This window comes from Mercenaria mercenaria, chromosome 3 (genome assembly GCF_021730395.1).
Source record: "Mercenaria mercenaria strain notata chromosome 3, MADL_Memer_1, whole genome shotgun sequence".
NCBI lineage: Eukaryota > Metazoa > Mollusca > Bivalvia > Venerida > Veneridae > Mercenaria > Mercenaria mercenaria.
In genome coordinates this window covers 4389238-4533416 of record NC_069363.1, presented here as the reverse complement: position 1 = coordinate 4533416, position 144179 = coordinate 4389238, and the positions used below count along the sequence as shown (strand labels likewise).

General features: G+C 35.5%; 1 protein-coding gene and 1 long non-coding RNA gene across 3 annotated transcripts; one reads left to right on the top strand and one right to left on the bottom strand.

Moving 5' to 3' along the window:
• Positions 1-35667: 35667 nt before the first annotated feature.
• On the bottom strand, positions 35668-135212 carry LOC123525550 (ATP-binding cassette sub-family A member 2-like). Of its 2 annotated transcripts, none has more exons than XM_045304683.2 (49): positions 134858-135212; positions 133705-133800; positions 123401-123494; positions 117917-118031; positions 112563-112720; positions 111103-111224; positions 109861-110202; positions 108246-108347; positions 105742-105843; positions 104393-104455; positions 103472-103615; positions 102817-103117; positions 100710-100831; positions 99761-99889; positions 99187-99451; positions 95787-95962; positions 92637-92740; positions 89613-89727; positions 88446-88636; positions 86595-86745; positions 85165-85369; positions 84025-84198; positions 83291-83471; positions 82691-82903; positions 80612-80979; positions 79744-79943; positions 77890-78001; positions 77344-77619; positions 76568-76936; positions 74153-74386; positions 73658-73868; positions 73168-73273; positions 68114-68225; positions 67345-67405; positions 66560-66734; positions 66052-66167; positions 65425-65572; positions 62943-63066; positions 62179-62311; positions 60152-60275; positions 55515-55586; positions 54816-54922; positions 54015-54156; positions 53586-53720; positions 52060-52163; positions 51089-51219; positions 48767-48978; positions 46809-47036; positions 35668-43567 (listed from the first exon to the last, which is right to left on the bottom strand). In XM_045304683.2, the coding sequence occupies exons 1-49, from the start codon at positions 134858-134860 to the stop codon at positions 43526-43528; spliced, it is 7710 nt and encodes a 2569-aa protein (XP_045160618.2). In that variant the 5' UTR covers positions 134861-135212; the 3' UTR covers positions 35668-43525. The 2 variants fall into 2 exon arrangements, with proteins under 2 accessions (XP_045160618.2, XP_053393737.1); XM_053537762.1 differs by lacking the exon at positions 134858-135212 and adding an exon at positions 134070-134133.
• On the top strand, positions 58523-60082 carry LOC128555470 (uncharacterized). Its single transcript, XR_008370081.1, has 2 exons — positions 58523-58840; positions 59624-60082. It is a non-coding gene; the product is annotated as an uncharacterized LOC128555470 (long non-coding RNA).
• Positions 135213-144179: the final 8967 nt, after the last annotated feature.

Genomic DNA, 144179 nt, shown 5'->3' with positions numbered 1-144179 from the left:
CATCAACTAATATCAAGATACCTAGAGCTTTTTCTGAAATAGCCAACAACTCAATACATGTATTACTTTTTCGTCCTTCGAGACCATGTCAAATAATATAATTGACAAAAAACTTGTACAAACAACTATAATTATGGTTTCAGATGAAATCAAACATGGAAACAAACATGAAATGCATCAAAATAATGCAATAATATGGCAGTTGTAACTTGTAACTTCAAAAGGCTTTTATCTCAAAACATGAGTCCATGCATCCATTTTTACATTATAACTACATCAATATATTTTTCAGAAATACATAATTTTCTAATTCTATAAAAGCATAAAAATCAATGTAATATGTTCCCTAGACAGTTGATGTGCCTGTTTAAAGGGACAATTTTGTTGCAACAGAACAATCCCTAGAATATTCTTCAGACTATGAATACAGAAAATACTTTGAAATTTAATGTTATGATTTTGAGAATTTTAAACAGTTTAATGCCAATAATTACAAAATAACATTTGAACAAAAAATTAAGACACCAGACTTGAGAACAGAGCTATCACAGGAAATGCTGTATGCTACACCAACATAAAAAAGACAAAGAAGCAGTTACAGAATTTTTCTATCATCAAATGTCAAATGTCGTTTACAAAACAAAAGGGCCATAATGGCCCTATATCACACACCTGAGTCTATTTAAACCATGTGCCCACTGGGTCAGGGCCATTTTTTAACCCCAGGGGGATAATTTGAACAATCTTGGTAAAGGACTACTATTAGGTGCCACATGCCAAATATCAAAGCTTTAGGCAATGTGGTTTTGTACAAGAAAAATTTTAAAGTTTCACTATATAAGTCTATATAAACCATGTGACCCCTAGTGCGGGCCATATTTGACCCTACGGGGGATAATTTGAACAATCTTATTTGATCCTAGGGGGATAATCTGAGCAATCTTGGTAGAGGACCACTAGGTGATGCTACATGTAAAATATCAAAGCCCTAGGCCCTGATGTTTTGGACAAAAAGATTTTCAAAGTTTTTCCCTTTATAAGTCTATATAAACCAGGTGACCGCAACAGTGGGGCCATATTTGACCCTAGGAGGATAATTTGAACAATCTTGGTAGAGGCTCTCTGAATGATGGTACATACAAAATAACAAAGCCCTAGGCCCTGCGGTTTTGGAGAAGAAGATTTTCAAAGTTTTCCCCTATGTAAGTCTATGTAAACCATGTGACCCCCCCCAGGGTGGGGCCATATTTGACCCTAGGGGGATAATTTGAACAACCTTGGTACAGGACCACTAGATGATGCTACAAACCAAATATCAAAGCCCTATGCCCTGTGGTTTTGGACAAGAAGATTTTCAAAGTTTTTCCCTCAAAAAGTCTATAAAAACCATGTGACCCCCAGGGTGGAGCCATATTTGACCCTAGTGATATAATTTGAACAATCTTGGTAGAGGCCCACTAGATGATGTTATATACCAAATATCAAAGTGCTAGGCCTTGTGGTTTTGGAGAAGAAGATTTTCGAAGTTTTCCCCTATGTAAGTCTATGTAAATTATGTGACCCCAAGGGCTGAGCCATATTTGACCCTAGGGGATAATTTGAATAATTTTATTAGAGGACTACTAGATGATGCTACATACCCAATATCAAAGCCCTAGGACCTATGGATTTGGACAAGAAGATTTTTTAAGATTTTGCTTTCGGTTGCCATGGCAACCAGAGTTCTGCAGAACAGACAACCATTGACCACAATAGCTCACCCTTTTTAATAATAATAGCTAATAAACTACAAGTCCTATGTGTCCTCAGAGATAATTTGTCTTGTCAATAGTTTTCACCAAGTTCCTGTCTCTCACTCCTACCTTAACATAAGCTTGAATGATGTAATCTTGACTCAGCTACCTCTTTTGCAATACCTGGGCTCTCCATGTCCAAGCAGCTAAGGTAATTGACTTCAAATCATTAGCCCCTCAGCTCTGTAGTATCATTCTGCTCAACATGCCGGTTACAGACAGCTCATACTTCTATCATAGTAACTGCCCAGGCCTTAAATAATGCATGGAGGTAATATTATTTTGATATAACCAACATATCCAAATATTACTAGTCTATTAATACACTAAACAGTCACATCACTAATAAGTGCAGTCAAAAGGGAAGGAATGAAAATGGTAACTCTTCCACAATGTGTAGAATACTTAGGGTTAACAAATATTTGTACAAGAAAAATATTCTTACAAAAGCAGAGTGCAAATAAGAATAAATCAGTTCTTATCAATATCCTAATGACAGTATGTCTACACCAATGAAATGAAGTAACCTTAAAGTTCCTGACAAAAATAAACTTATACTCATGTTTCAGAACAAGAATGTTTTGCATAACCCTTACATACAAAGCATCATTCACTGAACAGAATATATGATAGTCTTGTTTCAGTTATGGAAAATTATGACAAGAAGACAGCAAATTACCATAATATTACTGAAATGCCATGCATAGATCTATAGATCTGCATCTCTATTCCAAAAATACATTAATTTTGCTATTTTTCTGAAAATTACTAATGGCAGCCTGTATTCTCTAGAAGATAGTGTAGACTGATATATTTTTTATTTATTAAAAGCTAGAAAACACTTCAAAGAATTTTAGACAAACTACTAAATTCAAGAGAAAATTTTATCATAAAATGTTAATCTTTAGCCTGCTGGCGGCAAATGATTTTGCCTTTGCGTCCAGTGCAGACCAAGATCAGCCTGCACATGGTCTGCACTGTTCGCTTTTCAGTCAGTAAATTTTCAGTGAACACCCCTTTGGATGATAAGTGGTACTGTCTAGATTGAATGATGGTATAGGCAAAGTTTGATGAGATCCATAAAGTATTTCATGAGAAGAAGTTGAATAAAGGTATTGCTTTTTTATTTCTAGTGGCCCCTAAAAGAGGCCAAGTGCACCCTCTTGGATAAAATTTGGACAGGACTTTACAATGATGTTAAAAACCAAATCTGATGAAGATCCATCAGGCTAATTCATGAGAAGAAGTTGTTTATTATAAATGTATTTCTATTTTTATCTTCGGTGGTCCCTAATTGGGATGAGTGCACCCATTTGAACAAAATTAGGAAAGGACCTTATAATGGATATTACAGACAAAGTTTTATGAAGACCCATCAAGCACTTCATGAGAAGAAGTTGTTTAAATGTTATTTCTATTTTCAGCTCTGGCAGCCTCTGAAAGGGTCCAACCTGAGTTATTAGAATTAATTTCATAGAGGTCCATACCAGGAGACTACTGAACAAGTTTGGTGTAATTCTGAGCAGCAATTTTAGAGAAGATGCTGAAGTAAAAATGTTGATGCTGGACACATGACCACAGACTTTCAACACCAGGCCATCCACCTATACTTATAGCTCACCCTGAACACTGTTTAGGTGAGCTAAAACATATCTCCCTATTGCCTTTTTTTAATGTGTGTGTGTGTTCGAGTTTAACGTCTTTCTCAACAATTTTTCAGTCATATGAACGACAGGCCTATTTTTAATAAAATGACATGTCTAACTACCATGTTGCCACTATACTAAACATAAAATCTATGAAAATTAGACTGGTTTGAAATATAATGATGTAGAAAACTATTTTCAGAGGCCCACCTAAACAGGATGAAGCTGATACAGTTACCTCAATTCCAGGACAAAGAAGAAAATACTGTATGACATTATGTCATATTTGTCTAAGACTTCCATACAAAAACTTTGAATATTCCCATCTCCAACTAGCAGCATTGCCTGTTGGCCAATGTTCCTTAACCCAAGGAAGTGTTTTTAAACAAGCTTAAAGCTTTCTACTCAATCCTGTTGTAATCTACAAGTATCATAACTTAAGTATTTGCAAATTTGAAATAAATAAATACTGTTTAAACTAATATCATTGGTGACCTCTCGTTCATGTTCCTTTAATAATATATAGAAATTATCAAATAATGGACTTGTGTCCCCATGCTGTTAATATGCACATAATATTATAGCAATACAACTAACTGATATAAATGGTACAGGATGCATGTTAATTGAATTTGCTGAACACATCAATCATGGTGATCATTCTAAAGGTCATGAATAAAAGGAACTATTTCATATTGGCAAATATGATCTTTGCAACTTGCTCCTGCTTATATTAATTGGAAATGAAGGTCCTTAATTGTTTGAGAGATGGTTATTAGGGCAAGAAGCATTTTAAATCATTAGAATTTCTATCAATTTAATTGTTTTATAAAGATGTTCAAATTCAGTGGGTTTTTTTGAAAAAAAAACTTGCATTCATCTTTAAAGCTATACATGTATATCTTTTGTTTGCAAACCACTGTTATAAACTGCATGTATCTCATAACGATAATGCAAAATATGTAAACGAGTGCAACCAGTTGAACAAATTGTGACGTCTTTTGAGACTGATGTTGAAATGCAATTGCTGTGTAACAGTCCAGAGTTTAACAGATATACTGGATTGAAAAGACCAAAATTAATGGAAACGGCAGAAGTGCAAAGAAATCCAAAATACCATGCCAACTGCAGTTTCTCAGCCCATGTAAAATGTATTTGGCTAATGAATATTCACTGAAAACAAAACTACTAACATATCATACATAGGAAAGAGTGAAATGTTCCACAGATACACTTGCACTTTTAAGAGCATATGCATTACAGCAGTTTATTTAATGCAGAGTTAATAGTGCATGTTTTACCAAAATTGTTGCTGAGCATGAAATGTGTCTTTTTGTCTATTTACTGTAGTGTCACAGTATACACTGTTAGAACCCATTCTCATGGGAAGTACATCAAAGACCCTATTTTATGGGAAGAATTGAAAGAAGCATTTCATCTGGGAGAGCTGCAATGATCCCACATGACTGGGATAAGCAGCACCTAATTTCGTTCCACCAGTATGGGACATTTTACTTCTGTTTAACGCTAAAAAACCTTAGAATAAAAAGTTCTGGATTGCTGAAATTTAGTGGTATGCTGAAACTTAGTGGTATCATCTGTACAGAAAGAGAAATCGAGAAAAACCTTTATACCAAAAAGCACTCCAGACATATTGTAGACACAAAAAAAACATGGGGTTTGTAAGCATGAAAAATGTCTTTACAAAGTCAAGGTATTTTTCTTCCCATGTTTACATATGCATTTGACCCAGAAGTCATGCATAGAATAAAATGTATACTATCATTCATACCATTCACAGAAACTACATTCAATACACATGTAGGAAGACTGCCTCTGCTGCATTAGTTGTGCTTCCTTCTGCATTTGTTGTCATCTTATTAAACCTTTTGTGTGTAATCATGATGACCATTGTGAAAGAGACATTTTTGTTGCAACTGAACAATTCCTAAAGAGACATTTTTGTTGCAATAGAACAATTCATAAAGAAACACTTTTGTTGAAATAAAACAATTCCTAGAAACATTTTTGTTGCAATAGAACAATTCCTAAAGAGACATTTTTGTTGAAATAAAACAATTCCTAAAGAGACACTTTTGTTGCAACAGAACAATTCCTAAAGAGACATTTTTGTTGAAATACAACAATTCATAAAGAAACACTTTTGTTGAAATAAAACAATTCCTAGAAACATTTTTGTTGCAATAGAACAATTCCTAAAGAGACATTTTTGTTGAAATAAAACAATTCCTAAAGAGACACTTTTGTTGCAACAGAACAATTCCTAAAGAGACATTTTTGTTGAAATACAACAATTCCTAAAGAGACATTTTTGTTGCAACAGAACAATTCCTAAAGAGACACTTTTGTTGCAACAGAACAATTCCTAAAGAGACATTTTTGTTGAAATAAAACAATTCCTAAAGAGACACTTTTGTTGCAACAGAACAATTCCTAAAGAGACCCTTTTGTTGAAATAAAACAATTCCTAAACAATTCCTAAAGAGACCCTTTTGTTGAAATAAAACAATTCCTAAAGAGACATTTTTGTTGCAACAGAACAATTCCTAAAGAGACCCTTTTGTTGAAATAAAACAATTCCTAAAGAGACACTTTTGTTGCAACAGAACAATTCCTAAAGAGACACTTTTGTTGAAATAAAACAATTCCTAAGGAGACACTTTTGTTGAAATAGAACAACTCATAAAGAGACACTTTTGTTGCAACAGAACAATTCCTAAGGAGACCCTTTTAATGAAATGAAACAATTCCTAAAAAGATACTTTTGTTGCAACAGAACAATTCATAAAGAGACACTTTTGTTGCAACAGAACAATTCCTAAGGAGACACTTTTGTTGAAATAGAACAACTAGAGCTGCTTTTTAGAAAAGCGCATGTCTCCCACAACTGCCTAATCATCTGAATAGTAGTATATGAGTCAACCATGCATCAATACCTCAACTGCCTTATCAGACTTTCAGTGTTTTGATTATCAAAAACAAGTTTTACGGGCCATAATTCCGAAGTGCCTTGGCCAATTTGGCTAGTTATCGAACTTGGCTGAGGACTTATTGGCAAACACATTTTGTTCAAGTTTGGTGAAGATCGGATGAGAAGTGTTCAACTTAGACTGCTGATAAGATTTGTGACAGACAGACAGACAGACGGACAGACAAAGGAGTAAATCAATATGTCTCCCACACCACTGTGTGGTGGGAGACATAATTCCTAAAGAGACATTTTTGTTGCAACAGAACAATACCTAAAGTGACACTTTAGTTGAAATAGAACAATTCCTAAAGAGACATTTTTATTGCAACAGAACAATCCTAAAGAGACACTTCTGTTGCAACAGAACAATTCCAAAAGGGACACTTTTGTTGCAAAGGAATGATTCCTAGACTATTTTTGGGACTAAGAACTGTTCACCTTATAAACAGAAAATAATTTGCAATTAAAAGTTATGACTTTTTGGACTTTACCGATACACAGATTTCATCATACAGTTTAATGAACAATGTCTGGATAAAAAGAAAAACAGACATCAGAACAGAGCTATCACAGGAAATGCTGTATGCTCTACCATTATAGAAGGTGTAAAAAAAATTGGTTTGTTTCCGGTATCCCGACCTACCCTAAATTTTTGGCCCGACCCTAAATGTTATTATGGCTCTGGAGAATATCTTTTTCAATTTTTTAACAAAAAAGTTGCAAAACTGCATTTTTTATGCTTTAAACATGGTCAGTGATGTTAGAAATTAACGTAATGATGCTTTAAAGGCATACCCCCCTTATTTGTATTCATTTTTTGACACAAAAATAATTCCCGAAAAGTCTAATAAAAAAAAATTCCATCCCCTCCCCCCACCCCCCAAAAAATTTCCGACCTACCTACCCAAAATTTTTTTAAAATGTTACTGGAAACAAAGAATTTTTTTAGGCCTAAAAGACACAGTAATAGAATTTTTGTATCATCAAATGTCTTGTTTACCAAATAAACTAGAAGTCCTATGTCTTTTCAGAGATAATTTGTCTTACCAATAATTTTCACTAAGTTCTTGTCTCTCACATCTTCCTTAATTAAAACAAACTGTAAAAATCTTGAATCAACCACAACCTCTCCTAAAATACCTGTGCTCTCCATGTTCAAGTGGTTAAGGCCACTGACAGCAGATTGTTTGCCCCTCAGCTCTGTGGGAACAAATATCACTGGTCATCATGTCAGGATGCAATTAAGCTGGTTGTAGAAGGCTAGTTGTATCATGTGATGCACATGCCTAAAATAATACATAAAGGTAATATATTTTGACAGAGTCAACATATCCAAAACATTAACAGACCATTAGTAGGCTTAACAGTCAGTAATCAATACATTCTTAATGCAATGCAGAAGGGAATGATCCATAAAAGGAGTAGAATTAGGGTATTTATACAGGAACAATATTGTCACAGCACAACTGTGACAACAGCAGTGAAAACAAGAGGACCATGATGGTCCTGAATCCCTCACCTCTTCCCACATGATCCAGTTTTGAGTATGACGTCATTTTTTCTATTATTTGACATAGTGACCTAGTTTTTGAGCTCATGTGACCCAGTTTTGAACTTGACCAAGATATTATCAAGATAAAAATTTTGACCAATTTTCATGAAGATCAATTGAAAAATATGGTCTCTAGAGAGGTCACAAGGTTTTTCTATTATTTGACCTATTGACCTAGTTTTTTAAGGCACATGACCCACTTTTGAACTTGACCTAGATATCATCAAGGTGAACATTCTGACCAATTTTCATGAAGATCCATTCAAAGGTATGGCCTCTAGAGAGGTCACAAGGTTTTTCTATTTCAAGACCTACTGACCTAGTTTTTGATTGCAGTTGACCCAGTTTCAAACTTGACCTAGATATCATAAAGATAAACATTCAGACCAACTTTCATACAGATCCCATGAAAAATATGGCCTCTAGAGAGGTCACAACGTTTTTTCATTATTTGACCTACTGACCTACTTTTTGATGGCACGTGACCCACTTTCAAACTTGACCTAGATATCATCAAGATGAACATTCTGACCAATTTTTATGGAGATCCATTCAAAAGTATGGCCTCTAGAGGGTCACAAGGTTTTTCTATTTTTACACCTACTGACCTAGTTTTTGACCGCACATGACCCTGTTTCGAACTTGACCTAGATATCATCAAGATGAACATTCTGACCAACTTTCATGAAGATCCATTGAAAAATATGGCCTTTAGAGAGGTCACAAGGTTTTTCTATTATTTGACCTACTGACCTAGTTTTTGATGGCACATGACCCACTTTCAAATTTTACCTAGATATCATCAAGATGAACATTCTGACCAACTTTCATACAGATCCCATGGAAAATATGGCCTCTAGAGAGGTCACAAGGTTTTTCTATTATTTGACCTACTGACCTAGTTTTTGACCGTACGTAACCCACTTTCGAACTTGGCCTAGATATCATCAAGGTGAACATTCTAACCTATTTTCATGAAGATTTCATGAAATATATGGCCTTTAGAGAGGTCACAAGGTTTTTCTATTTTTAGACCTACTGACCTAGTTTTTGTCCGCATGTGACCCAGTTTCGAACTTGACCTAGATATCATCAAGATGAACATTCAGACCAACTTTCATACAGATCCCATAAAAAAAATATGGCCTTTAGAGAGGTCACAAGGTTTTTCTATTATTTGACCTACTGACCTAGTTTTTGATGGCACATGACCCAGTTTTGAACTTGATCTAGATATCATCAAGATGAACATTCGGACCAACTTTCATACAGATCCCATGAAAAATATGGCCTTTAAAGAGGTCACAAGGTTTTTCTATTATTTGACCTACTGACCTAGTTTTTGAAGGCACGTGACCCAGTTTCAAACTTGACCTAGATATCATCAAGGTGAACGTTCTGACCAACTTTCATGAAGATCTTGTGAAATATATGGCCTCTACAGAGGTCACAAGGTTTTTCTATTTTTAGACCTACTGACCTAGTTTTTGAAGGCATGTGACCCAGTTTCGAACTTGATCTAGATATCATCAAGGTGAACATTCTGACCAATTTTCATGAAGATCCATTGAAAATTACGGCCTCTAGAGAGGTCACAAGGTTTTTCTATTTTTAAACCTACTGACCTAGTTTTTGTAGGCACGTGACCCAGTTTCGAACTTGACCTAGAATTTACCAAGATGAACATTCTGAACCATTTTCATAAAGATCCCATGAAAAATGTGACCTCTAGAGATGTCACAAGGAAAAGTTTACGCACTGACGCACGGACGACGGACATTGCGTGATCACAAAAGCTCACCTTGTCACTTTGTGACAGGTGAGCTAATTACAATAAATCAAGCCATTATATAATACTCTTATCACTCTCCTAATGACAATATGTCTACACCAATGAAATGTAGTAATCTTAAAGATTCTCACAAAATAAACTTATAAATATTCATAGGAAATCTGCTCGTTTCAGAACAAAGATGTATTTTGCATGACCCTTACCTTCAAAGCAGATTACTAAAGGCATTCACTGAATAGAAGATATAATATTCTGGTTTCAGTTATGGAAAATTATGACAGAATAGACAGACAAATTACCATAATATTACTGAAATGCAGTGTATAGATCTGCATCTCTGTTTCAAAAATACATTTCCCATTATTCTGAAAATTACCAATGGCATACTGTATTCTCTAGAAGATAGTGTAGACTGATAAAATTTTAATTGAATAAAAGCCGGGAAAATACTTCAAAGAATTTGAGACAAACTAAAAATTTAAGAGAAAACATGACATTTTATCACAAAATGTTTAAGTGAATCTTTCCCCTGTATTTTATCTATCTGCCAGCCAAAAAAGCATTTTTGCATGTTTTACCTTTATTACACATTTACCTGTTAATTAAATCCTCTTTCTACCATTCCCTTCACTGTTTAATCAATGCCTAAATTGATGATGTTCAAAAATTAGATCTGCTGTTCATCCTTGACCTTCCTGGTTTAAACCTTAGCAGTGTCATCTCCATGGCTACCAATATGGCACCAGCATTTTTTCTGAGAAAATTACCTGCAGTGCATTGAATCATTAAGGCTACTTGATACAGCCAAGCTAAAATAAAATTGTACAATAAATATTGAACTAAAAAAGCTATGAAACAGTTTAAAATTTCAATGAGAAAGAAATGCAAATCACATACTTCTGATAAACTTACAGCAAGGTGACCTGTCATTAAAATGTGATCATTTAGCTTACCATTATTCTTTTCTAAGTTTTCAAATGTGCAGTTCAGTTTTACAGTTTTCAAATGGACTTCTGGTATATGAAAAGAGAGTTTCAAGCAAAATTATTGTATGTGGAAAGATGGAAAAACAGATTACAAAAATTCTACATTAATTCTATGAATGGTGTGTTCCACTTAATGAAAGTGGTTTCACTTAACCCCTTTTTGCCTGTACACTGGTTACATTAGAAATTTGCTAATTTCTTTTAAAAGTGTCTTTTAGAACATTTCTTTTGTATTTTCTTTAAAATCAGTTCTGTCCTGAGTACCTCATAAAATGTAAAAACTAGTACAAGAATGATGTCAACATTGCATCACATGTGCTCCCTGAAAATTCTTGATAGAGTTACATTGTGAAGCCTAAAAAAGGGTTTACTTCAGATATATGTGCACACCCAATTCATGCTGATAATGTATATCTAAATTGGATGAAAATTATAAGAGAAGTTGATCACACAAGTAAGCATGATGGATGGAATAACAGACAGTTCAAACACTATATACCTCCCCGTTCTTCAAATTACAATGTATTGAATGTTTGACATAATTATTATACCTACATACAAGCATGTAGTAATTTAATTTAGTCTCTCTCTCTGTTTCTTACGTAAGACCTAATCAATGTTTTCAAATCTGCTTCAAATCACTTGCTTCTCACCCATGAGGGTTAGAGCCTCACTCAGGGTGCTGAATTTTTCTTGTGAGGAAGCCATCCAGCTGGCTTATGAAAGGTCAGTGGTTCTACTCAGGTGCCGGCTCATGGGGTCTTCCTCCACCACCAAAGCTGGAGAGTCGCCATAATATGATTGTGTTGGTGCCACGATAAACCCAACAAAACAAACATCATCATACTTAGGCCAGAACAGAACAAATCATTGAGAAATTAAGTGCTTTATTTTATTGTTTTCTCTTGGGTAAGATATTAAGAAGTATATGAAGTGTGAGATGTTAAAATTTAAGCTTATTCATAGTTACCACTAGACTGGGAAGCCGTATAATATTTATGCTTTGTCAGAAGAAATAATACATAATATCTATGCATTGATCCGACTTAATTTGCGCTAATTAGTGTTAATTGGCATTCATCTAGTTTCTGATATTATCAACGCCTGGGGAAATCTGAAGGAGTTTCCATGTCAGTGCTGAATATCGATTTTCTATAATTAGCCTAATTAACATATGATCGTATTTGCGCTTGTTTGAAACGAAAACGAGGCAATTCTGCTGAAAACTCGGCAATATTCGTAGATCACTAGGTCTTCATTTATATAACATCTCGATGGCTATGACGCAAACTTAAGTTTACTGACATATTTAAAAGTTATTACAACTTGCTGGAAAAGCTATGGGAGGTAAAAACTGGTATTTGTCTATGGCCCGGAAATGTTCGGAAACCTTCGGAAGTATACGATTCCGATCTGTCTTTTCCGTGAGAATTCCGTTTCTATTCTAAGCCATGGATTATTGCTTTCAGAAGTTATCGTTCTTTATCAGACACCCACATATTTCGGGTGTAATATAGGTGGTGCTGCAGTTGGAAAACAGGTTTCCCCAGGCTGTCAATTTGCAGGAAGAAAAAAGTTAGAAAATGTCAGACTGGATTCCCAGGCTAAGTTACCACTTGTAACTCATATCAATGACTCCTTCAGAAGACTGTAAAAAAATGTGAAGCACCCTCACACAGGATTTTTGTCCGGATATTAGTTATTTTATTTGCAGGAGCAGGTCCTCGAACCAGCTCCGCCTTCTTGCATGTACTAGACATACAAGTGTGTTTCATAACCCCATGGTGTGCAAAGCTCTTCTTGCATACTCTATAGGCTGATCACTACCAAATAGAATGTAAGCCTCCGCAGGTCTAGTCACAAGTAGTCCAAATATAAATAGTACTAATCTTTTTTCCTTTCCTAGTGCATTTTCTCGGCACCAACGTGCTTACTTTTACCCTACCGCATTTCAGTATGTATCACTTTGCATTCAAATGATATCGGCATGTTCCTATCGCATGCTAGATAAAAATGGCGGCGTAAGAATTTAATGTCACGAAAAGAGAAATTGAAAGAAGCGAAAAGTAGTAAATTCAGCGGGTTGTATTTAACTAACTGTAGTTTTCTTATATAAAAGTTAACACCCCCTTTTCGTTTTGTTTTTCTAAAGTAGCGATCTAGTTCTTTATGGGAATATAAGTCTCTGAAAATCTGATATGCTAGAAAATGTCGAAACACCGTTATGAAGTGAGTGGATTTTATATGAAATAAAGAACAGCTGGATTTAGTGGTGTTTAGCCTATAAGGGGCAATACATGTTATTTTCTGAAACCCCTCGAAAATGAATGGAAATGCCATTAATCTATTCTTTATGATGTAAAACGGTAACAAATGGCTGAAAACGCTTAAATTTCTTGTGTTTTTGGAATTTAGATCGAATTTTCGACCAGGTGGCACTATTTTGGTTCGTTTTAGGACCTAGTAAATGTCTTTTCTCGCATTTTAGCACTTCAGTTGTCTAAATAATATTGAAATTAGCATGTTTCTGAATGAAAATGACAAACATCGTAACGATTAAATGGATGTTAAATGTAAATTCTACGAATAAGGTAAAATTAATTGAAATATTGCTTGCACAGAGCAAAATTTTGCATATTTTTGGGGATGGGGGTGACCTGTAATGAATTGTCATTTCTCTACATTTTCTCAACATTTTGCACCAAAACAAAGCAGAATCATTGTGAAATAGGTGTACCTTGAGAATGAATGCAAATTCATGGAAAAATCAAACAAAAAATTTCTCTTATAGGCTGATCACTACCAAATAGAATGTAAGCCTCCGCAGGTCTTGTCACAAGTAGTCCAAATATAAATAGTACTAATCTTTTTTCCTTTCCTAGTGCATTTTCTCGGCACCAACATGCTTACTTTTACCCTACCGCATTTCAGTATGTATCACTTTGCATTCTAATGAAATCGGCATGTTCCTATTGCATGCTAGATAAAAATGGCGGCGTAAGAATTTAATGTCACGAAAAGAGAAATTGAAAGAAGCGAAAAGTAGTAAATTCAGCGGGTTGTATTTAACGAACTGTAGTTTTCTTATATAAAAGTTAACACCCCCTTTTCGTTTTGTTTTTCTAAAGTAGCGATCTAGTTCTTTATGGGAATGTAAGTCTCTGAAAATCTGATATGCTAGAAAATGTCGAAACACCGTTATGAAGTGAGTGGATTTTATATGAAATAAAGAACAGCTGGATTTAGTGGTGTTTAGCCTCTATACACAAATGTAGTTCATACCCCCAATGTTGTGTGGAGTACTTCTTTCGTACTCTATACACACAAATGTATTTCATACTCAATAGTTACATTCAAATTGTTTTTAAATGCTTTCTTCTGAAGTTATAACTTTCTGAAACATCTCAATAACAAACTAATAATGTTTGTAAGTAAAGTAAATGTTCTAATGCCCTGTACATAACAATGCATAATTTCTGGTAAAATGCACACATCGTGTATAACACAACTGTAACCAAATGAATGTTGCAACCGCCATCATGTTTTGTATTTTGGCCCAAAAGATTTCATGGGAACTGGAATACATTCATTGTATAAAATTTGATTTTGGACTGATAATTTGTCATATTTAGAATAAAAATATTTTAGCTTAAAGAAAAAAAAAACAAGAGGCTCAAAGGGGCCTAAGTTGCTCACCTGAGGAGAACTGCAACCTTTAGACCTTGCTTTTGAGAAAGTTTAGTGAACCTCCACTTAGCAGTTCCTTAAAAGTTATTAAAAGCAGGCAAGTCAAACCATTCTGACAAACTTGAGAGAGGACCTTACAAGAATACCACCAACCAAGTTTGGTGAAAATCTATCAAGTGGTTCAAGAGAACACTTTTTTTTTTTCATTTTTTAGCTCTGGCAGCTGCTTACAGAGCTAATGCTGAACCATTTGAATAAACTTGAGTGAAGACCATATAGCTGCTACTGCTAGTATACAGACCAAGTTTGGAGGAATGACTGCTGACACAATGTCTATTATTACATACTCGTTTCTATTCCTTGTTAAGTTACACTGGTACCAGAAACGTCAATATTTTTCCATACACTGATGTCTGAATTTCCTATCAGGTGCGTGACGTAATTCAGTGTGTGCTGTTGCATTATTTTTTTCTATTTAGTTCAGTATTGTCAATCATATTCAGGCTATTGAACAAATTTATGATATTCACATTATATACGTGTAGATGAGTATGTAATAAAAAGGTTATTACCTTTGCAACGGGAAATATGCACTCGTTCTTCAGCAGAAGAATATTGCGCTCCTAAAGTGGCGCAATATTCCGCTGAAGAACGCATGCATATTTCCCGATACAAAGCTAATAACCTATAACTATCAAACTGTCACAGAGAACATACACCTTTCCCACAGATCTATGCTTTCCCTTTCATTGCCTTTGAGCTAAGTGTGTGGGATGCTTTAAAAAGGACAGATCAACAAAATTGTGACAGTCTCAAAACATCACTTAAAATCATACATGCTAAATAATATTATATTTAATGCACTCAGAATATTGCAGGGTTTTATCATTCAGCTATTAACCATTATTTATCAACCAAATAACCTTTTGATATCCTATTAGCCATCTAATATTTACCTTTAACTTTAAAATGAGCAGGATGTAGTTACACTGCTGGCTGATGATATATTCTTTATCAACAAATGCAATTTCACAAATGACATGATAATTTCAAAAATGACTATAATACCCATTGAAAAAAACACATTTTCAACAATTAAGCACACATTTCTCTCTACAATTTTGTACAACAAAATTACAAATGTATCATGTACCAACATAATTTCAAAGCCCTTATGAAAGTTATTACCCTGTCAAAATTCAACACAAAAAAAAGTAACAAAATAGTCATTTCAATGAAAACATCTGAATTTACATAGTTTACTTTTTGCCAAAATATCGCACAAAATAAGACCCTGATGAATTGAAACAGGAATTAAAAAAAAAAAGTAAACAAAATAAATAAATAAAAAATAAATGATAAAACTTAGTTTATAGTTTGTTTATTAAATTTGCTGGACTGAATTTATTGAATAATTGTCCAAGCACAGGAATGAGACAGAAATTACTATTTTGTAAAACATGTCTCCATTTCAATGGAATTGTGATATAATAACTTAAAAATGTATCTTCATAACTCCAAAAGATTTGAAACAAAAATTAACAGGAGACTGCTAAATACCACTGAATACATAATATTGGTATCAAAAGTAATCAAAACAAAGAAACAGAACCTGTCACTTATTTATTACATTAGCATTCATCAGGTACAATTTTAACAGTACAGGTAGATACTGATCCTGTCAAAGCAAAATATTTGTTAAAAACATTAATTACTGAACAAAATTTAAGCACTAATGTACAACAAAAAGTCCAAAAAAAAAAGCTAGTGAGACATGGAAGTAACCCCTCCTTTTAAGTTTGGCTGAAATCTAAACAGTTAGCAATGAATAGAACTTATAAAGGACCATAACTCATCCAAAAGTAACTCAACCCAAAACAATAGCAGTATCAAAAACTAAATCTTATACTGGTTTAGTTGAAACCGGAAGATGCTTTTGTAGAAAAGCGTATGTCTCCCCCAATGTATAGTCGTATAGGCAAAAAGTCAATATGGGACAGGAGTGAAAGTCAAAGAGACACTGATGGTTGGCTGCAAGTGGTTCTAAAGTTATTGACCAGAAATAGTTTTCCATGTTCAGGCCCCTGTAACCTTGACCTTTAATAGAGTGACCCCAAAATCAATAGGGGTCATCTACTTTGCATGTCCAATCATCCTATGAAGTTTCAACATTCTGGGTCAAGTGGTTCTCAAGTTATTGGCCAGAAATGGTTTTCCATGTTCAGGCCCCTGTGACCTTTTATGGAGTGACCCCAAAAACAAAAAGGAGTCGTCTACTCCATAAGCCCTGCCGCCCAATGAAGTTTAAAGGTTCTAGGTCAAATGGTTCTCCAGTTATTGATTAGAAATGAAGTGTGACAGTTGGACGGACAGGACAAAAACAATATGTCTCCCCCAGTGGGGTGGGGAGGGGGGAGAGACATAATTTACAACACAGTTTCCTCAAAGTAGACTGCAACTTGTGCCAGAACTCCAAAATCTGAAGCGACCTAAATGAAATTTCTCAGCATGGTTGATGGAATATCATGGTAAATCTGCGGTCACAAAAAACTTGCAGCAACCTAGAAAGTTATTAAGAGCAGGATTAATTAAGGTAATAACTATGTTAATTTGAAATATAAAATATTTATTTACTTGAACCAAAGCTACACCAGTAATAGGTTTAAAATGTTACATTATTATGTTGGCATAATTATCTATGCATAATATACACCTCGTAATTATCAAATGTAAATTAAGAAATACAATATCATATTGCAAAATATTGATATAATGTCATATTCCTGCAATATAATTCCATATAATCACTTATTCATTCATACACAGTCATTAAATGGTTCAGACATCAAGTTTTACCAATTATTTTATGTGAACATGAATTCATTGATTTTACACAATTTAAAGAAAAAAAAAATGCACAAGTAATTTTCTTTAATAATTTATTTTATTATTTATTATTGTATTGATCAACATAACACAAAATCCATGGAATTTAGACCCCTAGGAAATATAATAATTTAGAAAATTCAGGGCAAACCGGAATAGGACGAAGCCAAAACTGTTACCTTTATTCCAGGACAAAGAAGAATTGCTGTATGACATTATGACAAATGTCTTAGACTTTCATACAAAAACACCTCCAGCTGGCACCTTTGCCCCTTAATAGGATCAAGTCAATATTTCTTGTGACCTCACCTTTAAGTTCCTGATATGGAAATTTTCCAATTATGGACTTGTGTCCACTTTCAATTTCCTTCAAATGCAGTTAATATGCACATATTGCAGATATAACTGATATAAATGATACAGGATGCATGTTAATTGAACCTGCTGAACACATTAATCCTGGTGATCATTCTAGGGGTCATGAAAGAAAGGAACTATCACATATTGGCAAATATGATCTTGGCAACTTGCTCTTGCTTAAATTAATTAGACGCATGTCTTACAGTGACAGCCTTAAATTGTTTGAACCATGGTTATTAGGGCAAAAAGCAAATTATGAGAATTTTCACCAATTTAATCACTGTTTTATAAAGACATTCAGATTCAGTTCTTTTGAAAATAAAAATTAGATTTTCTTCCTCATTTTACTGAATTTACATTTATCCAGTTTTGTGCATCTTTGAAGCTATATATCTTTTGGGACAAATTTAACTGTTTAGAAACCACTACTGTAAAATGTATGTATCTCACAATGACAATGCAAAATGCATAACAAGTACAACCAGTTCAGCGTTGTGACCTCAGAAATGCTATGCTTTTAAAACAGAAGTCAATGTAATTAATCAGAAATTGAAATGCAAAGTCCATTGAATAATTCCTACTGCTGAGAAATACTATAAAGCTGAATAGATATACTTGACTGAACACACCGAAGTGCAAAGAAATCCAAATCAGGCATGCCAATTGCAGCTTCTCAGCTCTTTGAACACATATTCGGCTAATGAAAATTTATTGCAAACGAAAGTACTAGCATATAATTATCTGCGGACATGCATATTTAAGTGCATAATTATTTATGCATGACATTATTTATTTAACGCAGAGTTAGCAGTACAAGCTTCACTTAATCGCCAAGAATAGAACAAGACATCTGTGAGCTTAAAACAAAAAGTGCCATTGCAGCAAACACATTAATGACCTGTTTTTCTAAAGATACTATTTAGGACCAACTCACATGGAAAGTACTTAAAAGACCCTATTTAACAGAAATAATTCTCCCAAAAAAAAAAACTGCAATGATCCCATATGATTGGGATAGGCAGCACCTAATTTCATACTACCAGTATAGGACATTTTACTCCTATTCAATTTGGAAATGCCCTAGAAACAAAGGATCTAGATTGCTGAAACTTCTATGAGTGGTAATGTCTATATTGACAGATATCAAGGAAAATATCTTTATCAAAAAGCACTTGGGACATTTTGTTGCTTAAAAAGAAACATATTATCAACAAGATATGTAAGCATGAAAAAATCTCTAAATGGCTTTATTGACAAAGTCAAGGTACTTTTCTTTCAATGTCTGTTTATCCATTTGACCCAGAAGTCATGCACTGGGGCACACTATTCTGCATCATTAAATGCATTTCAAGAAGCTATGTTAAATGCACCTGTGGGAAAATTGGACACATTTTTTAGCTGAAACAAGTGACTTTTCTTCTGCATCTGTTGTCATGTTATAAACAGTAGACCTTGGTCTGAAACAACCAACCATTCATTATTCATTTTTGCTTCTAACAGACAAAGACAGAAAACATAATTAACAAAGGACCTTGTACAAACAACTATAATTATGGTTTCAGATGAAATCAAACATGGAAACAAACATGAAATGCATCAAAATAATGCAATAATATGTCAGTTGTAACATGTAACTTCTAAAGGCTTTTATCTCAAAACATGAGTCCACGCAATTAAAACAATATTAACACATTTTCTCAGGAATGCACAAACCTACAAAATAATGACACAATGAGTGAAGAGTCCTTTTTAAGGCTGAAACTGTAAGGTATTCTCATTATTTTTCCGAAGAGAAATGATGTGTTAACAGTGCTTCTTCTACCTAATAATTCAATATGGACCTCACATTTTGTCTAACTTAAAGTTTCCTTAAACTCTAAAATGCTTGGATAAACCTTGAAAAAAATGTGCTGCACACAGTTACATTTCTACTATATTTCTTTGACTACTCAAAAGATTCCTTACTTACTCTGCCCGCCCGCTTAGCTCAGTAGGGAGAGCGCAGATCCATAATGGATCTTGGGGTCATGAGTCCGAGCCCTGGGTGAGGCATATGTTCTCCATGACGATTTGATAAATTTTGTTTTGGGTTTAACGCCATTTTTCAACAGTATTTCAGTTATATAATGGCGGGGCGATTTGATAAAAGACATTGTGTCTGAAATCATTCCTCCTCCATTTCTGATTCAAGTGTACTTGTGGAGAACAGGTTTGTACTAGTACAGAATCCAGGAACACTGGTTAGGTTAATTGCCCGCCATTACATAACTGAAATACTGTTGAAAAACGGTGTTAAACCCAAATCAAACAAACAAACAAATCCTTTCTTTCTCTCAGTAGCTTTCTGAAAAATGTTTAGAATGTGTGTGGACTGTCCTAAATAAAACCTGGTCCAGACAGAACAGTCATGTGATAAATATTTATGTCAATAGAAAGCAGGTCTTGATTCCTATCCACTTCTGATAATATTTTCAGTAGGAATTGGCACTGTGCAGGAAAGTGTACAATTTTATTCCTTTGATAACAATAAGAAGACTACACTAAATTTTTAAGAACTCTGTTTTGAGGAAGGCAATGGAATATGGCCTTACTGTTGATTGTTATTGGTATCCCTCATAATAGTGCAGAAGTTAGTTTGTGCCACAAATACTTAGCTAAGGACTTTAACAACAGAAATATTGACTGAGCAACCAACAGCATGACAACAAGTCACTCCTATAAATATATGTAACTGCAAAACAGCAGACTGAATACTGTAAGCATGCTGTTGTTGTCTTAAAATAATATGTCTAGACCAATGTTGTAATCTCCTAGACTGTGACAAAAACCTCATAAATATTCATAAGGAATCTGCTCGTTTTATTTTGGTTACCATAAACTTTACAGTCACAGAATATTACCAAAAACGTTCATTGAACAGAAGAAAAATATAATGGATAACAAAGTACCATAATATTACATAGATCCGAGGCTCTATTCCAAAAATACATTCATCATTCTGCAAATCACTACTGACGTTCTTTCAAAATTGTTTGCAGTGCCATTTTTCAACAGTATCAATCAACCCAACAATAATTGTTCCTAGATTCTGTACCAGCATATACTAAGCTGTTTTCCACAAGACTTAGTAACTGCCAACTTCTCCACATGAATCAGAGAACAAAAAAAGTATGTCTTTTATCAAACCCTCATGGAGAACTAACACCTAGCAGGCTATCAAACTACCATCCTGCGATCTGTATAGGTGCAGGCCGACTTACTGATGACCTTTGTGGGATTACAAGCCTGTTCTCTGAATAAATCTAACACAAAACCTGCTTGAATTTTATGACAATCTGAGAAATCAAGAAGGAACTACAACTTTATTACAGAGCCTTTAAAGGACCTTTTCACATTCAAAAAAAAATTCGATCTGATAAAAAAGAAGGCACTGGAAACTATACCCAATGTTATCTCAAAGCAAACTTACGGATTTTGTTACAATCAACTTAAAATTAAATTGTACAGCCAGAATTGTTACTTAATAAATCTTCAAACTTTTAAATTTCAGTGGTGAAATATCTGAAAGAAAAAATGCAAATTACATGAATACTGTCAAATGATCATCTAAATATATTCACAATGAAGTAAATTCATATTACTATAACCTTATTAGTTTCCATTCCAAGCCTTGTATCTACCAACAACAATAAAATAAGATATATTGAAAGATGTTTGAATACATTACATAAATTTAACATAAATCTGAAATATTAGAAATTTGCTAATTATATAATAAAGTGTCTTTCAGTACATTTTTTGGTGTCACTTCTTTGTGAGTATAAGGTTACCTTATACTTAATAAAATATAAGACCTTGCCTATTCAAAGCAATGAGGTAAAGAATGTTTGACATGGTTTCATACCTACATAAAAGATGAAGATAAAAGTTTGGTGTAAATTAATTCAATGTCTCTTTTCAGTTTCTTACATGAAATCTGATCAATATCGTCATTAAAATAAGGCAAAAAATGTAAATCTTTGGACAAAGCTACAATTATTAAGTTGGGAAAAGAATACTCACTCTGTTTGAAGTGTGCAAAGGATCTTTGTTGATATAGCTATGCAAGGTCTAGAATATAAGAATAAATTATTGGTAAAACTTTCAAGTTGTTAAGAAATGGTTGCCATTTAGGCACAGAACACAGACTTTTTCCGGCCACAGGCCGTTATTTAATTCACTTTTACTTCCTGTAAATATCTGGGGTGAAGGTCATTCAACAGCTGCCTAAAACTGTACATTTTGATAAGTGGATGAACAAGAGCTGTCGGAGGACAGCAACGCTCGACTATTTAACAGCCTTGTCGCTTGAATGAATAAGAAAGTCGAAAAAGGGGCATAATTTACTAAAAAAGTAAAATAGGGTTATGGAACCTGCATAGTGATTATCAGCTCATGACAGTGGACAAGTGTATGAAGTTTCAATCCATTCCCATTAGTGGGTACTGAGATACCAGCTTACATATAAGAATTTAACCCAAAAACTCCTAAGTTCAAAAAGGGGCATAATTTTGTAAAATGCAAAGTTGGGTTATTGACCCTTTGCACTGCATGTCATATCATGACAGTAAACTAGTGTGTGAAGTTTCAATCCTTTCCCATTAGTGGATACTGAGATACCAGCTTACATACAAAAACTTAACCAACAATTTCTATGCTGAAAAAGGGGCATAATTTTGTAAAAAAGCAAAATAAAGTTATGGGACCTGCTTTGTGCATGTCAGATCATGACAGTGAACAAGTGTGTGAAGTTTCAATCCATTCCCATTAGTGAGTACTGAGATACCAGCTTACATACAAAACCTTAACCAAAAAATTCTAAGTTGAAAAAGGGGCATAATTTTGTAAAAAAGCAAAATAGAGTTATGGAACCTGTGCAATGTAAATCAGTTTATCACAGTAAATAAGTGTGTGAAGTTTCAATCCATTCCCACAAGTGGTTACTGAGATACCAGCTAACATGCAAAACCTTAACCAAAAATTTTTAAGTCAAAAAAGGGGCATAATTTTGTAAAAAAGCAAAACAGAGTTATGGAACCTGTGCAATGTAAGTCAGTTTATCACAGTGAATAAGTGTGTGAAGTTTCAATCCATTCCCACAAGTGGTTGCTGAGATACCAGCTTACATACAAAAACTTAACCAAATCGGGACGCGGACGCCGATGCGGACGCCGACGCATGGGCGAGTCCAATAGCTCTACTATTCTATGAATAGTCGAGCTAAAAATTCCACAGAGTTTCGAATGGAATATGTAATATTTTCTTCTGGGGTGTGCAGGTGCTCTGAGCTGTATAGTTTGACAGTATAATCTGTTGCAAGACTCCTGTGGAAATAGCATACGTCATAAACCTGAATCCCCTCGGTAATGAAACTGTGGCAATTTAGTTACAGTCAACTGGTCCCCATTTTGGTCATTTGGTATCCCTCGACAATTTCAAATTGGTCATTTCTCCCCCACCTTCTCTCATGTAGTTCATGTAGTTCATGTAGTGTAGAAGCCCGGAACATCATTAGATGTTAAGCGTTGTCGCTTCTTAGGCCCATTTGTATTTGTTTTCCCAATTTGGTACTAAATTATTTTAATTATGGTTATTATGAGTTATCTTTATATTTATTCTATTCCTTTTAATTGTCATAATATTGGTATGTACATTCTGACATATATTATATTACTACTATTTACAGTTAAAATTCCTTATAATGGTGTGTTCTTAAAAAGATAAGAAATCACAATTAATTAAGATTAATTATTTATCTTCACTGATATATAGTCTAGATTTTACAAGTTAAGACCATAGCACCTATGCTTGGGTTCAGACTGGCCTGACATTTAAAAATATCAATCAATAAAATTTCTAAAAAGGAACATTGTTCCCTAGCACAGTCTTATCACCCTTTATGTTTGTATACAGAATTTTTACTGATAAGGGCTGTAGCACTTAGCTATGAATTTTGACCGCCCAGACCAGTGCTTATTTAGCCTTGATTTGAAACTGTTGAGAGTTGGAGCTTCAATTGTACTGGAGGGGAGTGCATTCCATGTGTCAATTACTCTGTGACTGAAAGTATTTTTTCTTGTGTTAGAATTGGCTCTAGGTTTGAATAATTTCTGTGTGTTCCCCCTTGTATTAGTATTAGTTCTAACAGTTAGCAAGTTTGTGGAAGTTTTATCTAGTTCATTTCTAAGTTTGTACACTTCAATGACATCTGCTCTAGTTCTCCTATACTCTAGAGTTGGCATCCCTAGTTGGATTAACCTATCGCTGTACTCTAATCCTTGTAATTCATGAAGCATCCTTGTGGCTCTCCTCTGCACATTTTCTATGGCGACTGCATCTTTCTTGTATTTTGGGGTCCATATGACAGATGCATACTCCAAATGTGGACGTACTAGTGATTTGTATAACTGTAAAAACATTTCTTTGTTCATATATGTAAAGTTTTTAATTATTAGTCCAAGATTTCTATTTGCGATGTTAACTTTGGTACTAATATGTTTACTAAAAGTGAGTTTATCATCAAATATAACCCCAAGGTCTTTTTCTTCAGTAATCTGATTTATCTTGTTTATTTTGTTTTCATTATCTTTCATGTAATATTCTGTCCTAGGTTTATTTCCTATGTGCATTGTTTTGCATTTTTTGATATTAAATATCATTTGCCACTTGTTTGCCCATTCACAGGCATCGAAAATATTATCTTGTAGCCTAACTTCATCATCATGTCCTCTTATGACCGAGTACAGTTTGGTATCATCAGCAAAGAGTTTTGATGTGCAACTTAGAGCATCTGGTAAGTCATTGATAAAGATTAGAAACAAAACTGGTCCTAATACACTACCCTGTGGGACTCCACTGGTGACATTTTGCCATGTTGAGGTGGCCCCATTGATTTTAACCCTCTGTAACCTATTGTTCAAGAAGTCCTCAATCCATTTGTAAATGCTACCCCTTATTCCTATACTCCAGATTTTCTTTAACAGTCTTTTATGTGGAACTTTATCAAAAGCGGCCTTGAAATCTAAGTAAATGATATCTATGTCATGGTTTTCATCAATTGCTGTAGTCCATTCTTCAATGCATTCGAGCAGTTGGGTAGTACATGATCTGCCTTTTCTAAATCCATGTTGATAGTTTGAAATTATTTCATTATTTTCTAGATGTGTTACTATGGCATTTCTTATAATTTTCTCCATTATCCTACAGCATATAGATGTCATACTAATTGGTCTATAATTTTCAACATTATTTTTATTTCCACTCTTATGAATTGCTGTCACGTTTGCTTTTTTCCAGTCATTTGGAAGTTTGCCTTCGTCAAGAGATTTTCTATACATTTTAGTCAGGATTTTACAGACTTCATATTTGCATTCATAAATGATTTTGGGGTGTATTTCATCTGGTCCTTGGGATTTTGTTGGGTTAATTTCTTGAATAGCTTTAAATGTGATTCTATCATTGATTTCTGTGTCATATATAGCAACATTTGATATTCTTTCTGTATCTGGTATAGGTTCTGTTTCAGTGGTGAACACTGTTGTGAAATGCCTATTGAATTCTTCTGCGATTTCTATGTCGTTATTAGTTTTGGTTCCATTCACTAGTATTCCATTTATTCCAGACATTGTTTTAGAGTTTGACCTTACATATTTCCAGAATCTTTTAGGATCTTTCTTAACATTGTCTGCTATGTTCTGTTCATATTTGTACTTTGACCTCCTAAGATGATATCCTACCCTATTCCTTGCTATTTCATAACTATTGTATGTTAGATGATTTTTCCTGTATTTGTATTTCAGCCACTTACTTCTTTTTTCTTTGATGGCCTTTGCAGTTTCATTGTCAATATAAGGAATCCGGTGTCCTGGATTATTTGTCTTTTTTGGAACATGATTTTCGATACAATTGGTAAGTTTGTTTTCAAACAATTCCCAAGACATCTGAATCCCCACACTGTCAATAACTGTCCAATCTGTCGTTTTGATGTCCTCTTTTATGGCGGAGATGTTAGCTTTATTATAATCAAATCTAGGTGCATTATTGGTCTTTATCTCCTTAAAGCAGATAAATTCAAAGATCAATGTCAAATGATCACTTTTCCCTACCCCTGGGTTATATATGATTTCTGTAACCATGTCTTCCTCATTTGTGAAGATCAAGTCTAAAATGGACGGTTCATTTCCTGAACGGTATCTAGTTGGCTCTTTCACGTGCTGATATAAAAACAAATCCTTAACCTTCTCTACAAATTCAGTTTCAGGATGAAGTTCACTTGTACTTGTTGCAAGTAAATCCCAGTCAATGTTTTTGAAGTTAAAATCACCCATCACTAAGAGGTGGGAATAATTCAACGCACACATATGGTTTAGCATTTCATACATTTTGTCATGATTTATTCTGTCGCTATTTGGACTTTTATATATACAGCCAATCAAGAGCTTATCATTTCTTTCAAGATCAATTTCTACCCATACAGATTCATTAAAAGTGTTAGATTTCTCAATCCTAATGGCACGAAGTTCTTGTTTTACATATATCACTGTTCCCCTTTTACCATTATCACCAAAAAATGCATCATATCCATTTATTTTGTATAATTCTTCCTGGGTACAGTCAATAATAGAGTTTTTTGGATATACCTCAGTTATTGCCAAAATATCACATCTCTTTTCAGACAAAATTGTTGTTAATTCTAGCTGTTTTTCTTTTGTGAGACAATCTGCATTAGTATAAAGGACACTTAACTTGCTCTTTACATAAAATTCCAATTCAATTTTAGAAGTGCGTTTATTCCCTTCATTACAATCAAATAAAACATTGTCATTCCTATTCACAGTTAAAACATTACTCAGTTTGACTGCAGTTTATGCACGGTACTGCTGTCAGTCACACGTGCTTCAACTGGAGCTCCTAAGTTATACTGACCACTGGCATGGATCCCCCCTTGAATAGTTACATCATTGCTCTCAGGGTTATGACTTGTATTCATTATAGTTTCATCACTGAAAACATCTCGTACTTGTTGGCTGAATATGTTGGAAGATAACTCCATGGGACTATTACCTCCAGTAGGTGGTACTAACAGAAGGTTTGCTTCTACATTGTTTTTATTCCCTTCTATGTTTCTCTCTCTTCGTTTTTTGCGGTCACTTTGTTGCTCCATTGTAAGGTCTTTAAAGATGACTACTTTTACGTATTTGCCCTCTACTTTACTTGCGATGTTTGAAGAGTTATCTAAGAGTGCCTTTCTTTGCTTCCTGTCCTTTAAGATGACCTTAAGTACACGGGTTTTTTTGTTATCTTTTTTTCCAAGTCTATATGACGTTTCTATCAGTAAATTGGATACACCTATTGCTTCAGCTATTTCTTTGAGGTTTTCTTCGTCATATTCCTTGTTTTCTTTCCCTAATTTTTTAGTACCTTCTATTAGGTTGAACACCACTATATTTAGTTCCCGCCTTCTTCTTTCATCTAGTTCCTTAGTCCTGGTGTCGACAATTTTATTTACTTTTTCCTCGATGTCATCCATTATATCAGATTTCACTCCTTTCATCTCTTCTCTGATTGTATCTTTAGCACCAAGCTCTATTCTTTTGACCTTTTCTTCTAGCATTGTTAATCTTGACTCCTGTTTTTCTCCTATGTATGTGAGTTTTTTATCTATATTTTCTAGTGTTGGCAAGGTCTGTTTGCAACTTTTACAATGAAAGTGATAGTCATCAAGCCCACCTCCATTAATGAGTTGTAATGCAGTCATACTCAATCCGGAACATCTTGCGCAAAAATACAATTTACGCCCATTACAGTCAATTTTGTTCTCATCCATAACTATGTCATTATCACACCTGGCACATGTTGTTTGTAATTTTTCTGGACTGGATAGGAATTTCTCTTGGCATCATTTTCAAGTCTGTATTTCCATGATTCTCGTCCACTACTACTAAAGCCATGGCCCCTTATTGGTGTTGAGTGCGAATGTTGAGACTGGTTGTAATTTGCTGCCATAATTAAGGACTAAACTTTAATTGGAAGGCTAACTGAATTAAAAAATATTTGAGGTTGATAGTTTTACTATTAGTATGTTAAACAGTATACAACCAATGGTACTGCAGTCAGTCACTCAATCCTCTCCTTTTTAGTCTTATTTTTTGTCAAAGTTTCCTAGACTATGATTGATATAATTATGATGTAAAATATGTGTTCTGTAAGATATGTTCTACATAAAAAAAAACATGTAAATTTTGCTTTAAAAATTTTGTTTTGCTTTATAAATTCCCGATTGTATGTAAAAGTGCAGAGTGCATGCATGTTTTGTAGCTTAAAGTGTGCCCGGGCTAATGCGGCCATGCATCTTTTTTAAAGATATTTCTTGTTGAAATTAAGTCTGCAGAGACTCTTTGCATACTTCAAATACAACAAATATATTTCATAACAAATTGGAAATTACTCCAACTGCAATTCATATTACTTATTTGTCATATAATTTTATACCTTTCATTGGAATTGTTTTAAGTGATCAGTATCAACTAATGTCATCTCTTGGAATAGCAAATTTTTGTTGCAGTTACTTATAAACAGGAGGGCCATGATGGCCCTAAATCACTCACCGCTTACTTGAATAGTTTTGGTAGAGGGTTACAAAAGGAAAATGTCTGTGAATGCATGTATTTTGAAATAGGGTCAGTGACCTCTGAAAGGAAGTTTTTAAAGCTTCCGCTAAATAAATATGGGTAGGTAAAGACAACAGACATGAAGTATGACAAATTTGACCATTAAACAGCTCAATTTGTGATCTTTACCTCAAACCTACTGACCTGGGTCATCTGCTCTGTACATGGTCTCGTTGCCACATACCTATATGCCATGTTTGATTAGTTTTTAAGTTATGCTGCAGAAAAGGAATGCAATGTCAGGCTTTATATTCTAGCTAAAATTTTGACCTAAACCTTGGACCTTTTAACCTGGTTTTTGCATTCAGCACATTATTCCATTGCTACCTACCTATATCTATATATCATATATCTATGTTTCAACCCAATACCTTGAACAGTTATGCTCCAGACGCAAAATAAGTTGATCACAATTTGTAACCTTAACCTTTGACCTACCAACCAAGTTTTTGTATTCAGCACACTTCCCATTGCTACCTAAAAGCCAAGTTTAAGTGGGTTATATTATAAGTTATACTCCAACATGAAATATGACAGGCAGGTGAACAGGATGCATGCCATATATCATAATATGAACTATTTTTCCAAAATGGGCATATAAAAATGATTATACTAGTACATCTGACTACATAGATTAATTTTTGAGAAAACTTGTACACAACTCTTAACTAAGACTCACTGAAGAACTGAGATGGGAAATTAAAAGAATGACGACAATTGGTACATTGTTTAGTACTGCTTGCAGAGATGATCTTAAATTGTTTAGAATTTAATAATTATTCAATAATAGATAGGCTTTAGATAGGTACTAATCTGAACAGTAGCCTGGAGGAAATCTTGTGATGGACAAAATGGATGGATGGACAGACATGATAAAATCAGTAATGTCCCAAAATGTGGAGAGACACTCTTTAGAACTTGAGCTGTGTGTCATGACAAATGCTACAGAGTCCTCTTATCATACTGAGAAACAATTTCTATTTAGCTCTTGAAAGAATTACTGAGTAAAAAATTAAATACCTTGGTATATTTATGAAGTGATTAAAAAAACATCATCACTTGCAGCAACCAAGAATGTAATAAGAGCATCCTGCAATTATTATGTTAATGTAAAGTATTTATTTTACTTGCCCCGAAGTTACACACGTAATAAATTTGAAATGTTACATTATCATGTGAATTTAATTATCTACGCGTAAGTATACTGTTTGTAATTATCAAATGTAAATGAAGAAATATGATATATAGCAAAATATTGTTGAAAATGTTATATTTCTACAATATAATCCCACATGATTAATTTTTGTTTTTGTACAGCTTCCATTACATAGATTTAAGCATAAGTTAAATTCTGAGATTCTGTGAAACCACTTTCATGGTTGTTTTCCAAAATAACTCTTTATGAATTAATTTTATTTTACACATTTTAAAGATAAAATAAATACAATGGCGATTCTCTTGTTTTTATTAATTATGGATGGAAACAGTAAAAATTCCATGTAATTCTATAATGTTTTTTCAAGAAAAGTGGAACTATTTTCTAGGAGCCCAACTGAACAGGATGAAGTCATAGGTAACAGCTACAACTGCTTCCAGTCATCTGCTTGGAGCAACAAATTTAATTAAAGCTGCTGAAAAGCTCTCTATTCCAGATCCCACATCTTGGACTGGCAGACCATCCCCTGTATGTCAAATAGGGTATCTTAATAGGGTCAATACTGTAGTGACCTCATCATGACTTCCTTATATGGAAATTTTCCAATTATGTCCACTTTTAATTTGCTTCACATGCAGTTAATATGCACATATAGAAAATCTGATGGAAATAACTGATACATGAATGCATGTTAATTGGATTTGTGCTAAATCTTTTGAGACCTGACATTAATCAGGGGTTATGAATGACTGGAACTATTCATTTTGAAAAAAATTATGATATTTGCAACTTCCTCCTGATTAAAAATCTACAAAATATTCACAGGAACATGTCTTACAGATGAAGGCCATTATTGTTTGAGCAACAATTATTTGCAGTTTCTTTTGTAGATTGCTGTCTTTAGGATATGAAGCACTAGTGTAGTCTACTGTCACTATTCAAAACCATTTCAATGCCATCAATAATGATTACGGTTATTTTGCATTCCAAAGTTTATGAAAACTTCTTTAGTAAAGGAAATTATTTTACAGTCTTAACTGATGACCAAAATATATGGCCTATGACCCTTGCAAAATAAATCAAAAATTTTCAATGAAGTATTTTTCACCTGAATTTAACAGAACTTGTGTCCATAAAAAAGCCATCAATTAATTTGATAAACATTTTAAAGTAGGGGTCTGTACAAGTTAATTTCTCTATTTATTCATTTTGATGGTGTTAAACATAATTGACTTTGTTTTAAAAAATATGCCGTCATTCGTAGCATTATTACCTTGTACTCAATCTCTGCTGAAGATCTTGTTTACATTTTTTCATACAAAGCTAATATTAACTTAAAAAGAACTTCACTTTGTACTTTTCATTAAAATGAATTAAAAGGCAAAAAGTATGTACAAAGGAACCTGTATGGGACAATAAAACCAATTTCATTAAGGACTCACTTAAAATAAATCATGAAAACAAACATGAAAAGAAACATTCTAACTCAAACAAAACTGCAACTTCAAACACTGGAACTTCTAAAACAAGTTATCTTAGACACGTGCATCATTGGCCACACATCCATAAAACAACATGATCACAGAATATCAATACTTTTATCACAGGAGACTTGCAGACTTTCATAATTCTATAAAAGCCTACAAATTAATCAAACAGTGAGCCAACAGTCCCTTTTCAAGTGGAAAGAATTGCAGTAGTATGGTAGTACATCCCCTAGAGAACTGATTTATCTGTTAACCATGACAATTTTGCGGCAAGAATTCAATATCATACACAATTCTTTTGGGATGGAATTGTTCATATAGTACTTTTAAAGCAGACAAAATGAGAAACTTAAACACAAGATATAACCTCATGCTTTAACAAGCAATTCTATGGAAAGTCAGATACAAGTTCATTTGTAATGAAACTTTTAGTTTCCTGAAAGAGAAACAATTAACGATTCTTCAGTTTCAATATCTCTTTCTGTTTCCATCACATCAAACTTGCAAACACATAGGCCTGGTAAAACAAGAGGGTCATCATAACCCTAAATCGTTCACTTGAGTAATATGAGCTACATGTTTCAAATATCAAATTGATGCTTAAATATTAAGACAGTAGGTCATGTGACCCCTAATTACTTGGGATCATCAGGTAATTACAATTAAACAGTCTAGGAAATATGATCAGATCATTTCTGAGGTATTTTTTTCCTATATAACTCATATATGTGACTCCCGGGGCGGGGCCTCTTTTCACCCCAGAGGCATAATTTGAACAATCTTGTTAGAGAACCACATACCAAATATCAAAGGCCTAGGCCTTTAACTTTTAGACAGGAGGATTTATAAAGTTTTTTTCCTATATAAGTCTATGTAAAACTTGGGACCCCTGGATGGGGCCTCTTTTCACCTCAGTGGGGCTTAATTTGAATAATCTTGGTAGAGGACCACTAGGCAATGCAACATACCAAATACCAAAAGCCTAGGCCTTGCAGTTTCAGACAAGATTTTTTCCAATGTAAGTCTATATAAAACTTGGGACAACCAGGCAGGGCCTCTTTCACCCCAGGGTAATAATATGAACAATTTTGGTACAGGACTACAAGGTAATGCTACATACCTAGGTCTTGTGGTTTCAGACAAGAAGAGTTTTAATTTTTTCCTGTTTACGTTTATGTAAAACTTGGGACCCCCGGGAAGGGCCTCTTTTCACCCCAGGGGCATAATTTGATGATGTCAAATGCCAAATATCGAGGCTCTACACCTTGCGGTTTTGGAAAAGAAAATTGTTTAAGTTTTTCCTTTCGGTTGACATAGCAACCACAGTTGTGTGTGGAATTCAATTCTTTGAACAATTTTGAAAGGGGGCCACCCAAGGATCATTCCTGTGAAGTTTGGTGTAAATCTGCCCAGTGGTTTTGAAGAAGACTTTTTTTAGAAATTGTTGACGTACAGATAACGCACAAATCACAACTGACTTCAAGCAGTCACAAAAGCTCACCTTCAGCCTTTGGCTCAGGCGAGCTAAAAAAAGACTATTGCCAGGTACGATATCCCATTTATTCTTCTCAGAATACTGTTATCAGGTCTGACTTGCCTATTAATCAATCAAATATGTATAATTTTGGACTGCTCTTATTTATATCTGTGATCCTAGACTCCATACAATAGTCTGGTTTCTCGTACAAGATCTTGCATGTTCTTTGCAAGCTAGTGGTAATTTTTCTACATGTATATTAAGTGGTGGTGATGAAATACTTGAGACTTGGTGTCTTCTGTCAGATCACCACTGCAAAAAGCATTGCTTAGGAATGGAATTTGTGATCTCTCATTTCCAGCCAATAACACCTTTGGTTTCAGAGATTTATATTTCTGGTCCTTTGGGACCATGGAGTTCATTCAATCTTTATGTACAACAGAGTTCCACTTTGGCATGTGCCAGGGGACATGAGGTGTGTTGCACATTGCATAATCTCAATCAAACCAAGTCTGCTATCACTTTGTTTGTCTGTGTTCTATGCTTTTAACCTTTAGCCTGCTACATTTCTACAAGAGGGTCATTGTCCCTAAAGCACTCACCTGTGTACAAGGCTTCAAGTGTGTTTGTATAAGTACAGAGTTAGGTTTCTTCTATGTTAGCCTATATTATATACATGTCACACAAACTTTTGAACCTAGGGCAATAATTTTAACAATTATGGTAGACATTACAAATCTGTTATCACACGCCAAATATCACGGCTCTAGCTATTATTGATTCAGAGAAGAAAAGTGACCACGCCCCCTGGCAGCCATGTTTTTTGACGATTCGGAATAATTTGAACAAGCTTGGTAGAGGGTCATACAAGAACCATTTGTGTAAAATTACTTTAAAATCGGGCTTGCAGTTTCACACAAGAAGATTTTTAAAGTTTCCACTATATACATATAGAGAAAAGTGACCATGCCCTCTGGCGGCCATGTTTTTTGACGAATCAAAATACATTGAAATTTGAATAATCTTGGTAGAGGGTCACACAAGGACCATTTGTGTAAAATTATTCTAAAATTGGGCAAGCAGTTTCACACAAGAAGATTTTTAACGTTTCCACTATATACATATAGGGAAAAGTGACCAAGCCCTCTGGCGACCATGTTTTATGATGAATCAAAATAATTCGATTCGGAATAATTTGAACAATCTTGGTAGAGGGTCACACAAGGACCATTTGTGTAAAATTATTCTAAAATCGGGCAAGCAGTTTCACACAAGAAGATTTTTAACGTTTCCACTATATACATATAGGGAAAAGTGACCAAGCCCTCTCGCGACCATGTTTTTTGATGAATCAAAATAATTCGATTCGGAATAATTTGAACAATCTTGGTAGAGGGTCACACAAGGACCATTTGTGTAAAATTATTCTAAAATCGGGCAAGCAGTTTCATACAAGAAGATTTTTAAAGTTTCCACTATATACATATAGGGAAAAGTGACCACGCCCTCTGGAGGCCATGTTTTTTGACAAATCGGTATAATCTGAAAAATCTTGGTTGAGGGTGACATAAGGACCATTTGTGTGAAATTATTTCAAAATCAGACCATTGGTTTAGGAGGAGATGTAGTTTGAAGTTTTTTCTATTTTTAGCTCTGGCAGCCCATATGTGCAACCAAGCAGAACTGTTTGAACAACTTTTGTAGACAGTCAGTCAGTGTTTAAGTTTAATAACGGTCCATCCGCCCTTTCAGACACAATGAAGCATAGAGATGCCACGTAGAGTATAGACCACAAACATAGCCCTTATCATGTTCTTAAAGTGTGATTCTGGTTCGAATGTAGGGGTACTGATTACCTCTCTGCAATTTCCAGAGAGTTTTGTCCAAAGAAAATGAATTTAGTTGCCAAAATGTGACTGTAAGTACAGCAGCCAATGAGACCAGTTTGAAAGGCAAGCACTCGAACCGGACCGGACATGCGTTCCTAGCGCAGACAATATAGCTGGAGTAGGAGAAGGTAAGCTACTCTGTTGTCTGGAGTCCCCAGCGGAGCCATGCCAATCAGGAACCGGGTTTGTACCGTCGATGCCACACCTGTCGCGGTTGTTGTGGGAGCCTCTTCACTATTGTCTTCGAACTGTTCTGTTTCTACCAGTCTTCACCCTTCCCTCTAAGAGAAGCACGTTGAGCGTATCTTCCCTTTTGAGGCTTGGGCCGCGTTGTCTGTTAGGCATCTATCACAGTCCTTGGCAGGTGTGGAAGTGCTTTCGTCGCTTGTAGACCACTCACACAAATGTCCCTTCCGGGGGCCACTGATTTTTGAATTTGGAAAATGGTCTAAATTGTATGCCAAATGAGAAAGAAATATCCAAATATTTGCCAAAGTTTTAGAGAGATTTTTTTTTGGTTTGGTAGAGGACTACCCGAGGAACATCATGGCCAAGTTTCATCAAAATCCATTCATTGGTTTTGGAGGAGATGTCGTCTAAACACAAATGTTGATGATGGACGGACGACTTGACGGACGGACGCACGCCGGACAGTGTGATCACAATAGCTCACCATGAACACTTTCTGCTCAGGTGAGCTAAATATAGACTGTTCAATCATTCAATTTGGGCAAAACCATTTACTATTCCAAGGGGTGTTCGATGAAAATTTACTGACTGAATAACGAACAGTGCATTTACTATTCGAAGGGGTGTTCGATGAAAATTTACTGACTGAATAGCGAACAGTGCAGACCATGATCAGCCTGCACGGATGTGCATGCTGATCTTGGTCTGCACTGGCCATAAAGGCATAATCACTTGCCGCCAGCAGGCTAAGGGTTAAACTATAAAAACAGCAGTCTTTAAATGCTGGATGGTAACTGTATACAAGTCTTGCCCCTCCCCAACCCCTAGTATTTGTTCTCTTCTGGTCCTTTGGGATTATTGAGTTATGCTTAAGCCAGTGATAGGGGATGCGAGGGGTGTTGAATTCCATGCTTCCAAAGGATTTTTTATAGTAGAGATTTTATACACACTAGAAAAACAGTTTAACTACTCCAGGGGCATTCAAGCAAAGATGCACATCATCTATTTATCATTTATTTCTACACTTTTACTGCAGTATGGAATAAAAGAAACAAATTCAGGAAAGTAAATGAAATAGATTTTTATTGTGTTGTGAAGACACAACCTGAAAGACATGAGAAAGTAAGTTGCTGATAAATGTTACTACAACAAGTATTATAAACCATGTTGAGCTGTGAAAAAAATCTGACAGTGGTTTAAAGAGAGACTTTCACTATAACGGTTGGTATAGATAACTGTGTTTTTCAACATCACTCTATTCTCCATCTTTTTGATTATGTTGGAATTACACCAGCAATAGTGCAGAAAAATGCAAAAGTTATTTTAGAAGTATCAAGATAATGCAAGATCTCGAGAAAACATAATATAACTGCAATTTGCTTTTAAATATTTACAATGAAATTTTGAATATATACTTGCATACCAAGGACTGTCTGAGAATTGTTTTCCTTTACTGGAGTAAGAACAGTGCATTACGATAAACATGTTGACATAGTGAAAGTCTTCCTTTAAACCACCTTAAATTACCACCTGTTTAAGCACATTATTGAAATCATTTAAGCAAAAACTATAAATGATTTAACATAAACAAGCATCAAAATACAATGTGCCATAAAATCTGAATAAATTATTACTTGACAATTATTTGCAACATGAAATGAAAGCTATGTGAAATTGATACACCGAAATATCACCAACATATCTAATCTAAAATGTACATAAAGGGAACTTCATAATTAAAAACCTAACTTTTACATTTAACAAATATACTGGTACACACTGCTAGCTAATAGTAATATACTTGAAAAATACTGTGCAATATGAATTCATATAAACAGGGGTAAAAAGAATATTGACCAGGAAAGCAAAAGTCTGTAACTGTTTTAAGATGTTTTAAGGTATGAATTATGCATACCAAGACTGGCTAATTTAGTATCTATACAATATAATAAGTTTATGCATAGTTTTTTCAAAACCAAAGTAAAAGCTGCAATATCATACAGTATAGTGTGCTATGACAAGTTTATTTATTTATTTATTTGGATTTTTACGGCGCACCAACACAGTATAGGTTATATGGCGCTAAACAGGACTACAAATTTTGGTTTCGCATCTCATTTACATCGAAATAAAAACATGAGGTATGGAATCAAAATTTGCATACCTGCTGGAATCGCAGAGTTACAGCAAAACCAAGTGTTAAGACCCTATTAGTCGTTTCTTACGATCATGCAATGGTAAGGCAGTGGTTCCAATTCTTTTCATATACAGATCGTCCCAGAACCACATGGGGCCCTAGTCAGTCATAATGTGATTATGTATAGTTCATATAATAAAATCATATCTTTTCTGCAGTCTAGTTGTCATGGTAATTGGCATGAGAAAATGATAAACAAACAAGCAACTTCATGACAAAATCTAAAGCAACTATATTCTAGTAATGAAAAAGTTATTGTCTCCGATATGTTCATATTACAAAGAATTATTAAAGGAATATTGAAAGAAAAATAAATATCTGTTTACTTATAATGGAAATGTTTTTGTTCACATAGTGTTGACAGACATAGTGACACAAATAAATGATGACATGGGTGAGCAATGTTCATAATTTTTCTAACTTAATCTACATAAAATTATGTCAGGTTTAGAATATTAACTGAATACTGTGTTGACTTTTCTTTCTAAAATTCATATATATTACCACTGATTAAATTAGATTTTGACATAAATATATTTTAATATATCTTTATATTTATATATATCTTTCACATGTTTTCCTAACTTAACATCAGGTAGCATTTTTTTGCAGCAAGAGTTTGTTTGATAAAATGCCTTCTATCTTATTCTTTTAATCAACTGAGTAAAATGGTACATTGTCACAGTGTATTATGGAATTATTTCTCTAAAATATACCTGAAAATCCCTTTAAACAGTAACACACAGCAAAGCTGTAAAAATTGATAAAGTATATAACATACTTCAAAGCACCGGGAATGTCAAAATAAATCTTCTCAATAATCTATTTATAAAAATGACTTCTGGGAAACTGTATTATAAAACAAACAATACAATATAAAATGAAATTTCTTGTATTTCTTGCACCTATTCTCATGAACAAGCTATTTTTCTGTATAATGAATATATGCATATATTTACTGATACATAATCATTTACTATTAAAAACATCTTTGTAATCTGTACTATATTTTCAGGAGACATGAATTTTACTAATTATTGCTCATTAAAATACACTAAGCATTTACTACTTAATTAGAGTGAATAGTAAATCTATACTGGGCAAGAAAGTACTGTACTGGCAGTGCATTCACTAAGTAAGTAATGTTATATTTTGATGATTTAGTAAATACTTCAATAAAATGTCTATTTATTTCCAAAATATAATAATCATGTATTGCACACAGTAATATGTAATACAATGCAACTATGAACTATAACCAGAATGTGATGATGAGCTGATATGAGCCAATAAATCATAAAATTCAATAATCCTGATAATCACTGGAGAAAGAAGACTTTCCAAAAAGTCCTAAGGAATCTTTGGAAGGATTTTTTGTTTCCTAAATTTAACAACAAATTCTGACAAATGTCTCAGGCAAAAAATTAAACCCATATTAAGGTAGTTCTGCACGTTTGGATCAATTTTTTTCTACAATGTAGAATTCAATTAAACTCCATTTTTTCAAAACGGAGTTTAATATCTAGAAAATTCAGCAAATAAAAAAGATAGGGTCGTGTGCTTGATTTTTTGCTAGGCTGGTTTGAAAAATCTGGACCTCACGCAATATTTCATAATGGGAGTCTATGGGAAAATCATAACTTTCATAACATTTTCGCGAATAGAATTTTTTCTACAATGTAAATTTTGATGAAACTTCTCACAGTTGTAAATAAACACATGGCCTATAATTTGATGAAATAAAATGTATAGGTCCGTGTGCTTACTTTTGAGATATTTTACCATAATTAAAGGGAACCGGGCATTTCACGCTAATTTTAAGACATTATTTTGATTTTTTTAACGTGCAATATGTTTTAATATCATATTTTGACTTTAGAAATATAGCAACAGTGCCATTATAACAAATTTACTCACAGGTTTAGATTAATTTATAAATTGATTTTCATTTCCGTACGCCAAATCCAGGCTTTATTTTGCGTTTTCCGGATAAATGACGTTACGCCATCACTTCCGGTTTTTCAAACGTGCAGAACAACCTTAACCTGTGAAAGCAAGCCCCATAAAGCTACTGTATGCATGAGTTTCAATGTGAACAACCATTGTCTTTCCATTAGAAAATTAAAGTAATTCCCAGTATGAAAAAAAAACATCCTATAAAATAATTACATATTTCTGAAAATGCTTCCTGAAACCTGGCTATATACTGAAAAATTATGACTGTGAAATGAGTAATATTCATGAAGTACTTATTTTCGTGGATTCTGGTTGCATCAATAAGTGAAATTCAATCCCAACCAAAAAACAAGAGGGCCATGATGGCCCTATATCGCTCACCTGTTATCATTGCACTTGAGCACAAGAAGGTCCTCAGAAAAAATATCTAAGTCCAAAGGATAGGAACAACAAAGCGAAGAAATTTAACCAAAAAGAAAAAAAAATTCTTACAAGGTATAGATATGTCAAAATACACCTAAAAGTTGGAGGTACCATCCATGTTGTACCACAGAAAAGTGATCTCAGTTTTTCCCTATGACCAATAATAAAAAAGTTACTAAAAATAACCTATTTATAGTAACATAAAAGGGAAGTTATTAAAAAAAAATATTGTAAGTGAACAAAAGAAGGATCTACCAAATAAATCTGTTGACATAAATGAAATTTCAGATCAGTATCTTCATTACTTATGGAGATATACCTATTTTAATTTGAAATAAAGGGAGGTAATTTGCCATAAAATCAGTTCATAGTTATCTACCCTGATTGTTTCAGTCCAACTAATAATAATAATGAAATTTCAAATAAGTCCTGTAAGTACTTACTGATATAAATCCTTTTTGATCACAATCAGGGGAGGTAATCAGATACAAAATAACTCTGGAACCTACGATTGGATCTGATTTGCCATGGAATCCAAGATTTATTGTTGTTGAAGATATTTTGGAAGTTTGTATCAATAAAAACCATAAATGAAGTCTCTATATGGCTGCAAAAGCTAAAATAGCCAATTTTGGACTTTTAAGGGGCCATAACTCTGGAACCCATGATGGAATCTGGCCAGTTCAAGAAAGGAACCAAGACCTTATGGTGATACAAGTTGTGTGCAAGTTTGGTTAAAATAAAATCATAAATAAAGCTGCTATTGTGCAGACAAGGTCAAAATAGCTGATTCTGGCCTTTTCAGGGGCCATAACTCTGGAACCCGTAACGGAATCTGGCCAGTTCAAGAAAGGAACCGAGATCTTATGGTGATACAAGTTGTGTGCCAGTTTGGTAAAAATCAAATCATAAATAAAGCTGCTATTGTGCAGACAAGGTCAAAATAGCTAATTTTGGCCCTTTCAGGGGCCATAACTCTGGAACCCATAATGAGATATGGTCAGTTCAAGAAAGGAACCATGATCTTATGGTGATACAAGTTGTGTGCAAGTTTGGTTAAAATAAAATCATAAATGAAACCGCTATCGTGCAGACAAGAAATTGTTGAAGGACGCACTGACGGCGGACAAAGGGTGATCACAAAAGCTCACCTTGTCACTATGTGACAGGTGAGCTAATAAATACCCATTAATTGTAACTTTAATATTTAAAATCTGCAAAATTCATGTCCCAATGACATAGCTAATTTTGCAGAAACCACGAAACTGTATGTCCAAGATATTACATTTGTCTTGTATACAAACTTATGACCAGTCCCTAAACTCTAGCTATCTGATTGGTCAATTTTAAGCTCTACCATCAAATTGACCAATGGAGAGGCTGTATTTTGAGACTGATTTCCAAACTCAGTTTTATAATTTTGGAACTGAACTCTCCTCCTTCATTACTGACATTCTTACAAAAATGCCAGAAAAAACTACATCAATGAGCACAGCCCTAAAATCAAAATAATAAACATAAAATATCAACCTGCATATTAATTCTCAAAACAAAGAAACAACAAATTAGCACATTACTGTTATTAAGTAAGTACATGTGGAACATCATGCACAATGAAAGAAACTATTCAAACTTTTCATTACAGGTAGGTCATAGATATTGAATTTTTCAACAGATGCAAAATGTTATCCGTCTCCTTTTATATATACCCCTTACCCTGCTAAGTTTCTATAATGAACTCGTCCATCTTTTAATTTGGACAGTACCATTAACTGTTAAAATGGGTGCTTACCAAAATGGTACTGCCTGAATGGTGAACAGTGCAGATCATGATCAGACTGCATGGATGTGCAGGCTGATCATGATCTACACTGGTAGGAAAGGCAGACTCCAGCATGGTAAGATGGGATAAATATTTGTCAGATTATATAATCAATATTTTAGATTCAGATAATTACATGTTTGTGTCTATTTAGGCTCTGCAATTTGTTTTATAAAGAAAGGAATTTTGTCCAAACAACATGAAATCATTACAAACTTTTGTAACTTTTACCACAATTTCTCAAGACAATATTGTTATCAAAGATGGTTCATTATATGAGGCACATGTAAGTAATCACATTTTTTATAAAATAACCTTTTTTTATAAATCCAATGCTATGAGCTCAGTAAGAGTTTAAAGCAATAGAAAACAGTCTGAAGTTATTCAGCTATTTATATACTAGACAATTCCAATTGCACTATCTGATATAAGACAAAAAGAACATTTTGATTTAAATGCATTTAACGTGGACACAAATTAGACTAGAGGTTCAATAAACGACAGGGTTAGTCTCCATTAGCAGAAAAGACTTTGGCAGAATTGTCTCCCTTTAACAAGCAGAAAGTAAAAAGATTTATCTAAATTTTACAAATAATAAGCACATTGGAAACAGATTATTTAGTGAATAGTAAATATTACCTTCACTCTGCACTGTATAGTCTAATAAATTATCACAAAAACATCAATAACAACAAAAGCAGCCAATTATCAACAACAAAAGCAAACATTTATCAACAAATGAACAATCAAAGTAGAATAAAATCAAATAAATGACCATGATTTTTCCTCATACAATATCTACTTCATGTACACAGACAAAAAACCTTCTTTTTTCCTATTCTAAACATAATTAATGCCTAAAAACTACATATCCAAAATGTTCATATAAATATTTCATAAACAATAAGTAAAATATAGAATGACATGTACATGAGATCCTCCTATATAATGCACTTTTTTACCCCCAGGACCACCTTGGAATCATGTGTGCGTGTGCGTATAATACAGCTGTTCTTTTTTTTTTGGACCAAAACTTGTTTTCCAAATATTTTTGGCTTGAAGGGTGGGAGAGGGTGCGCATTATACATGGATAATTATGGTACTTTAGCACAACACAAAAATACACTCTAGTCCTAAAGTAAAGTGTAAACTGAGACAAAGTTAAGTAAGAATCACATAAAGCTCTTTAAAACAATCTTTTCTATGCATGTACATGAAAAATAGCAAATGAGCACATTTACAGTCATGGACATGTTTACAGTGTGGTCCAAGTAAAAGAATTTCTTTGCTTTTTTACTAGGTCAATGAAAATTAAGTCTATATCTTTTCATTTAATTACGGATTAAAAGATGTATAGTAAGATAAATAGTTGAGCTAACATTGTTATGCAATAGTTTTGAAAGTTCACACACACAAAAATCAAACATGTATTAGGCAAGAAAATTTTCTATCATGCCAAAACCAACAATATTTTTAGCATACAACTCTAAACAACACTGGCCTGAAGTCTTCACACAGGGTTAAATATTTAAATACAACCTTCATTTAACAGTTATTTGCTTAAGCACAAGTTCTAAGATGCACAATTTGCATCTTTGATAAATCTTGATGATGATGAAGATTATGGTGGTGGTGGATATATTTATTATTGTATATGTAGAGTGGCCTTTCATCTCATTGCTTATTCAAGCTTCAACTGTAAATCTTAGCCAAAACAAGTTAAACAGAAGAAAATCATTTTCACCACATATTTTTCATCATAGAGGTAACTTTCTAGTATTTCTCTGACTGATTAAAATGTATCTGAAGAAATCTTACTTTAATCTATACAAATAACAAAATACAAACAAAAAAGTGACAACACGTAAACTGTCTATCTTTTCAAGACAGAATTTCAAAAGTATGTCAGCAAACCAGAAGAGCTGCAGTTTCTAAATGCAGAATCATGCCCCCTAGGTGTATCATCAAAGATGCTTTTTTGAGGTTTAAGTTTAAAAGTGAAGATCATAAATTATAAAGGTCATAGTTTGTAGGCCCTTGCCACAAGGTTTGTTGAGTGCGAGTATAAACTAAATTGGACTGTAGAGCCAAAAATAATGTTTAAGGTTTTAAGTTTGAAGGTGAGAGTCATATAAGGGTCAATGTCATTTATATATAGGTCAGATTGTAGGTCTTGCCACAAGAATATTTGAGTACGAGTATGAACTTAATCAGGTCATTAACGTTGGTGTATGTGTAATAGTAAAATTTGGTTTGTACAGACAGATAAACAGACAGTTAAATCACTATATGCCCTGGGGCATAAAAACACATTTGCATGACACTTTCAGCACTTTTCTGATACTGGAATTACATGTACAATAAAACACAGTCATTTCAATACCAGGCAGACTTAATGAAAATGGAATATGTAAAATGAAAAATATAATTTTCATAAAAATAAATATTTGAGATCCTTCAATGGGAAGAGCCTTTCTCTATTTAGGCTTGGTCTGTATTTTGAAGTTCTTTATATTGCACTGGATTTCAAGTATTCACTGGATCCATACTCAGCAGTGTCAGATGTGTCTGAAAAAATAAATCATTTGCATTTAACCTTTTTAGACTACACTTCATATTTTATTTTCAAATCTGAGATTTTTAAAATATCACCTTTTAGAACAAAAATAAAATGAGTAGAGTCTTAAGACATTACCTTAAACAGGATGTCAAAAAAATATCTTCTGCAGCAGACAATATTTTCATTTTTTCCCAACTTTCTGTGAAGTCTTCCTCAATTTTCTTCATTAAACACACTTTTATGAATGTTGCAAGTACAGTATAATATAGAATTAAGTTCACTATCCTTCCCACGGATGGGTTCGTTTAGTTATTATCTTACCTTTAAACGAAAAGAAATATGCAAGAATGTTCTTTTGCAAGAACATAATTCCTTTAAGTCTTTAAGAATTACATAAAAATATAATATTAACACTTCCTACATTAACATAAATAAACCTCTGATTACCTTTGGGTATCAAACTGTTACTGTAAAATCATTAATTTTGTAGGCATCAAATTTCATGGTTTTGGCCAAAATAGCTATTTTGTTTGCTGATTTTATCTTTAGCGGATAAAATGAATATAATTTTACATGACCATTGGAATTTAATTTCCAGTATTTTTGATGCAATTGCTAAATCCATGAAAATAAGTCCCCTATGAATATTAATGATTTCACAGTATTCATCATAATATATCCAACATCTAAGAATACTTCTCTCTTTGTGGAGAATAATGACAGACAACACTACATGAGTAACTGTACAAGCCATCTTTGAGCACCGTAGATTGGGTAATTTTATCATAGGTTTTATATAGTGATTTCATGGATAGTATTCCCATTTCCAGTTAAGAATTTTCAAGAAATGGGCATGCCTGTGTTTTAGGACATAATACTCGTAAATAATTTGAATCTGTGAGTAGTACACTATTATTCGCAAATATCATGGAAAATTTTACCAAGTCTACAGTAACTCGGTGAGTCCATCTATTCTAAGCAGTGGTCATACCTTACAAAAAGATACCCCCAACCCACGCCCCCCTCCAAAAAAAGCACACACACAAAAAAAACAACACAACTTTCCTGTCTATGCAAAAGTCTGTCTATATTGTAACTATATCAAAAGTATTTACAAATGAAAAATAAACAACAAAGATCAACTTACCACTTATATTTACATTTATTGACCATGCACATGCTATAACACTCTACATGGGAAAAGCAAAATGAAAGATGGCAATATTGTTTAATCTTTCATGGTGTTGGTCAAAAGCGGGTATATTTTCTGAATACATTAGTTAGTGTGTTTTATATCATACAGCTGATATAAATGAAAAGCAGATTGAGGCTTGCTCTAAAATAGATAGGATCTATGTTCAAAGTTCTCCTTTTTTCAAAACCTACCTGCTTGCAAGGAAAAATTAAAGCATTGACAAAAAAAACCCAAAACAACTATAGTTACTTCCTGATAGCTTTTAAACCAATGAAAAATATATCCAACTTCTCGCAATGTCCTCAGTGTTTTTAGCAGTTGCAACATGTATTTATTAACATAAAACAGCATCAAACTAGTGTAGTAATCAGTAATGAACAGAACTGGCCATTGTGGTTTTGTTTTTTATGTCATCATAAGTTCCCCATAAATATTTAATTATTTCACAGTATCTACAATATACACTTTAAGCATACCCCAACATGATTTAAAAGTAATCAGAAGCATTACTGTGTTAACAGGTATTGGAAGCCTTGTCCTTGGAAGTAATAGATGTAATCTAGAAGACTTGTTACACATACAGGGCTTGACTTTTAACTTTGAAGAGCACTTGCCCATAGGGCAGCTTTTTTTTTTGCCAAGATATAACTTAAATACCTGTGATGTGGTTTGCATTTTAAAGCCATGAAAACTATTTGAAATGCAAAGTCCATAGCTGACATTCATCAAATTTTGCTGGTACTTAAGATATTTGTAATTCAAGTTCATAACTTAGCATTTTTGCCATATTCTAGATTAGTAAATTGTTTTTGAAATTGTTTACGTATAAATGAGATTATAAAATTGATCCTCTCAAGGAAAACATATGAATGAATATGATGATGATGTTTGTAAAACATAATATTCTTTTAAAATAATTCAATAATTAATATGAAGAAATAACATGATTTCTTGAATTTATAGGGACCTGAAGTCCTTGGCCAGCAATTCAGTACTATTTTTTTGCCTGCCTGACTCCACTTTTTCCTGCCATGTACAATCTGGCAGTCCTTAACATCAAGCCCAGATGCAGAAAAAGCAAATTATATATAGATGTGCTGTTTGTGTTGAGTAAAGTGTACAGTTCAGAACAGTGGCAAGCTTTTTGTCATATCTTTGGAAAGAACAGTTTTTCCTTACTTATTATTCTATGGAACTTAATCAGTGCTTCAGCCCAATGTGACAATGAGTATGTCCCTTTAAAAGATTTAATATGAAATAAGGCACTGTCTCAATCAGGAATTGTGTGTGTGTTCGGGTTCAACGTCTTTCTCAACAATTTTTCAGTCATATGAACGACAGGAATCAGGAATTGATCCAACTTCAACTCATCCCTTAACATCAGAAAGGAATTGCCTTATGACGGCATGGACCGAAGTACACATTTTTCAAGTCGACAGTAAGTATCTCATTCGGTATATCGCTTGTTATCGTAAAGGGATCAGTCCCGATTTTCGTTGCTTCACACAGGATCAATTCCCTATCATTTTAAAGGCAGATTTTGGAATAAAAACAACACTGCCTATATTTGTACTGACGTGTAAGACGTTGCGGTTCAGACAAGTTATGTGGACGCTTATTAGGCACAAGGAAAAAGTGTATTCTTCCAAAAATTCCAAAGTCAGACGCTCTATGCAGGCGCCGGAAGTACACATTTTTTAATTCGATAGTATGTATCTCATAAGGTATATCGCATGTTACCATAGAGGGACTGATCCCAATTTCCGTCTCAAAGCAACAAAATTTGGCAGTAGTTGATTCCCTATTACCGAATATTCTGACAATTGGCTCCAGCCAGCAGACATAAATGCTTTTTCCATACGATGACAGATTCCCATGTGTATCACTATAAATGCCATAATCTTGCCACTGATCTCAACAGTGATGGGACAGAAGAAAATCTAAATACCAGTATCCCATTCCAGTTGTAAGAGCCATGCAAACACACCACATCCATATTGCAGTTTTCATATCCAGATACAGGTATACTGCAAGATTTAACTTACTGTACTTACCCCACGTCCATCAAAGCTCAACAATGGAACATCATCTTCCAATTCAAGTTGAGAATCTGACACATTTACCTCCCTTATAAGATCTTCATCAAAGTCGTCTGCTAATCCTGATGAAGAAGTTGAAGACACAGCACGAGTTCTCTGTGGATGTTCGCATGCGTCTGTTGGTAATTCAACGCCACTTTCTTCGACAATCTCAACTTGTTGTTTTACAAAGTTTATAAATACCTACAAAAAATAATTTCATAAAAATATAAAAGAATATAAAGAAATTCAGTAAAAAAGGTCTTCAGGGACTAACTGTTATAAATAACTGGATAAATATTAATTCCTAATAGATTTTTGTGAAGACAACATTATCATGTTTTATTCAGGAACAAGAGCTGTCACTATTGGTGACAAATGCCCCCGAAGTAGGCCCAAGAATGCCACAGTTGTATTCGCAAAAATGTCACATATCATTTTGTGACCCTGAACTAACAGGCCTTGGTCATAAGTGTGACATATCTTCTCAATATGGTTAACATTTGTGTCAGATTATTTTCAAATCCCTTGATAAATGGCAATTACGGACCAGACAAGAAACACCTTTGACTTCTAAGTGTGACCTTGACCTTGGAGCTAGGGGTCTGGATCTTGCAAACGACACCTCATCTCATTATAGGGAACATTTATGCCAAGTAATTTCAAAATCCCTTCATCAATGGCAGAGTTATGGACCGGACAAGAAACAGACCATGTTAACCTTTGACCTCTAAGTGTGACCTTGACCTTGGAGCTAGGGGTCTGGGTCTTGCTCATGACACATCGTCTGATTATGGTGAACATTTATGCCAAGTAATTTCAAAATCCCTTAATGAATGGCAGAGTTATGGACCGGACACGAAACATACCCTGTAAACCTTCGATTTGTAAGTGTGACCTTGACCTTGGAGCTAGGGGTCTGGGTCTTGTGCATGACATGTCATCTCATTATGGTAAACATTTATGCCAAGTTCTTTCAAAATCCCTTCATGGATGGCAGAGTGATGGACCGGACACGAAACAGACCATGTTAACATTTGACCTCTAAGTGTGACCCTGACCTTGAAGCCAGGGGTCTTGGTCTTGCGCATGACACTTCATCTCATTATGGTGAACATTTATGCCAAGTTATTTCAAAATCCCTTTATGGATGAAAGAGTTACAGCCCGGACAAGAATTTACCGGACACACGCACGCACGGACAGTGCGATTTTAATATGGCCACCTTCAGGGGCATAAAAAATAAATACATTCAGAAGGGATCCTTACTGGTACTTTCCTTGTTGCAATCTTAGTTACAAATGTACACATCTGAATAATGAGAGAGCAATCATTAATTTATTATAACCTGTTAGTGACATCGTATTAGAAAAGCTTTCAACTAAGTGGTAGTATTTGAGAAAAGCTTATGTATCCCTCCTTATGCATTTAATCTTATATAGGCAGTCTTTTTTATGAAAAAGATCATGGTACTGATTACTCCTATGAAGTTTAATATAAATCCAACCAACAGTTTCAGAGAAACAGTCAAAGATAGCTTTAAAGGGACCAAAACTCTGCAAAAAGAATCCATGTGGAATGTTTTACAGAAATGCCAAACAAGGCTTTATATCACTCACTCCTGTGAAGTTTCGATGAAATCTGGATGGAAGTTTTGAAGACAAAGCACAGACAATAAGCTCTACATAGACTTTATGTATAATAATCAAAGGGCCAGAACTCAAAAATCATTCAACAACAAAACCTGTAGTATATGTGCAACAGGGCTTGGTATTGATCATAACTATGAAATTTCATTCAAAGACCACCAATAGTATACACAATGTAGTTTGGATAAATTTTATTCAAAAATGACATTTAAAGAGGCCATAACTCCTCTAAAGATGATCAAATTGGGATGTCCTGACTCCTTAGCATGAGTATGGGATACTTACATTATCCAGAGTATTTTGACTAACAGAGTAGTCTTCTATATTTAAATCTTTTTGAGCCTCTTCAAGTTTGGAGAATACATAAGACAGAGAGAGATCTTGACACTTCATTTCAAACTGTAGTAGATTATAATGGCACTCCTTGATCACAGCCTCAGGAAAATTGTGCTTTACAAATCTTTGGGCTTGCCGTTGAGATCGTTCAAAATCAGGTCCTGAAATTACAATGTAGATTTCATTATCAGTTTTTACATTGTTAGGTTTACCTGTAAGTTGATGTCCCTGAGAAGAAAATTCTGCTCTACACAATCATTCACAAATCTCACCAAATTTAAAGGGCAGCTGTTAAACCAAGAGGCATGTGTTCGAGCTGCACCGGACTTCCAACTGCACCTTCTCAGATGTCACCAGCGCTGGTTTTGCCAGATAGCCAGCTAATGAAGGATTCAAATCAGAGCCTTGAAAGCTTTTATCACAATCAAGCTAAAATATTGAATTATATAAACTCAACTAACAAATTTGAACCCAGCCACTCAGTTTGATCCACATACTGAAAATTCGGGCAATAAGTTTGTTTGTTTGCTTTTGGTTTAACGCCGTTTTTCAACAGTATTTCAGTCATGTAACGGCGGGCACTTAACCTTACCAGTGTTCCTGGATTCTGTACCAGTACAAACCTGTTCTCCGCAAGTAACTGCCAACTTCCCCACGTGAATCAGAGGTGGAGGACTAATAATTTCAGACACAATGTCATTTATCAAATAGTCACGGAGAACATACGCCCCGCCCGAGGATCGAACTCACGACCCCGCGATCTGTAGACCGACGCTCTACCTACTGAGCTAAGCGGGCGGGTCTCGGGCAATAAGTAGTTGATATGCTTTCTACATGAAATAAAAATACATCTCTATGTATCTCCAGTTTAACATGGATTCTATTAACAAACAAAATTAAAGCAAATGTATGGTGTCAGAGGCACATTGGTAAGCAGGCATGAACACAATGCTTGTGATGTGAGTTCTGTTCCCAGGTGGAAACTCGTAACCAATACCCCTACTGATGTCCAGTGCCGAGTCAGTGCTTAAATTGATACTGTTTCCAGCAGTATTAGCCAATGATCTGTCATGGTCTGGGCTAGAAGTAAGCTGTTCCATCTTTGCCAGATGTAGACTACCCACATTAAATAAGACACATTTTTTATGAAGATTAAAATACTGATGTAATACTAGAGCTATCACTAAAGGTGATGAATTTACCCCCCGCATGCACTGACACAGTAAATTGCAATTTGACGCACACAAGATTGCATAATTATGGGGACTGTATGTATATAGACTGTATGTATACAGTATAGTAACAAAAAACAAAGTCCCATAACTATGCAGAATATTTATCTAAAAGAATGTAACATGCACCATGCACAACTAGGGTTGGTACTGATCACTTGTGTGAAGTTTCATTAAATTGTGTGCAAGGGTTTGGTAGATTAGGCACGCACAAGATTGCATATGCAGACTGTATGTACATAGTATGTTAACAAGAAACAAAGTCCCATAACTCTGCAATTTTTGTCGCTGAAAGAACCTAACATGCCCCATGCACAACTACTGTTGTTACTGATCACTTGTGTGAAGTTTTATTAAATTGTGTCAAGGGGATGAGGAGAGATGGTGCGCACAAGATTGTGTCTATGTATATAGTATAGTAACAAAAAAACAAAGTCCCATAACTCTGCAAATTTTTTTTCTTAAAGAACCTAACATGCCCCATTCACAACTACTGTTGTTACTGATCACTTGTGTGAAGTTTCATTAAATTGTGTGCAAGGGGATGACGAGAGATGGTGCGCACAAGATTGTGTCTATGTATATAGTATAGTAACAAAAAAACAAAGTCCCATAACTCTGCAATTTTTTTTCTAAAAGAACCTAACATGCCCCATGCAAAACTACTGTTGGTACTGATCACTTGTGTGAAGTTTCATTAAATTGTGTCAAGGGGATGAGGAGAGATGGTGCGCACAAGATTGTTTCTATGTATATAGTAACAAAAAAACAAAGTCCCATAACTATGCAAATGTTTTTTCTAAAAGAACCTAACATGCCCCATGCACAACTACTGTTGGTACTGATCACTTATGTGAAGTTTCATTAAATTCTGTCAAGGGGATAAGGAGAGATGGTGCGCACAAGATTGCGTCTACGGACAGAGACGGACAGACGGACGGACAGACAGACAGACAGACAGACAGACAACCTGAAACCAGTATACCCCCCCCCCCTTACAACTTTGTTGTCGGGGGGTACAATAAAGACTAGCTGATACCTTTGAGTCGTAAACTGAGAGTGTAACCATCTCCGTATTTATTTTTCAGATGCTGTATACTGCCTAGGCACTTGAATTTCCCATTTACCATAATCGCCAACCTTGTACACAGAGCTTCACACTCCTCCATACTGAAAAAATAGATCACACAATATCAATCTACTAGAACTTTTAAGTCAGGCAGTTTTCTAGCTTTCACAAATTCTAGTCACACAAACAAGAGCTGTCACTAATAGTGACAAATGCCCCCGCAGCACCTTGACCTTTGACCTGGTGACCTTGACCTTTGACCTGGTGACCCCAAAGTCAGTAGGGGTCGTGTGGGTGCAGTGGTTCATGAGTAAAGTGCCTTCATGCAAAAAGTTAACGTTGTGACGAACGAACTAACGAACTAACGGACAGTTGAAAACTAATATGCCTCCCTTCGGGGGCATAAAAAAGCTCTAAAAGTATATTCACTATGTATATCTACATTTAACTAACATAACTATAGCTAAATGCTGGTATGTAAATCCTAACTTCATAAATGAAAGACATGAAGCAAAAAACCAACAAAGTAGCAGTCCAGTATGAATTCCAAAGCACAAAGATATAAAACTGAATTAATCATTACCATGCTAGACCTGATTCTGTCTTTGCGACCAGTGTAGATCATGATCAGCCTGCACATCCGAACAGGCTGATCAAGATCTGCACTGTTCGCCATTCAGTCAGTATCTTTTTGGTAAGCACCCCTTTAGACAGATAATGGTACTGTCCAAATTAAAAGATGGACAAGCTCATTATATAAATTTAGCAGGGTAAGGTTTAAAAGACAAGTCTCAAAACTCCACTATCTGACTGGATGCTTCACAGTACAAATTTGAACTTGATCACTGGCAAGGATGCAATCTGAGACTGATATCCAAAGTAAGTGTTACAACTTTTGATGTATAAAATATATATAAATTAAATTTTTATAAAGTTCTCACCTATGAGAAGTAAGGATGACAGAGCGACCATCTTTGATAAGACTAAGTATGAGGTCCCACAGAAAACGTCTGGAATGAGGGTCCATACCTGTAGTTGGCTCATCCTGGTTTGTATAAAATGGTTCAAAATATAAATTACCAAATCATGTAAGCTTGGAAATATGCTCAAAAGTATCAATATAACTTAGGATCAACCTAAGGTAATATACATAATTCCATTGGCCATTCAGTGACCTTTTAGCTTCAACAGTGGAGAAAGACACTGGGTACTTCTTTCAACAATATTTCAAGCAAGGGAAGAAAGAAAGAAAACAAAGGAAAATTCAGAATTTTCTACAAGCTAGCTCAACAACTTTCTCAATGACAGTAATTAATACTGATAATATATTTTTAACAAGGCAGTCTGAAAGACAGCTAAATGCCCCGCCACTGCTATGGATAGTGAAAGGGTAAACCTTTGACCTTTAGCTGTGACCTTGACCTTGAACTGACATGGCTGATCATGAATTCTGCAAAATGTCTTGATGAGGTGATCATTTGACCCGAGTTTCATGAAAATCCTTCAAGGGGTTTAGGAGGTACAGAGCTCAAACCTTTGACCTTGAGTTGTGACCTTGACCTTGAGCTGACATGGCTGACTCATGAGTTCTTGATGAGGTGATCATTTGACCCAAGTTTGATGAAAATCCTTCAAGGGGTTTATGAGATACTGAGTGGACACAAAATGGAAGGCTCAAACCTTTGATCCTAAGTGACCTTGAGCCAGCATGGCTGACTCATAAGTTCTGCACATCGTTTTGATGAGGTGATCATTTGACCCAAGTTTTATAAAATTCCTTCAAGGGGTTTAGGAGATATAGAGCGGACACAAAATGGAAGGCTAAAACCTTTGACCATAAGTTGTGACCTTGACCTTGAGCCGGCATGGCTGACTCATGGGTTCTGCACATCGTCTTGATGAGGTGATCATTTTACCCGAGTTTTATATAATTCCTTCAAGGGGTTTAGGAGATATAGAGCAGACACAAAATGGAAGGCTCAAACCTTTGACCTTGAGTTGTGACCTTGACCTTAAGCCGACAAGGCTGACTCATGGGTTCTGCACATCGTCTTGATGAAGTAATCATTTGACCCAAGTTTCATGAAAATCCTTCAAGGGGTTTAGGAGATATGGAGCGGACACGAAAGTGTTATGGACAGACGGACGAAGACCATTCCTATGAAAGCTAAAGCAGTACACCTGCCACAACTATAAGTAACAAACTGCTGTAGACAAAATATCAGTGGTTGGTGTCCTGTATGAAGGTACTGCTAACTGTGGACAGTTTTCTACACCTATCAAAAATATTAGTGGTGGATATTCTATATGAGGGCGACAGAAGTAGGTAGTTCACTTGATATACATTGATATTAGTCGTGAATGTCCTATAAGAGTTTTAGCAGAGGACAATTTCTTAGACTTATCATAAATATTAGTGGTGAATGTACTATGAGGGTAAAAGCAGCGAATATTTTCCTATACTTACCAGAAATATTAGTGGTGGATGTCCTATGAGAGCTATAGCAGTGGATAGTTTTCTTTTATTGCCGCCACTGTATGTGCCTGCAGGTCTGTTCTGGTATTGGGATAAACATAATTTCTTCAGAGCCCACTCTACAATCTGTGAAAAATGGTTTATAATATTCAGATTTTTTCAAAAATATTTCAGAAGAACAAAAGCTAAGTAAAACACATATGCCCTGAAAACTGACTAATAATTTCAGGCTATTTTATCAAGATTTCTTTTCCAATTTTTATCATACTATTCAATTTTATATACTTCTCTGGCATTGGTTACGTAAAAGTTTCCAATCAAGCTTTTATATCAATATGTTATTTGTTTTATTTGTGAGAATTAAAATTTCTACATAATAATAATAATATATAATAATCCTGTAAATGTATAGTTAAATACCTGAGCCTCCTCGGATGGAGGCACCCCTCTCAGCCTGCTGTATAGCTGTATATGTTCTCGTGCAGTTAGTTCATCAAACAAAGCATCAAACTGGGGACAATACCCTATATTCTGCTGTACCTTCAACATGTCCTTTGATATACTGAAATTATACAAAATAGTTGAATAAATATATTCTACTTCTGTCATCTCTGAGTAACCTAGAACAAAAATACCTTTCATGTAAGACTTCCATTATGGGTAACTGTTATTTGTGGGTGATTTATTTTGAAAAATTTCCTAGCTGTTTTAATATTTTTGCAGATTTTCTTAAATCTTGGACTTTTATAGCATAGATAATAAAATCTGGAAAGTAGTCTCAGTTCACTATCATAAATTTTCACCATCTTTTCTTTCATTATAACTATCAATTTTGTTCACTTTCATTCTTGTTTATTATTAATCTTTTTAACTACCATTTTCGTCCTAAATTCCAATACTTTTGTTTACCATCTTCACTATCATTTTTGTTGACCAACACTCCTATTTACCGTGTTCACAATCATTCTTGTTCATTATCATTCTTGTTTATTATGTTCATCATGATTCTCATTTGTCATATTCATTATCATACTTCTTCACTATCATTCTTGTTTATTATATTCATAGTCATTCTTGTTTATCAGGTTCATTATCATTCTTGTTCACTATCACTCTTGTCTACCATGTTCATTATCATTTCTGTACACTATCACTCTTGTCTACCATGTTCATTATAATTTCTGTACACTATCACTCTTGTTTACTATTATTGAGTATTACCTGTATCTGTTGAGGTGGGCATCACCAGCAGTAGGTCTCAAATCTCCCGTCAACATCTTGAATGTGGTTGTCTTTCCTGCCCCATTTACACCAAGCAAACCAAAACACTGAAATATAATACCACATTGTTTAACTCTCTTCTTTACAGCATTCTCCATTAATCATACTTACAATCAGTTCATAAAAAATAGGAAAAATTACTTTTTTAACATCACATCAACATAATAATACGTCATATGGTGTCTCTCCAGCTTTTAATGAAGAAGGAAGATCCCAGGTGCCCCTCTGGAGATAATTTCATCAAGCACTTAGGAAAAATATCTAACTTTAAGTATGACTGCTTGATAGCATCCTTGCAGGAAAGAATTCTATACCCCATGCGAGGTTTCTTAGCCAAAACGGTGAGGGGCCAGTGACCTTCTATGTCAGTGACTTTAACCACTCTGTCACACAATATTTTTATCGGAGGATTTTTTTTCAAACATCATCAAATATGACTAATAAGAATATTGGTAAGAGTATATAAGATATTATAATTAGAATGTAATTTCACTTTTTCAAAATTCAAATTTAATTTTGATAATGTATAAACATTATCCTAGCATTTTACTGACAGATTTGCAATTATAAAGCTTCTATCAAACATCTAAAACTTGTCAACTGACTATGACTTATATATTATGCATTAAATATAATTACCTCTCCTTCTGGTACACCAATACACAGTTTATCAACAGCAAGATGGTGGCCCAACTTTCTAGTTTTGTAAACCTGCAATAGTTAAAATAAAAGAAGTTTCAGAGAAATATTCTGAAAAGTTTAAGTATCAAATTTAAAAAAAACTCTAACACTGACTTTCCTATCTGACATCACAATAAGCTGTTTTACCTTTACAGGAGAAGGATTTGTGAATCTCTATTGCTTAGATTTGCTTGAAAAGTCGTTATATACTAAGATTTCATTTTCTTCTAACTGTGAAATCCTTCATACCAGCCTCCATTAACCTTTCTTTTTCAGTTCCAAACTTGTTAACTCCAAATAACTGTATGAAATGTACCATGACCACAACACAGTTCTATGCAGGCCTGGTTCCAGAAATTTTTGACTGGGGGGCACCAGTCTAGAACGAAGATGTCACCGCCAAGGCGCATGTAGTGAGGTACTGGAGGGGGTGCCTTTGCCCATGTTAGGGGAGGTCAGGGGGTCTTCCCCTGGATTTTGTTTTTTGAAATACAGGTATGAAATGGTGTCCTCTGGTGCATTTATTGGTGGGTGTACTCCTCTCACATTAGGGGGGTCAGGGAGCTCTCCCCCTCAAATTTTTTGAAATACAGGCATGAAATGGTGGCCTCTGTTGCAATTTTAGGTCTAAATTTTGAGGTAATGGAGGAGTTACTACACAGGCCCCCTCGGCCCGGCCCTGGATCCGGGCCTGGTATGTGCGATGTTACCTTTAAGCAGTGTAAACTCTGCTACCCTTGTACAAAAAAACATGTCATTATACATGTATAGATTAAATTTTCTTAAAGGCAACACAATCTGTGGAACAGAGAATATATAATCTAATACTGAGCTAATACAAAACAATATCCTTTACAGTGTATTGGACATTGTAAATATATGTATATACAGTTGCTACTGTAGTCTATGTTAACACGGATGTAGAGTGACAAGATGTGTACTGATGATAGACTGTCTTCTTTTTGAATTATAGATATATCAAGATAAGTAGGTAGGAATTAAAATTACAGTAACCTGTGGGCAACAGTACACATTGCAGTGGGTATACAGATAAACAAGAGATCACAGAGTGATCTTGGCGCCCACCACTGAGCCATTTTTGAGTGTTCCAATTTCAAGACTAGCTGAATGTCAAAATCAAGGTCAAATTTCATTTCAGTACACAACACTATCCATGTGGTCCATGCATGTGGTCCAAATTTGAAAGCTGTAGCTTAAGAAATGTTAAAGTAGGTCACAAGATCAATTTCAAGGTCAAAGTTCATTTCAGTATACAAAACTATGCATGTGCTTCAAATCTGGAGGCTGCAGCTTGAGAAATGTGAAAGTAGGTACTAGGTAAAAGTCAATGTCAAATTTCAATTCAGAACACAAAAATATGCATGTGGTCCAAATTTGAAAGCTGTAGCTTGAGAAATGTTAAAGTAGGTCACAAGATCAATTTCAAGGTCAAAGTTCATTTCAGTATACAAAACTATGCATGTGCTTCAAATCTGGAGGCTGCAGCTTGAGAAATGTGAAAGTAGGTACTAGGTAAAAGTCAATGTCAAATTTCAATTCAGAACACAAAAATATGCATGTGGTCCAAATTTGAAGCCTGTAGCTTGAGAAATGTGCAAGTAGGTCACTAGGTCATTCTGAAGATCAAAGTTCATTTCGGTACACAAAATTATGCACATGGTCCAAATTTGAAGGCTGTAGCTTGAGAAATGTGAAAGTAGGTCACTAGGTCAAAATCAAGGTGAAATTTCATTTCAAAAACACGAAACTATGCATGTGGTCTAAGTTTGAAGCCTGTACCTTCAAAAATGTGAAAGTAGGTCACTAGGTCAATGTCAAGGTCAAAGTTTTTTTCAGTACACAAGACTATGCAAGTGGTCAAAATTTGAATACTGTAGCTTGAGAAATGTGAAAGTAGGTCACTAGGTCAAAATCAAGGTCAACTAAAGACAAGGTTCATCTTGTCACTCAAAACTATACATGTGGTCCAAATTTGAATATTGTAGGTAATTGACGATTTCAAAAGCTTTTCTCTATATAAGTCTATATGAACCATGTGACCCCCGGGGCGGGGCCATATTTGACCCTAGGGGGGATAATTTGAACAAACTTGGTAGAGAACCACTAGATGATGCTACATTACAAATATCAAAGCCCTAGGCTTTGTGGTTTGGACAAGAAGAGTTTCAAAGTTTTTCCCTATATAAGTCCATGTAAACCATATGACCCCCAGGGCGGGGCTACATTTGACCCAAGGGAGGTAATTTGAAAAATCTTAGTAGAAGACCACTAGATGATGTCACATACAAAACATCAAAGCCCTAGGCTCTGTGGTTTTGGACAAGAAGTTTTTCCCTATACAAGTCTATATAAACCATGTGACCCCCGGGGCGGGGCCATAATGGGCAGGGAAATAATTTGAATCATCTTGGCATGATACTTCATACCAAATATCAAAGCCCTAGGCTCTGTGGTTTTGGACAAGAAGATTTTCGAAGTTTTTCCCTATATAAATCTATGTAAATAATAGAAATAAACAAAGGGCCATAACTCACTCAAAAATTGGTGAACCAGTCTGATTTTCAGGGGGACACAACTAGGGTACCAATATATCATTCTGACAAAGTTTGGTCAAAATCCCCCTTGTAGTTTCTGAGGAGATGCGATAACGAGAAATTGTTAACGGACAGACGGACGGAATGATGGACGGACCACGGACGCAGAGTGATTTGAATAGCCATCTGATGATGGTGGGCTAAAAATTGCTACCTGTTCCATCTCTAGATGAGTGTCACAAATTGACATACGGGCCTTATTTTATCTGTATTGTAAATGCAGGTATTGCATCATCTTTTTGTAAATTTTTGAGTTATTGAGGTAAATGTCAGATTTCACGCATAAAATACCTCTCTTGTTTTTCTGTATTTCATAACTTAAATTTCCATGTAAATTTCATTAAATTCTGTTCAGTAATAAGAAAGTTGATATTTTATAAACTTCAGTAATTTATGTTTTTATCCCCAAAACCACTATAATGGGCCTCAAATTGTCAATTTAAATTCGCGCCAAAGTAGTTAGATTCCCCGGCTATATCGTGAATCCCGTGAAAATAGAAATAGTAAGAGCTCACGGCTTAACCGTGAATCCCATGAAATTTAGTATTTGGCGGGACATTATCCTTTAAATAGACTGGACTAGATATGCCTTGCGCACACCACCTTACGACTTTATAGACGAATCTATGTCTGAATTATTTTCTTGCTAGAAATTTATGCTCGATCGAGGTAAGAAATTTATTTGTTAGATTTTTGCATTACGATTTTTATTTGGTAAATTTTTGTTCATTCTACAGAATTCTGTAACATTTACTTTTCGGCATATGATTTTAGCTAGTTTCGGTATGTCAGGATGATTTATTAAATTTTTCAGACTTTTGTAAATTATTTCGAAAGAGGAATCTAAAATGTTTCATTTATATAAGATGTTAAATTTGTACCGAAATTTGTAACATGATAATTGTAAAGCACTGTTTCAAAAACTTATGTCAAACATTTTGTTAATTATGGAACGCCATTACTGCATTGTATTGTTCTGTATAAATCTATATGGCAAGTCTAGCACCATGTATGTAATATATTATTGTAATTTGTAATTGTGTGCCAGTCTATAGCACATCTAATTAATGTCCGTTGTAGTGTATGGCATTAGATATTATATGGATGCCAACTATCATATAACGTTTGATTTATATTGAATTTTGTTAATTTGTAGTTGTAAATAATGGCTGCAGTTTATCATTTCCATTACTATAATGTTTCATCATATACTTTTCATATCTTTTTCATACTTTAACTTTAGTCTTTTAAGTAAGTAATCTTTGTAATAATGGAAGTAATAAGTGACGTATTTTAATCATGTGACGTTTGAACTTAGTAGCACATATGTTTTGTATAAGTAGCACGTATTATTTATGGGAGCCTACGGAGGTATGGTGTACCCAAAGGAGCAGTTTTATGCCCTGACTTATTTGTTTTGCTATGGTGCTTACCATATGTTATATATTTTAGCTTCTTCCGCCAGACGATTTTACCTGGTGATGTCATAACCCGGAAGTACAATGCCCGAGGTTCACTTGTCTTCACTCGCCTGGATGTGATATTCCCAGCGCAGAGCTTTCGTCCCATGGTTGTGCCGTAAACCGCAAAGACGATGATTTTTGTTATCCTCTGAAGTCAGCTCAGGGATGCAATCACCTACCACCATAGGGAGCCAACACGGAATCAACGTATTCACGGTTTAAAGGGACTGTATTTTGAATTTAGAAGCTATGTTTTGTTTGTGCTACTTAAAGTTCACAATTACATTAAAGACCTGTGTCACGTCAGATTAGAATGGACTATAAGAACTTTTGTATCTAGAGATACTGAACTTTTTTTTTTCTTTCTTATAATCAGTTTTTTTTTTCTTTTCATATCTATTCATTGTTAATAATCATCTTATGTAAATAAATTTGTAAATATTGTAAAGGGTGTTGATTTGCTTTGATGGTTACTGTCGCCGGTACGGCCATTCCTGTCACAATGAGAATAAAATACCTTGGTAAGGTTCTCCAGTCTTAGAAGATCATTTTTCCCAGTTCCCCTCAGGATCCTCTTTCTCTCTGCTGCCACGTCTACATCTTCCTCACCTACATTACTCTGCACAAACTTGTCATGTCGCCTAAAATGTGAAAACAAAATTTCTATGTAAAATATTTTTTAAAACACTAAAATACAGGATGTGAATACATTATAAAATGGTGGTAAAACACACAGATTAAAAAAGCTAAATCTGAGGTTTAAATTTTTCAAAAATGCATAAAATAAAATTTTCTTTTGAATTCAAAATCAGCAACTGACTGAAAGATCCATATTCTGCATACTATACTACTTATCTTACATTTCAATTTTAGACATCATGAGATGTTTAGTTGGTTTATTTTGAAATGTGTATATCTGTATATTTATATTTGTGAGGCCTTTCATGCATTTTCTGATGAAAGTCTGTGTTATAAAAAATCAATAAAACGCTGAAAACATGTGACAATACAGAAGTATATTAGCTCAATCTGGTATCTTGTCTTAGTAATCATCAAGTGTAAATGTATTAAAGGAAATTAGAAATTTTCTATCCATCAGCTTTACTTTTTTGAGTTTCCATAAAGTTCATTTTGCTATTTAATCATGAAATTGGAGGGGAATAAATGCAATGAAAGAGAGAAAAAATAAATGGTAGTCAAAAAACTGTTATATGTGTTAAAACAAAAGAGAAATGTCTCCAATTTTTGCATTACAAGAATGAACTTTTTCCTTTAAAAAATCCTGAAATGATCAATGGAAAAACTAGAGAATATAAATCAAGGGTAGAATGGAAAACTATCATATTTCTATCAGTAATAGGGAAACATATCATGGCAGATTCCCCATTATGCTTTCTGCATATATGTTATGAATGATACAGAATATTAAAATGTAAGCATAAAATACTTTAAAAGGAGGCAGGATATATTTTTATAGCTGTTTTATTCTACTTACACCATGAAATGCAAAATTAACACTAAATGGTGTCTGTTAGATTAAAGTTTGATTAGTTCTGAAAAAAGTGAAAAATATGTTGCCGTCCTACTAACCTTGTCTTCAGATACACCTTAGAAAATCACTACTTTTTTAGATTTTTTGTTTGTTTAATCATCATCAGAACTCTCTAGGTAAATGACCCTTGACGATATTTGTCATTTTCTGTTCAGTTATTTATTCTCTGTATGAGACTTTGGTATTCTCCAGTTGTAACGAAAAATCAATTTTCTGTTATGGTCAAAAGATGACAAAATAGTATAAGACAACATGTTATCACTATGAATTTGCCAAATGTCATTATGGACCCATTACCTTAAGGTAAGACCTTACAGTCACGTATCACTGTGAATTTGAGCTTCCTTGTTAGAACCAGGTCAACTGAACAATATGACAACATTTCCAAAATAACTGAGCCGCGCCATGGGAAAATCAACATAGTGGCTTTGCGACCAGCATGGATCCAGACCAGCCTGCGCATCCGCGCAGTCTGGTCAGGATCCATGCTGTTCGCTTTCATAGCCTATAGCAATTACAGAAACCGTTAGCGAACAGCATGGATCCTGACCAGACTGCGCAGATGCGCAGGCTGGTCTGGATCCATGCTGGTCGCAAAGCCACTATGTTGGTTTTCCCATGGAGCGGCTCAACTGTTAAAATTATATTGTGATCTTGTTTTTCATAATGTGAGAACTGTAAGTCAAAACTGTGTATAAAAGAAAAATGGGAAAGTAGAAACTTACCCGAATCTAAACAAGAAATTAGAACAATTCATTTCAGTATACAATGAAGATAATGTCAAGGCTACATATATGATTCATATGATTTGAACTTCAAATCTATGAGAAAAAATGAAATAAAACATCAGATGTTTAAAACGTACTTTCAAAAACTAAGCTATCTTTTTTATTTGTATAAGGAATCATAATGCATTCTTTTTTACTTATATAAGTCAAAATTTGCATATGCTTCACAGATTTTTATATAACATATAAATGAAAAAATCATACCTAGCTTTTATGAAGAACCTGTATTCACATAACAATGTGATCACAAAGAACACAAGACCCATGATAGACATAATGACCAACTTTCTTGTGATCAGATCCCAGCGTAGTGGCGACTGCATCATGTCATACTGACCTAAAATTATACATTATTGAACAAACACTGAAGCTGGGTATGTACATGGGGATCTGATGGTGCACTATGTTGTACACTAGTGCATTTCAAAACAGGCTAATAGTTAAAATGTATGTGGAATCTAAATTTAATTAACTTCAACTTAAAATCTAAAAAAGTATTAAATATACAGCTGACATGTGAAGTCTCAAGTAAGCTGGAATGATGTAACTGTTCATAATTGAAACCATATAATAGTGAGTGTCAGACTTCAATTAATGTTAGTTTAATTGGTTTAATGCTGTTTTTAACTCAAATTCAGTTACGTGATTATGTTAATAAAACCAGTGTTCATGGATTATGTTCCAGCATCGACAAGTTCTCCCAAATAACTTACTTCTCCAAATTACCCAAAACTGGAGGACAAAATCACTTTGGACACTCTGTGTTCTATCAAACCGTTGTAACAGAAAACATAACCTGTTCTAGCAGATGACACTCACCTCTTGATTCGCATTCTAATGTTCTACCTATTAAGCTAACAAGGTCGAGGCACTCTTGCAACGAAACAAAGGTTTGAAAGGTATTGTAGAGTTTAAACTGCAATGTGCAAATTTTCCACTCAATTTATAATAGCTGACAGAAGTCTTACCAGTTTTGAAGTAGAATTCATTTTTATACTGGTTAAAGGCAATGTCCATGAGGCCCCGACCCAGACAATAGTTTGGGAAGATCAGGAAGACATCTTTCATTATCTTGTGTGCTTTATCTAATGCCTGAAAATGTGACAGACCATACATTATCTGTAAATATTTTTTTAGATATAATCAAAATGAGCTAGTTTAGATTAAAACTGAAAGATAATACTGTGATATCAGTAATATTCATGGGGGACTAATTTTCATGGATGTCATGGTTATGTCTGTCAATAAAATTAAATCCCACTGAAAAAGTAAAGTTCCAATTCTTTATCTTGACAAGTGAAAATCAACAAATTCATATCTATGCGAAATAGACCGTTTGGGCAAAACCATGAAATCTTATATGAATGAAATAAAATTAAAATGAATTCACATTACATGAAAACTCAAACAACAAGAGGACCATGATGGTCCTGAATCGCTCACCTCTTCCCACATGACCCAGTTTTGAGTATGACGTCGTTTTTTCTACTATTTGACATAGTGACTTAGTTTTGAACTTGACCTAGGTATTATCAAGATAAAAATTCTGACCAATTTTCATGAAGATCCATTGAAAAATATGGTCTCTAGAGAGGTAACAAGGTTTTTCTATTATTTGACCTACTGACCTAGTTTTCGAAGGTACGTGACCCTGTTTTAAACTTTACCTAGATATCATCAAGGTGAACATTCTCACTAATTTTCATGAAGATCTCATGAAAAATATGGCCTCTAGAGCGGTCACAAGGTTTTTCTATTTTTATACCTACTGGCCTAGTTTTTGACCACACATGACCCAGTTTCGAAACTGACCTAGATATCATCAAGGTGAACACTCAGATCAATTTTCATGAAGATCCATTGAAAAATATGGCCTCTAGAGAGGTCACAAGGTTTTAATAATTTTAGACCTACTGACCTAGTTTTTTACCGCACGTGACCCAGTTTCAAACTTGACCTAGATATCACCAAGATGAACATTCAGACCAACTTCCATACAGATCCCATGAAAAGTATGGCCTCTAGAGAGGTCACAAGGTTTTTTTTATTATTTGACCTACTGACCTAGTTTTTTAAGGCACGTGACCCAGTTTCAAACCTGACCTAGATATCATCAAGGTGAACATTCTGACCAATTTTCACGAAGATCCATTCAAAAGTATGGCCTCGAGAGGTCACAAGGTTTTTCTATTTTTAGACCTACTGACCTAGTTTTTGACAGCAGTTGACCCAGTTTCGAACTTGACCTAGATATCATCAAGATGAACACTCAGACCAATTTTCATACAGATCCCGTGAAAAATATGGCCTTTAGAGAGATCACAAGGTTTTTCTATTATTTGACCTACTGACCTAGTTTCTGAAGGCAAGTGACCCACTTTTGAACTTGACCTAGATATCATCAAGGTGAACATTCAGACCAACTTTCATACAGATCCCATGAAAAATATGGCCTCTAGAGAGGTCACAAGGTTTTTCTATTATTTGACCTACTGACCTAGTTTTTGATGGCACGTGACCCACTTTCGAACCTGACCTAAATATCATCAAGATGAACATTCTGACCAATTTTCATGAAGATCTCATGAAATATATGGCCTCTAGAGAGGTCACAAGGTTTTTCTATTTTTAGACCTACTGACCTAGTTTTTGACCGCACGTGACACAGTTTCGAACTTGACCTAGATATCATCAAGATGAACACTCAGACTAATTTTCATACAGATCCCATGAAAAATATTGCCTTTAGAGAGGTCACAAGGTTTTTCTATTATTTGACCTACTGACCTAGTTTTTGACGGTACGTGACCCAGTTTCGAACTTGACCTAGATATCATCAAGGTGAACATTCTGACCAATTTTCATGAAGATCTTGTGAAATATATGGCCTCTAGAGAGGTCACAAGGTTTTTCTATTTTTAGACCTACTGACCTAGTTTTGACGGCACGTGACCCAGTTTCGAACTTGACCTAGATATCATCAAGATGAACATTCTGACCAACTTTCATAAAGATCCCATGAAAAATGTGACCTCTAGAGTGGTCACAAGCAAAAGTTTACGGACGCACGGACGGACACCGCGCGATCACAAAAGCTCACCTTGTCACTTTGTGACAGGTGAGCTAAAAACTGAATTCCTTTACACTACTTGTAATCACAAAGCAAGTAGTTCCAAAGGGATTTTATAAAGTGATATGAAGATATGCTTCAATGTCCTGCTAAATTTATCAATTTAGTTGCATCTATCAAACAACCAATTTCTCCTAAAACAAACTAAAAGAAATAAAAGGTAAACTAAATTAAGTTCGTACTGACTAAAAACTTGAATTTATGTACAGTTTAAATTCAAAATAAATTTTGTGTAAGAAAAAGAAATGGATTTATAAACCTTTCTATTACAGAAGAATTCATTAACTACAAATATAAATAATGGAGTGAGTTATACAAACCTTATCATATGAGAAGATCTCGAGCAGAAAGCTGGACACAATGCACGTGATACCTGTGAACAGGTTGATCACAATCAGGAAGATATATGCTGTACTTGGCTCCTTGAAGAAAAACGATGCTGGGTACATCACTGGGGTCATAGACCATCTGTAAATGTAACATTTCATTTTACAAATACATTTATCTTAAAGTAAACTTTGAGACCAATCCCAGAACACAACCATGACATTGATCGAGTGCAAGATTGTGCTTTGAATAAACCAATCAGATACCAAAGTTTCAAGACTGGCCTCCAAACTCAGTTTTCTAAGCCGTATTCACTCCAATAAAATTGGGAATAAGGAGAATGTAATAAACTTTCAGGTTTTTCTAATGCTAAGAGTTGCACCGCACTTAAAATTTCAGTAAAGAATTTAAGAAAATATTTTACTAAATTTCCAACAAGTTTTATTTCTGAGAAAATCAAGAATTTGACTAGTCATGCTTGGATGTCTATTAATGGCAAATGCTGTACTATAATATATTCTGGACACTTCATATTTGCCTCATATACATGTAGTATATCTTAAGACGGTAAGCCTGAAAATATTGTGCTACAATAATGTATAATTCAACGCATGACCTACCCATAGAGAAAGAAGAGAGCAATGACTGCTGGAAGATTGGTGGAAGACACGTAAGCTGGTATCTGGAAGGCTAACAGTATTACAATGATGCATATTGCTGGTATCACATAGTTACACTGTAATGAATAAAATATTGTATAGTATAAATATGATTTCATCATACTTCTGTATTAAATGAGCTGAAATATTCATGATCAAATAAAAGCCGAGTAACGAGAGAAAAACAATTCAAGAATCTGCACAAGATTTTCGAAACATTAAATATTTAGCATTGATTCAATTTCTTAATGATTTACATACATTTTTCATCAAACTACGTATGAATCAAAACATATAAAATTTGCATTGAGGCATTGAAGTACCGGTAGTTCTTTTTAAACCTACTTTTGTACATATCATTCAAAGTGCCCAAGTATAAAAGCATTATTTTATTCAATCCATGGTTCACCACTTTTTTCTCTGGCATTTATTTTTCTTGTATTAATTTACCAAACCATGTAATGCTTACCATATCCCATACGTAGTTTCCAATCCAGTATATTATTGGATTTAAGCCACTGACAAACTGTAGATGTTTTGCCTTGCTGGATTTCTCATACACCAGAAACACGACAAAACTGGCTGGTACAAAGGACATGGCCACTATGATAAATATTGCTATAAGAACATCAGCTCCCTGTAATCTGTGCAAATAGAATTAGGAATTAATGTTAAGAAGTATGGTATCACATGCTCAAACATTACAGCAAAACTTTAAAAGTAATTCCTGCTCTAACATTCAAGTGTAGATGTTTAAAGAAACATGATATGAGCCGTGCCATGGGAAAACCAACATAGTGGGTGTGCGACCAGCATGGATCCAGACCAGCCTGTGCATCCGCGCAGTCTGGTCAGGATCCATGCTGTTCGCTAACAGTTTCTCCAGTTCCAATAGGCTTTAAAAGCGAACAGCATGGAGCCTGACCAGACTGCGCGGATGCGCAGGCTGGTCTGGATCCATGCTGGTCGCACACCCACTATGTTGGTTTTCCCATGGCACGGCTCATATGTAAAGGAAGAGTGATTCACTACAGCAAATGCAACTGATCTTAATGAGCTTCTGAATACAGTGCAACATCTGCAGAACAACACCCCTAGGAACCAAACTGTGATTGTTGCTCTACAAGAGGTTAATTTTCTGAGTAACTGATACAGTCTTAAATAAAACATCTGATTTTGTACGGAGGTATAAGCTCTTTAGTGGATATATTAGATGTGAAATATGCAAATTAAAATTAAGAAAACAAAACTTACATATAGTCCACATTGAGAATATTGTTTGTCTGGTTCATTGGATGGTTTGTTAAGGTAATACCTGAAATCAGAATTTTTCAAGTCAATCAAGTATGACTAAAAAATGAATTTTTTCTTCAACTATAAACAAAAACATATCATTTAATCAAGCATCACTCAAACTTGATGATGAGTTTGATGGGTTTAACATAACACTGACACAATTATAGGTCATACATTAACTTTCCAGCTTTGATGGAGGAGGAAGACCCCAGGTGACCCTCTGTGCATTATTTCATTATGGGCGGGCACCTGGGTAGAACCACTGCCTTCTGTAAGCCAACTGGATGGCTTCCTCACATGGAGAATTCTATGCCCAGAGTGAGACTCAAACCCACATTGGTGAGGGGCAAGTGAACTGAAGTCAGCAACCTTAACCACTCGGCCACAGAGGCCCCTAAACTTGAAGATGAATGCAGACACTATCATAAATTATACCACAACTTCTCTCCTTGCAAAATTCCAAATCTCTTATTTTTAAAACCATCTCACTGATATATAAATTTTGAAAATTTTTAATTTCAAAACAGTATAAACAATATCTTTCATTATGCCAAGTATCTTTACATCTATAATTCCCTTAGCTTGTTTGATTTATTTTTTTATTAAATTTCATTACTTCAATCACAGCAGAAAATATTTTCAGGTAATGACTGTATTCACAATCTGTATTTTATAATGAATGTATTAACTAACATTGAACAACTTGTGGCCTAGTATATAAACCTACCATATGCCGAGGGATGGCCTTTCTTCTTAGGAAGATTTGCCCTCAGTATAGCATTGTTCAATGTATTCAGGAATACTGGCATGGAGTGGTAACCTTTGTTGTTAAACCAGGTCTGTAAACAGAAAATACAACAACATCAGTAACATGTATTCTTTGTAAAAAGTGTAACAGAAATCAAAACTAATAAAAATCCATTTCTATAAGGCACTTATATCCTGTGACTGTCTTTGATTCGATGATCAAAAGAGCATGGGAATCATCAAGATAAATATTCTGACCAAGTTTCATGAAGATAGGGTCATAAATATGATTTCTAGAGTGTTAACAAGCTTTTCTTTTGATTTAAGGTGACCTAGTTTTTGACCCCACATGACCCCATTTCGAACTTGGCTTAGGAATCATTAAGATAAATATTTTGACCAAGTTTCATGAAGATAGGGTCATAAATGTGGCCTCAAGAGTGTTAACAAGCTTTTCGGTTTTTTTGACCGGGTGACCCGAGTTTTTGACCCCATATGACCCAGTTTTGAACCTGTCCTAACAATCATCAAGATAAACATTCTAATCAAATTTCATGAAGATAGGGTCATAAATGTAGCCTCTATGGTGTTAACAAGCTTTTCCTTTGATTTGACCTGGTGACCTAGTTTTTGACCCCGCATGACCCAGTTTCAAACCTGGCCTAGAGAACATCAAGATAAACATTCTGTGCAAGTTTGTGTCAAATCAAAGCATAAACGAAACCTCTATATGGCTGAAAGGGCCAAAATAGAAAATTTTGCCCCTTTCAGGAGCAGATACTCTAGAACCCATGAAGGAATCTAGCCAGTTTTCGGAAGGAACCAAGATCTTACTGTTACTTAAGTTGTGTGTAAGTGTGGTTAAAATCGAATGTAAAATGTCAATTCTATCATGTTCACAAGGTAAAAACAAGAGGACCATGATGGTCCTGAATCGCTCACCTTTTCCCACATGACCCAGTTTTGAGTATGACGTCGTTTTTTTCTATTATTTGACATAGTGACCAAGTTTTTGAGCTCATGTGACCCAGTTTTGAACTTGACCTAGATATTATCAAGATAAAAATTCTGACCAATTTTCATGAAGATCCATTGAAAAATATGGTCTCTAGAGAGGTCACAAGGTTTTTCTATTATTTGACCTATTGACCTAGTTTTCGAAGGTACGTGACCCTGTTTTGAACTTTACCTAGATATCATCAAGGTGAACATTCTCACTAATTTTCATGAAGATCTCATGAAAAATATGGCCTCCAGAGAGGTCACAAGTTTTTCTATTTTTATACCTACTGGCCTAGTTTTTGACCCCACATGACCCAGTTTCGAAACTTGACCTAGATATCATCAAGGTGAACATTCAGATCAATTTTCATGAAGATCCATTGAAAAATATGGCCTCTAGAGAGGTCAAAAGATTTTAATAATTTTAGACCTACTGACCTAGTTTTTGATCGCAGTTGACTCAGTTTCAAACTTGACCTAGATATCATAAAGATGAACATTCAGACCAACTTTCATACAGATCCCATGAAAAGTATGGCCTCTAGAGAGGTCACAAGGTTTTTTATTATCTGACCTACTGACCTAGTTTTTTACGGCACGTGACCCAGTTTCAAGCTTGACCTAGATATCATCAAGGTGAACATTCCGACCTATTTTTATGGAGATCCATTCACAAGTATGGCCTCTAGAGAGGTCACAAGGTTTTTCTATTTTTAGACCTACTGACCTAGTTTTTGACTGCACATGACCCTGTTTCGAACTTGACCTAGATATCATCAAGATGAACATTCAGACCAATTTTCATACAGATCCAATGAAAAATATGGCCTTTAGAGAGGTCACAAGGTTTTTCTATTATCTGACCTACTGACCTAGTTTTTGACGGCACGTGACCCAGTTTCGATTTTGACCTAGATATTATCAAAATGAACATTCAGATTAACTTTCATCAGATCCCATGAAAAATATGGCCTCTAGAGAGGTCACAAGGTTTTTCTATTATTTGACCTACTGACCTAGTTTTTGATGGCACGTAACCCACTTTCGAACTTGACCTAGATATCATCAAGGTTAATGTTCTGACCAATTTTCATGAAGATGTCATGAAATATATGGCCTCTAGTGAGGTCACAAGGTTTTTCTATTTTTAGACCTACTGACCTAGTTTTTGAAAGCACGTGACCCAGTTTCGACCTTGACCTAGATATCATCAAGATGAACATTCAGACCAATTTTCATACAGATCCCATGAAAAATATGGCCTTTAGAGAGGTCACAAGGTTTTTCTATTATTTGACCTACTGACCTAGTTTTTGAGGGCACATGACCCAGTTTCGAACTTGACCTAGATATCATCAAGGTGAACGTTCTGACCAATTTTCATGAAGATCTTGTGAAATATATGGCCTCTAGAGAGGTCACAAGGTTTTTCTATTTTTAGACCTACTGACCTAGTTTTTGATGGCACGTGACCCAGTTTTGAACTTGACCTAGATATCATCAAGGTGAACATTCTGACCAATTTTCATGAAGATCTTGTGAAATATATGGCCTCTAGAGAGGTCACAAGGTTTTTCTATTTTTAGACCTACTGACCTAGTTTTTGATGGCACGTGACCCAGTTTCGAACTTGACCTAGATATCATCAATGATGAACATTCTGACCAATTTTCATGAAGATCTTGTGAAATATATGGCCTCTAGAGAGGTCACAAGGTTTTTCTATTTTTAGACATCATGGAATCCAAGATTTATTGTTGCTAAAGATATTTTGCAAGTTTGTATCAAATCAAACCACAAATGAAGTCTCTATATTGCTGCAAAAGCCAACGTAGCAAATTTTGGCCCTTTAAGGGGTCATAACTCTAGAACCCATGAACCCAGAGCTAACAAGTGAATGAAGTATTGCCATGCAATACAAAGTCCCCTACTGGAAGGCACCTAATTTTCTCTACTGCAGTATAACATAATGAACTGATATCTGTCAATGATGTATAAACAATATTGTACTACATATACAATATGTTATAACAACACACTTGGATTAAAATGTGCATATATAAAAACCCACAGTTGTTTTCATATTGAATTTTTTTGGCTGATTATAAAAATGTTATCATGTAAGTTATTTATAGTAACAACAAAGGGAAATTAATCTTTAAAAAAAAAAAAAAAAAAAAAAAAATCTATATAATATAAGTCCACAAGAAACCCTTTACCAGGTAGAGATAGGTCAAAATACACCTAAAAATTGGATGTAACATGCATGCTGTACCACAGAAAAGTGGTCTCGATTTTTCTCTACCGCCAGTAATAAAAAAGTTACAATAAAATCTATTTATAGTAACAACAAAGGGACGTAATTCTAAAAACAAGGGTGCCTCATGGTGGTGAACATTTGTTCCAAGTTACATCAAAATCCCTCCATGCATGAAGAAGAAATGTTCCGTACAAAGTCATTCTTGAATATGACCTTTAACCTCTAAATATGACCTTGACCTTAGACCTAGGGCCCTGGTTCTTGCGCATGACATGTTGTCTCATCCAGGGGAATATTTGTGCCAACTGATATCTAAATCCTGCTTTGCATGACAAAGTTATAGACCGGACAGGAAAAAAATCCTCTTGACCTTTGATCTCAAAGTGTGACCTTGACCTTTAAGCTAGGGTACTGGGTGTTGCGCATGACACGTCGTCTCATCATGGGAAACATTTGTGCCAAGTAATATTAAAATCCCTTCATGGATGGCACAGTTATGGACGGGACAGGAAAAAAACTCTGTTGACCTTTGACCCCCAATTGTGACCTGACCTTTGAGCAAAGGGGTCCGGGATTTGCGCATGACACGTCGTCTCATCATGGGGAACACTTGTGCTAAGTGATATTAAAATCCCTTAATGAATGTCAGAGTTATGGACCGGACACGAAACAGACCCTGTTCATGCTATGTTAACATTTGACTGTTTAGTGTGACCTTGACCTTTGAGCTAGGGGTCTGAAAGTTGTGCATGACACATCGTCTTATTATGAGGTACATTTCTGCCAAGTAATATTAAAATCCCTTCATAGATGGGAGAGTTATGGACCGGACAGGAAAAAAGCCTTGTTGACCTTTGACCTCCAATTGTGACCTTGACCTTTAAGCTAGGGGTCCAGGTTTTGCGCATGACACGTCGTCTCCTCATGGGGAACGTTTGTGCCAAGTAATATTAAAATCTCTTCATGGATGGGAGAGTTATGGACCGGACAGGAAAAAAGCCCTGTTGACCTTTGACCTCCAATTGTGACCTTGACCTTTGAGCTAGGGGTCCGGGATTTGCGCATGACACATCATCTCATCATGGGGAACATTTGTGCCAAGTAATACTAAAATCCCTTCAAGGATGGGAGAGTTGTGGACCGGACAGGAAAAAAGCCCTGTTGACCTTTGACCTCCAATTGTGACCTTGACCTTTGAGCTAGGGGTCCGGGTTTTGCGCATGACACGTCGTCTCATCATGGGGAACATTTGTGCCAAGTAATATTAAAATCCCTTCATGGATGACAGAGTTATGGACCGGACACGAAATTGCGGACGGACGGACAGACGGACGGACGGACGGAATGACGGAAAAGTGCATTCCTATAGTCCCCGAAACTGGTTTTCAACCAGTAGGGGACTAATAAAAGTATTTCCAAATGAGCAAATAAAATTCCTATATATCTTTTAAATTTGAAATCCACAAATTGATGTCCCAAAGAAATTGCTTTTTAGCCAAAACTATGAAACAAAATGACATGATTTCACAGTAAACGAAAACAAACAAGATCACGTTTTCTAAATAATTAACCTTGATACACAACACTTTGAACATTTTTTACTTTTCTGATGTCATTTATGATGTCTTTTTTTATGAAAAGTTAATATTTTAAAGCTATTTTCAAAACATCTGCAGATCTATTTTTGACTCTAATTTGAACTATTTTTCACTATCTAGATAATGTTAATCAGTATAAAATCTTGCTGCTTTCAAATCTTGTTGTAAACTTACCAAAGCCGAGCCTCTGACAGCCACATGTCTGAATACAGTAGGACTACCCTTGCCAAAATTCTCTGGTACAAACTCTCTCTCTGTACCAAAACTAAATGCTCCATACCTGAAATGTTGAGAATACTCATAAATGGTATAATTAAAATCTCAGTCATCCTATTGTTTATAGTGATATAAAAAAGCATTCCTTATCAAATCAAGTGTCCAGAAAACCTGTTTAAAGCTGAAAATATGGGCACACATGCTATAGCCCATGAATAATGTGATAACTTGATTCCTTCACAAACAGGAGGACCAGCCTATTTCAATATAATTGATTAAACGCAATTCACATTTACTGTTCATTATCTGGCAACTTCATAATTCTCTGCTTCTTTATTCTGACTGCATAACTTGTGAACAAAGAAGTTGTTCAGTCAGGTATGTAGTCCCTATCTATGTACGCCCATGAAATTAAATGATTTCAAAGAAGTTGGAGGTAGCAGCTAACCTATGAAGTCTATATTCATCTGTAGTATAGAGGTAATATTTGCTTCTTTCTTGCATGCTCAATTTCATTTCCTTCACTGAAATATCCTGCATGATGTCACGTGTAACCACCCGGAACTCTGGCGGACTTCTCTCTGCAGTGGAACACTCAAACCCAGACTTGTCAGTCTTACACACACATTCGGGTTCATACCTCTCTGTTGGAATACTCTCTGCAAGATAAATATGAAAAGAAATTGAGGCAACCTAAAATACTATGGCACTTTTGTAACTGATTAACATGTCTATCATGGTTTTGAGAAAATAATTTGTTTGCTTACAAATACAACAAGCCAGAATTAGCATTTTGGCAACAAGATTTGATTAGGTTCATTCTCAATGTTTCCATAGAAGAACATGTAAAAAATAATTAAATGAAAAATGGATAAAAAAAAATATACCTCAAGCAAACATTGAAACACATATTAAAATGCTGTCTCTGGAAAGGATTACTTACTAGTTGGTTTAATAAAGTCTGGTATTTCAACAAGTTTCCCTTTATCAGAGACAACAGCTGCCCGGGGCACGTAATTCTCTAGCTGTATTCCCTGTACAAACACCCTCTCACATCCTCTCTCATAGTATCTGGACAACAGCTGGAGGGTGTGGTCTGACAGATTCAAGTTCTTGAAGATATCCAAGTCAATGGAACTGTTGTATGGAGATTTCAGTACACACGTTGCACCCACACCTGAAATTGTAAACAGTTACAGCTGCAATACAAACCTGGTCAAACAATATCATAAATACAACAAACTAAACAGATAATCATTTTCAAAAGTAGACAAGAGGGCAATGATGGCCCTACATGGCTCACCAGAGTCTCACATCTCAAGATTGTTGAGGTTTTTCACAGAAACATACTGGGAAAACTAGACCCACACTAACAACTATGCTTTTTAACAAATTAATACAGCTTTACCAATTTAAGTAGTTACCCAAGGAACATTTCTGTGCAACTGCCCAAAAGGTTTAGGGTATTCTATCTGGAGACTTCTTTTATATCTTATCTCTGGTCACTTGATGTAATTAGATTAATCAGAATAATTTAGAAGTCTTAATAAAGGGTCAACAAAAGAGCATTTGTGTGAAATTATTTCAAGATCCAGCAGGCTGTTTCTGACAAGAAGAGCTTTAAAGTTTCCACAATAAACATATTTGGAAAAGTGACCACACACCCTAATGCCCATGTTTTGACAACTGGAATAATTCTAACAACATGAAACATTTGTGTGGAATTATTTTAAAATCAGACAGCAAATTTTTTTATTTTCTATCTCCAGAATATTCAAACAAGAAAATGTGATTACTCACTCAAAAATCTTCAAAATCAGACCAGCCTTTTAAGAGACCCAATTTTTCTACTTTTATCTCAGGCTATGTGCAACCAAGCACAACCATTTGAATGACTCTGGGAGAGGACTATCCAAGAATCTTCTGAGGCAAGTTTTATCAACTTCCATAAATTGATTTCAGAGGAGATATTGTTTGAAGAAAAGTAGGGACAACTGGTGACAGACTTATGGTAAGCAGTCGCAACACCTCACCATGAGCAATTTCACTCAGGTGACATAAAAAAAGGAAGAAAATAAATCTTTGCTTTCTTACCCTCAAACAAGTTTAGCATAATGTTTTCAAAAATAGTGAGACTCAAAGAATTTGATGGTTTGCAAACCTAAGGAAAGAAACTTTTCGTTTGCTAGTTGTATATCCCAAAGTCACCTCAAGGAAGACTACATCAGTAACCTTTCTATATAAGTTCTGGTGTGTGACCTAATTAAAGGTTATTAAAAGGAACAGATAAAACACATGATTTTTTTAAAACAAGAGGACCATGATGGTCCTGAATCGCTCACCTGTCCCCACATGACCCAGTTTTGAACCGAGTATGACGTTGTTTTTTCTATTATTTGACATAGTGACCTAGTTTTTGAGCTCATGTGACCCAGTTTTGAACTTGACCTAGATATCATCAAGATAAAAATTCTGACCAATTTTCATGAAGATCCATTGAAATATATGGCCTCTAGAGAGGTCACAAGGTTTTTCTATTATTTGACCTAATGACCTAGTTTTTGAAGGCACATGACCCAGTTTTGAACTTGACCTAGATATCAGCAAGGTGAACATTCTCACCAATTTTCATGAAGATCTCATGGAAAATATGGCCTCTAGAGAGATCACAAGGTTTTTCTATTTTGAGACCTACTGACCTAGATTTTGACCGCATGTGACCCAGTTTCGAACTTGACCTAGATATCATCAAGGTGAACATTCTGACCAATTTTCATGAAGATCCATTGAAAAATATGGCCTCTACAGAGGCCAAAAGGTTTTTCTGTATTTAGACCTACTGACCTAGTTTTTGACTGCAGTTGACCCAGTTTCAAACTTGACCTAGATATCATCAAGATGAACATTCAGACCAATTTTCATACAGATCCCATGAAAAATATGGCCTCTAGAGAGGTCACAAGGTTTTTCTATTACTTGATCTAATGACATAGTTTTTGATGGCACGTGACCTAGTTTCGAACTTGAACTACATATTATCAAGGTGAACATTCTGACCAACTTTCATGAAGATCCTCTGAAAAATATGGCCTCTAGAGAGGTCACAAGGTTTCTCTATTTTTAGACCTACTGACCTAGTTTTGGACCGCACGTGACCCAGTTTCTAACTTCACCTAAATATCATCAAGATGAACATTCTGACCAACTTTCATAAAGATCCCATGAAAAATGTGACCTCTAGAGTGGTCACAAGCAAAAGTTTATGCGATCACAAAAGCTCACCTTGTCACTTTGTGACAGGTGAGCTAAAAAAACAAAGTGACAAAAATATCAACAAAACACAAAGCAACCTACAAACCTGATGGTAATTTAAATGTATTGATTAGCTCAACAGGCCCAGCATCTGTCATGTATTTCAATGCTCTATCGCTAATGTGCTCATTTGAATATGGGATATAATTTCCCTTCGGTTGTGTAACATTATAGTACTGTGAGGGACTCATTTCTAGTGGAGGAAGATCTTCATCTTTTGGGGCTGAAAGGGCCACTGTCATGGCGATTGACACAAACAGTGCTGGCAACAGAATCTGGGAAAATAATCCTTTCCAATTACGTGTTATGTAATGGAAGCGTTTAAAAATCACAGCTCTGAAGTGGTTAAGCAGCAGTAAGTTTTTAGGCAGAATGCGAGAACCTTTTCCTGACAACATCTCAAAGTTTCTTGCATCTGAAAAATAAAGTAAAGATTTTTTTATAGCATTCGAAGTTCTAATACTGCATGATTAAAATCACTTTCTACATATGTCAAAATCATTTTGAATTTCTACAGTTTTTCTTTGACCGAAACGGTTTATTCTATCTTTTTCTTAGCAACAGACATTTACCTGATGAGAACTTTAAAGATAAATTAAAACCTTAAGATGATAATACAGTTTCAAGTTAAAGAAAGTTTAGTGTTGAACAAATTTATGTTTGTTGTTATGAAAAGCTTATATATAGTCACCACCAGTAACCCCTATGGGTGACTCGCCCAGAAGACTGTAAATAAATTTAACTGGAGGATAGTGCAAAATACAGAAGATGCTCCAATTCTAGAAGCTTCCCAACTTTAAGTCAAAGCAACCCCATATGTACCTATTTCATTGTCTCGTTCTACACTGACTTGATTTTCTATTCTGTGATTGGTCAGGTTTTCAGACATGTGACCATTCTCACTGCCACTGGTTGGTGAGTCAGTCATGTGACCTAGTTCCAGTTCATTTCCTCCATTCTGACTGGCTGGTTTTATCTGGGGTTCTGACTGGCCACCAGCTGCTTCATCAAGTAAATCCTCCAATGGTGGAGAAGGAGCCCTAGTCTGCAAGTCAGGCGTAGGATTCAAGGTTTCTAAAGGTTTTGGTTCTAGTTTGTCTGTAAATTAAGTATTTTGTATTAAAGTAACTACTACAATCATTGCAACAACTAACTGTAATGAAAAATAGAAAAGTATAATTGTATAATTTGGCACTGTACTAGTTAACTTCGAAATTTGTATTCAACAAAGATTTAAATCTGACTGGTAACAGAACAATTCTGTATTTCTATTTGTATTTTACAGGCAAAATATACAAGTATTTCCTCTTTGTGGGTCTAAAAACTGCTCAAGAAAACCAATAATGATCTGTAGCTAAAACTTGTTACCATCATCTTCCTTCATAGCATTTTCAGTGACCTCAAGAAAGACTTCCTCCAACTGGCTGTCAGCAACACCGTAACTACTGATGTGCAAATCTTGTTCTCCAGATTCAAGGGCCTAAATTCAGAATACAGAAGTGATACATCCTTTCTGATGGGAAAAATACCATTCTCTATACATTCTTTTTTTTTTTTGCAAAATTCGAAACATTATCATTATCTTGTTTCAATTTACAGAAGAAAACAGTTCATTTTGAAGACAGAATATAAGAATGTGTCACTAGTTGTAGTTGCAGACGCAAGGCAGCTGTTCGGGAAGTAATGAGGCCATTCTGAGTTACTTCCAAAACATTTACTCAAAAGCTGCACCTTCAACCAGTGATAAAAATATTTTTGCATACAGTGTTCTGCAAATAGAACAAATTGAACTAACAAATTAAACAAAATGGACTGCATAATTAATGGCACTATTTCCTTATTGTAGGATGGTTTAAGGAAGTGTGAGCAATTAACTTCTTTCAACTGAAATGAAATCGTTATGTTTCAAAGATGCAAAACAAAATGAAATTTTCATTTAATTATCAGTAACATAATGTTTTGTTTTGTACAGCAACTATCATGGGATTTTTCTTTTAACAAGTTTTACAACAAGAGAGGTCACTAATGGTGACAAATGCCCCCGCAGCACCTTGACCTTTGACCTGGTGACCCCAAAGTCAGTAGGGGTGGTGTACTCAATAAGTACTATCAGCATGTGAAATTTGAAGGTCCTGAATGAAGTGGTTTGCATGTAAAGTGCCTTCATGCAAAAAGTTAATGTTCCTTGACCTGACCTTTGACCTGTGACCAAAGCATAGGTTGTGTACTCATAAAGTACTATCAGCATGTAAAGTTTGAAGGTCCTGTGAAGTGGTTCTCAAAAAGTGCCTTCATGCAAAAAATTACAGTTGGCCCCTGTGACTGACCTTGACCTGGTGACCCAAAGTTAGAGGTGTGTACTCAAAAGTACTATCAGCATGTAAGTTTGAGTCCTGGGTGAGTGGTTGCAGTAAAGTGCCTTCAGCAAAATTACGTTGGCCCCTGTGACCTTGACCTTTGACCCCAAAGTCAGTAGAGGTGGTGTACTCAATAAGTACTATCAGCATGTGAAGTTTGAAGGTCCTGGATGCAGTGGTTCGCAAGTAAAGTGCCTTCATGCAAAAAGTTACAGCCGTGACCTTGACCTTGGACCCAAGTGTAAGTGTACTCATCAGTATCGCATGTATTGAAGTCGTCATGGTTGAAAAGTGCTTCATGCAAAGTAACGTTGGACCCTTACCTCGCCTGACTGTACCAAAGTCAGTAGGGTGGTGTTCTCAATAATTACTATCAGCATGTGAAGTTTGAAGGTCCTGGGTGCAGTGGTTCGCGAGTAAAGTGCCTTCATGCAAAAAGTTAACATTGGCCCCTGTGACCTTGACCTTTGACCTGGTGACCCCAAAGTCAGTAGGGTTGGTGTACACAATAAGTACTATCAGCATGTGAAGTTTGAAAGTCCTGGGTGCAGTGGTTCGCAAGTAAAGTGCCTTCATGCAAAAAGTTAACGTTGTGACTAACAAACGAACAAACTAACTAACGGACAGTTGAAAACTAATATGCCTCCCTTCGGGGGCATAAAAAGATATTAACAGATCTGCAACATAAATGTGGTTTGTTAGATGTCATTTACAGCATGTGCCTCATCCGGCATGGTGGGTACCAATGGGTTTTGCCAGTATAGATAAAATCATATGGTGTGCAAGAATAATTACAATGAGGGCAGAGATTAATACATTTCTTTCTCAAAAATTCCTACTTCAACGCAAATAAAGATTTCTTTACCTGAAACAGTTTTTCAAAGTTCCCTTTCTGGGCCTCCTGATATGGCAGTATGTAATGAAGTTCTCGCCTTGTTTCTGTTTTCAGGTAAGCAGACGACACATATTTCTGTATATATCCAGTAACAGCAGATGACTCACATTTCGAGACAAATGCATGCTGGGATGCTTCTGCACTGTCTAAGGTATCTGTTGAGCGTATATCTGGCAAAAACAACAACATTAGAGTATAGAGATCAAAATTATTGCATTTTTATCCACCAATTAACATGTTACATAATGACTACCAGTCATACATTTCGTAGCAGAACGGCAGGTGCTAATTTCCGTGATATTCTACAATTGTGTACTGAAATTACAGTAAAAAAGTGTCCATGAACAGTCTAAATCCATTTACAAGCAAAACAGACTAAAACTTAAGCTTTAGGGAAGTAAGTTAGTATATTTAAAAATTTAATTTTTTTTTGTTGTTCATAAAATTCCCCATTTGCATAATATTCTTTAAAATACTGTTTCTTTCATAGCGTAATTTTTCTTAATGACATGATACAGTTGAAACTTAGTACCCCTACATCAGCTCACTTAAAAATTCTGGTTGTCTGGAAGTATTTTTCAAGTCCTATCAATATTCTTCTTAATTTATGTTATTTTCACTCCATTTAAGTCAAAATCAACAGTAAATTTGAAGTGCCATCAGTAAAATGTTTATGTATTTACCTCTTGATGCCCTGAAGTAAAAATCAATTCACAAAGTCAAATTTTGGTTACCAGATTTAAATTACCCCATCCATTGGGATTCGAGATAAGAGTACCACATTTCAACCATATTTACAAAATGCTCTTGATAAAACTTAAGTTGAAAGATGAGATACCTTCTTCCTTCTCTTGTTTGACAAGCTTCAGGTGATAACCTTCACAGAATGTATTCTTTAGAAACAATGAACTTCCATAGCATTTCATCTCTCCATTTGATATAATCGCTATCCTATCACCTAGTAAGTCTGCCTCGTCCATGTGATGTGTTGACAGAAGAATTGTCCGTCCACTCTTGTACTTGATCAGCAGGTCCCAGATTGCTCGTCGTGCATATGGGTCAACCCCAGCTGTTGGTTCATCAAGGATGACAGTACGAGACCCACCAACAAAAGCTATGGCAACTGACAGTTTACGCTGCATACCACCCGAGAGGCAGTCTATCTGACTTTTACGTTTCTTTGGCAATCCCAGATCATCTATCATCCTGTAAATGTGTTCATATGACATCTTTTATTTATACAAAAGAATTAAAATCATACTGTTATCTGTTATCATACACTTACAAATCTACAGACATGAAGGTCAGTCTTAACATATAGGTCTGTGGAAAAGGTGTTAGTTAAGATGATTACTTAGATTTTAAGAAATTTTCTTCCGTGAATACAAAGACACTATGGACACCTAGCACAGACTTTGATCATCAGTGCTCTGGACTGTAAACAGTTCTGACAGCTGAAACTGTCATAAAATTGATTTCTAATATCTGGCTTCAATTCCCCTTCATACAAGAGGACCATGATGGTCCTGAATCGCTCACCTCTTCCCACATGATCCAGTTTTGAGTATGACATCGTTTTTTCTATTATTTGACATAGTGACCTAGTTTTTGAGCTCATGTGACCCAGTTTTGAACTTGACCTAGATATCATCAAGATAAACATTCAGACCAACTTTCATACAGATCCCATGAAAAATATGGCCTCTAGAGAGGTCACAGCGTTTTTTCATTATTTGACCTACTGACCTACTTTTTGATGGCACGTGACCCACTTTCGAATTTGATTTAGATATCATCAAGGTGAACATTCTGACCAATTTTTATGGAGATCCATTCACAAGTATGGCCTCTAGAGAGGTCACAAGGTTTTTCTATTTTTAGACCTACTGACCTAGTTTTTGACCGCACATGATCCTGTTTCGAATTTGACCTAGATATCATCAAGATGAACATTCAGACCAACTTTCATGAAGATCCTTTGAAAAATATGGCCTTTAGAGAGGTCACAAGGTTTTTCTATTATTTGACCTACTGACCTAGTTTTTGATGGCACGTGACCCAGTTTCAAACTTGACCTAGATATTATCAAGATGAACATTCAGACCAACTTTCATACAGATCCCATGGAAAATATGGCCTCTAGTTAGGTCACAGGTTTTCTATTATTTGACCTACTGACCTAGTTTTTGATGGCATGTGACCCATTTTCGAACTTGACTTAGATATCATCAAGGTAAACATTCTGACAAATTTTCATGAAGATTTCATGAAATATATGGCCTCTAGAGAGGTCACAAGGTTTTTCTATTTTTAGACCTACTGACCTAGTTTTTGACCGCACGTGACCCAGTTTCGAACTTGACCTAGATATCATCAAGATGAACATTCAGACCAACTTTCACACAGATCCCATGAAAAATATGGCCTTTAGAGAGGTCACAAGGTTTTTCTATTATTTGACCTACTGACCTAGTTTTTGATGGCATGTGACCCATTTTCGAACTTGACTTAGATATCATCAAGGTAAACATTCTGACAAATTTTCATGAAGATTTCATGAAATATATGGCCTCTAGAGAGGTCACAAGGTTTTTCTATTTTTAGACCTACTGACCTAGTTTTTGAAGGCACGTGACCCAGTTTCGAACTTGACCTAGATATCATCAAGGTGAACATTCTGACCAACTTTCATAAAGATCCCATGAAAAATGTGACCTCTAGAGTGGTCACAAGCAAAAGTTTACGGACGGACGGACGGACGCACGACGGACACCGCGCGATCACAAAAGCTCACCTTGTCACTTTGTGACAGGTGAGCTAAAAAGCTGAAAAATATTTACATGTTGTTGCTGTTTCCTTTTTGAAATACAAAACACAATGCACTCATTATCATAATCATGAGAGCATGAAGACTTACATGTCCATTTCTAAGTTGATATCTGAAGTCTTCATGCCTTTCAATCTAGCATAGAACCAGAGATGTTCTTCCACAGTAAGTTTATCAAAGAGGACATTATGTTGTGGACACATGCCGAGACCTTGTCGAATTATTTCCATGTCTGTTCGTATATCATTACCATATATGGAAGCAGTGCCAGAAGTAGGCGGGAAGAAACCTGTTAAAATGGACCTGAAAAAAAAAGAACAACACAAAATTGTTTTCACAATTATGTTATGGAAAAATGCAACAACTGTTAAACATAATGAATTTGTTCTGCAAAAACTTTTGACATTCATATTTTCATAAATATGTAAAGCTTCATTTTTTTCTCTGAGGTTCATAGAGAAATTTCTGGACTGAATTACCCATCATGCCAGTGTAAAGGTTTTACTGAATCCATAAGACATTGTTTCTGATGACTGGAGGTAAAACTATTAACTATCTAATCAGAAAGAATACAATCAGCTTCACAAGCATACAGAAGATGTTTAAGGATATTTAACCTAAGAAGACAAATAACAAAAGTTAGAAAATATTAGGACACAGTTTTATTTTTCCTTCTAGTTAACAACTTACATAGTTGTAGTTTTTCCAGCCCCATTATGTCCGAGGAATGAAGTTATCTGCCCTTCATACAGGTTCAGGCTTAAATTCTTCACAGCCACTTTTTTACCAGTTTTATACACCTTCGTTAGATGATCTATACACACACCCTGTGTCAGGTGACTTGGCTCCGCCTCAAATTTGGATGCTTCATCTGAATAAGGACAAAAGCAGAGCATAAATATTTCATTTGAATTCAAAATACTTTGCTTCACCTGTTATCTGCAAGTCATTTTAAAACACTTTTTTTTTCATTGAGTAAATACAAGGTATGTTTAAACTAATTATAATGATTAATATATGGCAATATACAATATGATATTTATTGGCTTGTTTAGACAAGTTAATTCCACATTGTAAGTAGTTTTGGTGGTACAAGACAAAAAGCAGATGAACAGATACAACCAGAACCTAGTTGCTCAAAACTTTGTTGCCTCCACCAGCATGCCTCTTGGTACATTTTGGAAGTAATTTCTAGACAATATATACTGTTGACTATAAAAAATATCTATGTGGTCAAAAGCAAAATATCTGTTGTTTCAATCAGAGTTTTGAGAATTTTTGCCAGTATATAAAGCAAAGATTAGAAACAAAATTATCCACTAGACAGCTTGTTTTGAGCAACTCGATGCTGGTGGTCAAGAACAGGATAATTATTCTGCCTCAAGAAGCAATTAAAATGTTAGATCTGGGTACAGAGTAACTACCTGGATCCCTTCCAATGGCCCCAGCCTGGTCTTCTTCCATCACGGAGAACCCCTGATGTCTGTGACACAATCCAGATATACTACAGCATTCTGTATCCGCTAATTTCATGTGACCTCCGCACCAGTAGGAACGTGTGAAAGGGAAATACCAAGGCTTGGGTAATCCAAATGATCCTGTATAGAATTACAAAATAATTACATCATTTATACACCAGAGAACAGACAAATTACCTGCACTAAAAAGCATAGAAATGATGCCTGTCAAGACAATTATGCTATAATTATGTTATTTATGCACAGCAAATTATTAATCAAAAAAAAAAACTGAAACTGTTTTATTTGATTAAACGCCTATTTTTACGCAAAACATATTCAATGGCGTTTTACAAATACATAAAAATACAACAAAAATTAAGATATTTAATGACATATAACATAAATTAGCATAAATACCATTGTGAATAAACTATTTAGTAAGCATTAAAAAAAAGATCAGACATCAGATAAGATTAATAAAATATTAGAATATTGTGGTTCAGTCTTCAATTAAGTTCTCTAGATTTTGCTTTGCTGGAATATTTAGAAGGCAGCTCTTCTCAGAACGCTGAAATAAACTTTGAATTTAATATGATTTATAACAATTCTCAAAATTTAATCAGTTTGTGTAGTTTTTCAAATTTTGACCCATAACTCTGATACCATTTCAAACTGAATCCTGGTCACATAACTTGGTTAGCTATGGCATTATCAAAACTAGAGATTCTATTCCTAAATATGGCTTAAATGTGTTACTAGTTAATGTATTTACAATTACAATTAATGTAATTTCTCCTTTCAGTTTTTTACTTTAGAATATTTACTGTTCTGTTGGGTTTATCCCTGTTTTAGACAGTATTTTAGTTATTTACCATGGTCAATTAACTTCTCAAGTACTCAAAGGTTAACCTTTTTTCTCCATAAGTACTTCACAACTTCCCAACATGGTTCAGGGGTGCATGATAAATGACCTCAGATTTAATGTCATCACTCTGATCAGGGAACAAACCCCTTATCCAGGATTTGAACTTACAACCTAGCTGAAGTATTGGGCTCTTACCTACTGAGCAAACCTAGTTGGCTACCACTAAATGATTGACTTACCTGGGAAAACATTTTCTATATACCATGCCAGTATGCCATACAAGAAAGCATCAAAGATCATCATCAGCTGAACCATGAGCAGGTTATATTGGTCACCCTCTACAGGAGATATATAAATGTTGTTCCATTGTACACCAACACCTGTCTCCTCATAAAATGCAAAATATTTCCCTCCAAGACCAAAGGCAGTTGTGGAAAACAGTGACTGAAAATTCAAAGTAATACTTTTGAACTTCATATATTTCAACTTATATATCAAACAATAAATGAAACCAGTATACGGGCCAACAAGTCAAAAACATCGTATATATTTGACAATTTGTTTAGTCACAATGAAAGCATAAATAACAATTATTTATGAAAACTTCTTTAATGAGCAGAAAGACCCCCTAAGTTCAGAAAGACCCTCTAAATTTCTCTGTCTATTGTTGCTGACACAAGGTTAGAATCACTACCAATCTGTATTCAACTGTTTGTTTTCTTAACATAAATATCACCTTTGGAAAACTTATGATAATGGAAGAAAATTTTGTGGTTAAGTTAGCATCCATAACCTTCAACTATTGATACCAAGATTTCAACTAACAAATAACAATCCCACGGCATACTGTGAAATTATTGTTTTTGTTTGGTTCTAAATTTTGTGGATTATTGTGGTTGAGAAACTTAATCTTAACAAACAAGTACACTGCCTATCCAATTTTTTGTGTTAGGAAGTTGAAATCCAAAAAGTCATGTTTCACAAATTATCTGTTATAGTCGAAACAACAAATTCTTGTACTCACCAAATAAAATCATTTCACAGTATGAAGTTACAGATACAGTTAAACACCCAGTCTGTCACAATTCAAATGCATTATTGGTTTAAACAATATTTTATTCATATATATTTACAACATGAAACATTACATAATTACAGCATGAAGGATTGAGTAGAAAGCCAAGCTTAGTTGAAACTCTCTCCTTAATGCATTATTATATATCTTACCATGAATAGTAACATAACTGCACAGGACAAAATCTTTTACCCCAGGCCAAATTATCAGAAGGGGGCATTATAACCAGAAGGGGGCATTCTAACTGGTTATTGGCCCACCACTGATAAATGATGTCATTTCACCCAGTGTTGTTGCAATAAAAAAATCATTAATTTGGTATCAAATATGACAAACTGATTTAAACAATTGAGTAACTATTATTGTGTTGAGGTATATAATAAACAACTCATTAAACGGCAATGAGTGGTCTACACAGAGAAAATAATCTGAGTGGGGACCACAACAGGTGGTTGAGACAACCCTGGTGCTCTAGCTGACCATGCCTGAGCAAGCAATATCTTACTGTATACGCATGAAACCAGACTGCCATGGACCTTTGTCAAACTAAATGTTCTTTTATACAGTTTACTTTAATAGCACACATGTACTTACCACAAGTGTTTTCACTATAGAGGAGATGCTATCACCTGCCACATCTTCTTTGATGGCAACATACATGTAAGGTACATAGGTCAAGAAGTAGATGATGCCCGCACATGCTGCAGCAACCTTCGCCTTGGAATATAGTGTACTGATCAGGAAACTGAAAAACAACAAAAGACAGATATAAGAACAAAATATGAAAATAGGAGCTGCCTATCTTATAGGAAAGTCCACTATTTACCCAAAAATCAATTTGTTTGCATTGCTCAACAGACCTCTATGTATCTAATATGAAGTGTTAATCAACAGTGAAATGATGCTCATTCTGAACATGAAATTGTTAGGGCAGCCAAGACATGTATGCAATACTGGGGCAGTGACAGAAAAGATCCACAAAAAGAACAGGTAGATTTACTTTTGCTATTCATCAAGTACAGATAGGACTAGAAGATGATTTTGTAGAAATGTGCAATTTTCCCCCAATACATAATAGTAATAGGCAAGAAGTCAATAAGGGACAGGAGCAAAAGTCCAAGAGACACCGATAGTTGGCTGCAACAGGGATCATCTACTCAGAATGTCTAATCATCCCTAAAAGTTTCAACATTCTGGACCTAGTGGTTCTCAAGTTATGGATTTGAAACGGTTTTCCATGTTCCGGCCACTGTGACCTTGACCTTTGAATGACCCACAAAATAGATATGGGTGATCTACTCTGCAAGTTCAATCATGCTATGAAGTTTCAACATTCTGGGCAAACCAGTTCTCAAGTTACTGATTGGAAAGAATTTTCCATGTTCAGGCCCCTGTGACCTTGACCTTTGCTCAAGTGACCCCAAAATCAATGGTGGTCATCTACTCTGTTAGTCCTATCATCATATGAAGTTTGAAGGTTCTGGATCAAATGGTTCTAAAGTTATTGATCAGAAATCGTTTTCCATGTTCTGGCCCCTGTGACCTTGACCTTTAACAGAGTGACCCCAAATCGATAGCGGTCATCTACTGTGCATGTCCAATCATCCTATGAAGTTTCAACATTCTGGGCCTAGTGGTTCTCAATTAAATGATCGGAAATGGTTTTCCATGTTCAGGCCCCTGTGACCTTGAGCTTTAACAAAGTGACACCAAAATCAATAGGGGTTATCTGCTCTGCATGTCCAAAGTTTAGACATTCTGGGTCAAGTGGTTCTCAAGTTACTGATTGGAAATGGTTTTCCATGTCAGGCCTCTGTGACCTTGACCTTTGATGGAGTGATCCCAAAAACAATAGGGGTTGTCTACTCCAGAAGCCCTACCACCCTATGAAGTTTGAAGGTTCTAGGTCAAATGGTTCTCCAGTTATTGATCAGAAATGAAGTGCAACAGATGAACGGACGGACAGGGCAAAAACAATATGTCTCCCCCATTGGTGGGAAGACAAAAATCCTTACAGTTTTCCCAAATACTTAGCTTAACAAGATATGAGAAAAGCCTATAAAATCTACTTTTAACTAAGAATCCAACAAAAGCCTAGTTTATTTTGTTAACTTTCACATTTCTTTACAATCTTACATAAACAATGGATTCTTCATATAAAACCTATGTCATTCTTAATTTAAGTATATATCAGTGAATCTTTTAAAAGCCTTAGTATCAACTGATCTAAACAAGTAATGATTTAATCCTGTAGGCATCAATCAACATGGAATGTGAGACTTTATAGAAAATATCAGTCATAAATACAAAGGATAATGAATATTGAAATAGACTTGCAATTATGCAATCTAAAACTTCTAAGGAAGTTAATTAGCTTAGGTAGTTTTGCATGAAATCTTCACAACATCATTACGAGACAAGTGAAGTCAATCAGTAACATGTTACCAGAATGATATGGTTGCTATGGCAAACAGTTCTAGAGTAGTGAAGACTACTAGTGCATTGCTGTAAGTGAGAACATGTCCATATTTGAGCATTGCTGTGAGGACAACCATGGTAACGGTGAACTGTACAAATGTAGTGAGGAACCAGGCTAGCCAGTGAACAGCATTGCTGAGGCCCATCATCTTCATCACCTGAAACAGCAGGGAAACAATTTTGTAAATGAACATTAAAGAATACAAACAAAAATACCTTAGCTCAGTTTGATCAAATTGGACAATATCTCTCCTTCATTTTTAACAAGCATTTCCTAATTTTTTGTTAATTCCATTTAAAAATAAGAATTACTGATATACTTCAATTTGTACTGATATATTTTTTTATATATTTTTTAGAGATTTTACAGTATTATTATGGACCTGGGTCTTGCGCGCAACACAGTGTCTTACTGTGCCACATATTCATGCATAGTTATTTTAAAATCCATGCATGAATGACAAAGATATGGACCGGACACTCCCATCATTGCACTATCATGAAATATGACCTTTAACGTCTAAGTGTGACCTTGATTTTTGAGCTACGGACCTGGGTCTTGCGCGCAACACGTCATCTTACTGTGGTACAAATTCATGCCCAATAATTTTAAAATCCATGCATGAATGACAAAGATATGGACCGGACACGCCCATCAATGCACTATCATGAAATATGACCTTTAACATCTAAGTGCGACCTTGACCTTTGAGCTACAGACCTGGGTCTTGCGCGCGACACGTCGTCTTACTGTGCCACACATTTATGCGTAGTTACTTGAAAATCCATCCATGGATGACAAAGATATGGACCGGACACGCCCATCAATGCACCATCATGAAAAATGACCTTTAACGTCTGTGACCTTGACCTTTAAGCTACGGTCCTGGGTCTTGCGCGCGACACGTCGTCTTACTGTGGTACACATTCATGCCAAGTTATTTGAAAATCCATCCATGGATGACAAAGATATGGACCGAACACGAAAATTGCGGACAGACCGACAGACGGTTCAAAAGTAACGCTGATGCAACAACAGTCTAAGTTCAACAGGATGAAGTAGTAACAACAACTGAAGGTACAAGTGAACTTTTAAAACTGTGTCACTTACAACATATTTACATCTACACATACCTCTTTTAGCCTTTGTTCTTTCTCATACACAATGCTTTGCACTAACATGGCCACAGAATATACCCAGGATATTGTCAAACACAGTGGCATAACATGTTCTATCATAAACACAAATCTGAAATAAAATGTACACAAGATGTTGTCAAACGCAGTGGCATAACATATTCTATCATAAACACAATTCTAAAACATAATAAACCCAGGATATTGTCAAACATAGGGGCACAATATCTTCTATTCCAAACACAAACCTTGAACAGGATTTTAACCTAAATTAAACAAAGAGGTGTTATGCTTTTTATCATAAACATTAAACTTGAAACAGAAAAGACTAAGGCTATGGTTATATAACCTTATCTGTACATAACAGACTTCCGATTTAAGAAGAAGAGGCAGAGTGTATGAGGGCAAAATTATTAACAGATTTATCCTATGACTGTCACTCAATAGTCACAATGTTGATACAAATAAGAGTGTAACACTGCTCATTCAAACATCAATGGCTTGAGTACCACGGCTGACTCGGGTAATTTATGTGGTCACCTGCCATTTTGCTCATATTTTCTAACTTTAGATGACTTGAACCCTGCAATACTCAAGTATTTTGCTCATCCCCTTGAGCCTTGAGCGATCAGTGTTTATTTAACAGTATATCAAAACTGTGTCTCATCTCACTGCAGTGACATGTTATGTTCAATAAAAGATGTCAATTTCTTCATAAGGTCAATATTTATCTAAGAACAAGAGCTTGTAGAACACAAAATGACCCCCTTGATGCATTCAGTAACTGCACAAGGAACAGAAATTATTTGGTTACTGTGCACTGGATGTTTGATGTACTGACCTCAAATCAATAATTACGGGTCACTTACCAGACGTAAGTGACCTCAATATCAAATGTGATCTTAGACAAAAGCATTCTCTAATTATCTGGCAAAAAAGTTCTATTGTTCTGGATCACCGGTCTGGTTGGCTGGTCATGATTAACCTCCCTATTATGTTTCGTGATCCTGAACCGTGTTCTCAAGTTATTGTCCAGAACCGGTTGAACTGTTCTGGGTCACTGTGACACTGACCTTTGAACTACTGATCTCAAAATCAATAGGGGTCATCTGCTGGTCATAATCGACCTCTCTATTAAGTTTCCTGATCCTAGGCCCAAGTGCTCTCAAGTTATCGTCCAGAAACTGTTTAACTGTTCCGGGTCACTGTGACCTTGACCTTTGACCTACTGATTTCAAGATTAATAGGGGTCATCTGCTTGTCATAACAAACCTCCCTACTGACTTTCATTAATTCCTAGGCCTAAGCGTTCTTGAGTTATCATCCGGAAACCAACTGGTCTACAGACCTTCCAACCAACAAACAGACAGACCGACCAACTGACATCAGCAAAACAATATACCCCTCCTTCTCCGAAGGGGGTTGTGGGGGGGGACCATAATAAAACTGAAGTAAATGCTCTAGTGGTACCTGTCTTGAAAAGAAGAGACGTAAATCATAAAAATATTCAATTTTCAAAAAAAAAAAAAAAAAAATCAAATAGCCCCTTTTAACATGACCAGTTTCATAGCAATAATGAGCAGGGTTACATCCTATTTATCAAATTTACAAAGACTGCTTGCATGATTGCCTTCATCTTATAACTACATACAATATGTACAGACAGCCATTAAAACTTTATCTGGACCTGGTCCCTGGGATTTTATCGCTGAAATCCAAAATAACTCTCATTTTATCAGAGACAATATCTATAAATGGAACCTTCATCTAATGATTGTATTGATTTACAGAACTTTATCAAATGTGAAGAGATAAAATTCCTCTCATAAATTACACGTTTGAACACAATGCATTACCAAAGTAGTGCATGTCAACAACTAATGAAAACTGAAAGAAAACAATTCTGTATCAATAATGTTTTTGTTGTTTACTGACTTTAATATCCAGCACACTTATAATTTTGAGCAAAAACAACTCTTGTTTTCTGCTGTAAAGAAATTTTATTATCAGTTTGATGAAGAGAAAACATGAAATCATGAACAAAAAAGCTCTCATCTGATCATTGTTTTGATGGTGAAGACCTTTGTATAAAATAATATCTGTGAGAAGATCCTTTAGAAGCATAAAACACAATCAAGCACAATAATAGCAAACTAACACTTACCCTGCTTAATTTCTATAATGAACTTGTCCATCTTTCAATTTGGACAGTACCATTAACTGTTAAAATGGGTGCTTACCATAAAGATACTGACTGAATGTAGAACAGTGCAGATCATGATCAGATTGCATGGATGTGCAGGCTGATCATGATCTACACTGGTCGCAAAGGCAGAATCAGTTGTGTTTAGCATGATAAGGGTAACTTCGACTCTGTTTGTTCATTAGTCGCACTGGCCAAAGTGGAATTTTATTACATGTATATACTAACACTGAATGTTCTCCATGATCCAAAAGGAGCAGAATATATGTCTAATTTTGCAAGAGAATGTGGGGAGGGTGGGGGCTGCCTAAACATTTTTTAGCCTTAAAAAAATATAGAAACATTTTTATTGAAATTTAAACTGCTTTGTAGCAAGGATGATTAGGCAGTTAATATATCACCTTATTGGAGACACAACACATCATTGTGTATTACGCTTACTCCACAGGACCACTGCAACCTGTCTAGAGCAAACACCACTATGAAGACTGAAACACATCAGTTTTACAGAGATTATTGCTCTGTAGAAGTTCATTTTCCAAGAAATGTGTCTAACTGGAAAATAAGAACCTATGTAGTAATTAACCCTTAGCCTGCTGGCAGCAAGACTTGGTGATTCTGCCTTTGCGACCAGTGCAGACCAAGATTAGCCTGCACATCCATGCAGTCTGATCATGATCTGCACTGTTCATCATTCAGTCAGTAGTAAGCACCCATTTTAATGGTACTGTCCAAATTGAAAGATGAAAGAAATTTATCAGGGTAAGGGTTAACTAGCTCCTCAGAGATGTTATAGACACTGGTTATACAGTACTTACTTATCATACAGCCAGCAGGGGTAGGGAAATCTAACAAAATATGACCCTGGTTCCACAACATCTCTTCCTACTTGAACATTAATTATGGCTCTCTCTATCACATCCTTTAAATAGAAACAGACAACATTCTATAAAAATTCTAAATCGGGGAGCAAAAAATAAATTTCTGTACCTCTAGCTTTTGCACCAGCTACATATCTATTTAACAATAGTTGTAAATTAAACAATGCTCTTAAAATTACAAAACTACTGTAGATTGGATACTATTTGCATAGACTTCATTGTTTAGCAGCCATATACACAGAGCTATGATTTTGCGAAACCTGTTTGTACTTTATGACATGGCGCAGATTAATATCCATGAATATTCTTGATCACCTGTGACAATATTCACTTTTAGCAAAAAGATAAACCTGAAAGCCAGCCAATAAACAGTATTAGTCACAGAGATATGCCTTTTTATTTTACAAAGATGTTTTGAAAGAATAACTGTTGAATCATTTTTTCTTCTTTAGGGTCTGACTTTATGGACATTGCTGCTGCACAAAAAAATTGAAATTAAGTCCCACTGAACAACTATATAAAATTCGCACCTACTTTACCTTTAGAAGTTAAAAAGAAAGCTGCAAAGGTGTATCTTAAGTATACAAGAGGACCATGATGGTCCTGAATCGCTCACCTCTTCCCACATGACCCAGTTTTGAGTATGACATCGTTTTTTCTATTATTTGACATAGTGACCTAGTTTTTGAGCTCATGTGACCCAGTTTTGAACTTGACCTAGATATTTTCAAGATAAAAATTCTGACCAATTTTCATGAAGATCCATTGAAAAATATGGTCTCTAGAGAGGTCACAAGGTTTTCTATTATTTGACCTATTGACCTAGTTTTCGAAGGTACGTGACCCTGTTTTGAATTTTACCTAGATATCATCAAGGTGAACATTCTCACTAATTTTCATGAAGATCTCATGAAAAAAATGGCCTCTAGAGAGGTCACAAGGTTTTTCTATTTTTATACTACTGGCCTAGTTTTTGACTGCACGTGACCCAGTTTCGAAAATGACCTAGATATCATCAAGATAAACATTCAGACCAACTTTCATACAGATCCCATGAAAAATATGGCCTTTACAGAGGTCACAAGGTTTTCCTATAATTTGACCTACTGACCTAGTTTTTGATAGCACGTGACCCACGTTACCTACTGACCTAGATTTTTGACCGCACGTGACCCAGTTTCGAAAATGACCTAGATATCATCAAGGTGAACATTCAGATCAATTTTCATGAAGATCCATTGAAAAATATGGCCTCTAGAGATGTCAAAGATTTTCTAATTTTAGACCTACTGACCTAGTTTTTGACCACAGTTGACCCAGTTTCAAAACTGACCTAGATATCATCAAGATGAACATTCAGACCAATTTCATACAGATCCCATAAAAAGTATGGCCTCTAGAGAGGACACAAGGTTTTTTTATTATTTGACCTACCGACCTAGTTTTTTAGGCATGTGACCCAGTTTCAAACTTGACCTAGATATCATCAAGGTGAAACATTCTGACCAATTTTCATGAAGATCCATTCAAGGGTATGGCCTCTAGAGAGGTCACAAGGTTTTTCTATTTCAAGACCTACTGACCTAGTTTTTGATCGCAGTTGACCCAGTTTCAAACTTGACCTATATATCATCAAGATAAACATTCAGACCAACTTTCATACAGATTCCATGAAAAATATGGCCTCTAGAGAGGTCACAACGTTTTTTCATTATTTGACCTACTGACCTAGTTTTTGATGGCACGTGACCCAGTTTCGAACTTGACCTAGATATCATCAAGTTGAATGTTCTGACCAATTTTTATGAAGATCCATTCACAAGTATGGCCTCTAGAGAGGTCACAAGGTTTTTCTATTTTTAGACCTACTGACCTAGTTTTTAACCGCACATGACCCTGTTTCGAACTTGACCTAGATATCATCAAGATGAACATTCAGACCAATTTTCATACAGATCCCATGAAAAATATGGCCTTTAGAGAGGTCACAAGGTTTTCCTATTATTTGACCTACTGACCTAGTTTTTGATGGCACGTGACCCACTTTCGAACTTGACCTAGATATCATCAAGATGAACAATCAGAATAACTTGCATACAGATCCCATGAAAAATATGGCCTCTAGAGAGGTCACAAGGTTTTTCTATTATTTGACCTACTGACCTAGTTTTTTTAGACATGTGACCCACTTTCGAATTTGACCTAGATATCATCAAGGTGAACATTCTGACCAATTTTCATGAAGATCTCATGAAATATATGGCCTCTAGAGAGGTCACAAGGTTTTTCTATTTTTAGACCTACTGACCTAGTTTTTGACCGCACATGACCCAGTTTCGAACCTGACCTATATATCATCAAGATGAACATTCAGACCAACTTTCATACAGATCCCATGAAAAATATGGCCTTTAGAGAGGTCACAAGGTTTTTCTATTATTTGACCTACTGACCTAGTTTTTGACGGCACGTAACCCAGTTTCGAACTTGACCTAGATATCATCAAGGCGAACGTTCTGACCAATTTTCATGAAGATCTTGTGAAATATATGGCCTCTAGAGAGGTCACAAGGTTTTTCTATTTTTAGACCTACTGACCTAGTTTTTGATGGCACTTGACCCAGTTTCGAACTTGACCTAGATATCATCAAGGTGAACACTCTGACTAATTTTCATGAAGATCTCATGAAATATATGGCCTCTAGAGAGGTCACAAGGTTTTTCTATTTTTAGACCTACTGACCTAGTTTTTGATGGCACGTGACCCAGTTTCGAACTTGACCTAGATATCATCAAGGTGAACATTCTTACCAACTTTCATAAACATCCCACGAAAAATGTGACCTCTAGAGTGGTCACAAGCAAAAGTTTACGGACGGACGGACGGACTAACGCACGGACGGACGGACGACGGACGCTGCGTGATCACAAAAGCTCACCTTGTCACTATGTGACAGGTGAGCTAAAAAGTGAAGTGTATGACTTTTCAATTGTTAATTTTTACATCTAATTTTACAAAGAGAAAACATTGTAAGTTCTTCTTCAATTAAATTATGGTACATTTCAAAAATTTGCAAAACATTTTACCTGGATCCAAGTGAAGCCAAAAGAGTAATATGGATAGTCTCCTGAGCCGGGCCCGGGGAACCAATACTTGTCCCTTACACGTTTAGTGGTAGGTGTGAATGTAGCATTCTGACGTATCTTGTATCTTATATGAGGTGGCAGCGTCCCGTTAGCATGCACATTCTCAAACACAACACCTGAAATATGATTGGTCCAAATAATAGCAATTTCTGGTACATTTACTAATTAAACCTTTCTAAAAATACATTTTGTAGTTGTAACAAGTACAGCAGAAAATTGCTATTCTTGGCAAGTATGACAGCAATTTCTTTTTCACAAAAGGGCATCCAAAATTCTGATGAATACAGTGTGCTATTAAAGTACTTTTCAAGGATACTGTGCTTAATTTATCATACAGCTGTTATTTCACAGTCTAAATTAGTGTTGTTTTTCATGACTAAAATACATTAACCTAATGTTTATCCTTCATTAGTGTAAATGCGATAGCATATTGCTGACAGCGAATGCTAGTGACAGACTGTTCAATATAAATATTACCTCCATTAACATGCTAGTATGTATTACTTATACTGATATATATATATCTCAATGTACTATACAAAGTCACATGTATAATTATACGTACAAAAATTTGAGGCAGGATACATTTAATGTCCAAACTTTTGTACAATTAATGATGCATTGAAAGGCAGTATTTTGTATCATCTTCTATACAAAGGTCTCATTTTGACTATTTTTCTTCAATATCCTTTTGTTCAGATGTGACATAATGCATATGATATTAGTATGCAAAGATCTTGTTGGTTGTATTAACCCTTACCCTGCAAAATTTCTATAATGAACTTGTCTGTCTTTCAATTTGGACAATACCATTAACTGTTAAAAGGGGCGCTTACCACAAAGATACTGACTGAATGGTGAACAGTGCAGATCTTGATCAGACTGCACAGATGTGCAGGCTTATCATGATCAATAGTGGTCACAAAGGCAGAATCAATCCTGTCCAGCATGAAAAGTGTTTAGTCTTTACTACTTATCAACTTAAGCGATGTAACCTATCAGAAAAGCACAATCATGTTCTACTTCTAATATATCAACTTGTAAAACTAAAATACAACAGAATAATATCTGGGGAAATGAAAACTTGTGTTTCAAAATGCAACCTAGCACAATGTCACATTAATTATCAAGGGAATAATTCTCTCCAAAATTCAGATAAAGCACCCATCATATAATTTACTGTTGTCTGATACTGCTTCTACACAGAACTTGGTGTACTTATTTATCAATTTCCTAAGATAAAAATTGGCACTGAGGATTTTATATGCGTGCAGCATATCATATTTTTTTACAACACATGAATTCTGCTTATACTTAATACAAGAGGACCATGATGGTCCTGAATCGCTCACCTCTTCCAACATGATCCAGTTTTGAGTATGACGTCGTTTTTTCTATTTTTTGACATAGTGACCTAGTTTTTGAGCTCATGTGACCCAGTTTTGAACTTGACCTAGATATTATCAAGATAAAAATTCTGACCAATTTTCATGAAGATCCATTGAAAAATATGGTCTCTAGAGAGGTCACAAAGTTTTTCTATTATTTGACCTATTGACCTAGTTTTTTAAGGCATGAGACCCAGTTTCAAATTTGACCTAGATATCATCAAGGTGAACATTCTGACCAATTTCATGAAGATCCATTCAAGGGTATGGCCTCTAGAGAGGTCACAAGGTTTTTCTATTTTTAGACCTACTGACCTAGTTTTTGACCGCACATGACCCTGTTTCGAACTTGACCTAGATATCATCAAGATGAACATTCAGACCAACTTTCATGAAGATCCATTTTAAATATGGCCTTTAGAGAGGTCACAAGGTTTTTCTATTATTTGACCTACTGACCTAGTTTTTGAAGGCACGTGACCCACTTTCAAACTTGACCTAGGTATCATCAAGATGAACATTCAGACCAACTTTCATATAGATCCCATGGAAAATATGGCCTCTAGTTAGGTCACAAGGTTTTTCTATTATTTGACCTACTGACCTAGTTTTTGACGGCACGTGACCCATTTTCGAACTTGACCTAGATATCATCAAGGTGAACATTCTGACAAATTTTCATGAAGATTTCGTGAAATATATGGCCTCTAGAGAGGTCACAAGGTTTTTCTATTTTTAGACCTACTGACCTAGTTTTTGACCGCACGTGACCCAATTTCGAACTTGACCTAGATATAATCAAGATGAACATTCAGACCAACTTTCATACAGATCCCATGAAAAATATGGCCATTAGAGAGGTCACAAGGTTTTTCTATTATTTGACCTACTGACCTAGTTTTTGATGGCACGTGACCCAGTTTTGAACTTGACTTAGATATCATCAAGGTGAACGTTCTGACTAATTTTCATGAAGATCTTGTGAAATATATGGCCTCTAGAAAGGTCACAAGGTTTTTCTATTTTTAGACCTACTGACTTAAGTTTTTGACGGCACATGACCCAGTTTCGAACTTGACCTAGATATCATCAAGATGAACATTCAGACCAACTTTCATACAGATCCCATGAAAAATATGGCCTTTAGAGAGGTCACAAGGTTTTTTATATTATTTGACCTACTGACCTAGTTTTTGAAGGCACGTGATCCAGTTTCGAACTTGACCTAGATATCATCAAGGTGAACGTTCTGACCACTTTTCATGAAGATCTTGTGAAATATATGGCCTCTAGAGAGGTCACAAGGTTTTTCTATTTTTAGACCTACTGACCTAGTTTTTGACTGCACGTGACCCAGTTTCGAACTTGACCTAGATATCATCAAGATGAACATTCTGACCAATTTTCATGAAATTCCATTGAAAATTATGGCCTCTAGAGAGGTCACAAGGTTTTTCTATTTTTAGACCTATTGACCTAGTTTTTGACGGCACGTGACCCAGTTTCGAACTTGACCTAGATATCATCAAGGTGAACATTCTGACCAACTTTCATAAAGATCCCATGAAAAATGTGACCTCTAGAGTGGTCACAAGCAAAAGTTTACGGACGCAAGCACGGATGGATGACGGACACCGCGCGATCAGAAAAGCTCACCTTGTCACTTTGTGACAGGTTAGCTAAAAATAGGACAAATGTTTTACCAATTATGTGTAGAATCTATCTAAAGTTAGTAAAAGAATACCAAATACAAAACTGAGCCTTGTGAAGTCCACCACTTAGAGACTTCTCACAGACAGCCCAGATTCCAGACTTTCGTGTAACAGACACATATCAAAAGCGATTCATCATCTCAGACAGTTATATACTCCTGTCTAAAAATAATGTCAGATGTGTGAAAACAACCTGCTAATACGTGTACACAAAGAATTTAAACAGATGTGACTACATACCAGCTATAGCACTGACATTCTGGTGATACTGCTGTGTCAGGAAAAAGTCAACCATTTCCCACTCACTGGCAAACCCTTTAAACACGTTGAGGTTGATGCCGGACATCAATGTCCGCCAGGTACACGCTGCATTATCAATTGAATCTATCTCATGTAGGAAGAAATCAGCGTCTGGGATGGTCAGGTTCAGGAACTGCTCTTGACGAGCATCTCCGTGTAGTAGGAATGACAGAACACTCTTTTTCTCTCGTAAATCTTTTTGTATCTGAAAGAATGAAACAATTATAACTGATGTAGTGGACATTTAAAGATAACCTTTAAAGCAATGTTTGTTCTGCATATTCCAAAACCTCTTAACAAATCAGGAAACTTGCTGTTTTGCCAATAGAGGACTGATCACCAATATTTACCAAAATTGTAAGAAAATAAAGTCTTAATCAGTTTAAATTTTTTCAGCAAGTTATTCAATTCAAAACACTGATTTTTCCACCCACAAACAGAAAAGCTGAATTTCATCCCTTTTGTTTGCATGGTTAACCATTACATATATTTTTGGGAGTAAATATAGGATTACCTGTTGTATAGTTTTGATATTCTGTCTTGTAGAGTCCTTACTGAGGTATAGTCTCAGGTCAGAGGAGATGGTCAACCATTCCTTAGCATAGTCACTCACTGAATCTATCAGCTTGAATGTATCATTGGCCTGAAATAAAACATTTCTGACTGATTTAACTTGAAACGTTGCAGGATTTGGAAGGTTTACAGGAGACTGTCTTGACAAAAATCTTGCGAAAAAAGACCAAAACGTCATAGTGATATAATGCTGACAGTCATTTTAAACCAAACTAAGTTTCAAGATGTTTGAAATAAAGATTGATAACAGTCGTTTTAAACCAAACTAAGTTTCAAGATGTTTGAAATAAAGATTGATAACAGTCGTTTTAAACCAAACTTAGTTACAAGATGTTTGAAATAAAGATAACAGTCGTTTTTAAACCAAACTAAGTTTCAAGATGTTTGAAATAAAGATTGATAACAGTCGTTTTAAACCAAACTTAGTTACAAGATGTTTGAAATAAAGATAACAGTCGTTTTTAAACCAAACTAAGTTTCAAGATGTTTGAAATAAAGATTGATAACAGTCGTTTTTAAACCAAACTTAGTTACAAGATGTTTGAAATAAAGATTGATAACAGTCGTTTTAAACCAAACTAAATTACAAGATGTTTGAAATAAAGATAACAGTCGTTTTTAAACCAAACTAAGTTTCAAGATGTTTGAAATAAAGATTGATAACAGTCGTTTTAAACCAAACTTAGTTAGAAGATGTTTGAAATAAAGATTGATAACAGTCATTTTAAACCAAACTAAGTTTCAAGATCTTTGAAATAAAGATTGGTAGCAGTCATTTTAAACCAAACTAAGTTTCAAGATCTTTGAAATGAAGATTGGTAACAGTCGTTTTAAACCAAATTAAGTTTCAAGATCTTAAGATTTTAAACCCAATATATAAATACACATACCTTTTTGATGATCGTGCGAACAGCAGTGTTATTTGGAGCATATAACACCTTGGGGTTACTGTATAGGACGTGTATCAAAATCTTTAGATTCTTCCGCTGTTTATAGTTCAGTCCGAGTGCACCTGCAAAATCAGAAGAAAGTCAAACAATGTTAAATTAACAAAAGCTGTTGGAGGATACCAATGCTAGACTATGCAAAGCCTTGTCACTAAACAATAAATAAATGAATGGACACTAACTTGAAGTGAACTGTTTCAATCCATTCCCACTGAGATACTAACATATTATACATCAACTTAAGGTTTCGATGGAGGCCTTGAGAAACAAAAATCAAACAACACCAAATCATAGAAAGAAAGAGTTGTTTGACATGAAAATTAAACAGCATGTAAAACATGTATATTACTTTACGAAACAAGTGTCAGTATACTGATATAAACATTGAATTCCGGAAAAGGGCTGCCTAAAGGGGTTCCACTTCCGGACAGTTAAACGCCTTTAAAAACTCATCATTTTCAAAGAACTTTTACACATGTTTGTTTTGATGCATTTGCAATAGCGTGCGAGTGGTGAAATTTCACGTAACAAGGTGGAACATAGTTTTCAGCAATTGTTTATCTTTTTTTCTTTACAAATGGCATTCATTTTCAAAGGGAGACAACTTTTTCTCAAAGATTACTTAAAATAATCAGAAAAAGTTGTTTCCCTTTGAAAATGAATGCCATTTGTACTTAAAATAATCGGGAACAGTTGTCTCCCTTTGAAAATGAATGTCATTTGTAAAGAAATAAAGATAAACAATTGCTGAAAACTGTGTTCCAACTTGTTATGCAAAATTTCACCACTCGCACGCTATTGCAAATACATCAAAACGAACATGTGTAACTGTTCTTTGAAAATGGTGAGTTTTTAAAGGCGTTTAACTGTCCGGAAGTGGAACCTCTTTAGGCAGCCCTTTTCCGGAATTCAATGTTTATATCAGTATACTGACACTTGTTTCGTAAAGTAATATACATGTTTTACATGCTGTTCAATTTTCATGTCAAACAACTCTTTCTTTCTATGATTTGGTGTTGTTTGATTTTTGTTTCTCAAGGCCTCCATCAAAACCTTAAATAAATCAGGATGTGGATGCAAATGTTGATCCTAACAAATTGACATGTGCAACAGCATTTTTTACAGTAAAGAAACATTGCTCACTCACTTGAGCATCAATGATTCCAGCACCTGGGCTCAATCATGAAATTCCAGTATTTGAAACTCTAGAAAACTCATTTTACTCACACTGCCAAAACTTTCAGTCATCCCTGTTTTACAGCACCTGTCACGATTGATATTATTCCTCAAATAGTTCCATTTGAAACTTGCACAGGTTTAGGGCAAGGCATTATAAGAATAGGTATCTTCAGCAAATGAGCGGTAACATATTAAGATAACATAAAATACCATCAAGTGAGTACAACAGATACTATTAAAAAATTTCTTTGCAATGAGGATTAATGTATTCAGGAGGTTTTATACTCGTATAGAAGCTACTGTACTGCAGCAGCAAATCAATCAAGTGTAAATTTAATATACCATATTTTTTACTTATAGGTCTTCCAATAACATTTTTACATAGATTAACAATTATCAGTACCATGATAACATATTTCAAAATTGTCTGGACTGAAATGATTCTTACTATACCAGATTATGACAGAAAAGAAGAAACTTACTGCATTGAACTAGAGCTGCTTTTGAGGAAAGTGCATGTCTCCCACAACTGCCTAATCATCTAGATTGGCATTTCTTCTACATTATTTATCTGAGTCAACCATGCACCTAGACCTGTATCACTGGTATCAGTATTATCGGTAATTCAAGGGCCATAATTCTGAAGTGCCTGGGCTGATTTGGCTAATTATTAAACTTGGCCGAGGACTTATTGGCAAACACATTTTGTTCAAGTTTGATGAAGATCAGATGAGAACTGTTCGACTTAGAGCGCGGACAAGATTTGTGACAGACACACACACACACATAGTGACAGACAGACACACTAATACAGACAGGAGTAAATCAATATGTCTCCCACCACAGTGGTGTAGGTGACATAATTACTTACCAACATCAAAGTCTTCAAATTCTTCATCAGCAGATCTTCTTTTTCTTTCATGAACAACCACTTCTGGATTTACATCTGGGTCATCAGAAGCTGTAGAGTTTGACTGGTCTGTGGAATTTGTTACATCTGTGTCATTCCAAGGCTTGGAAGTTGGAGTTCCTGTCCTACTTCCTTTATTTTTCCTATCTGGAGGATCATGGCCACATATTGTCTTCTGCATACCATCCCAGAATTTCAGGAATCCTGCAAACTTGTTTGGTTTTACCGGCTTCGCATCTGGATCAGGTACTGGAGTTGTAGTCTGAAATGATGCACCAAAAATACAAGATACAAAGGAAATTTTATGTCAGATAAAACAAAACAAACGACATTAGCTCCACAATTCTCTGACAGAGCTATTTTCTGATTTTACACTATTTCCCATAAAGAGGTTACTTAACCATCACACAGCATTCACATGAACTCTCTCATATCTATATCTTATGGTATATCAAATGGTGCAAATCTAAATGTACCTAAGAGCCTTTAGCAAGCAAAGAAAAAAACAACATTATAACTTTGAAATTTTGTCACTTTAAATGACTTCTCTTCATGAACTGCTTTACTAAGAAACTTTGAATTAATATTGGCTGGTGATCTACATAAAATACAATACCTTGACAGATTCAGTGATGGGTACTGGGGGAGCATTTGTTGTACTATTGTCCTCATACATGAGGTCACATCCATCTTGAGGTAATACCTCAACAAGAATACTTAGGTCTAAAAGGTAGGTCTGGAATCTGTAAAACTTCTCAACCTAAAAAATAGGAAAACATCTAGTCAGTTTATCATCAATAAAGATAGAACAAAAGTTACCATAGATTTGTTCCCCCCAAGGAACTGGTGATATTCCTATAAATGCTATTGGTGTAAAACAATTGCCTCTGAATTAAATACCATTGTTTACAATTTTCAAAGAGAATATCACTTTCCATGATTTGAGATTCTGTAACTCAATAGCCAGGTTCTCTCCTTCTGGGACCTGGAACGTACAATGGATTTCACATTATACTTCAATGATATATTATGTATAGTAGTAGAGCCTTTCATTAACAGAAAGTGAAATAACAAACTAGGTAAATTAAGCAGAAATTCATTATTAAAACCACATTGTAGTGTACAGTGAAAACTTAACTTCTCTTCCTCCAGAAAGAATTAACCTTAATTATATCTTTCTGCTTTGTAAACAGATGACAAAAGTTTTACTCTTTATAATTTGAAGCCAACACTAGCTTGCATGCATACCTGTATGGTTTCATTGTTTTAAATATTACAAACAAATGTAACACTACAGAAAAACAGGCTTTTACAGAATTTCTAGGATGCACTAATGCACTCATTGCAATGTTAGTTTGCTTTTTTCAACATTAACATAACAGTGATTTGGCATTTTTTGTCATAAGCCAATTCTGAATAATTTTACAAAAGAAACTTGTGGTTTCATATTCACTGTAGTAGGGGTGGCAAAGTAGGGTATTTTTTTGTTAATTCAAAAATATGCTGAACTGGTAAAACAAAGATAAATCAATCTTACATCTATCATGAACTGTTCAACTTGGTTGTAAATTTTGGAAAAATTTAGTGGTGTAAGTCCAAGCTGAAAGAAAAAAATGTCTCATTTTAATATAGTTCACAGGCAGGTTACGTTCCAATATAAAATGATATTGCGGTAATTAAAATCAACCTAAACAGTGAGCTTTACTACCATCTGGATCAATAATGACATACTGTAAAACCATTTAATTTCTTCAGTATGAAAATTTTTGGTTTTAGCTGAAACAACTATTCTGTGTGGATATAAATTTGTGGATTTCAACTTTTAAACATACAATGAATGAGAGTTTTAGTTGTATAATGGCATTAAATTTCATGGATTGACTCAACCACAAAATCAACAAAAAGTAGTTCCCCACAAAAATAAATGATTTCACAATGTACTTCACAAGCTAATCTTAGGTAAGGCAAGATTGCCATTAGGTCAAGGTCAATTAAGAGGAAATTAACATATGGGTATCAATAAATGAATGTTATAAAATCTGAGGTTAAATGGTGAAGTAAGTGTACTGGACAGTGTTAGCAGACATTTAGTAGGCCTATAATATATAGGATATTTTTCTTGTGCATATTGAAACCTCAACCCCTGCAATACAAACTGTTTTTACTTTTATTCTAACAACAGTTGTTTGTAAAACACATATGCCCCAAATGTTTGCCTGTCAGAGGCAACTGGGCAAATAATTCTGCAGGCTGTGACCTTGAACTCTGATTTAATAATGACCGAAAAATAGGTCATATACTGACTACAGGCAATCATTCTTATGAGGATTTAAGTCTATAGCCAAAGTCTCCTGACCATAGAAAATCATCCTATGAAATTTGACATAGATATTAAACAGAAACTACATGTATTTTAGCGACCTTTGACCTACTGATTCCCACAGCAAAAGATGTCCTCTACTGATCATATCCAACCTGGACCGCCCAGTAAGCTTGATGACAAAAGGGCATTTACTGGCCAAAGGCAATCACCCAATGAAGTATTATGACTGTTGGTTATAGTGTTCTTTACTTATTGAGCAGAAATGATTGACATTCCAAAAGTCAGTGATCTGACATTTGTTCCACTAACTCCTAAAATAACAGGAGTCATCTACTATAGGCAATCACCTTGTGAAATTTGACCACTGTTGGCCCAAGCATATTCCAATCATTAAGCAGTGAGCAAAATAATATCCACAAAAAAGGCACAATAAATATCTAGCGTTTTCTCAACATAACATATTGTAATGATGCTAATGCCTATGACCAGACAATTATACTTTTAATAAAATTCATCAAGATAATATATATGCAAGGACATTTTGTTGCACAAGATCAACTTACCACTTTCACCATTTTACTATCAACAATTTCTCCATTGAGTATCTGTGACAATATTTTGAAGTCCTTATCTGTCATGTTACAAAAGATTGTCTGAGCATCCAGCTGAAATATAACAAGAGGACCATGATGGTCCTGAATCACTCACCTCTTCTCACATGATCCAGTTTTGAGTATGACGTCGTTTTTTCTACAATTTGACATAGTGACCTAGTTTTTGAGCTCATGTGACCCAGTTTTGAACTTGACCTAGATATTATCAAGATAAAAATTCTGACTTATTTTCATGAAGATCCATTGAAAAATATGGTCTCTAGAGAGGTCACAAGGTTTTTCTATTATTTGACCTATTGACCTAGTTTTTTAAGGCAGGTGACCCAGTTTCAAACTTGACCTAGATATCATCAAGGTAAACATTCTGACCAATTTTCATGAAGATCCATTCAAGGGTATGACCTCTAGAGAGGTCACAAGGTTTTTATATTTCAAGACCTACTGACCTAGTTTTTGATCGCAGTTGACCCGGTTTCAAACTTGACCTAGATATCATCAAGATAAACATTCAGACCAACTTTCATACAGATCCCATGAAAAATATGGCCTCTAGAGAGGTCACAACGTTTTTTCATTATTTGACCTACTGACCTACTTTTTGATGGCACGTGGCCCACTTTCGAATTTGACCTAGATATCATCAAGATAAATATTCTGACCAATTTTATGGAGATCCATTCACAAGTATGGCCTCTAGAGAGGTCACAAGGTTTTTCTATTTTAAGACCTTCTGACCTAGTTTTTGACCGCACATGATCCTGTTTCGAATCTGACCTAGATATCATCAAGATGAACATTCAGACCAACTTTCATGAAGATCCATTGAAAAATATGACCTTTAGAGAGGTCACAAGGTTTTTCTATTATTTGACCTACTGACCTAGTTTTTGATGGCACGTGACCCACTTTCGAACTTGACCTAGATATCATCAAGATGAACATTCAGACCAACTTTCATACAGATCCCATGGAAAATATGGCCTCTAGAGAGGTCACAAGGTTTTTCTATTATTTGACCTACTGACCTACTTTTTGACGGCACGTGACCCACTTTCGAATTTGACTTAGATATCATCAAGGTGAACATTCTGACAAATTTTCATCAAGATTTCGTAAAATATACGGCCTCTAGAGAGGTCACAAGGTTTTTCTATTTTTAGACCTACTGACCTAGTTTTTGACCGCATGTGACCCACTTTCGAGATTGACCTAGATATCATCAAGGTGAACGTTCTGACCAATTTTCATGAAGATCTTGTGAAATATATGGCCTCTCGAAAGGTCACAAGGTTTTTCTATTTTTAGACCTACTGACCTAGTTTTTGACCGCACGTGACCCAGTTTCGAACTTGACCTAGATATCACCAAGGTGAACATTCTGACCAATTTTCGTGAAGATCTTGTGAAATATATGGCCTCTAGAGAGGTCACAAGGTTTTTCTATTTTTAGACCTCCTGACCTAGTTTTTGAAGGCACATGACCCAGTTTCAAACTTGACCTAGATATCATCAAGGTGAACATTCTGACCAATTTTCATGAAGATTTTGTGAAATATATGGCCTCTAGCGAGGTCACATGGTTTTTCTATTTTTAGACCTACTGACCTAGTTTTTGATCGCACGTGACCCAGTTTCGAACTTGGCCTAGATATCATCAAGGTGAACATTCTGACCAATTTTCATGAAGATCCATTGAAAATTATGGCCTCTAGAGAGGTCACAAGGTTTTTCTATTTTTAGACCTACTGACCTAGTTTTTGATGGCAAGTGACCCAGTTTCGAACTTGACCTAGAATTTACCAAGATGAACATTCTGACCCATTTTCATAAAGATCCCATGAAAACTGTGACCTCTAGAGATGTCACAAGGAAAAGTTTACGGACGGACGCACGGACGGACGACGGACACCGCGCGATCACAAAAGCTCACCTTGTCACTTTGTGACAGGTGAGCTAAAAAGTAGAAAAATATGCACAAGTCCCTTTAGTTCAACATTTGGTTCATATTAGGAAAGTTTGGTAGCTGGGATTATGCCGCACCAGCACAATTTATGTCATATGATAACTTTAAGCTGTCAAAGATAAAAGTCCCCCCATCCATCCAGCATAAATTCAGGCAGGGCTGGCACACACACTAAAGTGGGGAAAATCCATGATTTCACATTCACAAAGCAGTTAAACTTTTACTTTATTCAATTAATTCTGTTAAGGTACTGTCTTGCTAATATAACCAATATTGAGAAATTGAACCCAATGCCCAACAGATCACATCCCAACTGCTTTACATAGCTACTATTCTTTATTTTTCAGTAGTTTTTCAGGTTCTCTCTTGTTTTGTAATTCAAAAACTGTTTTCAGAATACTGATAACATTCTCTGCCTAAGTTTAAAGGCATTCTTTTACTCTTACAGAAACCAGAAAAAATATGAAATTAAATAAAATCAGGCACCTACCAGATCTGAGACATTATTTGGAGGTTGTGGAATCAACAGTTTTTGTAATTCTTCCCTGTCACAGGCAGCTTCATGTAGTGCTTCTGGTGACAGCAACAATAGCTGTAATAGGAAATAATAGCCGTAATTAATACACAATATAAACTGAGGTACTATCAAAGGAAAGTATCCGAAGACCTTATAGCACCAGTCTCTTTCTTTTCAAATTACCGCCTCGGTAGCCTAGTGGTAGAGCGTCCACTTTGAGAGCGGGAGGTCGTGGGTTCAATCCCCGTCCGCGTCATACCAAAGACGTGAAAAATGGTACTAGTAGCTTCCTCGCTTGGCGCTCAGCATAAAGAGGATAGCACTAGGACTGGTCAGCCCGGTGTCAGTATAATGTGACTGGGTGGGGTATCATGCCACGTGTCTACGGCGTGATATTCCAGTGAGGCAGCACTATAAAGTTGGGCATTGTGCTCACTGCTACAAGTAGACACCGTCGTTTATATGACTGAAAAATTATTAAAAACGTTAAACCCGAACACACACACACACTCTTTCTTTTCAAAACACATCATTATAAATGAATAAACGCTTCAATAATTCTAGCATTTACATTACAAATGTCCAATAACAACAGCTGTCAGTGGACAGCGCGCTCGACTATTCTCAGTGCTTGATAGTATAATATAAGCTATGAGTAAAACTATAACATTACAATAAGCATATTCTATGTCGAAAAGAGGCCATAATTCAGTCAAAATGCTTGACAGAGTTGCCTCCTCCTTTTGACAGACTGGGGTCATGATGGTAACAAGTATGCAAAATATCAAAGCAATATCTCAATGGACTTTGAAAATATTTGGGGTGGTACGCAAACTTTAACATTTATTCTAAGTCAAAAAGGGGCCATAATTCAGTCAAAATGCTTGATAGAGTTCCCTTCTCCTTTTTACAGACTGAGGTCATGATGTTAAACATGTATGCAAAATATCCCAATGGACTTTGAAAATATTTGGGGTGGTACGCAAACTTTAACATTTATTCTAAGTCGAAAAGGGGCCATAATTCAGTCAAAATGCTTGACAGAGTTGCCTCCTCCTTTTTACAGACTGGGGTTATGATGGTAAACAAGTATGCAAAATATTAAAGCAATACCTCAATGGACTTTGATAATATTTGGGGTGGTACGCAAACTTCAACATTTATTCTAAGTCGAAAAGGGGCCATTATTCAGTCAAAATGCTTGATAGAGTTGCCTTCTCCTTTTTACAGACTGGGGTCATGATGGTAAACAAGTATGCAAAATATCAAAGCAATGTCTCAATGGACTTTGAAAATATTTGGGGTGGCATGCAAACTTTAACATTTGTGTGACGCTCATGCCGATACCGGGGCGAGTAGGATAGCTCTCTAATTCTTCGAATAGTCGAGCTAAAAATATAACATAAAGGCACTAGCCTGACTAATGTGGCTTCGAACCACACACAACTCATGGGACATGGAATTATTTCATGAGAAAAAGCCATCCAGACAGCATGTGAAAGGCGCAATTTTATCTGTATTAATTCTGATACATGATTTGCAATTTATGTAACAAATTAATTATTTTTTGTATTAAATACAAAAATACCTTTAGAATTTCTGCCACTTCCTCTGGGCTTAGTGTCTTTGGTATAGGAAACTGTCCTGCCTCAATGCCAAGGTAGTGAAACAAAAATCCAGTAAATTTGGAATCATTCCACAGTGCACTCTGGTTCATTAGTCTATGCAAGATCCCATGCTGGAAGTCAGGTACCATTTCTGACATTAACTGTGTGATCAGATTTGCATGATCAAGTAGCGATGTCTTCGGCATCTGGGGAGAAGTCAGGATTTTTCCAAGGTTTTGAAATTCTGGAATCTTGTCTAAACTGCGATGCACCCTAGTATGATTTAACACATCGGGAAATGACCCAAACAGCAATCTATAAACCTAGAAAAGAATTGATTACATGTTCAACAAAATGACATTTAACAGCTTTGTAACAAAATGATAGCTACAACAGTAACATGTTTTTAAAGACTTCTGGCTTTATATAGCTTCATAATAATGTGCGTCTTAAGATGAAGTTCAAGTGAAAAACTTGTCTAGTCACACCTATACAGAAAATTATTATACTGTAAGGGATCTCAAGATTTTTTCTTTTTCGAAGGTGCTTTTTCATATTAAACTGGAATTAAAACCAGTGGTATTTAGAGCCTAGAGGACCCGGATTTACAGGTGGTCTACAGCACAGGTTTTGCTGTACATGCCATTCTGATATTACTAACAAACAAAAAACACAGTAACAGTCCATTGTTGCGAAAAATGTATATATTCTCATGTTTATTAAATGTTTGAGTCTGGACCAACTGAATTAAATAATATCTTTGTCACATGCAACCATTATCATCCTGTCTAAACGTAATTTCCTGCTATCCAGTTTTACAGTTAATCATGTTTGTTAAATAAGCCCGTATTTAGTGCCGGCAGATTATGATTTTTTTTATACAAGTCTTCTTTTTATATCATGTTTTAAACATTTTCATAAAAGTATTTGTATTTGACCACATTTAAAATGTTTGCAAAAAGTGTTGATATTTACTTCTTTCCTAACACCATAATACTTAATTCATAGAAGTGTGACACTATTCATTTTTGTTTTAAACAACTTGTAATAATATAACCTTTTCCCAAAGGTCACTCTTTGTCATATGTGAAGTTTTCCTGAAGGTCACAAAATGACAATCTAGACTGTATATCCAAGCAGAAATAGGACTTTCATATTATTTAGCATCAAAGTACATGTATATAGAAGCAAAATCTTGGACTGCATGAAGATTACACTTTTACCTCTTTTACATTGACTGTGGAATTCAAAATTGTGTTAATTTCACTGCTTGACATGGACAAATTATTCTTCAGGAAATTTTTCAGTCTTGTTGTTGATGCAAATAATGAATCTAGCTGAAAATCTGAAAAACAGTATAAAATAATGATTGTCATTAATAATAAAGATTGCTATTAAGTTGCTACAGCACTATCAGTATTACCATAAATTACACAAAACATAAAATTTGAACAGAAAAAAAACAACATTATAATTAGGTATTATACCACTATTGTAACTATGGTGATTTCCTTAATTAGGCATTATACCACTAAGTCATTCTACATACATGTGATACGTCCCGGATTGTCCGGGATTGTCCCGGAAATTACATACTCATCAACTTGTCTTTGTCTATAAGTTGTTAAATTTTACACAATAAACAGTCCCCGGTGCCTAATCAGTTTCATGCCCTCGAGCGGGACACGTGTTGATTAAGCCCGCTTTGATCACGCGACGATCTTTTGATGACACTGATTAAGTTACAGTCAGTTATTATGATGACCTTGGTTAAGAACTGACAGGATTATGCAATCAATTACTGTTTTCTCATAGTTAAATTAGGAACAACAGTCGTAAATCTCTTTGTTTTCAGCACGTTGGCGGTAAAGCTACATGTAGCCTTTATGGAAGAGATTATTGAAAACTGTCAATTAAATGATAATTATTTTAAAAGGTTGTAATTAAAGACCTAGATTGATTGTCACAGATATTCTAAATTAAAATGCTGAATGCCTTTGCTGACCGACCCATGAAAATTGACCAGACTCCAAATATTTTATATTGTCGATTTTATCTACAAGATTTATTTTATTCCTTAAAGGATTAAATTTAATTATTTGATAAGTGTTTCAGCTTTAGAATGATACCAAATTAGCTAGAATCTCAATCACGATGACCAGGTTGATTCTTCGTATATAGTAAGTCTCCTAATTCTGTTCACCTCGGGAACGCAATAAATTCACGTGCCGAACTATAGATGTATTACCCGTATACATATTTACCTCCCTTAGAAAGCTAGTTGACATTTGCCGCAAATTAATACAAGCGAGTGAACAATGTTTATCTCAGGAAACTACATTATATTACTATATTTTTGCATGAAACAGACGAATACCAATGTCACGGTGTATGTCCCGGACAAAAGTTTAAAATCCCGGAAATTTTAACTCAGAATCCCGGAAACGTTCTGAAAAATTATGGCATGTATGCATTCTATCTGAACAATTATCAGCACTCACATACATAAATAATATAAACTCAATTGTAAATTCACATTTGTTTCAAACCCATAAAAATATGACAGATTAAATTGATATAAGGTCTACAGGTACATTATTCAAGTTGCAGAAACTGGAAGGAAGTTTTCGTCTAAGTATATCACGACTAAAATAAATCTTATCTTTCACTTAAAAATGCCTACTTGAAGCAGTTTGGAATGATTGCTGTAGAGATGTTGGCTCATCCAAAATCTTCTTGTATATGTCTGGTAGCTGTTCCATCTCTCGAGGAGTGTAACCAGGATAGAAGAAATTATGTTGCGTTCCCAGCGTCTGCAACTTTTGCAGGAATTCTGTGGCACTTTAAGATAAATAATAAACAGTAAATCAATATTTGAGCCGTGCCATGAGAAAACCAACATAGTGCGTTTTTGACCAGCATCCGTGCAGTCTGGTCAGGATCCATGCTGTTCGCTTTCAAAGCCTATTGCAATTAGAGAAACCGTTAGCGAAAAGCATGGATCCTGACCAGACTGCGCGGATGCGCAGGCTGGTCTGGATCCATGCTGATCGCAAAGCCACTATGTTGGTTTTCTCATGGCGCGGCTCATTTCATTCCATACATACCATGTTTCTAACATTTTAAGCTTGCTGATTAAAGCAAAAACGTATAATTCCCTTCTCTAATACAAAAGATTACAATTTCCTCTTCAGGAGTCTAGTTAAATTAGAAAAGAACGTAACAAGCAATCAGAATGAAACTGTTTGTACCATATTTCTGGCATTAGGCACAACTGTTTTCTAAACACACAGCCTTCACACTTGAGCACTGCCTGAATAATCAAAGTCCTTTTTTTTTCAATGACCATATTTTTCTATTTTTGACAACAAACCCTTACAACGTGTTGCATATTATACCACAAGGAGCAAAGTTCACATAAGCAAGCTTTCAGCCAAATTCAAGATATTTTTAACTTGAAGTACCGGTACATAAAGCAAAAGACAGATACGGCATTAATATCAAGAGCTTGACTGTTAGGAATGGAAAATGTTTTCTATGCTGATCTTTCAAAAGCAACATAAAGTGATTCTCTCTCCACCTCTGAATCATATGAGGAAGTTGTCAGCTACTGGAGGAGAACAGGTCAATACTGGTAAAGTACCCAGGAACACTGGTTAGGCTTATTAACTAACTGTAGTTACATAATGGTAATAACAAATTAGTCCAACAAACATGATTTTAGCGGGACAAGTATGGTATTTTCAGCAGGCTCTTTTAAAATGTGGCATATCTTGAGGAAACATTCAAATGCATGTTTCCAATCTCCTCTTTCACTGTCATAGTAATGATAGATCTAGCGCTTCTATTCCATTTACAGGCATGCTTATCAGTGTTAAAATCATTTCTATGTAATGGATAATCAATTCTGTAATTCATCATCAGAAAGTCCCACAGCTAGTAATATATAACAATCAATGGAGCTGACATTGACTGCAAGTGTCAGGTCACAGTGGGCCAGTTCTGCAGTGTACAACACTCTCTCTCATTAACCTTGAGCTTGACACAAACATTTCTCTAAGACATTACACATTAGTTTATTTTCAATTTCATTAAAAAGATTCCAAAGAAGTAAGGAAGCATTCAAGTACTTTATTTAGCAACAAGATGTTGTGGATATACAGTCAGACCTGAACTGTGCAGTCAGCCAAGGCAGTGACAAAATCTGGCTGCTGTACGCAGGTGGCTACTTAAGACCAGCTTAAATTAGAACAAAAATTCAGTTAGCTGACTGGCTGCTTCATTCAGGTGCATGCTAAGGCAGGTTCATTTGCACATAAGTTAGGAAAAACAAGTGAATGAAGTATTGCCATGCAATACAAAGTCCCCTACTGGAAGGCACCTAATTTTCTCTACTGCAGTATAACATAATGAACTGATATCTGTCAATGATGCATAAACAATATTGTACTATATATACAATATGTTATAACAAAACACTTGGATTAAAATTTATATATATAAAAACCTATAGTTGTTTTCATATTGAATTTTTTTGGCTGATTATAAAAATGTTATCATGTAAGTTATTTATAGTAACAACAAAGGGAAATTAATCTTTAAAAAAAAAAAAAAAAAAAAAAAAAAATCTATATAATATAAGTCCACAAGAAACTCTTTACCAGGTAGAGATAGGTCAAAATACACCTAAAATTGGATGTAACATGCATGCTGTACCACAGAAAAGTGGTCTCGATTTTTCTCTACCGCCAGTAATAAAAAAGTTACAATAAAATCTATTTATAGTAACAACAAAGGGACGTAATTCTAAAACAAGGGTGCCTCATGGTGGTGAACATTTGGTCCAAGTTACATCAAAATCCCTCCATGCATGAAGAAGAAATGTTCCGTACAAAGTCATTCTTGAATTTGACCTTTGACCTCTAAATATGACCTTGAGCTTAGACCTAGGGACCTGGTTCTTGCGCATGACATGTTGTCTCATCCAGGGGAATATTTGTGCCAACTGATATCTAAATCCTGCTTTGCATGACAAAGTTATAGACCGGACAGGAAAAAAATCCTCTTGACCTTTGATCTCAAAGTGTGACCTTGACTTTTAAGCTAGGGTACTGGGTGTTGCGCATGACACGTCGTCTCATCATGGGAAACATTTATGCCAAGTAATATTGTAATCCCTTGATGGATGACAGAGTTCTGGATCGGACAGGGAAAAAACCTTATTGACCTTTGACCCCCAATTGTGACCTTGACCTTTGAGCTAGGGGTCTGGGATTTGCGCACGACACGTCGTCTCATCATGGGGAACACTTGTGCTAAGTGATATTAAAATTCCTTAATGAATGTCAGAGTTATGGACCGGACACGAAACAGACCCTGTTCATGCTATGTTAACATTTGACTGCTAAGTGTGACCTTGACCTTTGAGCTAGGGGTTTGAAAGTTGTGCATGACACATTGTCTTATTATGAGGTACATTTGTGCCAAGTAATATTAAAATCCCTTCATAGATGGGAGAGTTATGGACCGGACAGGAAAAAAGCCTTGTTGACCTTTGACCTCAAATTGTGACCTTGACCTTTAAGCTAGGTGTCTAGGTTTTGCGCATGACACGTCGTCTTCTCATGGGGAACATTTGTGCCAAGTAATATTAAAATCTCTTCATGGATGGGAGAGTTATGGACCGGACAGGAAAAAAGCCCTGTTGACCTTTGACCTCCAATTGTGACCTTGACCTTTGAGCTAGGGGTCCGGGTTTTGCGCATGACACGTCGTCTCATCATGGGGAACATTTATGCCAAGTAATATTAAAATCCCTTCATGGATGGGAGAGTTATGGACCGGACAGGAAAAAAGCCCTGTTGACCTTTGACCTCCAATTGTGACCTTGACCTTTGAGCTAGGGTCCGGGTTTTGGGGCATGACACGTCGTCTCATCATGGGGAACATTTGTGCCAAGTAATATTAAAATCCCTTCATGGATGACAGAGTTATGGACCGGACACGAAATTGCGGACGGACGGACGGACGGACAGACGGACGGACGGACAGACGGACGGAATGACGGAAAAGCGCATTCCTATAGTCCCCGAAACTGGTTTTCAACCAGTAGGGGACTAATAACTTTTGTTTTTGAAGTACAGAGCAACGTCTATAGAACAAGCACTTCCAGAAGGATAAGAAGTGTCTACTGTTGTTTGGCGTTATGGAGAGACTAGTATTTGTCATTTGGAAAGTGCTGTTTGATCTGCGGAGGTGCCATTAAAAGGGGTTACACTGTATTGAAAAAAATACTTGTCCTCACAAATATTTTTTTTTTTATAATTTATTTTTAATATAATCATCACATGATACATATTAATACATATCTAGCTAAATACTACAGACGAATAATAACAAATTTCTTTTTTTAAGTTCTCAAAAATATCATTTTCTATATGTGGTGAATTTTTTTTTAGTTTGCAGCAGAAAAAAAAGAGAGATAATTTTCTGTAATAATAATAATAATAATAGCAAAAAAAAACCCAAAAAAACTTGGAATAGATAAAAAAAAAAGAGGATTTTTTTATTTACATTAAAATATCATTTTCAGAAATAAGGCTTACTAAAAACTAGATTCAACTGTCCTCTGTCAGTGTTAGTGTTAGTACTGATGTTAGGACACAGTAGTGTGAGTTCTCTAATAGCACTTTGACAATCAAACATGTACAGTGAACTTATGGACAGAAAAAGAAAAATTATCATTAATATTAATTTCATCATTAAATTAATAAATGTTACAATGATGATTATACTAAGTTATCTGAATATCCTTATATGTATATAAATGTTAGACAAAACAAGAGCTGTCTCTGTAGGATGACACATGCCCCCGATGGCACTTTGAATGAATAGTTATGGCCGATGTTAAGAGTTTAGGACCTTTGACATACGGAGCTGGGTCTTGCGCGCGACACATCGTCTTACTGTGTCACACATTCATGCATAGTTATTTTAAAATCCATGCATGAATGACAAAGATATGGACCGGACATGCCCATCAATGCACTATCATGAAAAATTAATCTTTAACGTCTAAGTGTGACCTTGACCTTTGAGCTACGGACCTGGGTCTTGCGTATGACACATCATCTTACTGTGGTACACATTCATGCCAAGTTATTTGAAAATCCATCCATCGATGGCAAAGATATGGACCGGACACGCCCATCAATGCACTATCCTTTAACATCTAAGTGTGACCTTGACCTTTGAGCTACGAAACTGGGTCTTGCGCATGACACGTCGTCTTACTGTGGTACACATTTATGCCAAGTTATTTGAAAATCCATCCATCGATGACAAAGATATGGACCGGACACGAATGCACTATCATGAAAAATGACCTTTAACGTCTAAGTGTGACCTTGACCTTTGAGCTACAGACCTGGGTCTTGCGCGCAACACGTCGTCTTACTGTGGTACACATTCATGCCAAGTTATTTGAAAATCCATTCATTGATGACAAAGATATGGACCGGACACGCCCATCAATGCACTATCCTTTAACGTGTAAGTGTGACCTTGACCTTTAAGCTATGGACCTGGGTCTTGCGCACTGCACATCGTCTTACTGTGGTACACATTCATGCCAAGTTATTTGAAAATCCATCCATCGATGACAAAGATATGGACCGGACACGCCAATCAATGCACTATCCTTTAACGTCTAAGTGTGACCTTGACCTTTGAGCTACGGACCTGGGTCTTGCGAATTGCACGTCGTCTTACTGTGGTACACATTCATGCCAAGTTATTTGAAAATCCATCCATCGATGACAAAGATATGGACCGGACACGAAAATTGCGGACAGACCGACAGACGGTTCAAAAACTATATGCCTCCCTTTAGGGGCATAAAAAAATGACCTCTAAAATAATTATCTTGACCTTTGAGCAAGGGGTCAAAGTGTTAGCTCTGACACACTTTTCGTCATGAAAAAGAACTCTGCTGACTTTGTGCACCTTTTGAAACATTTCAAGCCCTATTTATATTACCTGGCTTCCTTGGAGTGAGGATCAGATGCATTTTGTGGCTGGTTGTTCTCTTCACAGAATGACTGCATTATGGGTATTGCCCCAGAGGACGGCAGAGCTTGTGTGGCCCAATGACCTGAAACATGATAAAAACGAACATTTTGAGTTATTCCCTGTAAAGAATGATACCATTATGGGCATTGCCCTGGAGGGTAGCAGAGCTTGTGTGGCCCAATGACCTGAAACATGATAAAAACAAACATTTTGAGTTATTCCCTGTAAAGAATGATACCATTATGGGCATTGCCCTGGAAGGTAGCAGAACTTGTGTGACCCAAAGACCTGAAACATGATAAAAACAAACATTTTGAGTTATTCCCTGCACAGACTGACTGAATTATGGACATTGTCCTGGAGCGTAGCAGAGCCTGAGCGGCCCAATAATGTGAAAAAAACATAAAACAAACACTTTCAGTTATTCCCTGTACAGAATGACTGCAACTGGGTTATATCCCTGGAGGGTAGCACAAATGATCTAAGGCAGGAAATTTTCCTAAAACATTTCCCTCTCAGACTGATACTGCTCTTACATGGCCCAATGATTAAAATTATATATTTATAACACAGGAAGCATTGTTAATTAGAACCAATTAGTACTGTATGCAATCTAAATTCCACAGACAGTTGCTGTGCTGGAAACAAATAATATTATATTTAGCATGAGTATCACTTTTAAGTATTATGCAGGTTGTAACATGCGTGTCATTTTCACATTTAATCAATGGTCTTTTCAAATGCACTGGACTGTTACAAAATGAACAAGTGAATGAAGTATTGCCATGCAATACAAAGTCCCCTACTGGAAGGCACCTAATTTTCTCTACTGCAGTATAACATAATGAACTGATATCTGTCAATGATGTATAAACAATATTGTACTATATATACAATATGTTATAACAAAACACTTGGATTAAAATTTATATATATAAAAACCTACAGTTGTTTTCATATTGAATTTTTTTGGTTGATTATAAAAATGTTATCATGTAAGTTATTTATAGTAACAACAAAGGGAAATTAATCTTTAAAAAAAAAAAAAAAAAAAAAAAAAAATCTATATAATACAAGTCCACAAGACACTCTTTACCAGGTAGAGATAGGTCAAAAATACACCAAAAATTGGATGTAACATGCATGCTGTACCACAGAAAAGTGGTCTCGATTTTTCTCTACCGCCGTAATAAAAAGTTACAATAAAATCTATTTATAGTAACAACAAAGGGACGTAATTCTAAAAACAAGGGTGCCTCATGGTGGTGAACATTTGGTCCAAGTTACATCAAAATCCCTCCATGCATGAAGAAGAAATGTCCCGTACAAAGTCATTCTTGAATTTGACCTTTAACCTCTAAATATGACCTTGACCTTAGACCTAGGGACCTGGTTCTTGTGCATGACATGTTGTCTCATCCAGGGGAATATTTGTGCCAACTGATATCTAAATCCTGCTTTGCATGACAAAGTTATAGACCGGACAGGAAAAAAATCCTCTTGACCTTTGATCTCAAAGTGTGACCTTGACATTTAAGCTAGGGTATTGGGTTTTGCGCATGACACTTCGTCTCATCATGGGGAAACATTTATGCCAAGTAATATTGTAATCCCTTGATGGATGACAGAGTTCTGGATCGGACAGGGCAAAAAACCTTATTGACCTTTGACCTCCAATTGTGACCTTGACCTTTGAGCTAAGGGTTGGGCTTTGCGCATGACAGTTGTCTCATCATGGGGAACATTTGTGCCAAGTAATATTAAAATCCCTTCATGGATGGCAGAGTTATGGACGGGACAGGAAAAAAACTCTGTTGACCTTTGACCCCAATTGTGACCTTGACCTTTGAGCTAGGGTCTGGGATTTGCGCATGACACGTCGTCTCATCATGGGGAACACTTGTGCTAAGTGATATTAAAATTCCTTAATGAATGTCAGAGTTATGGACCGGACACGAAACAACCCTGTTCATGCTATGTTAACATTTGACTGCTAAGTGTGACCTTGACCTTTGAGCTAGGGATCTGAAAGTTGTGCATGACACATCGTCTTATTATGAGGTACATTTGTGCAAGTATATTAAAATCCCTTCATAGATGGGAAAGTTATGGACCGGACAGGAAAAAAGCCTTGTTGACCTTTGACCTCCAATGTGACCTTGACCTTTAAGCTAGGGGTCCGGTTTTGCGCACTGACACGTCGTCTCCTCATGGGGAACATTTGTGCCAAGTAATATTAAAATCTCTTCATGGATGGGAGAGTTATGGACCGGACAGGAAAAAAGCCTGTTGACCTTTGACCTCCAATTGTGACCTTGACCTTTGAGCTAGGGGTCCGGGATTTGCGCATGACACGTCGTCTCATCATGGGGAACATTTGTGCCAAGTAATATTAAAATCCCTTCATGGATGGGAGAGTTTGGACCGGACAGGAAAAAAAAAGCCCGGATTGACACTTTGGACGTCCAATTGTGACCTTGACCTTTGACGCATAGAGGTTCCGGGGACTTTATCGCATGAAAACGTCTTCTCATCTGGGTAAATTTTTGTGCCAAGTAATATTAAAATCCCTTCATGGATGGCTAGAGTTACTGGACGGTAACGAAATTGGACGGACGGACGGACGACGGACGGACGGAAGACGGAAAGGTGCATTCCTATAGTACCCGAAACTGGTTTTCAACCAGTAGGGGACTAATAATCAATCATTAAAACGCTTTTCATTGTTAAATAATATGTTCTTTGAAAGTATCAGTCTCTAGTTTTAATATTTACTAAATACATGTAATACCATTTGCTAGACAGGTAACAAACAACTAATTATAAGTACATTTGTAACGAGAATCTGAAGTACAGATCAGCTGAATCTGCATAAACGTAGAAAAAGGGGGGCCCATCCCCAATTTTGAGAGTGGGGAACCATCATTTGCTTTCCCCGCCACCTCCCTACTTCTGACCAAGAAATAACAATAGATAAAAGAAAAGAAAATGCCAGTTTGAGAGGGCATTTAGATATACATCATGTTAAGGATTGATGTGATGTCTATTGTACATGATGTCTATTATCAATTAGAGGAGAAACTTTTTCTTCTTCTTTTGTTGTTCCAATTTTTCAGCTAAGCTCTGAAAAGATTGCTTTAAAACAAATCTTCTTTCAAGTACAAACTGCACATGTTTTATCTTAGTTTTCTTAAATATCAATGCTATTTCAAGCTCTAAGTACAGCTGTTTTATCTCATAAACACTTAACACCATGTGCAATTAGTTTTGCAATGCTGAGTTTTATCAACTGTTTTGCTATGCTCTGAAAAATGACAATGAAATGTATTTGCCAACCACCTTTTAAAATACTGGTACAGACAAAACAGAATGAAATCAAATTTTCTAATTTTCAATTTCACATATAGTGACAACTAGATTCAGGTCTCTTTGAATACTTTGAATACAAACTTTGCTTTGATGATAATGTTCACTGATTTCATTTTTATGCCCCCGAAGGGAGGCATATAGTTTTTGAACCGTCTGTCTGTCTGTCGATCTGTCCGCATTTTGCGTGTCCGGTCCATATCTTTGTCATCGATGGATGGATTTTCAAATAACTTGGCATAAATGTGTACCACAGTAAGACGATGTGCAGTGCGCAAGACCCAGGTCCGTAGCTCAAAGGTCAAGGTCACACTTACACGTTAAAGGATAGTGCATTGATGGGCGTGTCCGGTCCATATCTTTGTCATCGATGGATGGATTTTCAAATAACTTGGCATGAATATGTACCACAGTAAGACGACGTGCAGTGCGCAAGACCCAGGTCCGTAGCTCAAAGGTCAAGGTCACACTTAGATGTTAAAGGATAGTGCATTGATGGGCGTGTCCGGTCCATATCTTTGTCATCGATGGATGGATTTTCAAATAACTTGGCATGAATGTGTACCACAGTAAGACGACGTGTCACACGCAAGACCCAGGTCCGTAGCTCAAAGGTCAAGGTCACACTTAAAGATCATTTTTCATGATAGTGCATTGATGGGCATGTCCGGTCATAATCTTTGTCATTCTTGCATGGATTTTAAAATAACTATGCATGAATGTGTGACACAGAAAGACGATGTGTCATGCGCAAGACCCAGCTCCGTAGGTCAAAGGTCCTAAACTCTAACATCGGCCATAACTATTCATTCAAAGTGCCATCGGGGGCATGTGTCATCCTACGGAGACAGCTCTTGTTTACTTTCAATTTGTTTAATTAAAATTGTGTTGCATTTTCTATTTGCAAATGCACATTTGAATATTGAAATATGCTCCTGAAAATAGTCTACCATCCTGGGTTTGAAAACTGTGACAGCAGGACTCTCACCTACGATAAGAGATATTCAAGATATCATTTTTGAACAAGAGCTGTCATTATTAGTGACAAATGCCTCCGAAGCATGCCCAAGAATGCTACAGTTGTCTGCGCAAAATGTGCCAGAATAGTTTAGGTATGAATCATTGTGTGACTTTGACCTTGACCTGGGTCATAAGCGCAACACACCTTCTCAATATGGTTAACATCTGTGTCAAGTAATTTTAAAATCCCTTGATTTATGACAAAGTCATGGACCAGACAAGAAACAGACCATGTTAACCTTTGACTTCTTAGTGTGACCTTGACCTTGGAGTTAGGGGTCTGATCTTGTGCACGACACATCATCTCATTATAGGGAACATTTACGCCAGGTAATTTTAAAATCCCTTCATTGATGGCAGAGTTATGGACCGGACAAGAAACAGACCATGTCAACCTTTAACCTCTAAGTGTGACCTTCACCTTAGAGCTAGGGGTCTGGATCTTGCCCATGACAGGTCATCTCATTATGGGGAACATTTTAGCCAAGTAATTTCAAAATCCCTTGTAGCCAGGGGTCTGGGTCTTGTGCATGACATATCATCTCATTATGGTAAACATTTATGTCAAGTTATTTCAAAATCCCTTCATGGATGGCAGAGTTATTTACCTGACACGAAACAAAGGTCTGGGTCTTGCGCATGACACTTTGTCTCATTTTGGTCAACATTTATGCCAAGTTATTTCGAAATCCCTTTATGGATGGCAGAGTTACAGCCCAGAAAAGAATATACACAGACACAGACGCTCACACACAGACGGACAGTGCGATTTTAATATGCCCACCTTCGTGGGCATAAAAATATTTAGATGTCTATAAATACCTACTATGATTAATCTAGAATATGTCACTGTTTTCTAGTGTTATGGTCCTTAAATCATTTTTAGAGCATATTAATCACATATTATAATAAATCCATGACTGATTTTGATCATTGTCTTTAATAAAATGCAGAATCTATTATTTATAATCACTTGAATTATGTAACATCTATAGAAATGTTTGTACAGTCCGTATGGAAATAATGCTTCTTTTATCAGACATTAAAATAAAGCATAATACATACGTGTCCTCTGTGGTGATGGCATCTCCCTCTTTCTGATGGACAATAGTATCACAAACAAAACCAGTGGTATAAACAACTCAAACAGTAACACAAACTGAAAAATGAAAACATTTAAACATACAGTTTCAAGTTCAACCAGAACTGTGTCTGTTGGTCATGGATGCCCCTACATACTATGCCATCCTCTAAATAGTAAAGTCTTTAGTACATTGTTACAGACCATGTTCACATGAAGGATGTTCAGCTGAAAGTTTGAAGCAAATTGTATTCAATCAAGGTTGTGCATCTGAGCAACTTCTAATCCATTCCTTCAAAAAGTGTATGCCATTGAGGACATGAACATACCAAATTTCTTCACCCTTGCCTATTTTGTGAAATTAAGAAAAGGCCATAATTCTAGAAAAAGTAGCCACTGATAAAAAGTCCATTACTTAAGGTCCTTCATCCGTGAAACTTTCAATAGTGTTTGAGGAGTTGGACACACGGATAGATGGATGTACGGATAGCAGCAACACTATATGCTCCCCACATATTAAAATATGGGTACATAATGAAAATACTGTTATGTGGGGGCATAATAAAAATGCAGAAAACAGTAAGTGGGCCCTACTCCAGACTTACTACTAAAATAATTTATGCGGTCACTTAATATGATAAAAAGTCCTCTACAGACTACTGTTTCACTCAAGCAGTAAAAATCTTTTGCAAAACAGAAGGAATTTAGGTGATTTTTTAATTTTCCATTTGAATACTGTAATAGTGACTTATGACAAAGAAGTATAAAATACACAGAATGGCAACTGGCTGTAATCTCGCGTGAGCTCGTGTCAGAGCGTGATTCGGCGTTATCTTACTAAAAACAAACATCCGCAAGCATGGAGTTACAATTTGTACCTTTAAAACTACATTTAAAATACATGTTAGCTTCTAAAACAAAATTTGTTTAATTTGAAATGGTCTTAAGACACGAAGTACATGTGTTTTTTTTTGGCATCCAAAGAAGCGTGGTCATACGGTGATAATTTTTTTACCGATGAATAATTGCTTTCGCATACAAAATGGCGCGTGGAGAAAGCGCTACTTCCGGTAAACGAGATCTCGTTTTTTTGTCTCGGGAGGTTGGCGAGATTTGCTCTATATGCCTTTCAAGTTGCCAATCTATTTATTTTTATAGCTCTTTGCTTATGATTGATTAAAATTATTTATACAGATATTGCTATTTTAAAAATTTGATTTTGGGAGGTGACACTGCTTCTTTTTTTTTTTTTTTTTTTTGGTAGTTGGGGGGGGGGAGGAGGGGTCACATGGCAACTTTTCCAAGTTTTGATGGTGGAGAAAGACCTTAGGTGCCTCTCCAAACATTAATTCAGGCAAGGATAGAATCATCATCTTTCCATCAGCCAGCTTGATAACTAGAATTCTACACTCCAAGCAAGGTTTCAAAGCAGTGACGTCTAATTCATTCGAAGTGAGCAACCTTAACTGCTCGGTCAGAGACCTCCCCTTTCAATATGGTCAGTTGCACTTAAGAAATATTTTTCATTTTATTGTATATTCTGTTCCACTTATTTAAGGAACAAAATGGCCCATAACACAGTGTAAGATCCCTAATAGCAATGTTTGTTTCACTGCTGTCACATTTTTTAAAATTTGTAGTAATTAGTATGAAAATAAAAGTAGGTAAGAAGTACCGGTGTGTTTCTTTAAATTTCGATACATTTTCTAGTTTTCATTTCTTTTTGATAAATATTTGGATATTTCTGCAATCTTAACTAACTGCAAGTTTTGAAACTGCTCGTAGCTTTTGCATTCATTTTTTTTCCTAATTCCAATTTATCTTAGTTGTGTAACCAATCGAAATAAGCAAAAGGGATGAATTTTCTAATGAATTTCAGCTAAATATATAATTGACGATGCAAATCTTGAACAAACATCATGCAAGCATTCTTACATTCATATCAGGCAAACTAAATAATTTTTATCTTGGATGTGCAACTGGGATAGGAAAAATACCGCCAGAAAAAAATGAACATGTATGCTCAGAGAACACACGTGTAAATGATCAGATGGTAATGTTTCAAACAAATTCATTACACAATCAAATCAAACAACATTATCAATCTTATAAAGAGACACATATTGGAATTAAATATGGCTGCATTACTTGAGTATCAGCATTTGAATCTTACATATTATTTTGTAAATAAATTTGGTAGAATTTTAGGATGATGTCTGCCAGACATTTCAATAACAATTCAAATATCAGATTATGTTAAACTGTATGCTTTACTTTCCACAACCCCTCCGTACACTGACCCCTGCGTAATACATGGTCCTCATCCCTCACACTTGAAACTCCCTATGTATACAGGCTTGAAATTATCAGACGGATTTAACAGTTTGAGACAAACATTAGGAATAGTGTTATTTACTGAGTTAATTAAAGATGCAGGCAATACCGTCAGAGTAAACACATTGTATAACAGGTATTTGACTTCTAAAGTTTAAGCCTTAGTTTTCTTTACCTTTTAATATTATGACCAGTTTAAACTGCCCATTTATCAGTAACTCAAACATTTCAAGTGTATGTATTACACATAGAAAACTCTATTGCACAAGATAATAAACATTTGTATAGTCATGTTTCCTTTATGAATGAATTAAAGCTTTTGTTGTATTTATAGCATACATTTCACCAGTAATAAAACTAAATATATATATATATACTGCTACATTAACATTAGATCAAATATATGTCACCTTATGACTCACTTTATTACAAGTTCATTTTGCTTATGGCGTACTGGCAAAAAAACTCAAATTTCAAAGGTTTTAAAACAGATGGTATAACAGACAACCACTTTTTGATACTGTTTCAAAATCATACAAACATTGTGTAATAGAAAATGGTCAATTCTTCATTATAATAAATAAAATAATTGTAACTATTTTATATAAATGTCTTTATTATACCCACTGACACTGGCACTATTATTACATTACTATAATACAAGATATTACTACATAATCATTAAATGTATCAATGACTTTCTCATAGCCAGACACCGGAACTTTTATTATATTACTACATAAAATATGAACGACTTTATCGCACTTTTAGTTGCAAGAGGGTCATGATGTCCCTGGTCCGCTCACCTGAGTAATATGAACTACATGTTTCAAATATCAAACTGATGCTAAAATATTAGAAAGTAGGTCAGTAGGTCACATTCATGGTCACTGAAAGTCAGTTTTAGGATCGGTGTGCAAAACTGTACTTGTCATCAAAATCTCAAGGTTCTATCTTAAAAATCAAAAAAGTAGGTCAAGGTCAAAGTCAACTGACCCCTAATTACTTGGGGTCATCAGGTAATTATGATAAAACAGTCTAGGAAATATGATCAGAAAATTTTTAAAGTATTTTTTCCTATATAACTCATATAACAAGTGGCCCCGGAGCAGGGCCTCTTTTTACCCTAGGGGCATAATTTGAAGATTCTTGTAAGAGAACCACTAGGCAATGCTATATACCAAGTATCAAAGGCCTAGGCCTTGAACTTTAAGACAAGATTTTTTTTTTTAAATCCTAAATAAGTCTATGTAAAACTTGGGACCCCCGGGGTGGGGCCACTTTTCACCCCAGGGTAATCATTTAAACAATCTTGGTAGAGGACCATGAGGCAATACTACATACCAAATATCAAAGGCCTAGGTCTTGTGGTTTCAGACAAGAAGATTTTTAAGGTATTTTTCCTATACAAGTCTATGTTTACTTGGGAACCCTGGGGCAGGGCCCCTTTATACCCAAGGGGCATAATTTTAACAATCTTGCTAGAGGACAATTAGATGATGTCACAGATGAAATATCAAAGCCTTAGGCCCTGTGGGTTTAGACAAGAAGATTTTCAAAGTTTTTCCCTATATAAGTCTATGTAAACCATGTGACTCCCAGGGCGGGTCCATATTAGACCCCAGGGGGATAATTTGAACAATCTTGGTAGAGGACCATTAGATGATGCAACATACCAAATATAACAAGAGGACCATGATGGTCCTGAATCGCTCACCTCTTCCCACATGACCCAGTTGATAAACATTCAGACCAACTTTCATACAGATCCCATGAAAAATATGGCCTCTAGAGAGGTCACAATGTTTTTTCATCATTTGACCTACTGACCTAGTTTTTGAAGGCACGTGACCCACTTTCAAACTTGACCTAGATATCATCAAGATGAACATTCTGACCAATTTTCATGAAGATCCATTCACAAATATGGCCTCTAGAGATGTCACAAGGTTTTCCTATTTTTAGACCTACTGACCTAGTTTTTGATCGCACATGACCCTGTTTCGAAATTGACCTAGATATCATCAAGATGAACATTTAGACCAATTTTCATACAGATCCCACAAAAAATATGGCCTTTAGAGAGGTCACAAGGTTTTTCTATTATTTGACCTACTGACCTAGTTTTTTATGGCACGTGACCAACTTTCGGACTTGACCTAGATATCATCAAGGTAAACATTCTGACCAATTTTCATGAAGATCTCATGAAATATATGGCCTCTAGAGAGGTCACAAGGTTTTTCTATTTTTAGACCTACTGATCTAGTTTTTGATGGCACGTGATCCAGTTTTGAACATGACCAAGATATCATCAAGATGAACATTCTGACCAACTTTCATACAGATCCCATGAAAAATATGGCCTTTAGAGAGGTCACAAGGTTTTTCTATTATTTGACCTCTGTCCTAGTTTTTGACGGCACGTGACCCCGTTTCGAACTTGACCTAGATATCATCAAGATGAAAGTTCTGACTAATTTTCATGAAGATTTTGTGAAATATATGGCCTCTAGAGAGGTCACAAGGTTTTTCTATTTTTAGACCTACTGACCTAGTTTTTGACCGCACGTGACCCAGTTTCGAACTTCACCTAGATATCATCAAGGTGAACATTCTGACCAATTTTCATGAAGATCTTGTGAAATATATGGCCTCTAGAGAGGTCACAAGGTTTTCCTATTTTTAGACCTACTGACCTAGTTTTTGATGGCACGTACCCAGTTTCGAACTTGACCTAGATATCATCAAGATGAACATTCAGACCAACTTTCACACAGATCCCATGAAAAATATGGCCTTTAGAGAGGTCACAAGGTTTTTTTATTATTTGACCTACTAACCTAGTTTTTCAAGGCATGTGACCCAGTTTCGAACTTGACCTAGATATCATCAAGTGGAACGTTCTGACCAATTTTCATAAAGATCTTGTGAAATATTTGGCCTCTAGAGAGGTCACAAGGTTTTTCTATTTTTAGACCTACTGACCTAGTTTTTGACGGCACGTGTCCCAGTTTCAACCTTGACCTAGATATCATCAAGGTGAACATTCTGACCAATTTTCATGAAGATCTTGTGAAATATATGGCCTCTAGAGAGGTCACAAGGTTTTTCTATTTTTAGACCTACTGACCTAGTTTTTGATGGCACGTGACCCAGTTTCGAACTTGACCTAGATATCATCAAGATGAACATTCTGACCAACTTTCGTAAAGATCCCACAAAAAATGTGACCTCTAGAGATGTCACAAGAAAAAGTTTACGCACGGACGGACGGACGCACAGACGACGGACGCTGCATGATCACAAAAGCTCACCTTGTCACTATGTGACAGATGAGCTAAACACCCTATGAACTGTGATTTTGGACAAGAAGATTTTTTAAGTTTTTTTATTTCGGTTGCCATGGCAACCAGAGTTCTGCATGGAATTCAATTCTTTGAACAATTTTGAAAGGGGGCCACCCAAGGATCATTCCTGTGAAGTTTAGTGTAATTCTGCCCAGTGGTTTTCAAGAAGATTCTTTTAGCAATTGTTGATGGACACACGCCGAACTCCGGACATTGAGCGGTCACAAAAGCTCACCATGAGCCTTTGGCTCAGGTGAGCTAAAAATCTATCAACACAATTAGATTTTTAATTAGATAATATGAGTAACGAAACATTAATTTCAATACATTTTTAGTCAAACAGAATTGCCAGATGACTATCTTCAAAAAATTTTCATATGAGATCTTGTACTGATAACAGTATCAATTAAATCAAATAGACACATCAGTCTACATACACTCTTTAAAGTTTGCTTTCATAGTAGGTCAATAAAGTATATAATTGAGCTGCACCATGAGAAAACCAACATAGTGCACTTGCGACGAGCATGGATCCAGACCAGCCTACGCCTCCACACAGTCTGGTCAGGATCCTTGCTGTTCGCTAACGGTTTCTCTAATTGCAATAGGCTTTGAAAGCAGTATGGATCCTGACCAGACTGCGCAGCTGCGCAGGCTGGTCTGGATCCATGCTGGTCGCAAATGCACTATGTTGGTTTTCTCATGGTGCAGCTCATATCTCAGTTTAAGTTCAACAGCATTTAGAGGTCATCGCTACAAAGGTTCCTAAGAACTGATGTGCAACTATAATATTACTTTCGTCATCTGCTCGGCCTTGAAATTTACAATGAAAAATAAAGTGATGATTCATGCAATATATGATTATCTTTAACGACTTCACATACATTTACATTATTAACGTGAGAAATCAACAGAAATACAGTAGAGCTATAAACAACTCTTTTTCAATGCCTTCCAATGTTAAATTGATTAGGAAACCAGAGCTGATCACAACTGCAAAGATTGTGCAATGCACACTGGTCAATAAAATTGCACTGAAATGGAAAACTAATTTATATATCGATTCAATGGAGCTATCCAATGGTTATTGAATGTAATGAATTTAAATATGTTAGAGGTAATGGATTTATAATAAAATGAATTGCTTTTAAAATGCTGGTTCTCAAATTTACAATGGTTATCATTTCTTTATTTATTTTCTTGGGTTAAAAGTTGCACTGACACAATTATTGGTCATATGGCCACTTTCCAGCTTTGATGGTGGAGGAAGACCCTAGGTGCCCCTCCATACATTATTTCATCATGGGTGTAATCACTGACCTTTCGTAATTAGCCAGCTGGATAGCTTCCTTACATGAAGAATTCAATGCCCTGAGTGAGACTCTAACCTACATCTGTGAGGGGCAAGTGATTCTAAGTCAGCAACCTTATTTATACATAATATAGCATTGGTCTTTAGTAATGGTTTAACTGTATAGCAATCAAAACATAAATAGTTCCAGTTGAAACTTGGTATCTCGAATACTTTTAATTCGAGATAACTTTGACTTTAAGTTTGACTTAAAAGCTAACAAGAGCACCGCCTTGCAGGTGCAGATGCTCATCTGACTTTTTTGTCTCTGTATAATAGAAATATTGACCTACCCATGATTTTCTAAGTCCAAAAGGGGCCATGATTATTGCAACATGCAATGCAGAGTTACGGTACTTGCTGTGCAGTGTCAGCTTTTAATGGTGAGTAAATGCTCCAAGTTTTAAAGCGGTAGCTTTGACGGTAAAGGAGAAAAGTTGACCTAAACGCAAAACATAACCAAGAAATCTGATATTTCCGAAGTCCAAAAGGGGCCATAATTCTTGCAAAAAGCAGGATGGAGTTAGGTTTCTTGCTGTACAGGTTCAGCTTTTGATGGTGACGAGTGTTGCAAGTTGTAAAGCAATAGCTTTCATAGTTTAGGAGAAAAGCTGACCTAAACACAAAACTTAACCAAGAAATCTGATTTTCTAAGTCTGAAAGGGGCTATAATTCTAGCAAAAAGCAGGATGGAGTTATGTTTCTTGCTGTACAGAGTCAGCTTTTGATGGTGAACAAGTGTAGCAAGTTTCAAAGCAATAGCTTTAATAGTTTAGGAGAAATGTTGACCTAAACATAAAACTTAACCAAGAAATCTGATATATTCTAAGTCCAAAAGGGGCCATATTTCTTGCAAAAAGCAGGAGGGAGATATGTTTCTTGCTGTACAGAGTCAGCTAATGATGGTGAACAAGTGTTGCAAGTTTGAAAGCAATAGCTTTGATAGTTTAGGAGAAAAGCTGACCTAAACATAAAACTTAACCAGACAACGCCGACAACGACCAAGTGATGACAATAACTCATCATTTTTTTCCAAAAATCAGATGAGCTAAAAATGATATTTTGTGCATGTGTTCTCTAGAATCAGGATGGGACTTAAAAATGTTTTCGAGGTAGCCGAAATTTTGAGATAAGAAGTTGGAGATATCCAGTTTCAATCACATCTTTTTTCAGCAGAATGTTGTGTTCTTCGTTGTTTTTTGTTTTGTTTTTTTGAACGAACACCCAAGGTCATTTATTTTTCTCAACATTCTCATATGACATTTCCATACAATAAACATTTTTGTACCATTTGAACATAACAAACTATATTCATAAATATATAGTATTTAGTACAGAACAAAATTAATACGATAGGTTAGTAAATAAAAAATACATTGAAAAGTAGAAAATGAAGAAAGTATATGACTAACATGGTATATTGTCTTGTATTAAGGGAAGGAAACATTTTCAGTCATTTTTGAAATTGTCAAAACTATTGTTACAGAAAGCCTCAAAGAACTCCATTTGAAGATAGAAAATGTACAATATGTAAGTCTTTTGAAGATGAATATCATTTTGTCATAGAATGCTCACTTTATTTAGATTTAAGGAAACAATACATTAAGACATATTTCTGGCATTTGTCAAATTACTGGTATGTTAAATTTACTGAGTTGCTGAATTCTACAAATGAATATGAAGTAAGAAAAATATCAACATATGTTTTTAAGGCATTTGAAAGAAGAAAGGTGTTCTCTAATACTTAATTTCAATAATACTGGAAAAGATTAATGAATTGCCAAGTTTTAATGTTATAAAATTAACGAATAATATCAGATGATTCACATTTAAATTTGTCTCTCCCACAAATGCTAGATTTGTGTTGTATTTTATATATTGCATAATGTGACTTGCTGTATTACCAATGTTCTGTATATTGATGCTTTGTTCATGGGCCATAAATGGCTTATTACAAATAAAAATATCATCATCATATATTTCTAATTTTAATCTGTTTATCAGCTTTTGTTTGAAATTATCTATGTCTGGTACTATTTTCCAGATTTTACGTTTGTATATAAAGTATTTTTACTACTTTGCTGTTGTTGTTCTTTTTGCTGGAAAAAGCATCATCACTAAAATAAAGGATGTCCCATGACCTTTCAACATCAAAGTATACATTAAGTAACTGACCTACGTCTTAATTAAGGCATTTAAAACTCTTTATGAAATTTTAACATGTTTAATCAACAAAATCTTTATTCTTTCATTATATTTAGAAAGAATATAAACCTATACATTTTCTGTAAAGTTTTTTTTTAATTCTTTTACAGGCTACTACTCTGTATGATTACAAAAAGATATTTGTCCCCAAACGGAAATCATATTTTTTTTACCCAGGCTTTCAGACAGTGTACCCTATCTGCCTAAGAGAAACATCTCACAAACTTTAAAATAATTCTCATAGATTATGCCCTTATAATTTATATGTGCTGTATATGTGCAGGGTGTTATGTCAAACCTATACAAAAAGGCAAAATAAAAAAATTCATAATTTTATCATGACATCACAGTACATTAGGGGTTCTAATTGACCAATCAGCGAGCTGCATTTTCGAGTACCTGCCAGTTTCCACTTGGGTATAATGGAGTATATTTACAATGAACATATAGTGACTTTAGAAATAAATATCACACTATTTTAGTAATCAAATTAAGATTTTTCACTGCACATGCCCCAGATGATGCTCCAAACAACAAAACTTTGAAGTTTCACTGAAATATTATATCGATTTAATACCTTTATTTTAGTTAAAAGTTTGAGATTTTACACAGGGAGTCTATGATAAAGTCCGAGTAAAATGTAATCAATACCCAAGTGAAATTAGTATCATTCCACAATGTTTTGGACATGTTGAAATTATGAATACCAAGAAGGGAACTGTGCATAAAATGCAACAAAACATTTGGAGTTTGGGAAACTGGCATGTTGTCAAAACTTGATGATATAAAAACGTGCATTTTACATCCTTTAGTGACTTATACCTTTCAGCAGTTTATAAGCTATATGATCAAGCTTGCATGCGCATGGTGTGTTTTCTGTTTAAAAGGTACAGTGAACTGTAGGTGAAATTATGCATAGCAGCGTTTCTAAATAAAACACAGAATTAAGACAGATTGTGTTCTTTCAGTTATAGTACACATGGTGTTGTCAAATAATTTTGAAATACAAAAGTTTAATCAATTAATGACATTTGAGAATAATACTCACTGGGCTCCTTTTCTTCAGGGTGAAATTCTTCCACAGCAGCAAGCCCAGCTGGTGTAGAAACCCCATGTTGTCACGGCGGTAATCACTTAATTCACGCTGTAAAACAAATTATATCACCTACTGTCATCATTTTGAACCGAAGTCACAGCAATAAAACGTGACAGAAATGCACTTTATAATGTTTATTTTTCGCAATCACATGCAAAATAAGATGCCCAGTGCCCTAGATTTGGACACTTCGCTAGTTTACTTGTGTTCCAAAATACGTGTTTCACTTCAATTTTGAAAGTTCGAAAACAGAAAATCACATCTACAATTCAACCTTTATAAAACATTTATAAATATTAGTCGATGATATTATTCACCTTTCTTTGTGTTATTTTTATGTAAAATTAGCAACATTTCGCCATCTTCGCCATCACTTAAGTCACGTGATCGTGTATATGGCATATTGATTGGATGACGTCAATTTTGCTCGCGCTATTAATAGTAATATACCACGTGTGTTTGTTTACTTGATCAGCTGATAGATGTCAAAAATACACAGAGTTGTGTTTTCTTGATTTTTAACAAAGAAATGTTGAGAAAGTCATAAAATATAACGAAGATTTTCCGAAACAGCAATAAAAAAATCAAGGTTTTGAACGCATCTGAATATAGAATTAGTTAATCTGATGGTATTTAATTTTTTTTAATGCTTTGATTTATTGCCTTTTCTGAAGCGAAATCTATATGTAGGTCTACATATATTTTTAATTGACGATTAATACCAGCGCTCAATGGTTTAATGTTACAAAAAAATATATTATATATACTTGCTGTAAAGATTTAACTTCACATCTGAACCGCTGTACGATTTAACCGATTATCAATATTACATGATTTTCATATGGTAATTTTCTTCGAAAATGTAATTTTTGATAAACAATTTTTAATACAATAAATAATAACACCAGCAAGTTGATTCGCACAGTCAGACAGTAAATGCAGATTCATCTACGCAGCTTGCAAGTACCTACCGACCTAAATATTTCGCAAAATTTGAAGCAATTTGAAAATGCATGTAATTAGTCCAATTAATTAAAGACGTGACCGTTCGCACCGCTATTTTTTCAATACAATGTACTTGGCATTGGAAAAAAAGAAAACTTACCATTGTTTTAAATTTTCACATCTTCTAAATATAGATCCTGCATAAAATAGTAACGTGTTCCACTACCCTAGATTCTCAAAGATGTAAACCTCTCAATGTTCATGTTTTCCTGCAAGATAGAAACGTTTTGGCATAATTCCATCAATTAATTTTAAATACATTCTCTGGATTACCTCATACTTCCAACATTACCTAATTGCACTCTGTGCGACTCCACAGTTATATAAGAGAAACCGGGTACGCCAACAACATAAACTTCGTTAGCTTAGCTGTCAATAGCCCTACACCGAAACCGAAGCAACGAACAAACTCATTCAGTTTTGAAAGAAGTATTCGTTTCAGAAACAATAGAAATGATAAAAAAACTGATACACATATTATATGCACATGTATGTTTTCCTCACTTGACTTTTACTCTACACAAGTATTTGATGAAGTTAATATAATATTATCAACTACTAAGATGCTATCATCTATTAATATCCTTCGTTATGAAAACATATTTCAAGGGTACTTCTTTCCTGTTACAACAAAGTCAGTTTTGGCCTACGAGACATAAAATCCTTTGTTAATTTACTTGGATAACGTTACCTGCGTTACGTCAAATTAAACTGAAGCGAGAAAATCAAATATTTGCCAAAAATAAACAGACTCAGTCCAAACGTGCCTTTGGTAACACACTAAAATTGGCGTTCTACTGACACAAAGCACATATACTTATAGCCTATATATGGATATACTTATTTTTGACTGAGTTCTGAAAAAGTTAATACATGTTTGAGTATGCACCCTTAATAACATATGAAAAGGCCTGGTGCTTTGTCACATTAAAAAGTTTATGTGTTTAGTAGGCAGACTAAGTCAGAACCAATGTTTGAAGTAGCCCACAGTTACAGTGAGAAGACTGTAATGAAGCTCCCTTCCCTTAACTGAAATTCTAAGATATGTAACTCCTAGTTTTTCTCATTGAATTAAAGTATATAATTATCCAAGAAAAAAAAAACATACACTTCATGGTAATCCATCTACTGTTCGACGTTATGCTTTAAGCAGCTGGAGCATCATTTAGAAAATGATCTTTCATAGCATTACACCAAAATCAACTGAGTTCCATAGCGAAAACATTTTACCATGTAAGTTTCCCATCTTTCAATTTGCACGTAACAATAAATGTCGATAATCGAGACACCGCGATATATATGTGTGCAGATGTTATCAACTCTGCCAGTCTCCGCACTAAGACGTTTCTTCATGAGGCCCTTACAGGGATATCAGCATAGAAGTTGAGTATCAACCACATTTTACATTTTTTTCCCGCTGGTGACGCATAAAGTAATATTTATGTTGTATATAGTAGATATCATATTTTTTATCAGCGGATGCATTTTGTACGAACCCAGAAATTTTTTTTTGTGTTAGATTGAACTATTTCGAGCGCTCAACATAATAAATCGTACGCTTTGCCAGAGTAATATATCTTGCGCTGAAAATAACGTCGTGCGCTCGAGATAAGATGAGGTGCAATTGAGATCACAGGTGGCAGTAACGTACCTAGGATACAGTATGGGTCCATGAGCTATATGCATTTAAATTTACTACAATTATAATGCTTTCTTAGGAAAAAAATGACAAAAAGCCATTTTGAAAAAAATTTTGCTCCTGTGACAATGAGCCATGAGAAAGGTGATCAAGAACAGTTTGACATGTGCATTGATTCCAGCTCCTTTCTCATGGCTCATTGTCACAGGAGCAAATTTTTTTTCAAAATGGCGTTTTGTCATTTTTTCCTAAGTAAACATTATAATTGTAGTAAATTTAAATGCATATAGCTCATGGACCCATACTGTATCCTAGGTACGTTACTGCCACCTGTGATTGAGGTAAGATGTCGTGCGCTCCAGATAAGATGTCTATGCTCAAGGCTTGAAATAAGATGCCGTACGCTCAACAGATAAGATGTAAGATATGCTGGATACGCTGCATACGAGATATGATGTCGAGCACCCGAGGCTCATGATATGTCGTACGCTCGAGATGATAAGTCGAACGCTCGAGATATTTTTTTCTTAAAACAAAATGGTTGGGATGATTCTACATCTATGACTTAAGGTTCACAACTCAGACATAATTATATAACTACACATGCTGAACTTGGCAAGTTACGGTCACTAGCGGCCATGTCTTCACAAATTAGGTAGTGTGAACAGTCTAAGTAAACAGAATCCATGAAGAATCTTTTGTGGTACATTGTTCTGACAATGCAATTAGAGAAAATAAGCCACCGACAGGACGATTATGCTAGTTAACATATCTGGCAGCACCCCTTTAACAAGTTTGTTAGAGATACAAACAAAGAGCAATTATTGTGTGCATTAAATCATTTTAAAATCGAACAAGCAATTTCAAAGAATGTTTCTTGGATGACTTCCTATAAAATTTGTTTAATTCGCCTCCACCATGAGCGGACTTTATTTCTTGTTAAGTTTCAGAATACATTATTAACCACAATTGTCAATCAGCTGGAAATAAATTGTTAATGCAATACTGATATGCTAGAATGCATATAGCTTTTCTCTGTATGTCTTGGCAAAACAATATGTGATGAGAACATTTATTTAAGACTGTTTGTACAAAGACACGGCCGTCAGTGGGCGGGATTTGATTCATATCTTCCTTAAGTTGTGAAAACTCTAGTGTGCTCGATCTAGGACCACCTTAACACTCTTGTTCAAAGATAAAATAATCTTGAACACCCAAATTATTTTGGCGCAAAATCTATGTCAATAGCAGACATCTTATGTACGGTATGTTTACACCAGATATATGAAGACAACATGTGGTTATACTGGTTTTACATTGTTAGTACCGCATTTCAGACTACATAGAACTAATCACTCTGTCGAGGCATGCGCATACATTAAGCACGCCTCTAGTCTGATGGCATAGAGATACACATCTAATCTCGATCGCTCATTGAGCGCATACCATCTAATCTCGATCGCTCATTGAGCGCATACCATCTAATCTCGATCGCTGATTGAGCGCATACCATCTAATCTCGATCACAAGACATCTTATTTCGAGCGCACGACATCTTAACTTGAGCGCATACCATCTAGTATCGATTGCACGACATTTTATCTCAAACGGACGACCTCTTATATCTTCTTCCAAGCGCACGGGATAACTTAAAAATAAAAATAGGTATGTGTCTTAGTTCTGTGATCATGTACAAACTGTATCAAAGAATTGGTATTGACGACATTCAAACAAGTGTCATGCAACATCAGTGATGGAAACGCGTTACTATGACCTTCTGTTGGTATCGTAGGTTCTGAAAACTTAAAAGGTTCATAATGAACAACGGCCACGACCTCAGAAATGTTGTAAACCCACTCCCGCTTTATGAAACCTTAGTACAAAAACGTTCTGCAGCCTCTTTCCGTGCCTTCCTCAACTTCTGTCGCCATGCGATGGTCTGGAGAGGTCGTTGACTCATACTGTTAAGCGAAGAAAGACAGCTATTTTTAAATGCGTGAGTTCTCAATGTACTCTTTTGTGGTGCGAAAATCGATGCGAAGTATAAAACAAACTAATGAATTAGATGAACATCGTTGCTACACTGTTTTTGTATTAACGAAAGGAAACACCATAATGTGCTTCCATTGAATCGTGAAGTAAATAAAATCATTTCTGACGGCAAAAAATCTATGTTTCTAAATAGCAAACGTGCATTTTACGCTAGCAAATTTAGCCTTGTGACGCATTCTACAGGCTTAGGGGTCCCTGAATAGCACGTCAGTAGGCAATCTCAAACGACGTGAAATACCTTTTTGCATACCGGATCTTTCCGTGTTAAATTCTACAGTGTATATGTTTATACTTATCCCAACATACAGCTTTTCATTTAAAATGCAAAGTACTCGATTTGACCAGCTATGCAGTGCACGGACAATCATGCTACCGCACGTGCTTTTACACGTATTAATTGAAAATATAGGAGTATAGCAGGACTCTTGTAGAATCGTCATCAGCGTAAGTTTTTTTTAATAAACGCATCTGTAAAGGCCTTCTCGTGCAAGAAGCAAAACTAAAATGTTTCTAAACAAATAGAGTATCTAAGAGCTTTAAACAAATGCAGTCATCACATAATGCACTAAGTGACGGGCCTCTGTCAGTCGCCGTGGCTCAATTAGCACAATGAAATATTCAGGTGTGCGACATTAACAGAAATCTTATCTCGGAAACCTTCTTTTTTGTCCGTTAATATTTGACTTGCGTCTTATCGGAAAAAAGATAATCGGCGATAATGGGTAATCGATACCTCAGGTTGACACACTATCGAACTTAGGAGAATGGCATTACACAACTCTCATAATTATTGGAACGAAAATGGTGCAATAATGATTCATAAACGACAGAATTCTGTATGTTGATATAAACATCTAGCAGGCCGACCTGCAGACTGCCAGTGGTCAGTCATGTAAAAAAAAAAACAACATGAAAATCTGACGCCTTTTGGACGGAAATAGGTTGGGCACAGATAATTTTAGTTTAGTTTCTACTAATTTATTTTAGCCCGATTATGATGAAAGCTTCAAGCTTATTTGAACCACCCTCGAGTCCGCTTATTGAAAATACCAGTACTGGTATCATATGAGAACCCCAGTGGAGCTTGCACCCACGACCCCGTGCTGAGCGGCCAACACCTTAGTTTAATGAGGTTCAATTCAAATATCAACTTGAAGTCCCCCGACATAGACCGTTGCGATACATAGAGGATGATTGGGTTTTTTTCAGTATGACATCAAAATCTTTTGTCAAAGTGATCTTGCATGTAAAACAAACACGTTTTGTTTTGATTTCATGTTTTAACTAAATCTTATCCATTTTATAGTTTATTTCCAGTGATTTTTTAAGATAGCAGATAAATTTCAATAAAATATTAATTTGAAATAAAATTGAAATATCAATGATAAATTATGATCAATAAAGGACAGGAAGAAGCCATTCTTTTTTTTAAAAAGCTTTATTGAAATCAGGATGCCTGAGACAGAAGTAATGTTGTAGGACAAAAAACAAACAAACTTTGTACTACTCTTTGCACCAGAAAAGAAATTGCTCGGATGTTATGTTGACATAAATCGTGACTTTTACCAAGTCTGAAATCAGAATATTGATTTAGCAGACAATGAGGGTATAAACTCTGAATAGGGTGTATGGGTTTGTTAAGGGGCGGTGACAACAATTAGAAAAAAAATAAAATTAAAATATTACGCGCGTGTGGGTGGGGGACAAGGGAAGGGGTGGGGTGGGAAGTGTGATGGCATTTTACATGCAGCACAAAACATGATGCTAAGAGGCAGTAAAAACACAAGAAACTAAAAGAAAATGTCTGTGGGTGCAGGTGGGGAATACTAAAAGAATATGTCAAGTAAAATTAACAATGGCTGTTTGTAAAATATAAATGCCCTCGCCGGCCCCCTCCCCCCTCCACCATGACGTTCTGTCTCATTTTCAGTCCCAAGATTACTATGACCTTGACCTTTGGCCAAAAAAACAAGAGAAGTCATCTACTGACCACATGCAATCATCTTATAAATTTTGAATGCCATTGGCCCAAACGTTCTTTACTTACGGAGCGGAAACCATTTTCAATCTCAGATCAGTGTGACATTAATCTACTGACGCCTTAAACAATAGGGGTCATCTACTGAACACAGGCAAACATCCTGTGAAGTTTGAAGACAGTGGGCCAAGGGCTTCTTAGGTTACTGAGCTGAAACCATTTTCAGTCTCGAGATCACTATGACTTTGACCTTTGACCTACAAAACAGTAGGGGTCATCTCCTGACCACAGGCAACCACTGCATTAAGTTTGAGAACTTTAGACCAAAGTTTACTTTACTACAGAGTGAATCCGTTTCAGTCTTGAGCTTAGACCAAGATGTGAACATGAATATCAAATATCCATACCAAGTTACTATGATCTTCACCTTGTTTCGATTAAATACCTAATGACCCGCATATCATATGTAAATTCTTCCATTGTGAGACAGCATCCTAGTTATTATGAACCCAAAGTACCCAAGCAATAACAAAATAATACTCGTTATTGAGGACATTGAAAGTTATGCAAAATAAAAAAATGATATGCCGCTAAAAGGTTAAAAAAGGTTATTGGTGAATTGGACGGAGAGTGTTGATGAAGATACTACCAATATCAAAGCAAACTTATGAAGGTAAAAAACATATCCACCAAGTTTATTAAGATTGGGCCCAAATTGTGACCTCTAGAGTGTAACAAGCCTTTCCTTTGATTTGACACGTGACTAGTTTTGACCCAATATCAAACTCATCAGATTTATTGAGGGTAACATTTGACCAAGTTTCATTAAGATGGGCCAAATATGTGACCTCTAAGTGTTAACAAGCTTTCTTGATTTGACCTGGTGACTATTTTTGACCCAGATGACCAAATATCAAACCCATCTAAGATTTTATTGAGGGTAACATTTTGACCAAGATTCATTAAGATTGGGCCAAAATTGTGACCTCTAGAGTGTTAACAAGCTTTTTATTTGATTTGACCTGGTGACCTAGTTGTTGAACCCAGATGACCCAATATCGAACTCATCCAAGATTTTATTAAGGGTAACATTCTGACCAAGTTTCATTAAGATTGGGCCAAAATTGTGACCTCTAGAGTGTTAACAGTCAAATTGTTGATGACGATGATGCCGACGCTGCTGACGACGGACGACAGACACAGGGCGATCACAAAAGCTCATCGAGCTAAAAAAAAATGGATATGCAACAGAGCAGTAAAACAGGCATTAAAAACAAAAAAAAATTGTATTGGGTGAATGTGGGACGGAGAGTAGGATGTGGATGAGAGATACTTAAGACACAATATAAAGAAACTTAATAGAAAGAAGAAAAAAACATATCCCTGTGACCACCTTGACCTGTGAGCCAGGTCCACTGACCCAAAGAATCAGTAGGGATATTCCTCTAGTGAAACTTAATAATTGTGTAAAGCTATTATACTTACTGCTTTGCAGTCTGGTAACTTTCAGTCTCCCATTTACTGTGACATTGACCTTTAACCTATAGAACCTAAAATCAAGAGCCACTCCTCAAGTGGTGCTTAGTTGTATCTAATATACCTTAGAAAAAACGAAAAAATTATCAACAATTCATGTTCCTGTGGCCTTGACCTTTGAGCCACTGACCCCAAAATAAATAGGAATCTTTCTCTAGTAATTCTCAATCATTGTGTCTCGTTTAAAAGCTGTAACTTTATATTTTATGACTTAAGAGTCCTAACACAATTTACAGTTTTCGAGTTACTGTGACCTTGACCTAAAGAGAATAAGGATCCTTGGGTGGTGCTTAGTCATCCTGTAAAGTATAAAAACTGTAGCAAACTAATAATGACCAGAAATAGATGACCTGACCTTTGAACCACTGACCCTAAACCAATAGAAATATTCCTTTATTGGTACTCAATCATTGTGTAAAGTTTGAAAGCTGTAACTTTATACTTTATCCCTTGAATCCAGAAACCATCTTCAGTCCCTGGATCACTGTGACCTTTGACCTACTGAACCCCAAAACAATAAGGATCCTCCTTAAGTGGTACTTAGTGATCCTTTAAAGTTTGAAAGCTGTAGCTAATATACTTTGTGACTTAGAGCCCAAAAATAAAAAAGTTACCAGAAATCAAGTAAAGTCCATGTGACCTTGACCTATGGGCATTTGACACATCAACCAATAAGGATCTTCTCTAGTGGTACTCAGTCATTATGTGAAGTATTAAAGCTGTAGCTGTTGTATTTTGCGACCATTTTCAGTCTCCCATCAATGTGACCTTGACCTTTGACCCAAAAAGCAAAAGTGATTCTCCGCAAATGGTGTTTAGTTATCCTGTAAAGTTTGAAAGCAAAGCTGTTATACTTTTTGTCTCAGGAGTCCAGAAACAAAAATGTTGACAGACTGATTATCATTCCATAATATGTCAGTTTTTTCCAATACAGACATATAAAAAGTAAACAAAATTCAGGAACCCCAGCATTGCTTGGCAGACCATGACATTGAACAAGTGCGTGAAGTTTCAATTCTTTCCCATTAATGGTTACTAAGATACCAGCTTACAAAAACTTAACCAAAAATTGACAAGTCCAAAAAGGGACATAAACTTTACAAAAATGCAAATAAGTTAAGTAACCTGTATATTGCAAGACAGATTATCACACGGAACAAGTGTATAAAGTTCTATATCCATTCCCACAAGCAGTAGGGAAACTTCCCGAACAGGAAACTTTGTTCTTAATATCACAATTTTTCATTCATTTATTTGAAAAGGCTCTCTGCAAGAGACTATAAATGGTATCAATAAATAAAATACACCATTGTGAACATGTAGTGCTTTTCTGAATTTCAACTGTTTAAATTTCTTTTATAACTGTCTTTATAAAATTTGTATTCTTTTGAATTTTTGTGACAGTTAAATATAAATTGTAAATTTCTTCCTCTTCTGGACAGCTTTCCTACCTCTTTCTATCGACTTATTCAGTTTCGTTTTTATCAGCTTTACATATGAGAACACTAGAAAGCAACTTTCCCACAAATTTACATGCAATTTAATGTTAATCATATATCTCAGTGTGAAGCTCTCAATTCGAGAAACTTTGATATTGAAAAATTCTGAAGTTTTATTATTAGGACATTAAAAAAATTGTATGGTAGTAATGTAGGGATAACGCATGTTTTTTCGTGTTATAACATCTGCAGAATCCCGAGGGATTGGTTGGTGCCCGAGCCCGTTAGGGCGAGGCTACCAACGTATCCTGAGGGATTCTGCAGATGTTATAACACAAAATAAACATGCGCTAATGCTATTCTAGCATAAAATGCGTAAAAACTGATAAATGAATACAGTATCACTCAACGTCATTAAATTTCCACGAAATGCGCGGGAATGTCTGAGTTGTTTTTTTACGTTGAGGTCATTTCGTTTTGAATTATCCGTTGTGGGGCCGAATGACATTTACGCTTTGCCACGGAACGTGCATATATAAAAAGGTGTTATAACAGCACGCAAGGGCGAGAATCTCTGTTAACACACGTTTTCTCTCGTGTTAAAACACCTCCGAAAAGTGACAAGAACAGCAGTTTTATGCTAGAATTTAGAAAAATAGTTCTCAGTGGTGTATTTTATTTAATGTCATCATGTACAATCTTATGCACTGAACCATCTGAAAGAACCAAAGAAAAAGTGATTTTTTCTCTCAAACTTGAACCGAATTACTACATTTAA

Bases quoted from the DNA above. Each gene is read 5' to 3' on its own strand.
- LOC123525550 (XM_045304683.2), bottom strand. The intron at 74,387-76,567 runs GTTTGTAGGTTG...TTACAATTTCAG, and splicing joins TACATTTAAATTACCATCAG to GTGTGGGTGCAACGTGTGTA. The intron at 73,274-73,657 runs GTTAGCTGCTAC...TCAACATTTCAG, and splicing joins GATGAATATAGACTTCATAG to GTATGGAGCATTTAGTTTTG.